Source organism: Mytilus galloprovincialis, chromosome 10 (genome assembly GCF_965363235.1).
Source record: "Mytilus galloprovincialis chromosome 10, xbMytGall1.hap1.1, whole genome shotgun sequence".
In the NCBI taxonomy this organism is placed as follows: domain Eukaryota; kingdom Metazoa; phylum Mollusca; class Bivalvia; order Mytilida; family Mytilidae; genus Mytilus; species Mytilus galloprovincialis.
Genome location: NC_134847.1, coordinates 20,305,055 through 20,445,017, shown reverse-complemented (window position 1 = coordinate 20,445,017; position 139,963 = coordinate 20,305,055). Strand labels below are relative to the sequence as shown.

The following is a 139,963-nucleotide window of genomic DNA, read 5'->3' as shown; positions in this document are numbered from 1 at the left end:
TATGACGAGTCTTTTGTAGACGAAACGCACATCTGACGTAAATACAAAATTTAATCCTGGTATCTATGATGAGTTTATTTACATATACGGACAATTTACGTGTTGCAGAAATTTATACCGAAATTAGAAAAATAAATGTTTGATAAATACCGTAATTGCTAAAACTTAACGAACATTTAAAAGAACAGTGATTTAGTATTTACAACATGTACAAAGGGATTAATATTTTATAAATGATGAAACATATCAAAGGAATGGACAACAACTGTCATATTCCTGACTTTGTACAAATGTAGAAAATGATGGCCTGAACCTGGTTTTATAGAGGTAAAAGAGGGACGAAAGATACCATAGGGACAGTCAAACTCATAAATCGAAAATAAACTGACAACGCCTGGCTAAAAATGAAAAAGACAAACAGACAAACAATAGAACACATGACATAACATAGAAAACTAAAGAATAAGCAACACGAACCCCACCAAAAACTAGGGTGATTTCAGGTGCTCCGGAAGGGTAAGCAGATTCTGCTCCACGTGTGCCTTCCGTCGTGTTTCTTATGTTATAACAACTCCGGTAAATAGTCCAATTCGGTAGGTCACATTCATGAAAGGGAAGGGGATTGTAGTTACAACGTAAGGAACATATCCGATATCATTTGTGAAACTGTTATTCCATTACGGTCAACCATAAAGTCCCAGTTTTGACACCCCAACGATATTTTTCATACATATTTTTTTATATTATCATTATATTGATCCTTTTGTTTCACAAAATCAAAAGTTGAAAGATATCCACTGAATATTAAAAAAGTTATTGAAGTTAGAATAAGTCCGACCATAGATTTTCAGGTCCCTTTAGGTCTTTTCATTTCTCCCTTCATGTCCAACTTTTGGCATCAAAAATTTGTTTTTAATTTAAAACATTTAAATTTAAATGAAATATGGATATTTACAATTAATAAAATTCCAACTTAAAATAGTCCCATCCAATAATAAAAAAGTAATTGCAATTTAAATAATTTTAGTCGTATATTTTCAGGTCTTTTCAGGTCTTTTCAGGTCCACTTTCGGGTCTTTAGTGTAACCCAAGATAATGGCATTTTCATAGAACAAACCCATAATGACGGGATGTTTAAAAGTACAGAGCCACATAATATTTAGCATTAACACGAAAAGTCACACGTAAAAAGCATATCAGCAAATAAGAAAGATAATACAAACACATTGAGGAGATGTATAAGTACCGAGCCACGTCAAATGGATATTACTGAAAACAGACCAAACAGTAAAAGTAATATTAATATTAGTAATATCAATTATATCGTCATTTTATAAATTTCCTGTTTACAAACCTTTAAATTTAAAAAAAAAATCTAAGGATTTTCTTATCTCAGGAATATATTACCTTAGCTGTATTTGGCACAACTTTTTGGAATGTTTGGTTCTAAATGCTCTTCAACTTTGTACTTGTCTGACTTTATAACTATTTTGATCTGAGCTTCACTGATGAGTCTTATGAAGACAAAACGCGCGTCTGTCGTATTGAATTATAATCCTGGTACTTTTGATAACTATCTAGAACAAAAACAAATAAAAGAACAACATAACACGTAAATACAGATATAAATGGATAGCAAACTCGTGCATTTGGATATTTCTTAGTCTGTTTAGTTTTATATTAAAGATTAAACAAATATGTTAATCATTCTTTTATATTTGTATAAGAATAATTTTTTTGTGGATCGAATCAGACAATCAAATGATTAACCTTTGCTTCACTTTTTTATCTTTCGAATAATTCACTCACAATGCATGCGGTACCCATTTCTAGCCAAGAGGTTAAACTGAAGGATTCAATGAAGTCGAATTATTCACTTGCAAGTGAATAATTCATCATCAATGTTTCTTAGCTTATTTTGAACAAATTGAACCATACTGGCTGCTCAAACATGTATCAAAAAGCGATATATTATTTCACTATTTCACTTTCAATATTGATTGAAAAAAAAATTATTTATTTATTTTATATTCATTATATATATCTCGTAGCCAGTGTTCCTTTAACGCTCAGTGCATATTTTTTATAAAGAGGAAAAGGTCAAATATAATAATATTTTTTTTTTTTGGTGAAGTATTTATTTAAAGTAACATAACTACTATAAGCTGTGTAGACTCAACTGAAAAAATTAAATGAAATTGTGTTTTAATCTTGAAAATTTACGTATAGACCATTTATCTGGCGTCACCACATCAAACAAGATGCAATACGTTCGAAAAACATATTAAGGTGTCTAAATTAAAAATAATAGAATTTGTTCATACTTTGCCAAAATGTAGTTTTTATTGATATATGTTCAAAAATATAATAAAAATTATAGGTCACTGTGTTTTTTCTTTAGCTACAGGTTGTGACAAAATGATACATTTTTGTATAGATAATACAGGAAAAAACATCATTATGTGTTGAGCAGCTAAACTCATGATAGAATTGTAAAGTAAAATACGAGAAGATAACTTTTATTAAATGCTTTGAGACCAAATGACCACTGTACGTTTTGTTTTCTAGCTAAAACACAAATTAGCTAAATTCCAGGTAGATTCCTTCAGAAAATGCACTATTTCAGAGTAACCTCCCCTTAAAATGCCATGTTATCTTTTTCTTTTCAATACAAATTCACATAAGTTTTCTGCATTCCTGCATCAAATTTTGCTAACTTGATTGAAAATCTTGACCTTAGGTTCTCTGCTTTTTACAATCCAAGATTGCGAAAGACACCCATACCACATTAAAAAATTAAAGTTTTATCTTTCTAAAAATTATGACCAGAGTGCTTTTAAAAGGTAAAACACATTTCAGAATCGATATCAACTATATACAAGTATAGTTTTAAAACAAATAACCGTAATTAACATGAAATAAGACAAATAAGTTTATGCTAGAATGCACCCTCAAGTTAATATCCTTCCAAGAATAAAACATGAATGCGTTTCCGCTTATTTTCTATGGGGTTATTACAATGAACTGGCTTCACAGTATCCTAAAGTTACTCCAACACGTTAGCAAGTCACGTTTCGCAATACATTTAGATGCGATATACATATAAAATAATTTTATACACAACATATAAATGTATTGTGAAATGTGACCTTCTGCGCTATAAAAATAGTAAAGAAATTGAAAAAGGCTAGAGACGTCAAAAACACTTTCAATGGTTTAATTATTGCAAAATTAGTTCTGTATTCGGATTTAAGCACACGGTTGATCAATAGTTGAAAAAACCTTCATAATTCAACATAGCATGTATTCGTCTTTCTTATACTGACGAACTTAAGATAAGTACAACAATTGTGTCGATTTTTCAGAACAAAGAGTGTCTATCCTTGTTTAGGACGTTTAAAATTTGAAATAAATGCCATCTTTTTTGAAATTCTCGATTCTCAACGAAAAAGAATATAAAAGTTTCTTTAATTAACATTTGTACTTAAACATCCACAATCAGAGAAAAACTAAGAGACTTATTGCACGTAACACATGCACTTGAAAGTAATAACAGATTAGAAAGTAATAATATCATGCTATTTAAGCCATATTGTCTACAGCAAATCCGACCTATTTCCCTGAAATTCATTTAACACTAGGGACATTTTGTTATACTTTTCCAAACTTTTGTTTTTTAAATCATTGGCATTACATGAAATAAGTGTCAAGAGTCGATTTCCATGTTGTCATGATGACATTGATAAACTAGTAAGGTCTAGTATATTTTTCATTTTCCATATTTTGTACATATATTTTATAGACTGTATCATATTGAATTGTTGTCTTTGTTTAGATATTCATCATATTGTTATATCATATTGAATGGTTGCCTTTTTTTTTAGATATTCATCATATTGTTATCTAATTTGTAGGACTCTGTTAAAAGATCATTTTTTTGTTTGTTTTATGTCAAGAAGACCACAAATTCAAAAACCCTCTTCATTCAACCATTTCTTTTAGGATGTTAACTTCTACTTTAAATAACCACTGGCTTTATAAAGTATTTTATGTGACGGGTGCCAAATGTGGAGCAGGATCTGCTTACCCTTCCGGAGCACCTAATATCACCCCTAGTTTTTTGTGGGGTTCTTGTTGCTTATTCTTTAGTTATCTATGTTGTGTCATGTGAACTATTGTTTGTCTGTTTGTCTATTTTTCATTTTTAGCCATGGCGTTGTCAGTTTATGTTCGATTTATGAGTTTGACTGTCCCTCTGGTATCTTTTGTCCCTCTTTTAGTGTGCATTAATCCTCAATTTTTAATACAAATTCATGGACATTTGAAATTTGACTAAAAATGGTCTACATATTTTCTCCTTCACTTAAAGTTTCATTTCTGCAAAATTGTTTGTTATGACATAAAAGGCATTATTTTTGTGCGGGAATGGGTACTTTTACACATGTCTGTAATTGAAATTGAGTGATTTGTTTTTCCGAGATCTTTAGAAGGATTTATGTTATCTTTTTGACTATTTCATTTATGTTTTTAATAACTTTTGGTGTTTTCACCTTTAAGATCCAAATTTTTACATATGTACGGGCTTTCGTCACTATTTCTCAAGTGCAAGAATCAAGTATATGTTCTCATACAATGTATATATGCAATATAAGCTTAGCATCGTCACAAATTTATTAATTAGCATTTTCCCCATGGAATTTCATGGAAGTCGCAGTAGAAACTGAGAAATATATTTTTATCACTTCTGGAAAATTCTTTCCCCTTTCCAGACTTATACAGTAGTCGCGTTACCTCTCCGACATCTTCACCGTACAGCTTAGGTTTTTCTTCAGTCAGATTTATCACCCCGGAACATGTTTTATACTGATTTGAATAAGATCCATATGAATGACAATATGGACGACATATCCGACCATGTGAGTCGTAAGCAGATATATAAGAAATGCTAGAATTAAGTTTCGGATTTTTAACAGCAACGAAGGCAACAGATTCAGATACAGGGAGTCTAGAATCAACTATTGTGTAATCTAAATACTTTCCATTGTATGACATACCGTCAACCTGAACATATACTTTGTCTGCCCCTGAACCGGACGTAAAACTATGAGAATATGCTGCTTGCTGCTTTTCATCTGTATAATTCATATATTTGTTATATGAATATACATCAACTCCATCTACAATATTTTTATTCCTTATCACTTTTGTGCCAAAGAGTAAGCCAGATGGACGTCGATGAACAATTTTAACTGGTATAAATACCAAACGCTTGATATCAGGCTCGCCATCCAGTAAAAAGGAGTTTTGCATAGAAGAATCCATGTTTGTTATGTGAGATTTTCGCTTTTTCTGATTTGATCGCATGGAATTTGTCGATCTTTTTGTTCGTCCAGTTTTCCTCACTATTTCTTCCTCAATTAAAGGTTCGTACACAAGCCAATCACCTGTTGATCTCCTTTTACGTGATGTTAAGTTCCTTGAGGAGTCATTAATTGTAGTTGAACATTTTTTTTTTATTCCTAGACTTTTTATATTTTTTACAAGCGATCTTAATTTTGTTATCCGTGCTCTGTTTGTAGCAGAATAAAGTCATCTGAACCAGTCTCCACATCTAAGATGGGTCAGGATCCCTAATAGACCTTGAGATGAGGAACTCAGATGACGTAATTAAAAAAAATATTAGTCCGCCATACAATTGTGGATGCTGTGATTTTAAAAATGGACATAAATGAACAATAAGAACTGTTTTATAGAGCTGGTGTGATGAGAAAAGAAAGATGTAGATTTGACCTGAAATAAATTATTAGAAAGGACAATTTTTTTATTGAATTTTATGATCAGAATTTTGGGATTATTTCATGAGGAGAGTGACATTTTTCACCATCTTCCGGGGTCCATCAATTTGCGAAAAAAGTAATCTCACTTGCCACCCCGAAAATTTAACCAGACATGTATAAATGTATCAGCTTCGATATGAGCCATCATACATGTTCAAGTAAACGATATGGACTGAGCAACGGAGGAAAACGTTACCATTACGACCTATGGAGAATTAATTGTAAATGTATACCCAAATTAGAAGCTTAATTCCAGAAGTTTTCAGGCTGATTTATGGATGATTTCACCTTGTACACCACCGAAAATGATGGTTAGTAGTTTTTTATTTATACCTAGTTATTATAAATGGTTTAAGATAAATATTATTGATAAAGATCAGCAAAAACTCAATGAAACTTTGCTTTTAAAATGCATTACTGGCACGGGGCTGAACACTTTTTTTAGGCACAATCATAACTTTGTTTACTTCCGAGAGATCCGAAAGGAATTTGTTTACTATATTGAAAAAGGCAAGAAACAACTTTTAAATATTATTTAATTGTAAGTAAACATGACACAACATAGTCTTTGTTATGTAATTATCACTTCGGTCTACAGGAATACCTGATAATCAAGGGAGATAACACACTTCATACGAGTAAAGTGAGATACATCATCGCATGTGCTTTTATCCAATGATTTGACCCCTGGTCAGTAGATATCATATGCAAAAAAACAGAAAAAAACATGTACATGTTTTAAGAAAATCATGAACTAATATTTTTTAATGCACTTGAGCAAAACAATAGATATTGTCATTTCTCAGTGAAAAAGGGGGAGGGTCAAACCTTTTTGAAAACAATATTTCTGCACCTATTCAACTATTAAGCTAGTTAGCTACTACCCATTGCTTCTAAAATAAAAGGTTTAAATGAAGGTGACTCAGCCACAAGGGAGAAGCATTTGTCTTTCTTTGTGATTAAACTTTCAAGAATTAGATTTTTCTCTCTCAATAGTACTTCTGTATTTAAATCAAATGATAACACAGCCTGAGTATTTTTTTTGTCTTATTTCAGTTCCAGACATATCATTACTTTTTAACCTGAGATGGCAAACTAGAGGTTTTAAAAAGTCCTGAATAACTGGTAAGCATTTTGCTTTATTAGGCAAGCTCTAAATTGTTTATTTATGGTATTTATGCAATTGAAATTACAGTCGGTATGTTAAAAATATGCAAATATGAAAACTGTTGCTATGGTCTTGGTATTAAATGAAAAGGCTTAGTTACAGATCGTTTCGACTCAATATTTCGAGTTAAATCTTGCGGCAACTGTTTCTCACGTAACACTGCAAACTATATTTAGCTCTATTTTGATCTGTCGTTATTTAATGACGCCATAATACATGTGATGTCACAATGTTTCCTTTAAAACCTCATGTGGATTTCTCACTAATAAAAGGTTTTCACTGAAATACATGTTAAAAACATTTTTTCTCAAATAGAATTATGTGAAAGGACAAGTTTTGAAAATTTGCACTGTATTGCACTCTAATTATATGATAAGGATGACTTTCCAAGTAGTTAAGAGTGCTTTCCACAGTTTTAAATACCAGATTTCCACTAGTAAGAATAATTATTTTGGTGTTGGTTTTTTTTATAAAATCTTCATTTTTGCATAATTTCTCTGTCAAAATGCACTTTAAGGCACAAGAAAATTTTATAGAATGCTTTAACAGGGTCTGTGTATTGTAATTAAAGGTTATAATCAGAAGTTTTGTCCTTGTTTTGACTAGTGAAGGTATTCTGGAAGAAATTAATTATACAAACACATTGTATTCAAAATAAATGAATATAGCGACGAAAGTGTCATTGCCGTATAGTGCTAAAACAACTTTATTTTTTTTTCAGAAATGGACAAAAATACACAGATTTATTCAGAATGTTATACCGATGAAGATCACATAAAAATATTTGGAAAAATCAGAAGTATGAATTTCAATATGGGTCAGGATCCCTAATAGACCTTGAGATGAGGAACTCAGATGACGTAATTAAAAAAAATATTAGTCCGCCATACAATTGTGGATGCTGTGATTTTAAAAATGGACATAAATGAACAATAAGAACTGTTTTATAGAGCTGGTGTGATGAGAAAAGAAAGATGTAGATTTGACCTGAAATAAATTATTAGAAAGGACAATTTTTTTATTGAATTTTATGATCAGAATTTTGGGATTATTTCATGAGGAGAGTGACATTTTTCACCATCTTCCGGGGTCCATCAATTTGCGAAAAAAGTAATCTCACTTGCCACCCCGAAAATTTAACCAGACATGTATAAATGTATCAGCTTCGATATGAGCCATCATACATGTTCAAGTAAACGATATGGACTGAGCAACGGAGGAAAACGTTACCATTACGGCCTATGGAGAATTAATTGTAAATGTATACCCAGATAGGGGTATCGGTTTCTACATTGACGACATAATGTTGGACTTGTTGCATAGCTACAGAAAAAAAAGTGATAAGTCTACAGCAATAAAATTCAATGGCGTAAATAACCCCTTACTTCTAGTGAGACATATGAGTCAAGTGACCGAGATGCGAATTAGGATTTGATGGTTAGTAAAACGCACCGCAAAAAAAAACGTGAGGAGCTTTTTCAGATGCTTAAAACATATTATGTGTTACATGACAAACAATTTACTGTTCATTGGTTGATGGGTGTTTGCTTTCCATCAAAAGGTGAAAAAATATAAAAGAAAGATTAAACTTGACAGTAGAAAATTAATTGACAACGTCTTGGCAATACAAATTTAAATAGGCCATAAAATAAACAGCATAATACAAAACACAAAATAGAAAACTGAGTAATACAATCCTAACAATAACCGGTGGTTAACTCAAATGCACCGGAAAGGTCAACAGAGACTGTTCTATGCAAGCCTGTTAGATTATTACTATTCGAAAATTTGAAAATTTGAATCATGTCTTTTGTAGAGAAATTTTCCAACCGATCCTCATTGACAATATTTAGATGTTTATCAAATCGTAAAACTATTTTTAGCTGTGGTACCTTTTTATCACGTTCATGAATGCGATTAAAGTGTTTTCCCGTCCGAGAACATAAATAATATGAACCATAACGTAAAGTTAAATGTAAATGCTACAGTATAGCTTGTGTTTGTTCTTCTTGAGAAGCCCCTGTATGCACGAATTCTGTCTATCATGAATAAAGTAACAAAAGGAATACTTTGAGTTCTGTTAGGAATGTTAACAAATTTGACCATGTTGTTATTTACATAACGTGTACGGTTTGTACCTTCCTCAAGCAGTATGATTGTATCTCCTTTGGTTTTTTTTTCTTGGTTAAAAAATAGTGAGGCAGTTGCTGAATGGAAGCTGCGTAACTACAAATGTTTTTGCAACAATAATTACGTTTATGTTAGTTTTTCTTTATATGTTTTAAAAATTCAAAGAGAAATTGATCAATTCCAAGGGTTGTTTTATTCAAAGAAAAATCAATTTTATTATAATAACACAACATGAACATGTTTCCTTGACCATCTGTTCTGTTACCATATATAACTTCTTTATCATAAGTAATTAGAAAACATAGAACCATATCATCACCTTTTCGATGGTTATTTCGAATATTTTTATTACAATTACAAATAATGATCAAGAAACTGAAGGAACATCAAAGCATGTTTTTCGACTCAAATTTAAAATTCACCGTTAGTTGACAGATGCATAAAAACAGATTAAAATTACTTATATGATTTGAAGATGATTTGAAAACAAGGCTGGTTCAACATTGAATGCATCATCATAGAAGTCTGCGTTTAGAATTGAGAACAAGAAACCTTATCAGTGATAACACACACTAAAGCAATGATATGTAACGATCGTCTCTTCATTCTTTCGTCCGTTCGTCCGTCCGTCAACGTTTTGTACTCATAAAGCTTGCTACAGAAGAGATCAGATTTCAATGGAAAAAGCACAGGATATTTAGTGTTTAATGATATTGATTTCAAACCAATTACTTGTCGATTCACACATTATTTTTTCGAAAGGCAAAACTTGGTTTTTGAGCTATTAGTTATCCATACGTTCTCCTAAAAAATGAAACTTTTTTCAAAATAGTTCTATCATAATGTTATTGTGAATCCCCATCCTAGTCTAAGGGATATTTTAAAAAGAAGAAAAAAAAATCAGTTTTACCCAGCAAACTATGGATTTACTATACAAATCGGATATTATTTTTTAAGCACAACCCCTTTTCTTTATTTGTTTCTATTTTTGAAATAACACACCTGTAATATTGATCTGTGTAATCATTGCTATACCCGTCAATATTCCTCTTCCCAGTTTCTAGGTTGTCCATAATTCGGTTTGGTGCCTGAGATGGCGGAGCATGTTGATCAAATGAATAGTCCGTCTCAGGATCTACAGTTTGTCTTTGTCGAAACTGCTCCCAAACATAGTCTATAAAGCAGTGATGCAGAAAGAATACTGGGTCTGATAGAGCTGTATTTACGCCAAGCATTGAACCACCTACCCAAACGTGCACACTGTAAAAGAAAGAACATGTTACAAAAAGTTACAATACAGAAAATTATGGTTTGGATTAGGGGGGATCATATTTCCTTATTCTTTGATTATTTTATCGAGCCTGCGATATTTGTCGCAGAAGCTCGACAGAGAGATAGTGATCCGGCGGCTACTCCGGCGGATACAGAGGCGGCAACGGCGTTGTCGTCATTAGACTTTTTAAAAGCTTGATATTTTTAGAAGGTGAAAGATGCCACATTCTTTGTATATAGATGCCTTATGTCACGAAGTTTTCGTCTGTTATATGAGCATTTTCCTTGAACTCATTTTCATTGTTCAGTTACCGCTAGAACATGTTAAGATTTTTTGTTTTTATTATACTATATTTAGTATATTATACCTTGCAATGTCCTGATGCACACTCAGTGAACAAGGTTAAGTTTTGGTGGTCAAGTACATATGACAGATACTATAAGCAACAGGTCTTCTATATTCAATTTTGCGCCTGTCCCAAGTCAGGAGCCTCTGGCCTTTGTTAGTCTTGTATGATTTTAAAATTTTAGTTTCTTGTGTATAATTCGGAGTTTAGTATGACGTCCATTATCACTGTACTATTATGCATATTTTAGGGGCCAGCTGAAGGACACCTACGGGTGCGGGAATTCTCGCTACATTGAAGACCCATTGGTTGCCTTCGGCTGTTGTTTGCTCTATGGTCGGGTGGTTGTCGCTTTGACATATTCACCATTTCCTTTCTCAATTTTATTGAAACATGGGATGATTTTAATGAGTACATGTTCAACTGACAAATGTCATCTGACCTTGATCTCAATTTCATGGTTCAGTGGTTAAGTAAAGATTCTGAGTTGTGGGCTATTTTTTTTTATAATACTATACAATTGGTCAACCATATTTGATGTATAGAAATATTTATGATGTACATGTCAGTCTAGCAAGTTTTTTTTTTACCTTGATCTCATTTTCACGGTTCATTACTCAGTGTTCAGTTTTTGTGATGTAATCTCTTATATTTAAACTATAAGCAATAGTTCAACTATATTAGGTGTATATGTCTGTCTGGCTGGTATCACTCACCTTGACCTCATTTTTATTCTTAATGTTAAATGTTAAGTTTTCATGGTTAAGTGTGTTTCTTAGATACTATCAGCAGATGGTCAACCATGTTTAATGCATAAATTGATTGTAAGGTGTATATGTCTGTCTGGCATGGTTCATCTGACCTTGACCTCATTTTCATTGTTCATTGGTCAGTGTTTAGATTTCTTGGTTTAAGTCTATTTCTCAGAAGCTATGAGCAATTGGCCTAGGTGAACTATATTTGGTGTATTGAATGATTGTAAGGAATACATGCATACATGTATTTCTTGTTTTGCTACCAAACCTTGGCTTCTTTTTCTTGGATCATGTAAAGTTTATGTGATATGAGTAGTAAAGATTGATATTTAGGAAGCAATTAAATTTGGATTTAGTTTGAAATAGTTATCAAAGGTACCAGGACTATAATTTAATACGCCAGATGCGCGTTTCGTCTACATAAGACTCATCAGTGACGCACAGATCAAAATAGTTAAAAAGCCATACAAGTACAAAGTTGAAGAGCATTGAGGACCCAAAATTCCAAAAATGTTGTGCCAAAAACGGCTAAGGTAATCTATTCCTGGGATAAGAAAATCCTTAGTTTTTCAAAAATTCAATGTTTTGTAACAGGAAATTTATAAAAAAAAAACCCATATAATTGATATACATGTCAACACTTAAGTGTATAAGATACATGGTTTAGCGTCAACAAAACACAAATTTAACTTCAGCCAAACTTCTAGAGATCAAAACACTATCTTTAGCAATAGATTTACACTCGTATCGTTCGAGGAGAAATTGAGATTTGTCACATCATTATCAATTAATTAAGACAATCATCAACTAAATACCAACTAAATTGAAATCATTTTGCTCACTCAAAACTATTTGAAATACAATAAAATAGTATAAAAAAAAATAAAAATCAACTATGATAATCACTCTTCCATTTGAGTACAAATTAGGATACCTTTACACAATTTTCATCGCGGTACAATATCCCATTGAAAAGACGATAAAATTTATTCTGGGGTTTCATGTGTGAGTAGGGGACTGGTGTATTGTCAACTGGGACCCGTTACAGATATGATAAAAAATCGAGATATATGTAAACACCAATTCAACGTTTCTATAAATCGAAAAACAGATCGAAAAAATGACAAAAACAACATATCATAATGTTCTCAAGTAATGATATATTCGACCATAGAAAAGCAAAAAATGAGTCGTTAATAAACACAATACAAATTGAAGTTGACTCACTATTTTCATTGCTTTTCAGGGGTGTCACCAACACGAACTGTCAAAATGTTTCAGAAGTTTTCTTGGTATTAAGGTCATTAAGGTATTTAGTGGGGCGGCTTAGGACCGAAATTTGACAAAATCATGCAAATGGTGATATAAGCAAGGGATTTGGCATAGACGTTCATTAGGGAGTACTTTATCATATAAGAGGGGTAGCCAACATGTTTTTTTATTTTTTTAACGGCGGCCATATTGAATTCAAAATTGAAATCATTTTGCTCACTCATGGAGATTGACAAACTGTCCTAACCATTTCAAACTTTTCTTTGGTTGACGACTGAACAACAGACACTGATTTTTCTTGATAGGCTCATAGATGCTTGCCGTGTTCTGCATTCTGTTTCTGAAGTCAGCATACTGATTGCATCCAATTTGTTTAATTTGTGACAATTTCCCTGTGCCTGCTTGTACAATATCTTTACTGTCAATCTTGTAGATATCTTCAGAATCCTCAAGAAATGGATTTACATAATCATTCATGACAGTCTTAAGACTTTGTCAATGAAATATTTTTGCATAGACATAGAATTGTCATGATGCCTAATATCATCTGCGTTCTTTCTTCTAGACGAATATTCCTCAAACTGGCTTATCAGGTTACTGATTTCTGGCCCGGCTACCATCCAGCGTCTCAAAGCAGCGGGATCCTCGGTCAGCCTTACAGCACCACCACCATCACCTTTAACAATAGCGTTATTCTGTTCATTAGTCTGGCCTATCGCCATGTTGGAGAAAAAACAATTTTTTTTTTTACAGTGAAATGTCCTATAATAAATTCTCTGTTAATATCTGTTTGGTTTTTTTTCTAATGAAGTCATATCGCTAAGATGAATAGGAAGCCATCTAGCATAGTTGATATGATCTAGTCCCAAAAAGTATGGGATCAAGGAAGAAAACGTTTGTTTGTAAAGCTCAAAATCTGCTTCTCGTAATGATCGAATGTACGAAAAATCCAACAGCTGAATTTCAAATTGAGGTCTGCCTACTTTTCTTTCGTCACACCATTGTATAAAATTGCCAAATTCTATTGATTCATCAGAATCTTCGTTATTAGAAGATTCATAAGCAGAAATCAGTAAATCAAACAATACACATGCGGTTACTTGATGTGCTAGTCTAGTTTTCGGGGTATTAGAACTTGACAAGAACGATTCTACAGTCCCAGAGGATGCAACATCGGCTTCTGGTGTAAATAGTTATCAAAGGTACCAGGATTATAATTTAGTACGCCAGACGCGCGTTTCGTCTTCATAAGACTCATCCGTAACGCTCATATCAAAATAGTTATAAAACCAAACAAGTACAAAGTTGAAGAGCATTGAGTATCCAAAATTCCAAAAAGTGGTGCCAAATACGGCTAAGGTGATCTATACCTGGGATAAGAAAATCCTTAGTTTTTCGAAAATTTCAGTTTTGTAAACAGGAAATTTAATAAAATGACCACATTATTAATATTCATGTCAACATCGAATCGTGGTTAAGAATATTAGTGACATCGTCAGGCAGAATGAGAGGTTCTGGTTTTGTTTTAAGATATGCAGGTTTCATATTCATATAAGCAGCAGGGAGTTTAGGTACCTTTTTAGATTTTGGTTTTTGTGTAGGTAATATTAACTGATCCCTTCTAACGCCGATATTATCTTTCTTGGATGTTGTAAAATAGAGATTCCGGTCCCATGAAATGATGATTTTGATGTTGTTGAGCTTGGGTTGTGATCTATGTTGTCGACTGCAGCTGTGGTAAATACTTTGCCCTTTAATAAAGGCGGGAATACCACACCTTCATTTAAATAACGTTCAACAACAGCTTCACCTAGTTGAGTTGATATTTCCAGTACCCGATTGTAAGAGATACATAACCCATTTTAATATAAGGTTTCTATTAGCTGTCTCTTCCTGTTTTATTGCAAAGAGTAACAGTCCAAGATACACACAAAATGGTATCTCACGATCAGCTGAATGTATTTGTTGTACTGTAACCTTTTGGCTGTTTGGATGATAATTAAACATTAAAAGTTGGGCAAGAGCTAAGTCAGACTTTGTAGAAACGTTGTCTAACTGCAATTTAATATCAGGTCCATTTTCTATCATTTTCACCATCTATAACAGGGGAGGGGGTATGCTATCATCGATATCTTCAGAGACCAAGGATCCTGAAAATGTTGTCTTCTTTGTAGCTTATTGCCAGCGAATCATTTCAGACGTCTTTGCCATATGCATGGTGTCATTATAATCACAAGCAAACGCTATAACTGGTCTTATATCTTTTTAAAACATCAAAAGTACATATCTGCCCTTTGTGTGTGCTTCTAATTCTGGCATCTTCTGCAATAGCTCTATTTGTTAGATAATTTTATATTTATAATTAGTTTAATTATTTTACTATTGATGACCTTTAATAATTTGCGCCAAAAAAATGGTAAAATATGGTATTGATTTTCACATCTTTGAAGGCCACGCAGTAAACAGTTGTTTTTGCATTTTCATATTTTTTTTACCTTTAGTCGATTGCTGTCCTAATGAAGTTCGTAACAATTCTGTTTCTTGTAATAGATACAATGTAACAGATAAAATTGAGAATGGAAATGGGGAATGTGTCAAAGAGACAACAACCCGACCAAATAAAAAACAACAGCAGAGGGTCACCAACAGGTCTTCAATGTAGCGAGAAATTCCCGCACCCGGAGGTGTCCTTCAGCTGGCCCCTAAACAAATATATACTAGTCCTGTGATAATGAACGCCATACTAATTTCCAAATTGTACACAAGAAACTAAAATTAAAATAATACAAGACTAACAAAGGCCAGAGGCTCCTGACTTGGGACAGGCGCAAAAATGCGGCGGGGTTGAACATGTTTGTGAGATCTCAACCCTCCCCCTATACCTCTAACCAATGTAGAAAAGTAAACGTATAACAATACGCACATTAAAATTCAGTTCAAGAGAAGTCCGAGTCTGATGTCAGAAGATGTAACCAAAGAAAATAAACAAAATGACAATAATACATAAATAACAACAGACTACTAGCAGTTAACTGACATGCCAGCTCCAGACTTTAATTAAACTGACTGAAAGATTATGATTTCATCATATGAACATCAGGCACAATCCTTCCCGTTAGGGGTTTAGTATCATACCATCATAACATATATGAGAAGAACATAACCCGTGTCATGCCAACAACTGTTTTTAGAATAAATGTGTTTAGTTCCGATGCAAAGACCTTATAAGTGACTCAATATTAACGCCAACATATGCAGTCTTTAATGACTTGACAACAGTATCGTAATTATATCCCTTCTTAATAAGTCTATTCAAAGGTTTTGTAAGTTTCTGAGGTGAATACTGACACCTTTGTGCTTTATAAAGAATATTACCATAAAAAAATGGATGTGAAATACCTGAACGTATTAGAAGTCTGCATGTTGAGCTATATTTACGAATGATGTCTTTATACCGATGATAAAATTTAGTAAATGTTTTGACTAGTTTGTGATATCGAAAACCCTGGTGTAATAATTTTTCAGTAATACATAAATTTCTCTCATTAAAATCTAAAACATTGTTACATACACGAGCGAATCGTACAAGTTGAAATATATAAACACCGTAAGATGGTGACAAGGGAACGTCACCATCTAAAAACGGATAATTAACGATAGGAAATGAAAAATCATCCCTTTTATCATAAATTTTAGTATTCAGCTTTCCATTAGTGATATAGATATCAAGATCGAGAAAAGGGCTGTGGTCATTGTTAGTATTAGCTTTATTTAAAGTAAGTTCAACTAGGATAAATTTCAATAATATACATACTGAAGTCGTCATTATTGAGAGCCAAAATATCATCTAAATATCTAAAAGTATTATTAAATTTGTTTATCAGATGTTGTTTCGATGGGTCTTTGCTTATTTTTGTCATAAATTGTAACTCATAACAATACAAAAACAGGTCCGCAATAAGTGGTGCACAGTTAGTCCCCATTGGAATTCCGATAATCTGACGATATACGGAATCCCCAAGATACATACATTATCCAATCAACTATAATAAAAAAAATTCTTGGTTTTACGTATGTTTATGTTCAAGTTGGTGACTCGGAAAAAAACCCAAACGACTAAGTACATGTTATCTGGGTGTGGATATATAGATATAGAAAAATATCAGCCCACGAGCCAGAATATGAAGCTTAATGTCGAGTGAGCGTAGCGAACGAGCCATTTAGCTTCATATTCTGTCGAGTGGGCTGATATTTTTCAATATCTATACAATCCACATTTAGATAACATTTTTATCATCTTTCAAAGCAATGTTTTTAATCAAAATTTCCTTTTTTAATAATTTTGCGGGAATTGTTATTACCGGAGTGTCTCTATTGTTACTAGGCAACACCCGTCATCGACATATTAAACCGCGGAACACCTTGCGGCCAAAATACGCAGGGTAAAATATTCCCATTAACTACATGAAGAAAAATGTTTTTTGCACGTGATAATTCATATATGGGTGTATACTATTTGAAGATAATACAAAAAAAGAAGAAAAAAGGCTTAATGAAAGATTAAAAAACAAAAGTATTTCATATCACCACAAGAAGAAAAAATCTACTCGCTGACTGCCGAACAACTTTTAAGCATACGCTTCACAAAAAAAAATCCAGAAATATCGCATCAAAATGTTGTTTGTATGAAGTCTGAGAGTACTTAAATATCTAATAGTCGTAATTCGTTAAGGAGAAGTTAATTTGAGAAAGACTGATATTTGTAAATTGACCTTTTTGTATGCAATACCTCGACATCTCGCACCTTGCAACCGCCATTTGTACGTGAGAAGAGAAGACATTGGAGGTAGGTGTTATTTTCATACCGACTTCCTCACCAAATTGCATTGGGACGGTATTTGGTTCAAGTTATTGAGTAGTACTATTACCTATAAGTGCTTTGCCTAATGTTATCATTGAGAAAAACATATTTTCCGGGGGTATTTTGTTCACTGAGGAACAAAAACAATCAGATCACCTGAAATTTTGGTATGTTTTTCAATATTTGCTTCGATGCATACTGTTGGTCGATGTACATTGATATACATGACTTTTTTTGTATCATTCTTTTGGTAACTTTGAGTTAAATGATATAATACATCATGTTTATGATTCTAGGAGAAATGTATATATATGCTTTCAGTGTATTCAACTAGGTAGCTCAGGGGTCAGAGCATCTCTCTAAGAGAAGGTCTTAGGTTCAAATCCTAACTTAGTTACACTGAAGCAGTAAATACTAGGATTGGAATCTTAACATGTTTAATATGTATTAATCATTTAATATTTTGCCTACTTTAGTCTATCTCATGTGAATGATCAATGTACATTATAGACAAGGATTTTTCCTTGATATAGCCAATATAATTATGATTTACACCAGTTTTCACATTGTAACTTGCAACTGATATTTTATATCAACAGTATATGTAGAAAACAATTTATCTGTTGTTCAAAAGCTTTTTTTGGGGGTGCTTTTGTGTAAAGCTTGTTACACAGTATGTATTTTGGTCATTGTTAAAGGCCATATACCTTACCGATATATACATGTATATATGTAAATTTGCTTTCATCGTGAGTTCATAATCTTTTTTATTGGCGCTTTAATATTGCAACTTCTTATGTTTTTTTGTTATTTGCAGACTGGTTTCAGGTTACATTAAATAAATTGAAGCTAGTTATAAAAGGTTGATATATATGCAAGATGATTTTATTTTGTTAATTTGCTCTCTTTGTAAATACATTAAATCATTATTAACATTGCTTAAAGCAAAATTATTTTTACACATTTTCAGTATAAGACTTTTTTTTTTAATTTTTAACACTTGTAATATGATACTGATACAGTGACTGAGTGAGTCTTATAATTTGTAGAGCATCTGGAGAAATTCACATTATAATATTTAAGAAATTGATTTGATACATAAAATACATTTGTTGGTCAGATATTTATTGTGTTTAGTTTTAAAAAGTTGTTTTTAAGCAAATTAAGTAATGAAAATATTGGATAATTCCGACCCACAACTAATAAATGAATTGAATCATTATAATATTTTAGAAATCACTATCACTGTCACTGTCAATTACGCATAGACGCTTTCTTTTGTTCTGTTTGTTGACATCTGAGGGTTGTTGATCTGATGACGATGATGGCCCATTGTTAAATGTAAAATTGAAATTTCCACCATGGAATGTTGCGTTGGTGAATAGACCACTCATTGCCGGATGTAAATTCGAAAAATAAAAATTTCCTTTGTAAATTGACTGTTTACTGTTGTTACTTACAGTCGATTGAGTCTGTGTTGATGTTATAGCCTCTAATACTGGTGAGGCATTTTCTTTATTATCTGATTCTCTTGTTAAAGATAACATTAGAGATGGTTTTTTTTTGTTGTTCGAAGCTTGTTTTGGAATATGACAGCAAACTGTTAACATTTTTGTGTCCTGTTCTTTGCACAATTTCTGTCTCTTGCACTCCATTGTCTGTTTGTTTTTGGATTGAACCCTTCCTTTCGCTGTGGCCAGTTAGTCTTTTATCATTATTGGGGAGTGCTTCCGTGGCCATATCTTTTATTATTTTAGAAATTGATTTAGTTCCTAGTCTGAGATTTTTGTACCAAAGAATTTTTGATTCATAGTTACTATCCTGAAACGTTGAAGCCTGAATATAAAAAGGGGAATCCTCTTTTTTCATGGTATCTGGTCTTTTTTGTCCAAAATAGTTTATATTGAAACACAGGACATCTGGTGCGGTCAATTTTGTTTTCTACTGCGATTGGTCCTGATTTTCTTAGATTTGTTATATTTTCACCCTGTCTTGTTTTTGTCTGCCTTTCCCGACAATACTGGAGGTATTCGTCTCCATTTGTGTCAACTTTTAATGATATATCACCCCAACATAAATTATAATGTTCAGTTACTCCTCTCAAACCAAAATGGTAATTGTTATTAATGTATACTGCGTTTGTAAGTGAGCGAGGGCTACTGGACCCCATAACGTTTTTCATGTAAAATTTGTTGAGATCGTCATCTGTCAAAGGGTCTGCAGCATTGGGTTTATTACCAAGACCAAGTGATTTTAAGTTTTTAAATTTTGCGCTCAGAGTCTGACGACTTTTGTGGAACTCATCATCAGTTATAATATTACATCCATACTCATTATCCTTTAAATGTCGGCTAATGCTCTGCTGTATTGACTTAAGAGATGATGGTTCATATTCAAAAGTACCATTTGTTTGTTTTTCCTTTGTGGCGCTAAGAAAGAAAAAACTAAGATATCTGTCCAACTCTTGTGGTGGTATTTGTTCAATGTTTCTTTTTTCATCATGTTTTGACTTTAAGAACAATTGGAAAATTTTCAAATCAGACTTTGTTTTCTTTGAAGTATTTTTATTAAGTTGCTCTTGAAGGAAGGAGTTTATATCAGCATCTGTTACATCTCTGAAACGGTCACTCTCTGATGCTTTTGCTAAGGATGTTGTGCCAGTTTGATCACTGTCAGTTTTAGTGTTCTTGTCTTCTTTTGCATTTTCCTTTTGTTTTTCATTTGTGGCATTTTGATTTAGAATTAAACGGTCACTCTCTGAAGCTTTTGCTGAAGATGTTATGCCAAAAGATGCAGTTTGATCACTGTCAGTTTTAGTGTTCTTGTCTACTTTTGCATTTTCCTGTTGTTTTTCATTTGTGGCACTTTGTTTTTGAAATTTGTCGACATTTACAGGGAGGTATTTATATCTAGTGCTTGAACTTGGTTTTGAAAAGTCCTAGTAACTGCATGAAGGGCTGTCCATTTCACTTAATAATGTATTCGTGTCTGAATTGTCTCCCGATTCCCATGATTCACTATCACTCTCTGTATCAGTGGCCATTTTGTGTGTTTGTTTTGTTTTGTTTTGTTTCAGCAGACGGAATAAGTGCTTTAGACTTGTCAGGAAAAGGGGGTTTGAGCTCTGATAGAACTTTGCATAATTTAATGTAAAATGTTTTATCTTTGCTGTGATTAAACACAAGTGCATTTAAACAATTAAAGTTAAATTTGTTATTGGTTTTACTGTGAATAATTGGTTTATACTGTAAATATAGTTTTAATTGTTAAATTTTCCACCCCCGCATTGTTGACATTTGTTTCGGTAGACTGATCTCAATGTAGGTCATACCAAGAGTTCATGTAAGTACACAGAGTTCAATTTAAAAAAAAGTAGTCCCGGCCGACGTTATTTAGAATCCGGTGGGACAGGTTTTTATTATTGCTTATTCAATAATAAAAGGTAAATTTGGCAACATGAAAATTGCACAATGCAAAAAATGTTATGCAAGGGTAATTTATTTGTGCAGATCATCTTTGTAAGTTACATGCTATCATTACAATGATGGAATAAATGTTGGGAGAATTTGTTGATATTTCCACCTCAAGTTGATAATGTTTCCTCAGAGCACGCGCTATCGTGATACGAGTTTTACGGATACGTTGAGGAAACAGATATAGCCGTAGGGAAGGATGATAATATTTTTTATTATACCTGCCTATCGTATTGAGAAAGAAATATAACAACATTATTTCCACAATACTAGTATCCAGTTTCAAAGTTCCACTTATATTTCCTCAGACTGTTTGCAAAAGTCCTTGCTTGACTTGTTCCCTTACTGAAACAAAATATAAATTTAAAATTAGAAAAACACTGTAGATTTGCACTAGATCTCTCTACTGATTAGTATTTCTGTTCAACCCTGTAGGTAAACAATCAAATGTATTCAGCCTTATGTGGAATAGTTGATGACAACTGACTTTTAGTAAACATAGTAATTGTTTACATGAGACCGAAAATTTTTATTTGTATCAAATAGATGCTATGACGCTAGATGTGTATATTTTGGGAACAATCTTGGCTAAAATCTTATAACTTGTAAACAATAGCTAAAAAAGGAAGATCCTTTGTCATTTTTTAAAGTTTGGCACGGAAAGTGTTCCGTTTGCAATACTTATGACATTTCAACGACCGAGGTTTTACAAACATTTGAATGATGTTATATTATTTGAAATACTACTTTTTTCATTTTCGTACATTAGTAACCAAAACTGTTGTATTATCATAAACTCCTCTTTGTATAAGGATTTAAAAATATGATTCTTGTATAACAACTTATTGGCGTACTAAATTATAATCCTGGTACCTTTGATATTTATTGACGTTAATACAGATCTATCAGTGACGCGAAAATAACAACGATATCACATATCTAATCGATATTCGGCAACATCAACATTAAAGTTTAAAGAAGCCTGCATATAGTTATCAGAGGTACCAGGATTATATCTTTCACCTCATTTAGAAGTTTTGTATAAAACTGATAAAATACAAAAACAATATTTATTATAGTTGAATATCATGCTAACCTCTAACTTTAGTTACTTATTCCAATTTCAATTATTACTGCTCAATGCATGCTTTGTGCCTCACTTGGTGTTTAAACGTTGTTAATACGTGCGTTACTGGTGAGTCGTATGTAAATGATACCAGCGTTTGGCGTACATATGTTTTTATCCTGGTATATATGATGAGTTTATTAATTAAAATTGCACATATAAATCAAACATAGAGTGAGTTTAATTGGAAAGTCTTTACGTTGTGATTAATCGATATTTTGTTCATATGCAAGTTGCTTTTCAAAACTACATATCATTTCCTCGTTTACATATGATCATATATGATATATTTTATGAAATGAACTATGAAAAGTCCAAAGGTGAAATAACACTACAGATGGGAAATCTACAATTCATTATCGTTAAGTTTAAGTCAAATATTCTTTCTGGCATTAAGAAAAATAACTATCCAATGAAATTTAGGCAAGAATATGCTTAGATTGTCAACGAAAAAAATAACCAGCACAGAACAAACGACGATATGTCTCAGAACTCACGTTGTAATTCGGCCTTTAGTATCGACAAAATCCTTATTTGTCAGCTTACACACGACAGTACAGCAAGGCTTAAGAAATATGCAATAGGAGAAAACAAATACAATAATTACTAATGTAACGTAACTAGATCAAACATTGCATCTATACTACTAAAGGAAGAGACCGATTTTATTGAACTGCAACTCCTTTGAAACAATATAAAGTCGGACATATTTGTGATGTGACGTAGAAATGTAGTGTTTTGTTTGGCTTTATAACTATTTTGATCTGAGAGCCACTGATGTAGACGAAACGCACGTCTGGCGTACTAAATTATAATCCTGGTACCTTTGATAACTATTAACACCACTGTGTCGATGACACTACTGGTGAGCGTTTCGTCCCCGAGGGTTTCACCAGCCCAGCAGTCAGCACTTCGGTGGTGACATGAATATCAATTATATGGTCATTTTTATAAATTTCCTACTCCTTCCTGTTACAAAATTTTGAATTTTTCGAAAAAAAACCAAAGATTTTCTTATCGCAGGAATAGATTACCTTAGCTGTATTTGGCAAAACGTTTTGGAATTCTGGGATGTCAATGCTCTTCAATATTGTACTTGTTTGGCTTTATAACTATTTTGATCTGAGCGTCACTGATGAGTCTTATGTAGACGAAACGCGCGTCTGGAGTACTAAGTTACAACCCTTGTACCTTTGACAATTATTGTACATCCTAGATTTGTCTTTGAAACTATTTTTGTTCCTAAAAAAAAACCGCAATGTTTTAGAAATATCCAAATTCCGCGGAGACCGTTATCGGTCACTTTTGCGCACAGTCGAAGTACTCCCTACGATTTTTGTTTGTTTTCAGACTTAATTTTCGTATCAAGGATGGGTTTTAGTGGTTGGAACACTCCTTTTCTGACGATTTATGCATTTAAAAGGGGACAAACAGTTGAAACCCTTCCTTTTAAAAATAGCTGGATCCGCCCCTGCACTTGACTAATTGTATCGCGATTTCGCGGGCATCTTCTGGTATAGACAATGTAAACTATTGACCACTTGCCATAACAAAAATAATGGTGAGAAATAGTATTAAGGGCATATCCAACAGTTTATTTCTGACGGTGAGAATTTTTCCCCTTACGATATATAGGCCATCTTTTGCCTGCTGAAATCAAATATGTAATAAAAAATATATCTTCATGTGCTACTTTTTGAGTAAAATGAGGTCGAAATTGCAGATATTTGCTCAAAATTCGGATTTGTGGACGTATTTTTCCACTAGATAGAAATGATTTTTTTTTAAAAGATAAAGACGTCATGCTGTTTTATTTAAAATATTTATAAGTTCTGTGAGATATAAGTATCCTATATTTATGAAATATTTTGCTTAGAAATAACTTAAAGGAGAAGGTATGATAAGGGACGTTTTTGGCCCCTCTCCAAAGAAGCCTTTATTCGTACCATTGCTAGCCTTAGTATAGAAACTTAGAAAAAAAATGATTTTTTTATGTTCCGGTAAAAAGAAGGTTGCCTAGCAACCGTTTTAATTATATAATAAAATAAACAGATATGAATTACTGTATCTGTACAAATAACCATATTTCCAGATAAGATGGTTGGTTTGAGAATAACTTGAAGTTACAAATTAATAGTCACTTCAATTTGAGTTTACAGGATGCTTAGCAACAACCTAACAACAGAAATATTCCCTAGCAACGGTTAATTAAAGGTGATTTTTGTCCTTTTAAGAATGCATCTAGCATTGTTTGTGTTCATATAATGGTGTTTCATTATAATACAATGTGTGAGTAATCCATATTGTTTTTTACTAGGTTTATATTGAGCCTAGCAACACAAATATTGTTAGCAACAGCATAAAATATTAAATTAAAGCTAACTGCAAATGAAGTAGTCATTTTATTGTACTAGTACAAATAAATGCGAAAACAGAATGCATGTTCAAGAATAACAATTGGTAAGAAATGAAAATGTCAGTTTAATTGTAGCTCTATTGTATAAATGCTTGACAACAACGTAGCAACAGAAATGTTGCATAGCAACGGTTAACAATTTATAAGATACTAGTATGTTACAGGTCTTTTTAGTCACTCTCTTTACATATAACTGCATAAAAGTTCATTAGAAGATCTTTTCATAGAGCATTTTTTCTCACAAGAACAGTTTATTGCCTAGCAACAGATTTTACTGAATACCATAAAATATCCTTTATTGGTGAACTATCTCTTTGAAATGGTTTTGAAATATTTAAAATACTTTAGGTGGTGTCAAATGCTTAAAATTATCGAGATGCATATTTAGTATGCGTTGCGTTACAGTAATAGCTTCAATCTAGTAAAAGCCATGATCTCTGGAAACCACGGAGGACTTTATTAGGCAATATTAAAATCTTGAGTAACGGCTTGCGTTTGCTTTTTGTAGTTCTAGTTATCAACATCATGTATATATTTATTAGTATTTCCTTAGCAACAACAGCAAGTCAGAAGGGAAAGTGTTTTAACAAACATATTAAGATACTTTTCAAGAGTATTATTATTCTAGTTTGTACCATCTTATATTCTAAACTTTAAAATCAACAAAAATAATTTTCCATTGCTCCAAACAGGTAAGGTTTTCGACTTATGTTAGACTTATAAACTCAGTGGGTATCATGGAAACACAAAATATATTTAATACGTGACTATTAAATAACCATGAGAACAGCGTTCTACTTTTTTTATGTTACTACATTTTGATTGAAAAGTCTTTTCTTATACAAAATACAACAATCTCATGTAAGTTAAATGTATATGAACAGCAATTTGTTTAATAGCCCGTGTACTCCTTATCGTCTGAGATTTCGATATTCCAATTTTAAGTACACCGAAAAATTATATGAAAATATTGTTTTAATACTAACATTTGCATTGACAATAAAATTTACTAACATGAATAAGTTATGACCATTTTATTATAGAAAAGTAATTTAACCACAATATAATGACTAAATCAGCATGATTTGGTAAATAATGAGAGTAAGACATTAGCTATTTGTAAATGCTCATAAAATATGTGAATACATGACTTATTTAAACATTTTCTTGAATGTTTAAATAAGTCATGTATTCACATATTTTATATAATTTTAATTAAAGTTATGCCCTAAAATATAAGTGAAGAGTAGCTGTCACATACACACAGTTTGTATTAGTTATTTCACTCCTCTGGCAAAGAATCACAGTCACTTTCATCAGAACTTGGTATGTGAGATGCATCTAAAACAGATGTTTTAAAGTCTCTCCTTGATCCAGACTGCTGTTCAAGTCTTTGATACCCCAGATACCATAGCACACTTGCAACATGTGCACAACAACCAACTACTCGTGCTCCCGATTTGCATGTACAATACCATCCTTCTATATCTCCTTCTTCACTGTAACTTATGAAGACAGTATGGGAAAGTTTGTTACTATGCCTAGATTGTATTTTAATTTTGAGCAGGTTTGCTTTGATTTTGCACACATACAGTTCAAATTTTCCGTCTTCACCCTCGTGTTCTCTGACATAGTTAGGGGCCTGTTTAAGCTGATATACCCCATGGTTATTTCTCGTAGTTTATCCATACTCAGAACTGGAAAATCAGCTAGTTCATCTAAAACATTTGATGCATCAACTAATTTGTAAATGGTACGTTTGGTCAATAAGCCTTCTTCCGTCACCATCTTTTGGATTGCATTTCCCTTTTTGCATTTTTCAAGCATTGCTTCGGCAATACTTTTATCCTCAGGGTGTGTTCCAGTAAGTGGTGGCCGAAATTTGTTGCAAACAGCGCATACAATCCGTAATAAATCACCAATGATTGGAATGAAATGGTTAGAAACTACCTTGTCGAAGAACCTCCATTGTTTAACTCGTGCATTCACACTTTCAACGACCCATCTCACTTTGGTTACTAGTCTGCTGGCGTTGGCTTCTTCTACCGGGTGCTGTTTTGATCCCTTCTTCAGGTAAACGGGCATTTCTACGTTATACCCTTGTTCTCTTAAGAAGTCTACCACGTCTCTAAATCCCCTGTCGACCAAACAAACATCGCTAGTCTCTAGCCACTCATTCATGCCTTCGGCATTGACAGAAATCATGTGCTTTGTTATTGCCGCGTCATTATTTTTTCCGTTTGCAAAATAGGGACCCAGTACTGACAGGATATATCCATCTGTTCCTACTATGACCATTGGTTTAACTAGCGGTCTGTTTTTATGCAGGCTGTATGATAACCTCTGAAATTCATAATCAGCGCTTTTCTGAAGGTAGATATAAGTACCGTCCATGACAATAATTGCAGCATCTTCAGAATCATTGGCAAACAGAGTTTTTGCTATTGGAGTGGTGTGGTTCCGAACAAAATCTTCGTGGCTTATATGCTGAAACCCAATGAAATGTGGTACAAAATCCTGCATAAGGGAAACTCTGGCACTATGAATACATCTTTGCACTTGGCTTTTGGCTAACGAAAATATTGTTCCAAGTATATGATTTGGAAGTCCTGTCCTTAGTTTTGTTAACAAGACAGCTATACATGTGCGTACAGACCTAACATTGGTTTGACGTGCTGATACAATATATGAGGAGAGTTCATTGAATTGCTGCTTTGATAATCCAGTTAGATTGTAATAGTCACCATCAGATAATGATAATGGATTGTCAAAATTCAGGATATGAGAGGTTGCCAAGGTTTTTCTCACATTTTCTAATAATGAAGTTATATCAGAATGATTCATATATGTTGTAGTGTATTTTGCAGTTAATGCTTGAAGTGATGTGTCGTCGAAAAGTTGTTCAGATAAATGATGTTTGCAACAGCGTGTATTTCCATCTATAAAAACGGCATTTTTTATAAAGGCTTGGGTTCTTGCCTGTAAAGGAACTTTGTATAACTTATTTATACTGGTACCTTCCTTCTTGCATACAATGCAGAATCTATGTGATGTGTGAGTGGAAGAAATATTCAGTTCAATTTGTTTCGGACTTAACATTTTCGTGGATACGGCTTCTTCTGTATTTATAACAAACTCAGAGTCGCTGTCATCTGTAATACACTCGGAAAGACAGTTTGAAACTTTCTGTTCATTGTTTACTTTTTTAGTGTTTTCCTGTATATTGATCTACACTTCTCACATATCACATCATTTTCTTCAAGGTTTCGCTCAATTCTTTTTCTTACAAACAGTTTCAGTGCTTTAGTTGTTATCTTACGTCTAGATTTTAGATGACATCTACCACAAACCACACACTTGAACTCTTTAGCCATCAGTCACCTGGAAAAATGTAAACAAATATTAATGATTAATATAAAAAAAAAAAAAAAAATATCAGCATGTAAGATAAGATAAATTTTATTTCCTATAGAGGACCCATAATGGGCATAATCAGTACAGCGATATTCATATTAAAAAAATACAATATAGATAATACAAAAAAAAAAAACCCATAACGTGAAATATACATGAGTTAATAATATATGTAGTCATATAACCCGTAATGTTTAGTGTTTCTTGACCATTGCACCAAAAGCAGCATTACATTCTTTATAAAATAGCTTTTATTTATATTCTAGCACTTTTAATCACAACATGCATAAATAAAAATCAAAAAGGGTTATTATAGTATCCTTCTCGAGGATAGTGCTCACGAACAAGATTGTTAAGCAGTTATCAAAATGCAGAAGTCACCTGGGGCAGGTGCGTAAAGGATATAGTAACATGTTTGTTATATAGATGAGACCGTTGGTTTTCCCGTTTGAATGGGTTTCCATAGTAATTTGGGGCCCTTTATAGCTTATTGTTTGGTGTGAGCCAAGGCTCCGTGTTGAAGGGCGTACATTGACCTATAATGGTTTACTTTTATAAATTATTATTTGGATGGAGAGCTGTCTCATTGGCACTCACACCACATCTTCCTATATCTATTTGTAAAGTTTTTGTGCAATGAGAATATTCCGAATTAGATACAGCCTCTAGCGCAACTTGTCCCAATGCTCACTCTGATAAAAAAAAAACAGACAAAATTACACATAAAACACAAACAATTGTATAATCGAAAAAAAATTTGAACCCCTTTTTGTTTACCTCCCCCCTTTGGAGAAATTACCCTTAAGTAAATCCCAGCCTACTCCTTTAAGGTATGATATCTTGTATTACAATTTCAATGCGATCCATACACTTTAACTGAAAACTGAAATATAATTCTTGCATGTATTTGGTCATTTTTTGTCCCCCGACTTCCTAAATGTATTACCCCCAAACTTAATCCCTACCTTTCTTTTGTAGTATTGAACCATCTGCTAAAATTTTAAAGCGATTCATTCACATAAACTTAAGTTATTGTTTGGAAACCAAATGTGTCTCGGACAACGACATGATAGCAATATAACTAAAAAATGTTGCGGTCGTATTAAAAGTCTTTAACAAACAGTTTACGATGCATGGACTTGATAATATGTATTTGATTTTCGTACATGTATTTATTTTATTACATATATGGTACATAATGCCCCTTTCAAGTATAATCAATAACACTGAATAATTTTGCAACTTACATTAAGTTTAATACATGTTTTCACTACCACCGCCATCTCTTAATGTCTAGGACAATCCATGCGTGAATAAACCAAGCCATGGGTATTGCTGCGACGTACAACGTATGGTCGTATCTCGAATCTAAAAAAAGAAAAAAAGTTATGTTGATTAAAAATGTATGAGATTTTCGCTGTGGTTGGCATGGTTGGCATGGTTGGGGTGTGGGGTTGGGTTACTGACTATCCTTTATGGCATAACTGTGCAGACAGCACTTGCCGAATCATATCCTGTTCTAACCAGAAAATATTGAAAAACACATATCCTGTTCTAAGCAAAAATATTGAAAAAACATACCCTGTTCTATACACGCTCAAAAAATGTATACCCTGTTCTACACCGTATAAAATAGATGCAGTTCTAGACCTGGGCTCTATACTGTATCTTAAACAGTTATATACGCGATCCTGTTCCAGAAAAATACTTTGTTTAAAAAAGACCTTGTTCTCACCAGCAAGGCATGAAAGGACGACCCTGTTCTAACCAGCAGTACATGAAAAAGGGAGACTGTTCTAACAAACAGTGCATGAAAAACTTACCCTGTTTTGCAGCACACTCATACCACTAAAAAAATAGGAAGTAACCCCCCTTGCAACAACACCGACAAGGACACATACGAATTGACTATAAAAATCATTCGAAAATGGCGTTTAATACTCAGCAGATGGATGGATACAAAGCAGAAATATTTTTTAAAAATACACAGAGTTGGCGTGACAGGGAAGCATAGCCTTTAATTGTTTGCTTGTTGGTTGTTTAATCATTTAAGATGAGAAGTCACTTTCAATAAAATCATGAAAGGAAATAACAGTAATATTCATTATCTACAATTCCCGCATGATATAGGTCTAGTGAACATCTTTGTGCCTTATAAGTGTTTGTTATGTTTGTTATTTCCTTAAAGAACCGATTATTACATTCAGGTGATATTATTTATATATTTAAAAAAAAAAAAAAAAAAAAAAATTTGTGCTTGAGATACGATCTACGTCCGTCTAGGTTGCAGAGCAGCGATGTGTACCATTGAGCCACGGCGGCTGATCACTTATACAACGTAATTTTAATGTACTTAAATGTTTTGTCAAAATCAGTGATGGATATTTCCCCCTCTAATTCAGTTGATAAACTAAATAAATCTTGCTGGGTTGATTAGTTTTTACAAATATCGAAGTTGAAACAAAAAATACGTGTATTTTACCGCATAGTATTTTCTACAGAAATATATTTGCCATTGGCATTGCTCATGATCGTCTGTCGCTTCCTTGTCATCACATTATCTCAAGTTTATCGGCGATTTGTTGCTCTGTTTACAAAATGTTTTATAACAGATTTCTAATCAAATCATTTTTCAATTTATATAAAAAATATTGAAGTACATACCTTTGTTTTACGGCTCTCTGGGTTGCCAATGTAATCTATCGTGTCAGTTCCTTCCGACAGAAACAGAGTCACAAAATAAGTCTTACAATCCGGCATTTCAAAATGAACTATTTATTGTTCATTAGATTCTAAATAAAATTCGTTGTTGATTTCCATGTATTTATATCACTGGAAAAGTCAACATAAGTCTTTTAACTTAATCTACGTGTATGAAAATGAGCTTGGAAACATGTACGTAAATTCGGGAAATAAAACGAGTTCATTCCGTCAACCGGTAAAAAGTAAGTTTTTCGGTCAAAATTCCGACAGTTTTTTTAAAATTTCAATATGAGCGGACGCTCGCCCCAAAAAGTCCTTTTGTAAGGTGACAAAACATTACATTTTTGGCAATATCTAAAAATATCTCCTTGGGGCGAGCGTCCGCTCCTACTTAATTCATTCGATATTACTGTTAGGTATACCGACCATTTTGTTGTTTTTGCGTTACTAGGCAAAGAAAAACGTGTCGTTTCGATTGTTAAAAGTTAAAAATATTCGAACTTCAATGGTGTTTTTATTAGTTCGATATTTATGGAAGTTAAAAAACATATATTTCAGAAAAACAATTGTCCTTAATTTTTCACTAAAATAGGGGGCCAATTAGATAGCTTATCATACCTTCTCCTTTATCAAATGCTCAAGAATGTAGAAAAAAACGTATAATTTTTTTGCTGCATATTTATTGAATTTAAAAAAAATTGCATCATTGACTTTTTCGTGCAATTTGGTTCAAATAATCTGCATATGTAATCAAACCGAATGTAAAAAAGAGGAGTCCACGAACTCGTTTACAAATCAAATCAGTTGGAATGAAAAAATCAGTCGAAAAATGAATCTTTTCCTTATTTGTCACAGTTTGACGTAGCGAAAATAACATTTTACGTTAGCAACGTCATTACCTCCTCTGAACCTGTCACGTATGCCCTTAACTAACGACGTACAACGAAAAACATTCCTCAATAAAAAAACATCGCCAAAAATATTCTTTTTAGACCCTGATTTTTTTTATAAATCATAAAGAAGGATGAAATACCAAAAAAAAAATTGAACACATTACCCCGAATTCATTCTGTTTACTATTGCTAATGAAATTCTGTATTTGTGCACATTGCGGCAAATAGTTTTAGGTGGTTTAACAACAAAAAGCATCTCATCAATTTCATCAATTTCATCAGCTGAAATAAACAAAACAAAAATTACGATTGTATTCTGTTGCAATTATCTATTTTACATATTTAAATATTTAGATATATTTTTAATTCTTATAAATTGAAAATGACAATAAGCAGTTTTACACGTTATTATTAAACGTTTAAAGGTTAAGCATGCGTTTCTCAATGCATATAAATTATGCTATAATTTCAAATTAAAAAATATCAAGACGTCGATTTCTGTTTTTTTTTTTTTTTGGTTAGTATAAAAATACAAAGCAACGAATAAGAAGAAAATGCATTTTAATAAATTGTTTAAACATAACATTTTTTTTCACAATCATGTTGGTGAACATATTGAAGTAATTCCATTTTTTGTACTACGCCTATTCTGAACATGACTTCTACGATTTTTTTTAATCTCTTGTTATATCCATGTATAAGATGCACTGACATTAAATTTTCATGTCATAGGAGTACATGTTTAGAAAAAAATATTTAAGAGTAAAAATCAATAAACCATCATGATGTATTCTATCGAAATAGTGTCACAAATCATGTGCAAAATGACAAATATGAGACTGGAACATCCAATAGGTCCGTACATTGAAGTTTCATAAATACGCGGACTGATCGTGCGAAGAAAAACTATCTAGACTTGACTCTATACATGTCATGTACACAATAGGGCTGCAAACTGTTTATAAATAATTCACATTACTGAACAGTATATTGTTGAAAAGTTTTGTCGGTTTGTGTTTATCAAAATGTCCGAAATCATTACACGTTACTTTTTACTGCAGATTACTTAAACAATTTAGTTACAATGTAATAACTACATGTTTTTAACACATCAGACTTATATAGGAGTTCCCTTTTTATACGACTGCAAAATAATGTGCGGTTGTACTGAACAGTATATTGTTGAAAAGTTTTGTCGGTTTGTGTTTATCAAAATGTCCGAAATCATTACACGTTACTTTTTACTGCTGATTACTTAAACAATTTAGTTACAATGTAATAACTACATGTTCTTAACACATCAGACTTATATAGGAGTTACCTTTTCATACGACTGCAAAATAATGTGCGGTTGTATTTTGGTATCACGTCGTCTTCGTCGTTCTTTATATTGGGACTTTTTGCTATAAGTGCATGTGTTACAATTGTCCATGCTATAAGTATTACATTCTTTTCCTTATGCTGATTCAAACTGTATTACTATATTTAGTTGTTGGACTTGTTTTCTAGTTGATCCAAGTGTTGGTGCTAAGGCTATAAAATGTGTTTTATTCGATTTGATAAACATTAAATAAAATTTATAAGATAATAATTACAATGCTATATTTATATTACCTCCCTTACATTGCTTTTAAATTATGTAAAGTTGTCAGCTAGTTATAGCATGAATTACTTTTTAGCTGTTTAGAAACATCAAAAACTGTAATGGTAGTATGCATTATATAATAATAGTGTATATCAAAGTGTTCAGTGGTAATACATATTCATATTCAGAATGGTTTGTTTTGTTGTTTTTTTTTAGTTTTACGAGTTACCTCCCTTACAATTGTTTTGATATAAAGAAAAATTGTATTGTCTTGAGGTGATTAGAGGTCAATTTATTTTAAGAAGAAACTTTTAAATGTTGTGAATATATATATAAATTTTAGCCATGATTATATATGTCATAAAAAGTAAAATAACAAAATTACTGAACACCGAGGAAAATTCAATCGGACAGTCCCTAATCACATGACAAAATAAAATGACAAACACATCAAACGAATGGACAACAATTTTATATTTTAATAATTTTATGATGTATTTATATGGGTTTTGATGGTTGCAAACTCCATCGAAAATTTGAATTAGAATGATGACAATATTTTGAGGGAAGTATTTTTTTTTGGAAAAAGGAGGAGGTTAATACCAATAAATTAGGGGGAATTAAGATTCCAGAAATTGGAAAAAAAGAAGGACGGGTGGTGGTTAACATTTACTTAGGGGTAAGGCAATTTTTCTCCAAGATTTGTTGTTTTCTTAAAGAAAAATTGTGTGTCACAATTGTTTATTCTTTGAATATCCCCTGAAAACAGATTTACTAAGTATTGCGCAACAGCCCAATGTATAGCACAAACGCAAAAACTTAAATATAATTTCAAATCGTATAACCAATTTTAAGTTCTCTGACTACAGTTATTCTGTGTCAGAAACCTATAATGTGTCAAATATTTAATTACAATCCCAATTCAGTCCTGTATCAAGCGCAAGGTCGAACACTAAAATACACATTGTAAATTCAATATATAGGTCAAGCCGATTAATTTCTAAAGATAATGCCAATTACTAAGCAATTATTTTCGAAGTACTGTAAGATGAAAGGCCGGGACGTCACATGACACGTGCTACAGTTTTCTGCACACAGTTATTATAAACATAGAACTTACTCATGGTATACATGTGCAAAAAATATTGTTAAAGAGACTAATGTTGAGCTTAATATTCTTTCTACTTGTAAGGACATAAAAGATGTAAATAAAATAAAAAACGATATAAAGTTAAAAATGAAAAATAGATATGAAGATTTAATTCAAACTAAATGTCAACACATTGATGATAAAAGTAATTTTTTTCTTTATAAAAAACTTTAAAAAAAAGATTACAAACTAGAATCTTATCTAAATACATCTAATTTTCAGATAAGGAGATTAATCACTAAATTTAGAATAAGTGATCACTCCCTCTCGATTGAAAAGGGGAGATATTTTAAAATCCCAAGAGAGGAACGACTTTGCCATAAATGTAAAATACCAGAGGACGAGAAACATTTTTTACTATATTGTGAGTATAATAAAACTCTAAGAAATGAATTTTTTCATCACATATGTACTGAAAATAATAACTTTAATAATTTAAACGAAGAAGAAAAAAATCAATATTTACTAAATCCATCATCGCCTTTACAAACAAATAAGTTAGGATCCTTCTTGAAAAAGTCATTAGAACTGAGGGCAGGGGAGTCTTAACAACTTATTTGTTGTTAAAACATTTTGATGCTGTTGTTATTGTGTAGGTTTAATATGTATGTTTATTGTGTTAATATATGTTGGTCACAAACTGTAAAGTTTATATGACAATTAAATATTTGATTTTATTTGATTTATTAAAAAACTGGAGTCAATGCGCGGACTAACAAATAACCTTAAAATTGTGCACATATGTCAGTACCAATTTTCTAATGGATGAGTTTTAAAATATCCAGTCTAATTTCAAATAGTTGTGATATGTTTTCAAAATTTGCTAGACTTATTAAAAATGACCAGATACACATATTTTCTTCTAAGTTGATTGTGGTGAAAAAAATAATATTTTTTCATTTTCCTCTCTTCTTAAATGGACCATTAATATTTATATAACTTTTGGAACTATTTCATAGATATTTTGTCTGCTTTATGCATTGATCCTTCACATCATAATAATTACCTGCTGCACTGTTTAGTATTTGACAAGGGTCACAAATCCATGAAAATTTACAATGTCGTCAACACAGTCCACTTGCAGTACGTGGCCTTGGCATTGTCCCTGCATCGTATCCAACAAGACACCCCGGAGAAGCACAGAATTAACAATTAGTATGTTGAACAAAAAGAACACAAATCAGTAAAGGAAAAATGTAATGAAACACAAACCACGTTTTTTTCTTATGACAGAACCCTCGAGGGTTTATGTAATTTTGTTTAAATAAATCCATTTTAAAACTTTGTAAATGAATACTCGCTAATGTCACATTGGATACCTCTGTAGAGTTATATACAAAATAGTTCCAACCAGCGCAGTTGTTAATTTCATATATATATTTAGGAGTCAGTGTATTTTGCAATTTTAAATACACAAATGTTTACATAAACAAAATTTTATTTTTAATACGCAAGAAGTAGTCGATCTTGAAATCTGTTCCGCGTGAATTGCAATAGATATATGTATCATGTACAACCACCTTAAACTATAAACATTCTGCAGAAGTATAAGACACAGTAAATTTACAGTAGTGTATATTTCTTATGTTTTATTTATACAATTTATACAATACGGGTACATTTGATTTGTGTACGTGTAATATACATTTTCCAAAAGTAATTCAGATAACTGTATTTTATAACGAAAAAGGTATTTATCCTTAAAGATATTTATAGTTACATGTATTATCGTTCCGGGTGAACATACGTTCCAAATAATTGTTCTAAAGGGGAATATCTCTACCAGAATTTTAAAAGGTTTATTTATTACACAAATCATATTTTTTATTTGCTTTTATTCTTATTTAGCCCTTATAATTATAATTGCAAAAAGATGAAGAAAAAAAATTGAATAACTGACGCCAACAAAATTAAGCCGAAAATAAATACCTATTACACAGATTGCCAATATAAGATGTGTGTTATTATCAGGTTCCTTTCCTTTGAACCAGGGGTAGCTCAGAGAACGTCTCGTGCTTTTTCTTAAAAAATCGGAAGGTACCAAGTCCTGGTTGATAATTATTCTGTATCAAATGCCCAAATAATACAGGTTGGTCTTGAAGTGTAGATTCTGGGCACTGACGTTGTTTATCATCTAACAACGTTTTATAGCACTCTTTTATTTTTCTTAATGAATATCAGTTTTACTGTCTGGTATGTTTTTGGTGATGCCCATTTGACGTGGGTCTGTACTTGTTCATCCTGTCATTGTGTTTTTGTTCTTTGATACTTTTTGTATTCTTGTCTTTCCTTTTTGTGGTGTGAACGTGTCCACGCTGTAGATGAGTTTCTATGTGTATTCATTTGATAAATTTAGCCTTTTCCACAGAGTTTTATGGTTCGTTCTTATGTTGTATTGCTGCACCATTGTCCAATATGAGGGGGATGGTTGGGATCCCGCTGACATGTTTAACCCCGTCACATTCTGTATGTATGTGCATGTCCCAGGCCAGGAGCCTATAATTCAGTGGTTGATGTTTGTTGATGTTTTACATACATGTGTATTTGTTTTTCGTTCATTTGTTTTTACATAAATTAGATCGTTTGTTTTCTGGCTGGAATTATTTTGCATTTGTCATTTGATACATGTGACGTGGCTCTGTACTCAAACATCCTGTCATTGTGTTATTGTGCTATAGTACAATTTTGAATTGTTGTCTTTCATTTTAACTCATGCGATTTGTCTATATATCATTGTGTGCTTCTTTGTTACATACGTGTTTGTTTTTATTGTGATTAAGATTATAAATAAATGTTTACTGCTGTACAAAATATAGTTTCATTTAAATACTTTGTAAAATCTTTATTTTGAATATTAAAAATACATAAACAGGTATCTAAACTATGAATTTATATAGTCATATTTGCTCCGGTGGTATTTGGAAATATTGAATACTAATTGCAAATAAAAAAAAGTATAGGGAATGAACCCTGAAATTTTAATCTTTAATGATTTCACAGTTAGAAACTTTATGATCTTACAATATTAAAATGTACATGCAGCCAAACTGTAAAAACTGTGAATTTTTATGATAGATTTGGGGACTACAAGGTACCTGCTCCTGAGATGGACAGAATGGAGGAAAAGATAAACAGTTTCTGTGTTGTATAAGTAGAACACATATTAAAACAGGATTTTTTTTTATCGATCCATGCCCTGATTGTTTCTTCTATAATTACATTAAGTAATTACATGATGTCTTCCCATAAAATCAAGATCATTTCAAGACATTGAATGTAATTTCACAATTCTTCTGTAAGATACCAATGATGTGTAAATACAAATTTACGAAACAGGATATGCCTATAGTATTTCTTATATGTTATGATTATTCATGCAACAAGTGAAAAAAATGATTAGCGAATGTACTTTTAAATCAAATACTTTATAAATATTTGAATTAAATGTACAGGTATCTGAACAATCAATTCATATAATAGTTATATTTTTTCAGGTTGGAAGTTGCAATATTGAATACTAGTAGTAATAACAAATAAAGAAATCCAGGGGATTCACCCTGAAATTACATCTGACTCCAGGCTTACTAAGCTATTGTAATCTTTAATGAATGGACAGTTAGGAAACTACACGATCCTACAATATTATGATGTAATTATCAACATGCAGCCAAATTGTCATTTCGTATGGATATAATAGAATAGTCAAAACTCAAAATGTTGAGATCATGTTACGAAAATGTGGTGGAGACTACCAAAGGTCTGTTCAAAGTAAAGCAAAATTGGTTATTTCAGGTTTAAACAAAAAACATGTTATTTCAGGTTTCATTCGGTGCACAATTTTACAACTTCTATAAAAATCCGATATCCGATATATATGGAACGCAATATAGCAATTACTATTTTAGTGCTGTATAAGAACCAAATTTGTTGGAGAAAGTATAAAAATGAATTCTTTACACACTTAAATATCAAAATACCAGAAGCCTTAAAATTTAAAAATTAGTCTTATGTTTAGGTATTTTGACCCTGTTAAATGTCCACCATTATTTGCATCCCTTTAGTGGTTGTTAAATTCCCTTAGATACCAATCTTTTTTAACCTTCTTTTTATGTAAAATTATTATCTTAAAAACCTTATTTTACATACAATACCTTAAAAAAAACCTCACATTTAAACATGTTTATCCTACTACCCCTAAAACATCATAGTAATGAAAAAAAGTAAAATCACAAAAATACTGAACTTAGAGGAAAATCTAATCGGAAAGTTTATAATCACATGGCAAAATCAAATAACAAAACACATCAAAAACGAATCGACAAGAACTGTCATATTCCTTACTTGGTACAGGCATTTGTGCTGGATCAAACCTGGTTTTATAGCGCTAATCCTCTCGCTTTGATGACAGTCTCATCAAAATCCGTTATATTTACAATGATGCGTGAACTAAACAGACATAATAAATAAAATAGTCAAAATATGGGTACAGCAGTCATCATCGTGTAACAATTTTAAAAGGAACCCACACATCCAACACAAGCAAACAAGACACAAGATAAGAGGTCTCCTTTGGTTAACTTCCTCTTTGTCTCACCTTGACAGTTAACTATTCTTTACAACTTATTAGCTGATTTTGTTATGTTTGTCTAATAACTTTATATAAGTTAGTTCAATGTTGTCAACTGCTGATCTGCTATTGTTGACATTTTCAACTATTAAGACTGTTTATTTTGTTCACATATCGTTGTAAATATAATGGAATTTGATGCGATTGCATACAAGTCAGAGGTTTAGCTAGTTAAAAAAGTCAGGTTTCATTCACAATTGTCTACATAGGAAAGTACCTATAATACCAAGTCTGGAATACAAGAGTTGTTATTCATTCATTTAATGTGTTTGAGCTTTTGATTTTGCCATTTGATTAGGGACTTTCTTTTTTGGATTTTCCTCGGTGTTTGAAAGTTAGAATAATCTGTCTTGGAATCTAAACTCGAAAAACAAAAGAACGTTCATACACCAGTAGATATAGGAGTTTTAAAAGTACAACATATAAAATCGCATTCACAAGAGATTCATACTGATAATGGTGATTTTTTATTAACTCTAAGATAACCAAAAGATGTTCAAAATCAAAACTCCAATCATCATATGGAGCTTCGAACAGAAAGGGAACTGAAGTACGAAACAGTGGGACAAGGAAATATTCAATATCGCGAACGTTCCCCCCCCCCCCCCCCCCATATTTTACCAAGGAATACAATTCAGCGGAAGCTTACAAAGAATATCGTAAAAAGGTTAAAACGAAAATTGAGTTAAGTAGTCGGGGAAAGCATAAGAATTGGCAATGTTTTTGGGTGTGATAATCGAGTTCTGCATTCTGTGATTGATGTCAATACATTGCCAGATCGGCATGGAGCTTTTTCAAATGACGGACGATCTATGTTCCTTTCAGGCGACGTGTCTTCCTGCATTATCCATTCATGACACAAAATCAGTACTCGCACAGCAAATAACACACGAACAGCAAAGAAACAGAGCTTGTATTGCAGTTCTTCATTTCAAAGTCAAATTTCTGGCTTTTATTCCATTTCGAATTTCATTACGTATACAAATTATGTATTTTTGTTTTAATTTGATGTTTGTTATGGGTACCTGTAACCCATAAAAAAATATTATGTCGCTTTGTCTGACGAATAACACTTAAAACAACTAAGACTGACGTAAAATTGAAAATCACACAATTTTTAGATATTCTCAACCCTAACCCGCCACAATATATCTTAACACAATTTTTTTAGACTGTTAGAAGAGGATACAAAATTTATCATAAACGGTCCTTTTCTTTGTGAGCCGCATATAAAATTGTAAAATTTCTGAACAAAATAATTACACTAAGGTGAATATGAAAGAATCAGTTTTTAAATTTCTATTACATACATGTATTAAAATCATGACTAGGTTCCGGGCATGTGACAGGAAGATAGAATCGTAATGGGGTTTAGCTCATTTTGTAGATGTCACTCGACCGTACTTAAAGTAGATTGACCAGACACACATAAAAACAGTACAGGAAGTCACTAAAATAAATTTATAAAGAATTGGTTTTATGTTTTACCTTGTTTATTGCAGTGCTATTCAGACGTTTTGAATAATAAACAATCTACATGTACATGCATATGTTCAGACCAAAGGTAGTAAATACTTTTTTTTTTTAATTACTTACATAAAAGCACGAAGGAAATAAGCAAATTGAAATTTAAGTACCAATTGAGTAATTGCGATGAAAGACATGTAGGATTAATTTTCCACAACTGTCAATTTCAAAGGAACCTTTTTTTCAACCATTTTTTCATATGCAATCTGACGTGATGCATGTACTATGATTTGGTGGTATGTACACATAAAGTAGCTATTCATGACGTCTTGAATAGAACGAAAGTACGCTATTTGTAGACAAAAAAGATATATGTCCTACCTAGGAACTGTATTGGCTATGATTCATTGTGATATTGGTAAATACATTCTAATTTCAAATTTAAGATAGAAATAGGGGCCATTTTAAGGACTAATCGAACTTAGTAGTCCTTTGCGTTTTATTTTTAGGTAAGCGTAGGGATATTCACATGTCCAATTTGTTTATGTTAAAAACCATGTTTGATCTACTCTTTCAACGACATTGTAATACAAGTTTACCGTACACGATTTTTCCTGTTTTATAAAATAGTATATCTAAAGGAAATCATTTTTGTTTTAGTCGTAACAAATGCGTTTTAATAATAGAACATACAACAAAACATGTGTCGAAATGTACCCTGGCGTATCATTCCGATTAGAATAAGCACCGTTCATATCGGAGTCGTTCATTTATGGTCATGAATTCCAGGTTTTTTTTTCAAATTTTATGTTTTAGTCAAATCTCTGTTTGTTTCTGTTTTATAGTTATTTTTATGTCATCCAGTATAAGGTCGATAAACTTCTTTACATATAGTATAAAACAGCATATGAATAAGTCAACATTCGTATCTTTAACTCTAAATGCATTTTCTCATTGTATTGTACTAGGTTGCATTTGGACGCCTGAACAACTAATAAAAATCCTACTCTTAACCCTAGTTTATCATCTTATCTTAACAACCCCCGCCCCCTCCTCCTCCTCCACCTCCGCCACCTCCACCTCCACCACCTCCACCACCTCCACCTCCACCACATCCGCCACCTCCACCACTAAATCCTCCTCCACCTCCAAATCCTCCTCCTCCTCCTCCTCCCCCTCCCCCTCCGACCCTTCCTCCCCGTCCGCTGCTACTGCTTGGATCGATGCAATAACAAAATTTCACAAACAACAAAATTAACAAAACCAAACCAATGATAGAACCAAATACTATCAATACGATTTCCCATGCTTTTAAACCATCAGAGCATTTTCCTTCTTCTAAAGCTTTTCTGAAAAGAAAATTGCATCAATATATGAAATACTATTTACAAGTTAATATACAAAACAAATTGCATACAATCAACAAAATGATAAATTAAAAGATTATTGAAATTATAGATAACTAGCATGATTTTTAAAGCTGTATGCGTTTGCATAAATATATTCGGTATGTATTATGAGCCTTAGAGATTCTCCAATCAAAATTCACATTGTCGGCTACTAATTTTATTTTTTCACATTTACAATTTTAGTTTTTAGAGAACTATACGTTATTGTATCATGTATATTTCATTAACCAAGTGTACCTGAATCAGACAATAAAATCAAAAGATGAATAATTGTTTTGTTTCAGACATATAATAAAGTGGATTATAAAATGATATGAGCAAATTATTCCTAAGACAGACAAATCATCGGGTGCAATACTGAGGATGTTGCTCTGTCGATATAAATTAAGAGTTAATTTGGCCTTTCGGACTCGTCCAATACGCCAGACATGTGTTTCGTCCACACAAGTGACGCTCAGATGAAAAATGTTCGGAAAAGTACAGAGTTAAATAGCACAGAGGACCAAAAGTTCCAAAACGTTGCGACCAATACGGCTTTCTGTCTTTGTTAAGAACATCCTTATTATTTAGAATAATTCATACTTTTGCGAACAGTAAATTTTATAAAATTACTATTAAATAGATATACATGATTAAACTGAAGTTGTGACTAACTACAGAATAAAAACGGATACATTACATAAAATAACCATAAATCATGAATAACATCAATGTTGACAAATATGTCATCATCACTGAACGATCTAAATTTGTAAAAATTATATTATTATTATTATGTTTGTTTGCGATGTTTAAATACGCAGACTCTGTAAATTTGATTTCGCAAACTTTTTGTTCTTCCCTCGCCGGGATTCGAACCCATGCTACTGAGATATCGTGACTACAAATCGCCTACATTGTATCCGGTGCGCTTGACCACACGACCACCTTGGCTTCATAATAATAAAGCTTTCGGTGGCCGGGTGTTACCTTTCCTAGTCAGTTTTAATGTAGCGTCGTAATACAGTACATTATATATAAGGCATGGAGATGTTATTGTTACAGATCAGCTCAATTGTCTATAGTAAAGGATCCTACAAATTAATGCAAGACACATATTTATATATATGTTGTACAAAACAAATATCGACACCTTGTGTTTGTGACATAACATCTTGGCCACAACTTTATCGTTTTCTGTTGAGCATTAAATTTATATCAAGATCCCTTTTGTTACATCTGGTGATCAATTTTATTTGGCAATCACCAATGGCAGTCAGCAGGGTTTAAGAACATCAGTTGTTCGACCTCTGAGTCAAATGCGTTTTGTTTAAATATACTTTTTCACTTTTTTTGTCTTTTGGAAAATGTTGTTTGTGCTGTATTTAGACCCTTCTACAACGAAATTTGTTTTACATGCACACGTATAAAAATTGCGGTTTTTATCCAACCCGATCATAGGTTTGAACGTAGTTTTCTATTTAGACTCGTTTATTTTTTTTCGTTTTGGGCTTGTATCATATTTTCCCTCCGGTTTATATGATCCGTTCATCTTATATTGACTCTTAATATTCAAGAGTCTATCTGAAATTGAGATTAAATTATATGGCCTTCCAAATACCGTTTCGATCCCTAACATCACTGAAGAGTCATATATTGTCGAAATCTAGATATGGTGTACAAACAAAATATTGACACCTTGTGTTTGTGGCATAACATCTTGGCCACAATTTTATCGTTTTCTGTTTAGTATTAAATTGATATTAAGATCTATTTTCTTACATCTCGTGGTCAATTTTATTTGGCAATCGCCAATGGCAGTCAGTAGGGTTTAAAAAACATCAGTTGTTCGACCTGTTAGTCAAATGCGTTTTGTTTAAATATACCTTTTCACTTTTTTGGTCTTTTGAAAAATGTTGTTTGTGCTGTATTAAGACCCTTCTACAACGAAATTTGTTTTACATGCACACGTATAAAAATTGCGGTTTTTATCCAACGCAATCATAGATTTGAACGTAGTTTTCTATTTAGACTCGTTTATTTGTTTTCGTTTTGGGCTTGTATCATATTTTCCCTCCAGTTTATATGATCCGTTCATCCTATATTGACTCTTAAAATTCAAGAGTCTATCTGAAATTGAGATTAAATTATATGGCCTTCCAAATACCGTTTCGATCCCTAACATCACTGAAGAGTCATATATTGTCGAAATCTAGATATGGTGTACAAACAAAATATTGACACCTTGTGTTTGTGGCATAACATCTTGGCCACAATTTTATCGTTTTCTGTTTAGTATTAATTTATATTAAGATCTATTTTCTTACATCTCGTGGTCAATTTTATTTGGCAATCGCCAATGGCAGTCAGCAGGGTTTAATAACATCAGTTGTATGTCCTGTTAGTCAAATGCGTTTTGTTTAAATATACTTTTTCACTTTTTTGGTATTTTGGAATATGTTGTTTGTGCTGTATTTAGACCCTTCTACAACGAAATTGTTTTGACATGCATACGTATAAAAATTGCGGTTTTTAACCAAAGCATTCATAGGTTTGAAATATATTATTTATTATTTGCACAACATTTTCCAAAAGATCAAAAAACGAGAAAAGTATAATTTCACAAAATGCATTTGGCTTGCAGGTCGCACAACTGATGTTCTTAAACCCTGATGACTGCCATTGGTGATAACAAATAAACGGATCACAATATGTAACAAAATGGATCTTATTATTAAAAAGTAAAATCACAAAAATACTGAACTTTTAAAACGCTAAACCTCTCACTTTGTACGACAGTCTCATCAACTTCAGCCTTCAACAGTGAGCAAACAGCAAGAATACACTTATGACCAAACACAAAACAACAAACCTGCGAAAAAGATGGTATACCACAAACATTAGGTGCAAACATGTGTACACCATATCCGTAAAGATATTTGTTTTTATCACACCGCTGGTAAAATATCACGTTGTGATTGGTTAAGCACCATCACGTGGTGACCCCTTATGAGACCGTAGGGGGTTAGTAAATTTCATAGGGGGTTCATGACGCGTTAATGGTGACGTCATTTATTAATGTTGTTGTGTTTCATTGTTTATTTTTCAACGAAATGCAGCAGAAAGAGTTCAGCGTGCGATAAATTCGTTATACGGTTAACTACTGACCCCCAACGAACCATAGAGGGTTAGTAAAATCCATAGGGAGTGGGGCCCAATTAGTCTTGTGGTCTAATGGGACGGGTACAGTGCAGACGATTTGGTGTCTCGATATCTCAGTAGCATGGGTTCGACGAGGGAAGAACAAAAAATTTGCGAAAGCAAATTTACAGATCTAACATAGTTCGGTTGATGTTTAGACGAGTTGTATATATATATATAAATTTTTAGTGTGTTAACGTTACATTCTTAGACACTTATATAATTCAATTTAGTAACTGCATCAGTTTATTTACAAACTGATCCACACCTAGATAGATTGAATGTTGATTGTTGCTATTTTTAGACACTAAATATATATATAAGACAACTCTCCACAAGTGACCAAATAACACAGAAATTAACAACAATAGTCTTCAGCCTTCAACAATGAGCAAAACTAATATTGCATATTGTCTATTTTGTTAATTTGGTCAGTGAGACTGACTGAAATCTGACAAAACATTCCAATTGAATTAGTGTCAGATAAAAGATCCAGTGGTGGGGGAACAAAGGAGTCAACCCAAATTTTAACCGTAAACAGCAAGAATTAAATGGTCGAAATCAGGAAGTACTAAATCATCCAATATATTATCCCTAAGGAGTGCTTTTCAAATCAAAAAGTATGATTGAGCAGACTTTGATTGTAAAATATCTTGTAATTATTGTTAAGATAAATATAGGATAGCTTTTTTTTTAAATTGGCTCATATTCTTTATATTTTTATCAATTTTGAATTCTTGATTTATCTATTTTTACCTTAGATCACCTAAGTGCATCCTTAAATTATTCAACGAGACTATACTTAGTAAATAAATGTTACTTTGTTATTTAAAGTTTGAGAGCTTTGTTTTTCTGAAAAAAAGAGAGACGAAAGATACCAGAGGGACATTTAAACTTATAAGCCGAAAATAAACAATGGCTATAAAATAAAAAGACAAACGGACAAAAAATAGTACACAAAACACAACACAGACTAAGCAACACGAAAAATTGCGGGTGATGCCATGTGCTCCGAAAGAGTTAACATATTCTGCTCCACATCGTGTTGCTCATGCAATACAAACCCGGTAGTAAGTTTAATTCAGTAAGTCACGTACGTTCATGATTTCAGTTTTGAGTTGTCTAGTGGAGAGACCTTGTTTAACTTGCATCTTGTCACAAAGGTATTAAAAAAAAAGAGGGACGAAAGATACAAAAGGGACAGTCAAGCTCATATATCGAAAATAAACTGACAACGCCATGGCTAAAAATGAAAAAGACAAACAGACAAACAATAGTACACATGACACAACATAGAAAACCAAACAATAAACAACACGAGCCCCACCAAAAACTAGGGGTGATATCAGGTGCTCCATGTGGGTATGCAGATCCTGCTCAACATGTGGCACCCGTCGTGTTGCTTATGTGATAACCAATAATAGAAATAAATACATACTTGTATTCCTGTACCATGAATTTCAATCCTCCTTCAAAGTCATCAGATAAAAAATAGTCTTCCTTTGCTTCTTTGTATATGCGATTTATGCACTCTTCATTCAAAACCTTAAAAGCAGCTTCACCAGCTGATGTATATATCTACAGAACAACATGAATCATCGTCATGTCAAATATGATATTTGCTAGTAAACAAGTTCATTGAAGCAATATTTACAAGAAGTTTTTAAAATTCAAAAATGTTGCTATATTTTGATATATGCTAAATATATTCACTCTAGCTGCATTTTTAATATGTACACATAGCCAAATATCCTTTTCTCATATTTGTCAGTGACGTAACTGTTTGTCGTTAACTTTAAAAATGGCGAAGGTCGACAAAATTTGTTACTCTAGAGGTTATTGAAAAAACAAAAACAGATAACAGTAATGACTTTGAAAAGATGACAAAAACCTTGCTTCTTTAAAAAAGCGATAAACTACTGTTGCCTTTATTTCTCTCATTGATAGTAAAATGTTGAATAATAAAGCTAGATCCCTCTGAAAGCGTTTATTATAGTTTATGAAATTGATGGCAGAAGTCATCAAATCGAAAGTCGCGTTACATTTCAAACGATAGATATGGAAGAGGAACTTCTGTATCTGCTGGTCTTCAAGTTAGGTTGTTCATAAGTATAAAACTAATGACATGCTTTATTGCCGATGACACAATCATGTTCAAATGAAGTCAACGTAAGAAATTATAAGCCAGCATGTAGCCTTTAGCAATGATAAAAACCAAAACCGTGTAAGGCTTGTTTTTCAAACCCCTAGGTTGCTGTGTAGTGTATATGTTTTTATTGTTGCTTGTCTTTTTGTCGATCTTGCTTTTAACTATAGCGTTGCCTGTTTTAATAAACGATATGTCCTAGTTATACATGAAATAGGCAAATTTCGATTGAATAATGTTCAAATGAAGAACTTTGTATTAACTTTTGATAAACTGTTTAACAAATACAAAATGTTGTCGAAAAAATCTTTTTTTTTCAACTTTTCTTGATCATTGGAGTTTTCTCAGATATATACTTCCATAAAGGAATGTTTATTATTTTTTATATTTGTTATAAATCAATTAAACAGTTTTCTTTGTCTTCTATTTGTTAGATAATTTTTTCATTTTAGAATATTTTGGGGTTAATAGTTATCAAAGGTACCAGGTTTATAATTTAGTACGCCAGACGCGCGTTTCGTCAACATAAAGACTCATCAGTGACGCTCAAATCAAAGTATTTATAAAACCAAACAAGTACAAAGTTGAAGAGTTGAAGTGTGCTTTTAATATACATGAAAATTTCTTGATTGTTAAAACAAAATGTACGCATTTATCACAACCTACAGCATTCTCAGTGAAACGTTTGTTCTATTTCAAAAAGACAAATACACAAATAAACACGATATAAACTATTTGTTAACAATATACATAAAAGAGAGACATTGTTTTGTTTTAAGCCTAATATAATCTTTTATAATTTACACCGAAAAACCATTTGGTAAAATATGCACATCTTTGAAGGCCATGCATTAAACAGTTGTTGTTTTGCATTCTTGTTTTTTTTACCTTTACCGTCAGTCGGTTGCTGTTTCATTGAAGTTCGTAACAATTCTGTTTCTAGTGATAGATGATAGATATATACATCATCCAATCAACTATAATAAAAAAAACTCCTTTTTACGTTTATGTTCAAGTTGATAACTCCGAAAAAAACAAAGGATTAATATTTTTATTACCTGCCTATCGTATCGAGAAAGAAATATAACAACATTATTTCCACAAGATTTAGTTTCAAAGTTCCACTCATATTTCCTCAGTCTGTTTGCAAAAGTCTTTGCATGATATGTTCCCCCACTGAAACAAAATATAAATTCAAAATTATAAAAACACTGTAGATTTGCACTAAATTGCTCTACTGATTTGTATTTCTGTTCAACCCTGTAGGTAAACAATTAAGTGTATTCAGCCTTATGTGGAATAGTTAAGAACTGACTTTTAGAAAACATATTAATGGTTTACTTGAGACCGATAATTTACATCTGTATCAAATACATGCTATGACGCTAGACATATTCATTTTGGGAAAAATCTTGGCATAAATCTTATAACTTGTAAACGATAGCTGAAAAACGAAAATTCTTTGTCATTTTTTTTAAGTTTGGCACGGAAAGTGTTTTGTTTGCAATACTCACAGACCTACGTTTTACAAACATTCGAATTATGTTATTAGGTGAAATCCTACTTCTTTTATTTTCGTACCCTAGGAACCGAAACAGTTGTATTATTATAAACTCCTCTTTGTAAAAGGATTTAAAAATTAGCTCTAGTATAACAACTTGTTGACGTTAGAACAGAACTAACTATCAGTGACGCGAAAATAACAGCGATATCACAATATCAGATCGATATTTGGCAAAATCAAAATTAAAGTTTAAAGAAGCCTGTATATATCTTTCACTTCATTTGGAAGTTTTGTATAAAATTGATAAAATACAAAAACAATATTTCTTATAGTTTTTGGCAAAAGAGCAAAGAATGGCGAAACCTTTTCATATAAGCGCAATCTCAATATACTTCAGTTTCATCAAGGGCAATAACTCAAGACTTATAAAAGTGCATGACGACTTCAGCCAAGATGGTTTATTTTGTAAAGTTGTCCTGCTTGAACACTTTCTACTACACCTTCTGTTGAAAACACAAAAATGGATACATTTCGTCGCCTTTGTAAGTACAATGACATTTGTGACATTTTCATAATAATAAATACCTCTGTTCTGCATAATAGAAGTTGTATTTGAAGAATCAGGCCAAATTTTACATTTTTGTATGAATACCTGGGTCCTACACCGTTACATGTATGTAAATTTTCTAGACCCTCGTCAATCATTAACTTATAAATGAAGTTTATCAAACCCTTTATTGATGTTTTAACTGTATAATATATTAATACAAATACAATGAACATGTTTTATTTGGTTTATTGACCTCAATGAATATCATGCTGACCTCTAACATGTCTAACTTAATTTACTAATTTCAATTTCAATTATTACTGCTCAATGCATGCTTTGTGTCTCACTTGGTTTTTTAACGTTGTTAATACGTTCGTCACTGGTGAGTCTTATGTAAATGATATCAGTGTTTGGCGTACAGTTGTTTTTATCCTGGTATATATGATGAGTTTATTAATTACCATTTCACATATAAATCAAACATAGAGTGAGTTTAATTGGAAAGTCTTTACGTTGTGATTAATCGATATTTTGTTCATATGCAAGTTGGTTTCCAAAACTACATCTCATTTCCTCGTTTACATATGATCATATATGATATATATTCTATGAAATGAACTATGAAAAGTCCTAGGTGAAATAACACTACATATATGAAATCTACAATTCATTATCTTTAAGATCAAGTCAAATATTCTTTTGGGCATTATGAAAAATAACTATCCAATGACGATTTAGGCCAGATAAGCTAATATAGAGATACGCTTAGATTGCCAACGAAAAAATAACAAACACAGAACAAACGACGATATGTTTCAGACCTCAGTTTAAAATTCGACCTTCAGCAACGAGAACATCCTTATTAGTAAGATTACTCCCGACAGTACAGCAAGGCATAAGAAATGAAATATGTAATAGGAGAAAACAAATACAATAATTACTAATGTAACGTAACTAGATAAAACTTTGCATCTATACTACTAAAGGAAGAGACCGATTTCATTGAGCTGCAACTCCTTTGAAACCATACAAAGTCGGAAATATTTGTGATGTGACGTATAAATGTAGTGTTTTGTTTTGCTTGATAACTATTCTGATCTGAGCGTCACTGATGAGTCTTATGTAGACGAAACGCGCATCTGGCATACTAAACTATCAACCTAGTACCTTTGATAAGTATTTACACCACTTGGTCGATGTCACTGCTGGTAGACGTTTCATCCCCGAGGGTTTCACCAGCCCGGTAGTCAGCACTTTGGTGTTGACATGAATATCAATTATATGGTCATTTTAAATAACTTTCATGTTACAAAATTTTGAATTTTTCGAAAAGAACAAAGATTTGCTTATCCCAGGAATAGATTAAATTAGCCGTATTTGGCACAACTTTTTGGAATTCTTGGTTCTCAACGCTCTTTAATTTTGTTCTTGTTTGGCTTTATAACTATTTTGATCTGAGCGTCACTGTTGAGTCTTATGTAGACGAAACGGGCGTCTGGAGTACTAAGTTATAGTCCTGGTGTCTTTGATAATTATTGTACATCCTAGATTTGTCTATGATAATTATTGTACATCCTAGATTTGTCTTTGATAATTATTGTTCATCCTAGATTTGTCTATGATAATTATTGTACATCCTAGATTTGTCTTTGATAATTATTGTTCATCCTAGATTTGTCTATGATAATTATTGTACATCCTAGATTTGTCTATGATAATTATTGTACATCCTAGATTTGTCTTTGATAATTATTGTTCATCCTAGATTTGTCTATGATAATTATTGTACATCCTAGATTTGTCTCTGATAATTATTGTTCATCCTAGATTTGTCTATGATAATTATTGTACATCCTAGATTTGTCTATGATAATTATTGTACATCCTAGATTTGTTTTTGATAATTATTGTTCATCCTAGATATATCTTTGATAATTATTGTTCATTCTAGATTTATCTTTGATAATTATTGTTTATCCTAGATTTGTCTTTGATTATTATTGTTCATCCTAGATTTGTCTTTGATAATTATTGTACATCCTAGATTTGTCTTTGATAATTATTGTACATCCTAGATTTGTCTATTATAACTGTTGTACATCCTAGATTTGTCTATGATAATTATTGTTCATCCTAGATTTGTCTATGATAATTATTGTTCATCCTAGATTTGTCTTTGATAATTATTGTACATCCTAGATTTGTCTATGATAATTATTGTACATCCTAGATTTGTCTATGATAATTATTGTACATCCTAGATTTGTCTTTGATAATTATTGTTCATCCTAGAATTCTCTATGATAATTATTGTTCATCCTAGATTTATCTTTGATAATTATTGTACATCCTAGATTTGTCTTTGATAATTATTGTTCATCCTAGATTTGTCTTTGATAATTATTGTTCATCTTAGATTTGTCTATGATAATTATTGTACATCCTAGATCTGTCTATGTTAATTATTGTACATCCTAGATTTGTCTATGATAATTATTGTACATCCTAGATTTGTTTTTGATAATTATTGTTCATCCTAGATTTATCTTTGATAATTATTGTTTATCCTAGATTTTCTATGATAATTATTGTTCATCGTAGATTTATCTTTGATAATTATTGTACATCCTAGATTTGTCTTTGATAATTATTGTTCATCCTAGATTTGTCTATGATAATTATTGTTCATCCTAGATTTGTCTTTGATTATTATTGTACATCCTAGATTTGTCTTTGATAATTATTGTTCATCCTAGATTTCTCTATGATAATTATTGTACATCCTAGATTTGTCTTTGATAATTATTGTACATCCTAGATTTGTCTATGATAATTATTGTTCATCCTAGACTTGTCTATGATAATTATTGTACATCCTAGATTTGCCTATGATAATTATTGTACATCCTAGATTTGTCTATGATAATTATTGTTCATCCTAGATTTGTCTATGATAATTATTGTTCATCCTAGATTTGTCTTTGATAATTATTGTACATCCTAGATTTGTCTATGATAATTATTGTACATCCTAGATTTGTCTTTGATAATTATTGTTCATCCTAGATTTGTCTTTGATAATTATTGTACATCCTAGATTTGTCTATGATAATTATTGTACATCTTAGATTTGTCTATGATAATTATTGTTCATCCTAGATTTGTCTTTGATAATTATTGTACATCCTAGATTTGTCTATGATAATTATTGTACATCTTAGATTTGTCTTTGATAATTATTGTACATCCTAGATTTGTTTTTGATAATTATTGTTCATCCTAGATTTATCTTTGATAATTATTGTTCATTCTAGATTTATCTTTGATAATTATTGTTTATCCTAGATTTGTCTTTGATTATTATTGTTCATCCTAGATTTGTCTTTGATAATTATTGTACATCCTAGATTTGTCTTTGATAATTATTGTACATCCTAGATTTGTCTATGATAATTATTGTACATCCTAGATTTGTCTATGATAATTATTGTTCATCCTAGATTTGTCTATGATAATTATTGTTCATCCTAGATTTGTCTTTGATAATTATTGTACATCCTAGATTTGTCTATGATAATTATTGTACATCCTAGATTTGTCTATGATAATTATTGTACATCCTAGATTTGTCTTTGATAATTATTGTTCATCCTAGAATTCTCTATGATAATTATTGTTCATCCTAGATTTATCTTTGATAATTATTGTACATCCTAGATTTGTCTTTGATAATTATTGTTCATCCTAGATTTGTCTTTGATAATAATTGTTCATCTTAGATTTGTCTATGATAATTATTGTACATCCTAGATCTGTCTATGTTAATTATTGTACATCCTAGATTTGTCTATGATAATTATTGTACATCCTAGATTTGTTTTTGATAATTATTGTTCATCCTAGATTTATCTTTGATAATTATTGTTTATCCTAGATTTTCTATGATAATTATTGTTCATCGTAGATTTATCTTTGATAATTATTGTACATCCTAGATTTGTCTTTGATAATTATTGTTCATCCTAGATTTGTCTATGATAATTATTGTTTATCCTAGATTTGTCTTTGATTATTATTGTAAATCCTAGATTTGTCTTTGATAATTATTGTTCATCCTAGATTTCTCTATGATAATTATTGTACATCCTAGATTTGTCTTTGATAATTATTGTACATCCTAGATTTGTCTATGATAATTATTGTTCATCCTAGATTTGTCTATGATAATTATTGTACATCCTAGATTTGTCTTTGATAATTATTGTACATCTTAGATTTGTCTTTGATAATTATTGTTCATCCTAGATTTGTCTTTGATTATTATTGTACATCCTAGATTTGTCTTTGATAATTATTGTTCATCCTAGATTTCTCTATGATAATTATTGTACATCCTAGATTTGTCTTTGATAATTATTGTACATCCTAGATTTGTCTATGATAATGATTGTTCATCCTAGATTTGTCTATGATAATTATTGTACATCCTAGATTTGTCTTTGATAATTATTGTACATCTTAGATTTGTCTTTGATAATTATTGTTCATCCTAGATTTGTCTTTGATTATTATTGTTCATCCTAGATTTGTTTTTGATAAGTATTGTTTATCCTAGATTTGTCTTTGATTATTATTGTACATCCTAGATTTGTCTTTGATTATTATTGTACATCCTAGATTTGTTTATGATAATTATTGTACATCCTAGATTTGTCTATGATAATTATTGTACATCCTAGATTTGTTTTTGATAATTATTGTTCATCCTAGATTTATCTTTGATAATTATTGTTCATCCTAGACTTGTCTATGATAATTATTGTTCATCCTAGATTCGTCTTTGATAATTATTGTTCATCCTAGATTTGTCTTTGATAATTATTGTTCATCCTAGATTTATCTTTGATAATTAGTGTACATCCTAGATTTGTCTTTGATAATTATTGTTCATCCTAGATTTGTCTTTGATAATTATTATTCATCCTAGACTTGTCTATGATAATTATTGTTCATCCTAGATTCGTCTTTGATAATTATTGTTCATCCTAGATTTGTCTTTGATAATTATTGTTCATCCTAGATTTATCTTTGATAATTAGTGTACATCCTAGATTTGTCTTTGATAATTATTGTTCATCCTAGATTTGTCTATGATAATTATTGTTCCTCCTAGATTTGTCTTTGATATTTATTGTACATCTTAGATTTGTCTTTGGTAATTATTGTTCATCCTAGACTTGTCTTTGAAACAATCTATTTCTTAATAAAAAACGCAAATCATTTTAGAAATATCCGAATTTGGATACCGTTATAGGTCACTTTTGCGCACGTTCGACGTACTCCCTTCGATTCTTGTTTGTTTTTACACTTAATTTGCGTATCAAGGATGGGATCTAGTGGTTGGAACCTCCCTTTTTTGACGATTTATGCATTCGAAAGGGGACAAACAGTTGAAATCCTTCCTTTTTAAAATAGCTGGATCCGCCCTTCACTTGCCTAATTGTACCGCGATTTCGCGGGCATCTTAAGCTTCTAGTATAGATAATGCAAATCATTGACCAATTGACACAATGAAAATACTGGTGGGATATAGTATTAATCAACGACGTACGAAGAAAAACATTCCTTACAAAGTTGGTATAAAACAGCTCCTAAGATATTCTTGTCAGACCCAGATTTTTTATAAATCAAATAAAGAAGGAAAAAATACAAAAAAAATGAACACATTACCCCGAATTCATTCTGTTAACTATTGCTAATGAAATTCTGTATTCCCGCACCCAACCGCAAATAAGTTTAGGTGGTTTAACAACAAAAAGCATCTCATCAATGCCATCAGCTGAAATAAACAAAACAAAATTTACGATTGTATTCTAGTGCAATTATCTATTTTATATATTTAGATATTTAGATATATTTTTAATTCTAATAAATTGAAAATGACAATAAGCAGTTTTACACGTTATTATTAAACGTTTAAAGGTTAAGCATACGTTTCGCTCAATGCATATAAATTATGCTATAATTTCAAATTAACTAGTCGATCTCTTTTTTTTCTATTTTTCTTATAAAAATACAAAGCAATTAAAAAGAAAATGCATTTTAATGAATTGTTTAAACAATCACAATCATGTTGGTGAACATATTGAAGTATTTCCGTTTTATGTACTATGCCTATTCTGTGCATGTCTTCTACGATTTATTTTTTTAAATTTCTTGTTATATCCATGTATAAGATGCACAGACATTACATTTGCATGTCATGGGAGAACATGATTAAAAAAAATATTTAACAGTTTAAATCAATAAAACTGTTTTCTGTCAAAATTGTGTCACAAATCATGTGCAAAATGACAATATGACAAATATGAGACTGAAACATCCGATAGGTCTGTATATTGAAGTTAGTTTATACATATTTATTTAGAGTGGATTGGCAACCAAGTTTTGCAACTTATGTCAATCCCGTTCCACTTTGCGGATGCAGATGCTGCCTTGTAGCGGCATTAGCCTGCTCCTCTTCGAAATCTACAAAGGTGCCTTCAACGTGCAAGAGATATGACTCTCTCTTAACGCTAGTCAGTCATTTATCGTCCCCTTCCGACGGACTATCCTCGTTTCCTCAAGACCATACTCGCAATTAAAGGTCAAGGCTATAATATTTGTTTTGTTTGATTTAATGTTTACTTGATAAAATTCATAAGATAATAATTACAAAGTTTTATTTAAATAACCTCCGTTACATTGCTTTTAAGTTATGTAAAGTTGTCAGCTAGTTATAGTATGAATTACTTTTTAGCTGTTTCTAGAAACCTCAAAAACTGTGATGGTAGTATGCATTATATATTGAGCCAAAAAAGTTTAGCAACACTTTTTTTTTGAATTTTTTTTTTGTTGTTTCTGGAAAAAATTTAATTAAACATCATTAGTTTTACCTGTAATTTAAAACAGTCGTTCTTTTTCCTGGTGATTGATTTCGCGCCATTTCAACTTTGCAAGTGTAATTGATGGTTAACCTTCTGTACCTGTAATTTTCTTTTTCACTAACGTTCAGAAACACACCATTGGTAAGAAAAACACAAACACCTTTGAAAAAATTGCATGGAGCGTCAACCAGGCCTCCCCAAAAATGAGCGTCAGAAAGCTCTTGGAATGGTTGATGCCGGAATGAGTGTTGCTGACATCGTGGCTCGATTCGATATACATAAGGTACCAGTTTAGAGACTAACAAACAGATATCGACAAATTGCAACTGCACAGGATAGGTCGATATCTCTTGGTCCAAAAAAAATTATCGTCAAGGGAGGAGCGATACCTTCGCTTTACGTTAACTCGTGACAAGTTTTTTCCGGCTACAAGAGTAGAACATTGACTAAGGGTAGCTGCTGGTGTGCCTGCCAATCCTTCATTGGTGCACTTAGGGCATGGCTGAGAAATTGATTTTGAATAACACTATACTCATTTCCGCATTTTGACCCTCCCGCGCTACATTCAAAGAACTTCCTTATGAATGTGACTGATAAAAATTCATGTTGCTTCTGACATGTCATAATTTCATTTTGTTATTATTAAAATTATATGTTATTATGATTTTGAAATGAAATAAAATTTCACATTTTTGTTGCTAAACTTTTTTGGAATTTTGTATTCTCAATGCTCTTCAACTTCGTACTTGTTTGGCTTTATACATATTTTGATATGAGCGTCACTGATGAGTCTTATGTAGACGAAACGCGCGTCTGGCGTACTAAATTATAATCCTGGTACCTTTGATAACTATTTACACCACTGGGTCGATGCCACTGCTGGTGGACGTTTCGTTCCCGAGGGTATCACCAGCCCAGTAGTCAGCACTTCGGTGTTGACATGAATATCAATTATGTGGTCATTTTTATAAATTTACTGGTTACAAAACTTTGAATTTTTCGAAAAACTAAGGATTTTCTTATCCCAGGAATAGATAACCTTAGCTGTATTTGGCACAACTTTTTGGAATTTTGGATTCTCAATGCTCTTCAACTTCGTACTTGTTTGGCTTTATAAATATTTTGATATGAGCGTCACTGATGAGTCTTATGTAGACGAAACGCGCGTCTGGCGTACTAAATTATAATCCTGGTACCTTTGATAACTATTTGGCTCAGTATATATTGAAAGTGTATATCAAACTGTTCAATGGTAATTCATACTTAATATATTCAGAATGATTTGTTTAGGTTTTTTTAGCTTTAAGAGTTACCTACCTTACAATTTTTTTGATATAAAAAAAAATGTTAAACTGTCTTACGGTGATTAGCAGTCAATTTATTTGTAGAAGAAACTTTTAAATGTTGTGAAGATATATTAATTTAAGCCATGATTATGTATGTCATTTTATAATCTAATACTTTTATGATGTATTTAAATGGGTTTTGATGGTTGCAAACTCCATCGGAAATTTGAATTGAGATAATGACCATATCTTGAGGAAAATATGTTTTTTTTAAAAAGGGGGTTGGGGTTATTAAAAATAAATTAGGGGGGTAAGATTACAGAAAATTGGAAAGAAAGGGGACGGGTGGGGATAAACAATTTATTTGGGGGGAATTTTTCTTCAAGATTTCTTATTTCAAATCGTATAACCAATTTTAAGTTCTTTGACTACAGTTATTCTGTGTCAAAAACCTATAATGTGTCCAATTTTGTCCCAACTGTTCAGGGTTGAACCTATACGGTTAAGGTTTTTTTAGGTTTTTACCCCAATTTTCACGGCCAACTTAACATATAATGATAGTGCGAGTTGGGCATCATGTACTATGGACACATTGTTTATGTATATTTAAATCTTTTGTTCTGCGTACAATGCTGTCGGGATATCTGGTCCGATCGAAAATGTCGAACATTAAAAAACTGGCGTCAATACACGGACTAACAAATAATCTTAAAATTGTGCACATATGTCGGTACAAATTTTCTAATATATAAGTTTTCAAATAACCAGTCTAATTTTAAATAGTTGTGATATATTTTCTAGACTTCTTAAAAATGACCAGATACATAAACACATATTTTCTTCTAAGTTGATTGTGGTGAATTTTTTTTTCCATTTTCCTCTTCTTTAAATGAACGATTTATATATATATATTTTGTCAGCTCTATGCATTGATCCTTCAAATCATAATAATTACCTGCTGTACTGTTCAGTATTTGACAAGGGTCACAAATCCATGAATATTTACAATGTCGTCCACACAGTCCACTTGCAGTATGTGGCCTTGGCATTTTCCCTGCATCATATCCAACAAGACACTCCGGAGAAGCACAGAATGAACAATTAGTTTGTTGAACAAGAAGAATACAAATCAGTAAAGGAAAAATGTAATGAAACACATAATATACATTTATCTTATGACAGAATCCTCGAGGGTTTATGTAATTTTGTTTAAATAAATCCATTTTAACACGTTGAAATGATTAATCGCTTTTGTCACATTGGATACTTCTGTAGAGTTATAAACAAAATAGTTCAATCCAGTGCAGTTGTTTATTTTATATATACATTTAGGAGTACGTGTATTTTGAAATATAATACACAAATGTGTAAATAAACAAAATTGTATCTACAATACGCAAAACGTAGTCGTCCTTTAAATCGGTTCCGGGTGATTTGCAATAAATATTTGTATCATGTTTAACCATCTTAAACTATAAACAAACTATGAACTGCACAAGTATAAGAAACATTAAATGTACAGTAGTGTATAATTGTTTATGTTTTATCAATACAATTTATACAATACGGGTACATTTGATTTGTGAACGTGTAATTTGCATTTACCTCGAATTTGATATACACAGGCATCTCAGGACTAGAATCTATGACAAACGAGAAGATTTTAATTTTGAAATAATCAATTTCCCAAATCTCTGTAGCTATATACCAGCTTCACCTGCAACATGTGCAAATGGGATATACATTTCCCAACTTATTTGGTATTCAAGAGTTTGCATTTTCTACTCAGACTTTGTAAAGCGTCACCAGTATCTGAGCAGAAAGTTAATGAACCAGGAGTATTTCAAAGAAAGTCTCGTGCTTTTTCTTCAAAATCGGAAGGTATAAAGACCTTGTTGATAAATAATCTGTATCAAATGCCCAAATAATACAGGTTGGTCTTGAAGTATAGATTCTGGGTACTGACGTTGTTTATCATCTTAATAACGTGTTATAGAATTTTTTTTTCTTAATGAATATTATTTTACTGTCTGGTCTGTTTTTGGTGATGTTCACTTGACGTGGGTCTGTACTTGTTCATCCTGTCATTGTGTTATTGTTCTTTGATAATTTTTGTATTCTTGTCTTTCCTTTTTGCTGATGTGAACGTCCACGCTGCTTGCTGTTTTTGTTAGATGTGTTTCTATTTGTATTCATCTGATAATTTTAGCCTTTTCAACTAATTTTTATAGCTCGTTCTTATGTTGTACTGTTACGCAACTGTCCAACATGAGGGGTTGGTTGGGATCCCCTTAACATGTTTAACCCCGTCACATTCTGTATGTATGTGCATGTGCCAAGTCAATAGCCTGTAATTCAGTGGTTGTCGTTTGTTGATGTGTTACATACATGTGAATTTGTTTTTTGTTCAGTTTTTGTACATAAATTAGATCGTTTGTTTTTTGGTTTGAAATGTTTTACATTTGTCATTTTTGGGCCTTTTATAGTTGCCTATGCGGTATGGGCTTTGTTCATTGTTGAAGGTCGTACGGTGACCTATAGTTGTTAATTTCTTTTCATTTGGTCTCTTGTGGAGAGTTATCTTATAAGCAATCATACTACATCTTCTTTTTTTTATATTTGTCTGTATGCCTTTTTGTGTTTATTTCATACATGTGACGTGACTCTGTACTCAAACATCCTGTCATTGTGTTATTGTGCTATAGTACAACTTTAAATTGTTGTCTTTCATTTTAACTCATGTGATTTTTCTATATATCATTTTGTGCTTTTTTGTTACATATTTGTTTGTTTTTATTGTGATTAAGAATTTAAATAAATGTTTACAACTATACAAAATGTAGTTTCATTTAAATAATTTATAAAATCTTATAGTTATTTTTGCTCCGGTGGTATTTGGAAATATTGAATAGTAATTGCAAATAAAAAAAAAAGCCTAGGGAATTTAATCGTTAATGATTTCACAGTTAGAAACTTTATCATCTTACAATATTATAATGTACATGCAGCCAAACTATAAAAACTGTGAATTTTATGATAGATTTGGGGACTACAAGGTACCTGCTTCTGAGATGGACAGGATGGAGGACAATATAAACAGTTACTGTGTTGTATAAGTAGAACACATTTTAAAACAGGAAATTTTGTAATTAATTCATGCCCTGATTGTTTCTTCCTATAATTACATTGAGTAATGACATGAAGAATGTCTTCCCATATAATCAAGATCGTTTCAAGACTTTGAATGTAATTTCACAATTCTTGTGTAAGATACCAATGATGTGTAAATAAAAATTTACGAAACAGGATATGTCTATTGTATTTCTTATGTGCTATAATTATTCATGCAATAAGTGGTAAAAATGATTAGTATATGTACTTTTAAATTAAATACTTAATAAAAATCTGAATTAAATGTACAGGTATCTGAACAATCAATTCATATGATAGTTATATTTTTCCGGTTGGAAATTGCAATATTGAATATTAATTACAAATAAAAATAATTCAGGGGATTCACCCTGAAATAACATATGACTCTCGGGTTATATAAAGCGATTGTAATCTTTTATGAATTTATGGTAAAAAACTGCATGATCCTTCTATATCTTAATGTATTGACGAACAAGCAGCAACATTTTGAATTTTTATGAACATGATGGAATGATTTAAATTCTCGAATTTTGTAAATTTTGAGATCCAGTTACGAAAATATGAAATACATTACCAAAGGTCAATTCGCACATGTCAAAGTAAAACAAAATTTGTTTTTTCAGATAAAAAAAACACCATGTTATTCGATCACAATTTCACAACAAATCGGATAATGAAACAAATTGTAGTAACTTTTATAATAGCGCTGAATGAGAATTTAATTTGTTGGAGATAGTATAAAAAAAGTATCCTTTTGACTCATGCGGTTTATGAATTTTGACCTTGTTCAACGTCCAGGAGTATTTTCATCCATCCAGTGGTTGTAAAATGTCCTCTAAAATACCAATCTTATAACCTACTTTATATATAAGTATTGTTTTTAAAACCTTATTTTACACATATAACACAAAACAACTGTAAAACGCACATTTATAGATTGTTATCCTACTACCACCATAACAAAAACCACTCCATTTATAGGAATGAACCCTCACATCTCACACAAGCAAACAAGACCTGGGATTACAGGTGTTCTTCGGTCAACCTCATATCTGTCTCACATTGTCTTTAAACCATTCTTTATAACTTATAAGCTGTTTAAGTTATGTTTGTCTAATAACAGAAGAAGATTAAATCTTCTTTCAATTATTATATTATCATCTGTTCATATACATTTAAGTTGATGTGCCACAAAAGAAAAATAATTGATACAACGTAAAAGAAATAACTTTTATATAAGTTAGTTCACTGTTGTCTGCTGTTCCCCTATTTTTGACATTTTCGCCTATTAAGTCTGTTTATTTTGTTCACATATTGCTGTCATTATAATGGAATTTGATGCTATTTCATTCAAGTGAGAGGTTTAGCTAGTTATAAAACCAGGTTTAATCCACCATTTTCTACATAAGAAAATGTTGGTACTAAGTCAGGAATATGACAGTTGTTCTCCATTCGTTTGATGTGTGTGAGGTTTTTATTTTGCCATTTTATTAGGAACTTTATTTTTGAATTTTCCTCGGAGTTCAGTGTTTTTGTGATTTTAATTTTTAGACTGAAAAAAGGGTCTAGTATAGGTCAAGAATGGGTTGAGACGTTTTAAGACGGGGCTTGAGTAATGTCGAGTAAAATTAAGAACAATTCAGACTGGTCGAGTAAAACTCAGTACAGTCGATTACAGATATTGGTCATTTTAGACTTTTACTGGTTTTTGTCGAGCCTGCAACTTTTGTTGCAGAAAGCTCGACATAGGGATAGTGATCCGGCGGCGGCGGCGGCGGCGTTAGGTTACTTTTTTAAAGGTTTAATATTTTAGAAGGTGGAAGACCTGGATGCTTCATACTTTGTATATAGTTGCCTCATGTTACAAAGTTTCCGTCAGTCACATGTCAAATGTCCTTGACCTCATTTTCATGGTTCAGTGACAACTTGAAAAAAAAGTTCAGATTTTTTGTAATGTTGAATTCTCTCTTATTATAAGTAATAGGATAATTATATTTGGTATGTGCGTACCTTGCAAGGTCCTCATGCCCGTCAGACAGTTTTCACTTGACCTCGACCTCATTTCATGGATCAGTGTACAATTTTAAGTTTTGGTTGTCAAGTCCATATCTCAGATACTATAAGCAATAGGTCTAGTATATTCAGTGTATGGAAGAACTGTAAGGTGTACATGTCCAACTGGCAGGTGTTATCTGACCTTGACCTCATTCTCATGGTTCAGTGGTTATAGTTAAGTTTTTGTGTTTTGGTCTGTTTTTCTAATACTTTATGCAATAGATCTATTATATTTGTTGTATGGAATGATTGTAAGGTGTACATGTCTAGCGGGCAGATGTCATCTGACCTTGACTTCATTTTCATGGTTGAGTGGTCAAAGTTAAGTTTTTGAGTTTTGGTCTTTTTATCTAATAATATATGCCTTAGGTCAACTATATTTGGTGTAGGAAATATTTTATGATCTATATGTCAGTCGCGCAGGTTTTTTTTTTTTACCTCAACCTCATTTTCACGGTTCATTGCTCAGTGTTAAGTTTTTGTGTTTTGGTCTATTTTTCTTAAACTATAAGTAATAGGTCAACTATATTTGTTGTATGGAAGCATTGTTAGCTGTACATATAAAAAAAGAAGATGTGGTATGATTACCAATGAGACAACTGTCCACAAAAAAACCAAAATGACACAAACATTAACAACTATAGGTCACCGTACGGCCTTCAACAATGAGCAAAGCCCATACCGCAAAGTCAGCTATAAAAGGCCCCGATAAGACAATGTAAAACAATTCAAACGAGAAAACTAACGGCCTTATTTATGTCTGCCTGGCATGGTTCATCTGACCTTGACTTCATTTTCATGGTTCATTGGTCTTTCTTTAGTTATCTTGGTTAATATTAAATTGATGTGACAGTTTTTTAATAAAGCTTTATACTTAGGACTATCAACATAATATCAATGATAAGTAAAGAAGGCGAGACATTTCAGCGTGTGCACTCTTGTTAGTGATATACATGTAATGCGGGGTTCACACAGTGATGATTATTGCTCCCGTTTAAGATAAGACAGCGCTAAGACACGAAAAGTGAAAAAAGTCGGATTACTATCATCATGATCTGGAATGTCCTATTATTGCCTGAACGCTGAATTATACGTTCGTAACAGATTCCCTTGGATCGGAGAAGTAGGCCAAGCACCCAAACAGTTATGTGCGTCCCGTAACTTTCGAGAAAACTCATCCGATTTTGTCATATTACAATCGTGATATTCCTGACTTTGTACATGCATTCTTTTTATGTAGAAAATTTTCGAACACAAAAATTTTCTACATAAAAAAAATGCATGTACAAAGTCAGGAATATGTTATTTATTAACTATTCATTTGATGTGTTTCAGCTTTTGATTTGCCATGGCATTTGTTAAAGGATTTTTCGGTTGTGAATTTGCCTTAGAAATTGGTATTTTTGATATTTTACTTTTTGACAAGTATAAACACATATTAGTTCTTGTAATTACATATAATTAGGGCAAAACACTAATGTTGGGCTGCTAATCAGCAAACAGTGACAAAACAGATGACGCGAGAAATAATAGAAAAAATCCTCTTCTTTAAAAAAAAAAAAGGCGAGAAAATCAAGGGTAAACAATTCCTTTAAACGATACTGATTTAAATATCTTTAAACAACAATCGTAAAAAGGAAATTATCTGTTAAACTGTGTCGTTACAAAATATACATTAATTAGCTACCAAAAGTACCAGGATTATAATTTAGTACGCCAGACGCGCGTTTCGTCTACATAAGACTCGTCAGTGACCCTCAAATCGAAATATTTATAAAGCCAAATAAATACAAAGTTGAAGAGCCTTGAGGATCAAAAATTCCAAAAAGTTGTGCCAAATATGGCTAAGGTAATCTATGCCTTGAATAAGAAAATCCTTAGTTTTTCGAAAAATTCAAAGCTTTGTAGACAGGAATTTATAAAAATGACCACATGATTGATATTCATGTCAACACCGAAATGTTGACTACTGGGCTGGTGATACCCTCGGGGACGAAACGTCCACCAGCAGTGGCATCGACCCAGTGGTTTAAATAGTTACCAAAAGTACCAGGATTATAATTTAGCACGCCAGACGCGCGTTTCATGTACATAAGACTCGTCAGTGACGCTCAAATCGAAATATTTATAAAGCCAAATAAGTACAAAGTTGAAGAGCCTTGAGGATCAAAAATTCCAAAAAGTTGTGCCAAATATGGCTAAGTCTTAGAGGCATGATTTTTTTATTAGTTGTTAGTGGCTTGAACTAGCTGTCAGATAACTGCGAGTACTCTCAGATCTGTTCATTGTGTCTTTTTGTGTCGGGATGTATAAGTACCCGGCCACGTCCACTTGTATTTTTTGTCTATCTGATGAGTTAAGCCTTTTTCAACTGATTTTTATAGTTCATTCTTATGTTGTACTGTTATACCACTGTCCCAGGTTAGGGGGAGGGTTGGGATCCCGCTAACATGTTTAACCCCGCCACATTATTTATGTATGGGCCTGTCCCAAGTCAGGAGCCTGTAATTCAGTGGTTGTCGTTTGTTTATGTGTTACATATTTGTTTTTCGTTCATTTTTTTTTACATAAATAAGGCCGTTAGTTTTCTCGTTTGAATTGTTTTACATTGTCTTAGCGGGGCCTTTTATAGATGACTATGCGGTATGGGCTTTGCTCATTGTTGAAGACCGTACGGTGACCTATAGTTGTTAATGTTTGTGTCATTTTTGTCTTTTGTAGATAGCTGTCTCGTTGGCAATCATACCACATCTTCTTTTTTATAAGGTAATCTATGCCTGGAATAAGAAAATCCTGAGTTTTTCGAAAAATTCAAAGTTTTTCAAAAAAAAATTAAAAAATTAAAAAAATTAAGATTCACAATGTAAAATGTATTATTGATCGTGATGATTGCATTAGAAGCCTGTGAAACTAAACTGAAATTTAAAATATATTAAATTTTGCTGCATATTAAGAAAAAATTGGTAAATTATCAAGTTCATACAAATTGTGAAAATCTTTCAGGTCACTAAATTTTCAATATTCCCACATAGATCTCAGCATGTTACAATTTCCCAAAATATACATGTTCACAAAAACGTTTTCGATGAGACACTTGTCTGTTCTTGTCACGTCTTCTTTTAATCAAGAAATGTTATTTCTTTCTCGTGAAAATAACAAAAAATTGAAAAATTTGTCCTTACAGGTATAATTAAAGATAAATATTTTACTATGTAGGTTATAAGTTTTAAGATTTTCACTATTTAAGGTCCAATTTTAAGAAAAGATCGTTTCGATTTTTGTTTAAGTATTTGCGGTCTTTTCTTCAATCTATTTACTTTCAATATTTACTGCTGGGTTAGGTCTATTTGAATTCGCCCTGTAGCTTAACTTCTTAAGAGTTAATCTTTGCGGCATTCCAATCGATTTATTTAGAATGTCCCCCCTGAACTACTCCGATGTAGCTGCATATGACGAGTCTTTTGTAGACGAAACGCGCGTCTGACGTAAATACAAAATTTAATCCTGGTATCTATGATGAGTTTATTAACATATACGGATAGTTTACGTGTTGCAGAGATTTATACAGAATTTTTTCTTTACCATAGATATTGTAATTGCTAAAACTTAACACACATTAAAAAAATCAGTGTTTTAGTGTTTACAAAGGGATTAATATTTTGACAATAGGTTTCCCTATGCCAGACTTGGGGTCAATTACATTCGAATGTAATTAATTAAATTACAAATGACATTGCAAAAATAATCAATTACATTAATTACACATTACACAGATTTTGAAATGCACAGAGCCACGTAATATGTACCAAATAAACACGAAAAGTCACACGTAAAAAGCACACCAGCAAATAAGAAAGATAATATAAAAACATTGACGGGATGTATAAGTACCGAGCCACGTCATATGGGTATTCCTGAAAACACACCAAACAGTAAAAATAATATTAATAGAACAAAGACAAATAAAAGAACAATATAACACGTAAATATAGAAATAAATAGATAGCAGACTCGTGCATTTGGATTTTTCTAAGTCTGTTTAGTTTTATATTATAGATTAAAAATATATGTCAATCATCGTTTTATATTTGTATTAGAATGATTTTTTCGTAGATCGAATCAGTCAATTAAATGATTAACCTTTGTTTCATTTTTTTTATCGCACAATGCATGCGGTACCCATCTCTAGCCAAGTGGTTAAACTAAAGGATTCGATGAAGTATTTACTTGCAATTGAATAATTCATCATCAATGGGGTTTTTTGGGGGGTAAAATATTTATTCAAAGTATCATAATTACTATAAGCATTGTAGACTCAACTTTTAAAAATAATGAAATTGTGTTAAAAATCTTGAAAATTTACATATAGAAATTCCGCTTTGAGTCACCACATCAAACAAGACCCAATACGCTCGGAAAACATAGTAAAGTGTGTAAATACAAAATGATAGAATTTGTTCATACTATGCCAAAACGTAGTTTTTATTGATATATGTTCATAAATATAATAAAAATTATAGGTCACCGTGCATTTTCATTATCTACAGGTTGTGACAAAATGACACATTTTGTATAGATAATGCAGGAAAAGGCATCGTTTTGTGATTAGCAGCTAAACTCAATGATAGAATTATAAAATAAAATACGAGAAGATAGCTTTTAGAAAATGCTTTGAGATCAAAAGAAAAGATAGGGTCACTGTGCGTTTTGTTTTTCTGGCTAAAAACAAAATAGCAAAATTCCATGTAGATTCTTCAGAAAATGCACTATTTCAGAGTAACCTCCTCTTAAAATGCCAATTTAATGTAATATTTTTCTTTTAAATACAAATTCACAACTGCATTCCTTCATCAAATTTTGCTAACTTGATTGAAAATCTTGACCTTAGGTTCTCTGCTTTTTACAATCTAAGATGGCGAAAGACCCCCATACCGCATTAAAAAATTAAAGTTTAATCTTTCTAAAAATTATGACCAGAGTGCTCTTAAAAGGTGAAACACATTTCGGAATCGATATCAACTATATAAAAGTATAGTTTTAAAAAAATACCCGTACTTAAAATGAAATAAGACAAATAAGTTAATACTAGAATGCATCCTCAATTTGATATCCTTCTAAGAATAAAACATGAATGCGTTTCCGCTATTTTTCTATGGGGTCATTACAATGAACTGGCTTCACAGTATCCTAAAACAACACAACCAAGTTAACCAAGGTCACGTTTCACAATACACTTAGATGCGATATACATATAAAATAATTTTATACACAACATATAAATGCATTGTAAGATGTGACCTACTGTGCTATGAAAAAAAATGAAAAAGCTAGTGACGTCACATACACTTTAAATGGTTTAATTTTTGCAAAATTAATTCTGTATCCGGATTTAAGCGCATGATTGTTGAAGAAACTTTCATAATTCAACATAGCATGTATTCGTCTTTCTAATACTGACGAACTTGAGATAGGTACAACAACTGTGTCGATTTTTCAGAAAGAAAGTTAAATCACAAAAATACTCAGAGGAAAATCGGAAAGACCCTAATCACATGGCAAAATCAAATGACAAAACACATCAAAAACGAATTGACAAGAACTGTCATATTCTTGACTTGGTAAAGGTTATTTCAAATGTAGGAAATGGTGGATTAAACCTGGTTTTATAGGGCTAAACCTCCCACGTTGTACGACAGTCTCGTCAAATTCCGTTATATTTACAATGATGCGTGAACTAAACAGACATAATAAATAAAAGAGTCAAAATATGGGTACAGCAGTCATCATCGTGTTACAATTTTAAAAGGAAATGCATTGCTTCAGAAAAAAAGAGTTTCTATCCTTGTCTATCGTAATTTTTTTTTAATTTGAAAGAAATGCCGGTTTTTTTTTGTAACTGTAGAGATTCGCATCGATTCTAAATGAAAAAAATATAAAAGTATCTTTAATTAACATTTGTCCTTAAACATGCACATTTAGAGAAAAAACTAAGAGACTTATTGCACGTAACACATGCACTTGAAAGTACATGTAATAATAGAAAAAAACAATATGTTATATCATGCTATTTTAATCATATTATCTACTGCAAAATCCGACCAATTTCCCTTAAATTCATTTCACACTGGGACACTTTAAAATAGTCTTCAAAACATTTGATTTTTTTAATCATTGGCATTACATGAAATAAGTTTCAAGAGATGATTTCCATGTTGGCATGATGACATTGATAAAATAATTAGGTTTAGTATATTTTTTATATTTTTCATATTTTGTACATATATTTCATAGATTGTATCATTTTGAATTGTTGTCTTTGTTTAGATATTCATCATATTGTTGTATCATTTTGAGTAGTTGCCTTTGTTTAGATTTTCTTTATAACGTTATCAAATTTGTAGGACTCTGTGAAAAGATCATTATTTTGTTTGTATTATGTCAAAAAGACCACAAATTCAAAACCCCTCTACATTCAACCATTTTTTGAAGTTAACTGCTACTTTAAATAAGTACTGTTTTTTCAAACATCTTAGATATGTATATTTTAGTGTGCATTAATCTTCAATTTTTAATACAACATCATGGAGAATTGAAATTAGACTAAAAATGGTCTACATATATTTGTCCTTCACTTAAAGATTCATTTCTGCAAATCTGTTTGTTATGACATAAAAGGCATCCGAAATGTTTTTGACTATTTTATTTATATTTAAATTACTTTTGGTGTTTTTCACCTTTAAGACGCAAATTTTTATATCTGTTATGGTTTTCATCACTATTTCTCAAGTGCCAGAAGAAATTATATATGCACACATATATGCAATGTAAGCTAAGCGTCGTCACAAATTTATTAATTAGCATTTTCCCCATGGCATTTCATGGAAGTCGCAGTAGAAACTGAGAAATATATTTTTATCACTTCTGGAAAAATCTTTCCCTTTTCCAGACTTATACAGTAGTCTAGTTACCTCTCCGACATCTTCACCGTACATCTTAGGTTTTTCTTCAGTCAGATTTATCACCCCAGAACATGTTTATACTGATTTGAATAAGACATATACGAATGACAATATGGGCGACAAATCAGACCATGTGAGTCGTAAGCAGATATATAAGAAATGCTAGAATTAAGTTTCGGATTTTTTACAGCAACGAAGGCAACAGATTCTGATACAGGGAGTCTGGAATCAACTATCGTGTAATCTATATACTTTCCATTGTATGACATACCGTCAATCTGAACATATACTTTGTCTGCCCCAGACCCAGACGTAAAACTATGAGAATATGCTGCTTGCTGTTCTTCATCTGTATAATTCAAATACTTGTTATATGAATATACATCAACTCCATCTACAATATTTTTATTCTTTATCACTTTTGTGCTAAAGAGTAACCCAATTGGACGTCGATGGACAATTTTAACTGGTATAAAAACCCAACACTTAATATCAGGCTCGCCATCCAGTAAAAAGGAGATTTGCATAGAAGAATCCATGTTTGTTATGTGAGATGTTCGCTTTTTCTGATTTGATCTCCTGGAACTTATCGATCTTTTTGTTCTTCCATCTTTTCTGACTGCTTTTTCCTCTGTGAAAGGTTCGTACACAAGCCAATCACCTGTTGATCTGCTTTTACGTGATGTTTTGTTTCTGCTGGAGTCATTAATTGTAGTTGAAAATTGTTCTTTTATTCCAAGACTTTTTATATTTTTTACAGTCGATCTTAGTCCTTTTATCCGTGCTCTGTTTGTAGCAGAACAAAGTCCACTGAACCAGTCGCCACATCTAAGATAGGGGTATCGGTTTCTACATTGACGAAATGTTGTTGGACTTCTTTCATATCTACAGAAAAGAGTAATAAGTCTACAGTAATAAAATTCAATGGCGTAAATACCCCCTTACTTCTAGTTGGACAAATAAATGTCATAAGAGTCATGGCTCAAAAACATTCAATGGACCAAAAGGCAAACAGCATAATACAAAACACTAAATAGCAAACTTAGTAACACAACCCCAACAATAACCAGTGGTGAACTCAAGTGCACCGGAAAAATAAACAGATACTGCTCTATGCAAGCCTGATAGATGATTACTGCACGAAAATTTGAAAATTGAAATAATGTAGTAAAATTTTCAAACCGATCCTCATTGATAATATTTAGATGTTAATCGTAAAACTAACTGTAGCTGTGGTACCTTAGTTTCAAGTTCATGAATGCGATTACAGTTTTTTCCGTCCAAAAACATAAACGATATGAACCAAAACGCAAAGTTTAAGGATAATGTTACATATAGCTTGTTTTCATTCTTATTCAGAAGCCTCCGTATGCACGAAGTCTGACTTTCATGTATAAAGGAACAAGAGAAATACTTTGGGTTCCGTTAGAAATGATAACCAGAACTTTTTGTTTTATCATGTTGTTTATTACATGACGTGCAGAGTATTCCCTTTCACAAACAGTATGAGCGTATCTCCTTTGCTTGTATATATTTTCTTGCTTAAGTTTTATTCTTGGTACAAAAATAGTGAAGCAGTTCCTAAATGGAAGCAGCGCCACTGCAATTGTTTTTACGACAAAAAATACACTTATGTTAGTTTTTCCGTATATGTTTTAGAAATATAAGAGAAGTTGAGCTGTTTTGTTTTAAGAAAAATTAATTTCATTATAATAACACAACGTGAACATATTTCACTTACCATCTGTTACCATGCATAACTTTTTGTTTTATATGTAGTATATAGAAAACATGGAAACATATCATCACTTTTTCGATGGCTATTTTCCATATTTTTTATTACAATTACAAATAATGTACAAGTAAATGTAGTAACATAAAAGCATGTTTTTCGACCGAAATTCAAAATTCACCGTAGGGTATTTAGTATTTTATGATATTGAGATCAAACCATTTATTTGTTTATACTCGATTCAAACATTTTCTTTTTCGAAAAAGCAAAACTTGGTTTTTAAGCTATTTGACATCCTGTATCTATACGTTCTCCTAAACAATGAAACTGTTTCAAAATAGTTCTATCATAATGTTATTGTGAGTCTCCATCCCAATTTAAGGGGTATTTTGAAGAAGAAAAAAAAGTCAGTTTTACCCAGCAAACCATGTATTTTGCTAAATAAATCGGAAATTATTTTTTAAGCACTACCCCTATTCTTCATTTGTTACTATTTTTTGAAAATTACACGCCTGTAATATTGATCTTTTAGACGATTCTAAAAAAAAATTCCATGTGTAATTGTGGTAAACAGGGTTAAAAAAGAAAGGTTGTGAAAGAAAAATTTTAAATTGTCCAGAAGTTCTTTAGAGTTTTTTCCGAATCCACATATGGTTAATACCACTACGCGAGTAAACAGTTTCATAGTACTAGTATTTATGAAACCCCTTAATAACTGCGGCCAGATTTTTTTGTCAATCAAATGGACAATTCATTAGTAAAACATGTAAATGAGCCGGCAATGTACCGTTGATTTTACGGAATTTTGTAAAACTTACATATTACACATGTAAGTTATCATATTTGATGTTAAATGTTATGTTCATTGACGCCATGAAGGATTTATGATTCGCCAGAATGTCAAATGATATGTTTTTGTATGTTGGTTACTTGCGTGCTGATTTATTCCTAATTCCTTTACACTCATAGTAGTACGATGTATACACAAAACTATACTATTAGAAGCTTTCTCCGCAGAAACACCCATATTTATCGTAAAAAAATATATACATTTCGTAGTTTCTTTGTCACTGAAGACGGGATTTGGTCGATCATTTACACAGTTTTTCAACTTACGAATTCTACAATTTATACGAAACCTAATCGTTTTGACACATTCTGACAATGTGTCTAGTTTAACATCTTCTATTTATCCCATGCTCTGGCGTAGTCCTCAATGGATTCTATAATTATTTTGATGCTATGGTTCCAATTGATGTGTAGATGTTCTGAAATTCGGACCATGATATATCACCTGTCGGAAGTTTTCATGCTGAACTATGTTTAGATCCCCAGTAATATCATAACCAGATGTTATGTAAATAAGCCTGGTAGGAATCCGTATTACAGCATACAACCAAACATAAATAGTCATTGATATTGCACACTGAAGGATTATTATAAAGTGGGAGTCCGATAGTTCTTTCAATCATCCGTCCGTCAAACCTTTGTGTGTTAAACAACACTTGGGCTTTGCCCTATTTTATATCCTGTATCGGAAAGTTTTCCTAAAATAACTTTGCTAATTTTTGCTTACCAAACATAGTTCACGGGTATTCAGTGCAAGCTCTGCTCACAGTCTTTTGTATTTTTGTTACTATTTTTTAAAATTACACACCCGTAGTATTGATCAGTATAATCATTACTATACCCCTCAATATTCCTCTTCCCAGTTTCTAGGTTGTCCATAATTCGGTTTGGTGCCTGAGACGGCGGAGCACGCTGATCAAATGGATAGTCCGTCTCAGGATCGACAGTTTGTCTTTGTCGGAACTGCTCCCAAACATAGTCTATAAAGCAGTGATGCAGAAAAAATACTGGGTCTGATGGAGCGGTATTTACGCCAAGCATTGAACCACCAACCCAAACGTGTACACTACCAAAAGAAATAACGTTACAAAAAGTTACAATACAGTACATAATGCTTCGACATGGGGATAGTTATGCCTCATACTCTTTATATAGACGCCTTATGTTATAAAGTTTCCGTCTGACATATGACCATTGTCCTTGACCTCATTGTCATGGTTAAATGACCACTTGGGAAACAAAGTTAAGATTTTTTGTAATTGTTATTTTTTTCTTAATTTAGATAAAAGGATTATTAGATATAGGAAGATGTGGTATGAGTACCTATGAGACTAATCTCCATCCAAGTAATAGTTTATAAAAGTAAACCATTATAGGTCAATGTACGGCCTTCAAAAACGGAGCCTTGGATCACACCGAACAGCATGCTATAAAGGGCCCCAATCGTGTAGACAATGTTAGTAATGACAAATATGTTTGAATGGCAAAGCTTGACAAATTTCTAATATTCTCAATTACTAGCTCTGTTCACGTTTGTTAATCAATTCAGTAACACAAAATCTTAAAATGAAAAGATATTAGGTGTTGAAATTATCAGCACACTTAACTGGAGAAATCAAATTGACCAAGTTTGTGCTAATATATCATTCAGATATACCTTCTTTCTACAATAAAGAAACTTTTAGATAAAAATACAAGGAAAACATATTACAATGGGAATATTCCACCCCTAATTGACTACTGCTGTTTTATTTGGGATAAATTTAAAAATGAAGGGATAATAACAATTTTATAGCTAAAAAAAAAGACAACAATATTAATTCTAAATGCAGATCCTTTATCCCACTCAGTCCCCTTATTTAAAGAACTTGGGTTGATGAAAGTTGAAAATAGAATAAAATACCACAAATATTCAATTCTATAAAAATGTTTGCGTATAGTATATTTGTGTCGTTTGTGTTTGACACGGGTGGCAATTTTGAAGCGGAAAAAATCATTTAAGTTAAGTTCAAGTATTAAATTATTTTTTTGAGAATTGTTAGAACCAAATAATGTATTGCACGGATGGAACCTTAACTTAATCTATTTCCAGCGAACAGAAACAGACGTTTCCAGTTCTCTGTTTTTCCAATCAACTCTCCCTTTATATATATATATATAAGCAAGTTCAGGATAAAAACCTACCTTTGACGATTTTTTTCCAGTATGAAGTATGTAGAAATGAATTCCTATCATGAAATTCTACCAAATGCCAGCTCTTTATTTGAAAATTTAATGGTTTTAAAACTATGTTTTCATTAAAAATATAATGTGTCGCTCGGGCTGTCAGGAGCAGATGCATTAACAATAAAGATATTAGATTTGCATATGATTAGGCCTTTATCTGATACCATAATAGGAATTCATAAATCATACTTTTTATCCTGACACTTCAATATTCGCCTTAACATCTGCAACACGAGAAATAGGGAAGATTTTTGAGAACCTAGAGCACTGAAAACGTCTACTAATGCCTGCTGGAAATAGATTATGTCACGGTTCCTTCCGTGCAATACATTTTTTGGTACTAACAAATCGCAAAATAAAAGTTTTTATACTTTCAAAATAGGCAGACCGTGTCAAACATAGTCGACACCACGCATGTTGCGTTCTTCACGGTAGGATTACATACATTGTTGCATGGTCGATTTTGTGTGTTACACATGTATGGCATTTATGACAATAATGAATTTTAATATGACAAATAAAATACAAAAGAAAAAGAACGGAAGACAAAATATCTTTACTTCATATTGCTATAAAGAAATGCTTGTAAACAGACAGAACGTAAATTAATCTCTAATTCACATAAGGTCAAACAATACGTCATAACAATGCAACTACAATACACATTCTCAGGAAACAAAAGTTCATAAAACACTAACCAACAATAATACCTAAATATAATCCCGCAGTAGACGGATCTTTAAAGCGATATTTGTATAGTATACAAATACAGGCTAGCGATATCTGATGGCTGTTGGGCTGGTAATGTATGATGACACCCAATAACAGGATAAAGGCTTAAATGTTTACTAGAAAGTAAAAAAAGGCTTGATGGGGTATTTATGATGTTGATAACAATTAGAACGAATGAATATTGTTCATATGCTTATTTGACAGAGAATAAGGGCAACAAAATTAAAACATGTAAGATATGACGAAATGAAATTATATAACAGAAAAACGTCCAGTATTAAGAGCTTCCGCTTATTATTTTCTAACTTTTGATAAAAGAGATTACATAAGTCATCAACGATAAAAATCACAGAATGTTATTTCTTCATTAAAAGGTATCTGCTGTTGATAATGTACACTGCCACTCAAAATACACGAACGGTTTGGATTGTGTGGTTTTTTAAACAAAATACATAAATTTATCTTTTTCAAATTAAAAATCAATTTAATTAAAAAGTAAATTTTGGGATGAAATTGTGTAAATTTTCTCATACGTACGCATTATGGTAGTTTTCGAGACCATATATGCCAGTTGCCCAAGGTGACAATATATCAATATTTCTTCTTCTGGATAGCACATTTATTATACCCCTTGGTGATATCATTGAACCAAATACTCCACCATTTCTTTCTAAGTATGCACCATAACGCTGTCGCCAGAATCTAAATGGTCCATTTGATACCACACCTCTGTGATCGCCCATGAAACTAGTGTCCCAAAAATTTGATTCCTTTGGGTCATACAAGTTATAATCCAATCTGCTATTAAAGAATGGCAAGGTAACCCGATTATCAATTTCCTGTAGAGCCGCTTCAAATCTGAAATATTTAGAACAACTTAAGTGACCAATTGTCAGACACCTTGAACCCCATACCAAAAGGAGATGCAAAATTGCGTCCCCAGCTTGGAATGAACTGGTTGTTCACTAATGCATTTTTTATTATACGGATCACCTTTAAATTAGTTCTTAAATTTTGATTCTATTGAATATGAAAATGTAATACAATGAACATCAGGGATAGATTCTGATCTCTAGCAAAGAGAGGTGCAATTGTCCAAAATGTTAAAATTTATCCTGAACCTACAAATGTAGTGATTCAGCAGAACAGAGGAGCGTATGTTCCTCTGAATCAGCCAAATAGTAAATAAAGGCAACAGTAGTATACCGCTGTTCAAAAGTCACATGAAACTGTCATGCGTCTGATGGGCTTTTCTGGATTATCTATAACTAGTGTATACTTTTGTAAATATAACTTTTGCATAAGTGGTTTTTTTTCGAAGAAGGGAGAATAAGTAGTGAATACTACTTCTAATGAAAGGTTGTTTCAATATCCGTCAATCATAATGGATTTTAGACCGAAAGGTACTTCCAAATACTATACATTTTCTTCCTTTCAATATTTTGACCCTTGAATTACCGTATATTGTGAATTGAAGTGATTTGACTCGGGACGTTTAAAAGCTACTTTCTCTTAATCATAGTTTCCATATTATAAAAGTATATTTATGTCTCTAAGGTCGACCAGGGTATTGGACTACAAATCTCAACCTTAACTGGAAAAGGAGACCAAGTTAGGGACAGCAAAAATGTTTTGCAACAGGCACCGTATGAACCACTGACATAATGTGCAAGTACAAGTAGGATGATTGCAGGATAAAACTTTCGTCAGAAACACGAGGAATAATTATAGCTAAACAAAACACGAATTCACAACTATTACAGATATTTGCAAAGTTACAGATATTTGCAAAGTTAATGGAGGACAAAGACTAGATGGCGAGGGAAAAGATGGCCATTGCTCACCTTTTTACTTGAAGACCTACACTCATGTTCGAGTACATTTTCGTTTTAGCAATAAATGCATATGAGTAATACAAAGAAACGTATTTTATACACTCATTTACTTACATTTTGAGATATTCCCGATGCCATGATGGAAAGTTTGGTCCAGAATGCGCCGACTCAAGAGCCCTTCCATCATGTGCACTAGCTAAACCATCATATCTGTTGGTTGATCCGATCTATTCAATGAATGATATAACTTTATTTAAATAGCGAACCAAAAATTGTATAATTAGGTTTCTGACAATCCCTTTAATTAAAATAAAAGCATGGGGTCGTTGTTTAATTGTGTGTTCAAATCCAGCTAAAAGTCACAAACAAGAGTGCATAATAGCAATGAATACCTACCATTTGTTAAGGTTGTCAACTCTAAAGAAAGACTAATTATAAAAAAGAAGATATTAACAACTAAAGGTCAAATCGCATAGTCAGCTATAAAAGGCCCCGAAATAACAAATGTTAAACAATTCAAACGAGAAAACTTATGGCATAATTTATGTACTATAAATGAACGAAAAACAAATATGTAACACATCAACAAACGACAACTGGGGACTTGGGACAGGCACATAGATACAAACTGTGGCGGGGTTAACATATTAGCGGGATAACACCCTCGCCTTACCTGGGACAGTGATGTGACAGTACAACATAAGAACGAACCATACGAATCAGTGGAAAAAGACTTAAAGGGAAATTCCGCGATTTTTTACTTATCATCTAATTATGTTCATCTTAACATAAAAAACACATTTGCAAAGTTTTAAATTTATATTCCTTCTAATAACGGAAAAAATCAAGTATTTGTCACTTTTTTGGTTGAATTCTCGAGTGGATCCTGACGTTTTAGCCCGATTTGTTGAATTCTGGGAAAAAATAAAATCTGTTTAACTCTTATAGCTTATCGACAATATAAGTAATTAAAAGCGCACAGCTGACGAATGGTCGTAGTTATTAACCACAATATAAGAATGAACGAAAATGAATATGCATATACCGTTTTGTATTGATTGAATTAAGCTCCTATGAAATTATCTCTAGTAAATGTTTTCGAATAAATTTCATTAATTATTGTTGAGATTTTTTTCATAAAATATTTATTGAACATTTTTACTGATATTGAACTGAAAATATTTCAGTTCTATTTACCGTTATTGTTTTGATAATCATTTCAATGCAACTAATGTGTGAGCAGAGTGTGTATATTATTTTGTAAAGGTCACTGTATATTTCTCGGCTTGAGGTCAATTCGTTTACCTTGTAGCTATTTAGCCGCAGGTGTGAGTTCAAGCGTACACAGGTATGAATGTTGTTATTTGGAAAGGATAAACAGAAAGGATTAGAAAGAGTATGCTGTATTTAATACACTAAGATTTAATACACGATGAGAATAAAGATACAATAATTAAATTGTGTAAATTAATTGAAAATAAAATTCAGATTCATAATTCCGAAGGTGTATAAAAATAAAAGGAAACAATTTTGGATTACTTTCTTAGCGGCAATTGGCGTAAAGATTCAAATATGAAGTAAAAAATAGTAGTTTTAATCTTTAATAAAAACTAAATGCAATATTTTCCAATTTGATATACCATTGCACATCTGTTTGATATCATTGACTTTACCGGAATTTCTGCACTTGTATTCAAATCTGGCTGTGTTTAATGCTCATCAAACTATCGCAATTTTAAAGTTTTTAATTAAAAAAAATACAACATACAACATGCATGATTTTGTTTTTAGTTTCTTTTTAACATTTCATTCTTACATAATTAAATTCATTTGACAATCATTTACACGAACTTTTTGTGAAAAGAATACCAATGATCTAAGCTAAGGAATTATTTTTTTGGAGGATTTTTGTACATTTAAAAAAAAAAAATTCTATGATAATATTTGTGCAATGTTGAACATGATAGCCGTCATTAATCCAAATAAGTAATTCAGTAGTTGTAATAAAACTTATATTTTAGTCATGCATAACTGATATTGACGAATTTAGAATAGTTCGTCCATACATCGTTGTTCTTGAAACAATCATTATTAGTATACATGTAAGTTTCCTGACGTATAAGCGCCATTGAGGATGAGCTCTAGAGAAAGCAGACTAGTAGCGTTTCGTTAGTTTGTTTGTTGGGAAAGGAGAGGAAATGCAACCACTTGTACAGATAAACGACAGAATTACCATACAAGCATTTATAGTCAACACAACCAGAAAGAGTTCCCATCGTTGGACGGGGAATATGAAGGCTTCCAAGAATGAACAAGTGACATGTCTAACTCTGAACAGTTAGAAAACGGACTATCTACATCGACCGCTTGTTCTTGATATTTGAAACTGCATGAATATATACGTATACGTTTATGATAGTGATGAGTTCTTGCGTCTGACAAAAACTAAATTCCTTCATGGTTATATCTTGCCATACGTTTATATTGGTTTGTAAGGTGATTACTCAAAATCGTTATTTGAAGATGTAGATTCATTTCAATACAGAAATTTCGTCTATATATTAAGTTTCACAAGTGTATACCACGGAGAAGCTCTGAAGGTACATTACTCCCATTTAGTTTGGATGTGAACCATCGATGTTTACAGCAATATCAAAGAATGAGATGATGATGGTAGAAAGAACTATGGGCGTCATGTGGCAAATATTACATGCATATCGGACCATGAGTTGTCAATCTGTATGAAAAGATTTACAATACAACCATATTATTGAGAAGGAATGTTTACATGCTATACTCTCGTACTAGTATTACAGGGTTCTTGTGGCGTCCACCTTAGACACACATCTTTTTAACGATGTTTAAAAAAAAGACAGAACCAATTTAATGTCATATTTCCCTTGAATACCAAGAAAGAAAATAAATCCCGAAATTAATTTGAAACTTTGATACTCAATAGTTTCCCAGCAAAATATTCACATTCCTTGGGGATAATTAGTGTTCGTCCAGTGGCATATATAACAATTGTGATGACGAATTCCTTCCTTTGTTCGAGAACAATCTTATTGAAATATAAATCTGTGATTTTACCACAACTTCGATGAACCAAAGCAAATTATACATCGACCTGTATTTAAATCAAATTGATTCTCTTCTTCTTCTTTTTCTTCTGGTATACAATAGTCTATCGACATTCGATGATTACATACTGTTGGCATACGTGGACTAGTCTATTTACAAAACTTTTACCCCAATTTATTCAAAATATATGTTTTTTTCTTATGTTCAATGTATACATGTATATATTTTAAATTGCGCGATAGTTCCGTAACTTTCTACCCAGTCGTATAAACGAATCGTCGACAAGTGCGTACATTTTTTTAAATCAATATTTCTGGTATGTTCCAATCTGTCCTTCACTATTGACAATGAGTATATATTACATTTTCCCAAATTCACCCTTGGAGAAAATATTTAAATAGATTTTAATTTCGTCAAATCTCATTTTTTGGGGTATTATTTATATTTTTATGAATAATATTCTTTACACCAGAAATGTTATTTATAAACAAGCGTATGAGTTTAGTAATGACAAGTAAGACAGAGTTGTATATTATACATCTGATGGTTCAAAATGGAAAGTTATAAGTTATCCGCCGTGTACACTGATCAATACCTGCAGAGGTGAAACGATGCATGAACTTGCAAGCCCGACAGGAAATCGCTTGAATACCTGGACGTGTCACCTCACACCCCTCACAATACCTTTGAAAGTAATACCTTTAGCCATGCTGGTGATCAGATGAGGGAAGATCAGAATTTATTTGATAAAGTTAATTACTTTAAAGAATTATGAACAAATTAGATTTTCGAAAACAATTTTCACGGAACACTTATTTATGATTTCAACTTTGACTTTTTACCTAATTCCAATATCAACAGTTTAAAAACAACAGACCATGGTTATTTAAAAAAAATAGAATATTTTCCGTATCAAGTTAGTTAGTCGGATAAAACAACCGTACGATTGACAAGATATCGACACGCAATTACGACTACATTGGTTACTGTAGTTTTGGTTCTTTGTGGTTTATAGACATATCGTTGTTATTAATCGGGAAAGAAGACAAAATGGCCGAACGCAGAGAATTGATACTCTTAATTTAAAATCGATGGTGATCGCTTATCTAGCGGAATAAAACTTTAATAACTATGAATTTGAGCATTTTTATACTGAATGAACATAATATCAATTTTTGATTTTTTTGCGAAGTTTCCCTTTAACTCATCAGATAGATACACATTGAAGTGCATCTAACAAAAACACAGAGTGGACGTGACCTATATAGAGAATGTTACTTTTTTACGATTTTAACAAATTGCAATCTAAGTTTCTGTTGACTTGAGTGTCACTAATAATCTAAGTGATTTTCCTTATTCTTATTCCTTAGTGAATTTTAGCGAAAATAACGCTTGGCCATCGATAACACTGTAGCACGAAATGCAATCTATCGATACCCTCCCTAAGGTTCGAGTCGTAGCATCTACCCATTTAGTTTTAGTACGATGCCTTAAAATGATTGACAAGGTTTCTGATATTACGAAAACAATTCCATGTAGATATCAACAATGTGCTCATGCTACTGAGATATCGTGACACCAATTCGCCTTGCACTATGCCATGCGCACTAGAGCACTCAACCACCGAGGCTCGACAAAATAAAGCATCGATGGCCGAGTGTTACCTTTCCTCATCCGTTTTTATATAGCGTCGTAACACAGAACATGATATATAAGACATAAGCCAAGCAAATTTAATAAGACGGCATCAAGTCACAGTAACACATAAAACATAACAAGGTTAATTTTTTTTAAAAAGGGTCTGATGCATTAATAGATAATCTACACACTGTGGATATGCCTTTTAAGTTATATATAATCTTACTCAAAAGCGACTAAGCAATTGAATTTAAAAAAAAAAACATATCTGCAAAAAATGAAAGAAAGATTGCACAATGGAAAAAGTGATTTCAAAAAGCTCCGCGATACATTTGTAAAATAATCTTACTCTTCGTTCTTTTAATTGTTGAACAGCTCAAATAAATCTTCTCCGTTGTGCATCTGTAAGTGTTCTGATTTCCCGTCTCATTCTTCTGACTGCTTGTCTTTTTATTCGAATGCTGTATTCTTGTCCTCTGACCTTTCGACCAAGCGATTGTAACCAGTTGATTGTGTCAGGATCAATCAGTCCTGGCGGTTGATAGCGTTCTTACCAGGTTTCTGCAAGACAATTATTTACACATGTGTATAAAATGAGGTCGCCTGGAATTATGGTTATCGAACCCGCTTTTTCGCTAAAACATTTACACAATATTTCTGGCATATCATTTTCTGTCATCATGCTGAACAGAGAACTTACGAAAGGGATTAAGTAAAAACGGCTTCCATACCGAACCTATAAATTATAACACACAGATATTATCATAACAAAGATAGATTCCAGCATTACTCGCATGTCAATTTTAAAAGAGTCTGTCAAAAGAATAAATGATAAGAGAACCTCTCATTGCAGACATAGCCGATCCTTTTCATTGCAGAAATGTGAGAATATTAGACATGCCAGAGTATATACCTCTCATTGCAGACATGTCAGAGCATGTACCTCTCATTGCAGACATGCCAGAGTATATACCTCTCATTGCAGACATGTAAGAGAATATACCTCTTATTGCAGACATGCTAGAGTATATACCCATCATTGCAGACATGCCAGAGTGTATACATTTTGTACCTCTCATTGCAGACATGCCAGAGTGTATACCTCTCATTGCTGACATGTCAGAGCATATACCTCTCATTGCAGACATGTCAGAGCATATACCTCTCATTGCAAACATGCCAGAGTATATAACCATCATTGCAGACATGCCAGAGTATATACCTCTCATTGCAGACATGTCAGAGCATATACCTCTCATCACAGATATGCCAGAGTATATACCCATCATTGCAGACATGTCAGAGTATATACCCCTCATTGCAGACATGTCAGAGCATATACCTCTCATTACAGACATGTCAGAGCATATACCTCTCATTACATATATGCCAGAGTATATACCCCTCATTGCAGACATGTCAGAGTATATACCCCTCATTGCAGACATGTCAGAGCATATACTCCTCTTTTCCTTCCACTGTAGACATTTCACCCAGAAGTAAATGTTGTCTTTTGGCCACGAGCATCACTGAAGAGACATGTATTGTCGAAATGCGCATCTGGTGCAAGAAAATTGGTACCGTAAATGTTATTGTCATTTTCATTTTAATGAATTCATAAGTGATTCTTAAGCACATTTTAAGAGTGTTTGAAATAATGGTTTACTTTTACAAATTGTGACTTTAATGGAGAGTTGTCTTATTGGAACTCATGTCACATCTTCTTATATCTTTCAAGAATTATCCTCTTCTAACCCAATGGAAAATTTAGTTCTCAGAATATCTTTATTGTCAATCAATCCATCAGTCATCAGTGGTTTCTAGTTTTATCTATATGCATGAGTTTTCCCTTCCTTGTTTGATATATAAAATTCACACGATTACATTCTACTTACTAAATTTTCAGTTGAAATATTGATTATGAATTATTTGTCGTTGTGTACCTTTTGGAATCTTCAGTGAGCTATGATAAAAATTCTACGCTTATTCTAAATAGAAATGGCTATAATAATTAAAACTTCTTAGATGCATGTTCATGTATTATTTTTGGCAAATATGAACATATTTGAATGTATCTAAACTTGTGTAATAGCATAAATTGGAACCATAAACTAATTTTGGACCGAATATCCGCGATCAGAAGAAAACAAATAACTCAAGAACAATAGAAAAGTTGCTCTTCTTGTGAAAAAATCGAGAATATCAATACTTAATCAAAGTAATAGACTGATAATTAGAGATTTTAACGTCAAGAAAAAAGAATACCATGTCTGATGACGTTACATAGAAAGAACACATCCTTTTACAAATCATTCGGAAGGAATGATTGCATATGTCTGCATATCATTTTTTTTTAAATTATTAGAGAAACAGATTCCAACACCAATCATGTGCAATACAAAACATGTAATATAACCCAAATGAAAACCGATTAACAAATTAGAACTTCACCTTTTCATGTATCTCATTTGGTGCCGAAGTTTTCAAAGTTTTCCTCTCCAAGATGTAGTTTGGGCTACTGTGGATACATTAATATTCGTTGGATACAAAATTCCGTGGATTTCGTGCGTACAGGGGAACAACGAATTAAAATGTTCAATGAATTACAAGTTTTCTACAGAAAACTATGCAGACTTTCCAAAACCACGAAATCAAATATCCACGAATATGCAAGTTTTCATCAATCCATGAAAATTGATACCAACGAAAATAAGTCAATCCACAGTATAGTACATATGACTGCACAGTCTCTGTTGCTATTTGTTTTTTACCATTGTCAACTCTTAAAAATTCTTGAATTATACCAGTTTAAATTGCAGGGTACTATTCATTTGGGATGTACAAGTACGTAGCCACGTTCAATTAATTAACCTTGTCAAAATTCATTATTTGTTTTAACCATTACCAAACTGCTATTTATTTGGGATGTTTAAATACGCAGCATCTGTTGTCATTACTCTACTATTATCAAATTTGAAATATTATACCAGCTTTGATCGGTCAACGCTGTTCATTGTGATTGCGTTTCCACGCAGTCATTGTTGTGACATCTTAAAAAGTTATCAAAGGTACCAGGATTATAATTTGACTGTCGTCACCTTTGAAATTTAAGAATTTTACCAGTTCATATTGCACATTACTATTTTTTTCAGGCAGTCGTCTGATCTGGCAAACTTGTTTAATTATGCAGGAAAAATCCTACTGAAATCCAAATTGAAGACAATAACAATAACAAAAAATAGTAGCATTCACAGCGGTTTTAGAAGTCGTGTAAAATGTTCAATGAAAAAAAATACCGAACTGCAAGGAAAAAATCTAAATGGAAAGTCCATCATCAAATGACAATATCAAAACTCAAACAAATGAAACGTATGGAAAAAATAATCCTGACTTGGTGCAGGCATTTCCCTGTATAGAAAATGGTTGAATAAACCTTGTTTTATGGCTAGCTAAACCTCTCTTTTGTATGACAGTCGACTAAAACTTCATTTTTATTGAGTACAATATGTAAACAAAACAAACAGACATAAAAAGTAAGTGTACTTTGTAAACACGTTAAGCATTGGGACAGGAAGACGAATGCGTTACACATTATTTGTTTCTTAATAGTTGTTGATGACTTGATGTTGCTCCTGTGTGGGATTTTTTAATTCAAATATCCGGATCTACCCCGTTTGATTTCCATTTAAGGTTATATTTATTACAAGATCAACAGACACCTCTATAGCATGAAAGATTAATTTCTAGATGAGTTATGTCTTACTGTAAGTGAATAGGTCCTCGTAAGCGCCTACAAACGGACGTTCATAAGGAACTTTTTCTTTTCTTCGATTTTGGTAGCCATAATTTTAATAAATGGGAATTAATTATAAAGTTGTATTAGAAGTTTACTCATATGTGATATAGGAGTACAAATATCCAAGCTTACTCGAGGAAGGAAACTACGTCGAATTATATCTTACACAATTTAAATTCATATTGATTTTTACGGATTAACATGCAAAATCTCTTATTCCTAGAATAAAAAACCAGAAGTCAGAAGTACACAGTCCTGATATTTCATTTTGGTATAACACAAATAATCAAAAGGCTTGTTTCACAACATAAATAAGCGTCAATCTTTCCAAAACAGAATTAGTAAAACTAAGTTCTTGCGACGTGTACCTCTTCCAAATAAGTTGCAACCGATAAGAGTTCATATGAAAACATGACCATCTTTTTTTGAATAAAGAACGCCTAAATTATATATATATATTAGCGGAAAATAAAGTTAAAAGATAGTGCTAACTTCTTATCTTTATTCATAAGAAGATCCTGTATGAAGTCAGCCTCATAATAATCAAAGAACAACACGGCAAGAAGAGAGGCACAATTGGTTCCCATAAGAATACCGACAGTCTGTCAATAAAACACGTCCTCCAAACGTAACAAATATGTTGTCAATCAAGAAATCAAGCATCTTTATAATGTAATTTTCAGAGAATTTTTGTTTGAATCAGAGTGATTCTTTCCAAAGTAGGATTTATCCCTCCCTAACACAAGATACTTGTATCTACGTTGGCCATTCTTCTTCCTAAAACAAATCAATACCAATTCTTTCAATTTGTCTTTTAGTTCGGAATGGGGAATACTTGTGCAATTGTAGAAAAGTCAAATCTTTTAATACTATTGCAAGGTGAAAGAGTCATAGATTGAATGTACTCACATAGATCGGCGGATTTTTTTAGTATCCACATCTGATTCACGCCACCTCTAGAATAGTCAGTTTCACAATAACTTTGAAGCCCGGCTTTGATAGCTGATAAAATAGATGTTAATAATTTAGAAAGAGGTTTAGTGGAGGTGTACTTTGAAGACACAGTATTACACCGTTTTTTAAGGACACTTATGTAGTTTATGTATCCAATACAGTGATGGAAGATCCATATCTTCATCTTTGGTTGAAATTCCCAAGGAACATAGAACATACTACCTATGATTCTCCAGGATTACCTCTTTGGTAAGTGACGGGAGTGTATATGCTGAGTTTTCAAATGAATTATCAATAACTAATTGATTTATAAAGAAGTTGTAAATTATGAGACTAAAAATAACATAATAGAATCTGTTATTCCCCGAAAATCATTTCAAACAAGGGATATAGCTTTCCAATTTTTTTCCAAAATTTACAATATGACAGCGTCGTGTATGTATAAACTAACTCATGGTATAAAAGCGTTCCTAAATTCTACATGCATAAAGATATCCAAAAAAAAACCTGCAAAACTTTTGTAACATCTATGTCTTCAAGAACAATAAATAACACTGATTAACTTCATGTCTAATGGATATGTGTACAATTGTTGAAAAAACTTTTTTGATTTCATGGCGGATTTATAATTGTATCTGTCAACGAATAAAATTGTGAAACACTTATGCCCAGGTCACACCTTAACGGATTAAGCAAACGGACGCCGAATGGAAAACCCTTTTTTCAATCAATTCATGTCCATTATACGTCTGGTCATTTTTTTTTCATGTCCGTTCAGCGTCCGTTTTATCGTTCTCTCCGGTGGAAACTTGTGAGCATGTTCATATCTTTGAACAGAAGTTAAACGGATGAAGTGTTCGTTGTAAATCCGGTAGATGTCCGTTTTATACGGTATATGTCCGTTTCGTTTCCGTTTTGTTTCCGTTACTTTTCCGTTAGTCATCTGTTACTTGTCCTGTAGACCAATTCACCAACGGACTTGTACCGGACGTATAATGAAAAAAAAAACCGAATGGTGAACGGATTTGAAACGGACTTGTATCGGACGTATAACGGATAAAACGGATAGTGAACGGATGTGAAACGGATAAATGCAAATTGAAAATTCGCATTAAAAATGCCAATTGTGGTATGTTAGTTTTCTTGAGTGTCATATATGCTTATTATTTATGATTGATCTCAAAGTAAGAGCACGTATTCACTATCAAGCAGCTCTTATTCATACCAGACACTACCCATCTGTGTCATTTTGAAGAATAAACCCAAATCAGTTACATGGAAACTTTTTTAATATTCAAAAACGGTCAGGTGTCCGTTTTATGCGGTACTCGTCCGTTGGATGACCGTTCGAAATCCGACGTTCTGTCCGGTATGTTTCCGTTTCTCGTACGTCACATATCATCTGTGTGTCCGTTATACATACGTTGCGCGTCCGTTTTATTTGTCAGTAAACAAACGGGCTCCAAACGGATTTCAATTTTGTCAACAGAAAACTTTTTTGTTCATCCGTTCGGCGTCCGTTCGAGCTATCCGGTAAGACGTGACAACAGCTTACGTCTAAAAGCCATATGAAACAGATAAACAAAACATCGCCCCCAATCTAAAAGGCAATTTTCGAAACTGTAAATGAAACATAATAAATATTACAATATAAACAGAGTTACGGAAGTCTGAAATAAAAAAAAATGCGTTGCAATATAATAATTCTTATTTATTTCATATTTATATTCATAGTTATCTTAGTTATGCATTTTCTGTTTAATACGATTTTTATTTTTTCATTGTTCAGATTTCACTCGGCTACAGGAAATATCAAAACAAATGTTAATACCAAAGAAAAACAAATTACACTATAGCTATTGGTTTCATGGATTTAAAATTTCAATAAATGATACAAAGAAAATAACGAAACGTGTTCCAAACATATACGAGAGGAAAACGAAAGAATACACTTTATAAAAGACTTAACAGAAAATAAAAAAATAAGCAGATGTGGTATGATTGCCAATAAGACAGCTATCTACCAAAGTACAAATTAGTGGATGTTATAAATATAGACAACGTAACAGTCGTCAACAACGAAAAAACTTATACTGTATAGTCGATTAGAAAATGTCCGGACATAAAAAAATTGAGAAAAGTAAAGGTCTAATTTATAATATTTAAACAATTTACGAAAAACAATCACGGCAGACATGAACCAACAACAACCACTGAACTATAGACTCCTGATTTGGAACAGGCACCTGTATAGAGTAATTAAACATGTTTGTGAGCGTTCAATCTCCCCTAACTGTTACAGTGGTGATACAGTACAAAGTAAGAAAAAACTATAAAAATCAGTTAAAAAGAGGGCATTAGTCATCAGCAACAACAACAAAAAAAACCACATCTGCCAGGGAATTCATACATCCCTATCAACAAGTAAGACACAGATTACAGCTCTGAGAGTATTCGCAGTTACTGACAGCTAGTTGAAAGTCAACTACTGAAAAAATGAAGTACAGTTGTCTAAGACTAGAAGCTCGATACAGAGCATTTAACCTCAGACATTGGTATGAAAATAAGAAGTTTTGTTTGATAAATATCAACGAGACTTCAAATAAGTGAATATGAGCAAATATTATACTGGAGAGAAATAGCCCTGCTCATACTGTGATTTGATTGGTCAACTTGATAGGGTTTTTTTGAGCTCATATCCTTTGTGAACAAAAATCAAACGGTTAGAATAAGAACAATCCTGTATAATATAATAGCTATTAAACCAAGAGTTAAAAAATGGTGAAGTTGAAATCATGGCTTCGTAAATTTGACGGACGACATCCGTTGGTTGACCGTTATGGAATAACCGTTACACAGATGATATCGGATATGTCCCTTACGGCGTAAATACGGTTCCCTTCCCTTTTCATGAATGCCACCTTCCGAATTAGACTATTTTTCGGGTTTGTCATAATATGAGCAACACGATGGGTGCCACATGTGGAGCAGGATCTGCTTAACCTTCCAGAGCACCTGAGATCATCCCCAGTTTTTGGTGGGGTTCGTGTTGCTTAGTCTTTAGTTTTCTATAGTGTGTCATGTGTACTATTATTTGTCTGTTTGTCTTTTCCATATTTAGCCATTGCGTTGTTAGTTTATTATCGATGATGTATGAGTCTTAATGTCCCTCCGGCACCTTTCGCCCCTCTGCTATTAGGGCTTTCACAGGGGATAACGCAGTTTAAAGGAGTCCGAGTCCGATATCAAATCGATTGCAAAAGAAACTAAGCAAATTGACTATGATACATAAATTAACAAAGGACTGCTCAAACCTAAATTAAACTGACTGAAAATTTTTGTGTCTATCATATTCAAATCAATCACGATCCCTTCCGTTAGGGGTTTAGTATGATATGATCATAAAATATATATATGAGAAGAATATAACCTGTATTATGCAAACAACTTGTTTTATAATAAATGTGTAAATTCCGATGCAAAGAACCTATGAGGGAATCAATATAAATACCAAAATATGCAATCTTTAATGACAAGACAACAATATCGTAACTATATTCATTCTGAATAAGTCTGTTAAAAGATTATGTTAGCTTTTGAGGTGAATACCGACATTTGTGTGCTTTATATTTGTACACACAGATGTTTCACTAACCACGTCTCTTTTGGGGAGAAATATTTTAGTCATAGATATGTTTTGTTTATGTTCTAGTTTCCAGATAGGATCTCTATGTTACATCTTATAGAGACATAACTTAGTTGCGATGCATATCAACTTTCCATTCTATAAAACTTTTCATGAAAAGAAAAAAAAACATAAACATTAGTTGAAAAAGACTTAAGTAATCAGATGTATAACAATGGAAATTCGCCATGGTTATGTCCTTGTACATTCCAACAAGAAAAGGACACTTAAGTACAGAGCTGAGAGTAGTCGCAGTTACTAGCAGCTAGTTCAAAGCCAATAACAACCTATCATGCATATACGGTTCATTATAAATCAGTATACATCAAACATCCAGTGTAAACAGTCAGAGAAAAAAATGAGCTTGTGCAATGACAAAATAAAGGTATCGACAAATTGTAGATCCAAAAAAGTGCATATATACAACAATAATATTTAGTTCGCATTTAATTTACTGATGACAAAATCAATATTAATACAAATAAAAATTATATTCAGAGATCTAATTACAGTGTTAAACCTTATTAGAATACGTTTACTTTACGGATCTATCAGTTTTATAAGTTAACTAGGACCGTTTCTAAATTTTCGGGCAAGGTAAACAACATATCCGTGAAAATAAGGATGTGCTGTCCCGTTTGAAATAAGTTTTCTACAGATACATCCAAACGTCAAAACCAAATCTGTATATCTATGGAAGAATTCCGCAAAGGTTTTAAAGGAAATTGTGGTAACGAAATCCCTGACTTATTAATTTACCAAAAATACGAAGATTACATTCATAAGAACCCAAAACACCACAACAGGCATGGGTATAGGGAACGAGTTATGACAATCATATAAACACTGGTAGATGGTGACAAAGGAACACCATTATACAAAAAAGGAAATTTAATATTAGGGAACGAACATTTGTCCCTTTTGTTGTAGATTTTGGTATGGAGTTTCTGGTGTAAAACTCAAATATCTAAATTTAGGAAAGGATAGTTTTTACCGATGATATTGGATTTATTTAAAGAAAGTTCCTTCTGAGTTAATTTCGGCAGAATAATTAGTAAATTCTTGAGTATTTAACGAAAAATATCATTCAGGTAACGGTTAGTATTGTTGAATTTATCAATTAAATGCAATTTAGACGGGCCATGCACATAACAGTACAAGAACATGTCGTCTGATATTCAAGGGGCGCAATTAGTGCCTATAATGTTTTTCTATGTTGTGATATTATACTATTATTTCAGAAAAAGGGAGAAGGTTTGGTACCATTAAAACGTTTAATCCCGCAGCAAATGTTTGCACCTGTCCTAAGTTATGAATCTGATGTACAGTAGTTGTCGTTTGTTTATGTGATTTATACGTGTTTCTCGTTTCTCGTATTTTATAAAGACTAGACCTTTGGTTTTCCCGTTTGAATGGTTTTACACTAGTGATTTTGTGGCCCTTTATAGCTTGTTGTTCGGTGTGAGCCAAGGCTCCGTGTTGAAGGGCGTACATTGATCTATAATGGTTTACTTTTATAAATTGTTATTTGGATGGAGAGTTGTCTCATTGGCACTCACACCACATCTTCCTATATCTATAGGAATACCTGGAACCTGTCAATAAAATTTGTTGCCGAAACGTACATAACTATTATCAATATTCTCATCTCACCTCCAGTAAGTGTATCTAGTATATGTACCTCTCTCATCAGAGAGGATGGCTTAAAATCCGTTGAAGCAAATATACTTGCATTCAAATTTTGTTTGTTTGATTTGTCAAAAAAGTGAGAGATTTAACTAGCTCTCAGACGGGTCATGAACTAGGTTCGATTCAACATATTCTACATTTGAAAATGCATGTACCAAGTGATATGACATGCTACATATACCATATGACAGTTAGACAGTTATTTTCTATTCATTCGATGTGCTAGAGCTTTTTGTTTTGCCATTTGTTAAGGAACCTTTCAGCTGTGAATTTTCTTTAGAAATTGGTATTTTTGATATTTTACTTTTTACAAGTATGAACACATACTAATTCTTGTTTAATTCTTGTAATTACATATCAACTAATGTTGGACTGCAAATCCCGAGCATTAGCAAAAGAGATGACAGTAGAAAAGTAAAAAGTCGAGAAAATCAATGGTCAAACATTTCCGGTAACGATACTACGAAAGCTGGTTAGTGTCAGGGCGTAGTTTTATTTTTAAGTCGTGATAACCATTTAGCTAACTTTTTATAACGACTTAGCTTGGATAATTCGTAATAACAACTTAACTTACTTATTTTAACGTTTAAACAACTAAGCTAACTTGTTTAAAACAACTTAACGAACACATCTAACTAATGGAGAAAAAATTGTCATAATCTTGACTTGGTGCATGCGTTTCTTGTGTAGAAAATTGTGAATTTAACCTTGTGTTATAGCTAGTTAAACATTTATCAAACAGAAACAAGTAGACATTGATACTGACGGGGTTGGGGGAGTAGGGTTGGACATTTAATCTCAGACATATATATTAATATAAAAAACCCAATGAGACAGCTATCGTGAATTGTTATTCCCATTTTGTTTTAAATCATTGGTATTACATGAAATATGTCAGTGTTAAGAGTTGATTTGCATGTTAAACATCTTTGGCGATGGCATTGAGAAAACAATTAGGTTGAGTATATTTTTTATTTCATATTTTGTACATAATTATATTCCATAGATTGTATCATATTGAATTATTGTCTTTATTTAGATATTCATCATATTGGTATCAAATTTCCAGGACTCTGTGAAAATATCATTATTCTGTTTGTATTATGTTTATTATGTCTAACGGTAAGTCTTGTGTTTATTCTTAAGGTGTCAGACCACAAATGCAAAACCCATCTACATCCACCATTTTTTTTTTCGGGAGTGAAGTCAGTATACCACTAATTTATGGCCCCTTTGTTTTCTATGTTAAACTTCAAGCAGACACAGCTCTTTCATTTTAAGTTCAAATAAAGTGACATCAATTGCATGTCAAATCTACACTTTATGGTGTCTTGTACTGAAAAAAATCAACATACATTTAATGGCGTATAAGAAAAAACCTGTTCCTAGAACTTATGATATACCAAAACAGGTATTTCAGATCTGACAAACAGGCAATATGTACCCTCTTTTTAAAATTGTGTGCATTTTTTTTTAAATCGAAAATTATAAGTCTAAAGTGTTCTACAATGATCACCAGTCATTCAGCTTTCATTTAATACCAAAAATACATAAATATTCTACATATTTAGAAAGTTACACTCGTGCGTGCGTAGGAATGTACTACTTTCTAAAATGTGCTTTCTGGCCGGGCCCAAATTTGTGGTATTCCACCTTAATTGCAATTGAAAATAAACACTGGTTTTTCAAAAATCTTAAACATGTATACTTAAGGATGTCTGCTGCTCTAATTTAAAATAACAAGGATTTCATGTGATTGCTTAAAATGAAAACAACTTTGATATTTAAACAAAATAAAGTAATAAAATCGATAGTCTCGTGTGTAGTTTTCAAAATATGAGACATTTAGAAGATGGCGGGAAAAGGGTTTTCTTCAGACTTTACTATTTGTTAACATTGGAATTGTTTTTTACCCTTTAAACCAAGAAAAAATAACAAGGATTTCATGACAAAAATTCAAATGGTCATAAATGACCTATTGAACAGATTTATGAAGACAAAAGTGGGGTCTCGTGTAAAAAAAATTTTAATACATTTGTATGGATAAAACCTGAGAAAATCGAAAATATGACAAGAATTCAAAAACATGACCAGCAGACATCCTTAAGCGTGCATTAATCCTCAATTTTTAATACAAAACCTTGTACATTTGAAATAAGACTGAAAATGGTCTACATATATTTCTCCCTCACTTAAAATTTCATTTCTGCAAATCTGTTTGCATGTTTGTTAAGCGATAAAGACACTATTTCTGTGAGGGAATGGCTACTTTTACGCATATCCTTAATTGAAATTGGCTAAATTGTTGGTCCGGCACCTTTAGAAGGATTTGTGTGATTCGAATTTTGTTTGGCTATTTTATTTATATTTAAATCACTTTTGGTGTTTTTCACCTTTTAGATGCATTTCTATATATGCACGGGTTTTCATCACTATTTCTCAAGTGCCAGAAGAAAGTATATGTGCATACTAGTTGGCACTACACATAGGCAGAGATATACATATATTAATTTACAGTGATTGTCTGCTTCTAAAAATAGATTAGCATCCTGTAATTATACTGAAGAGATGAGTAGATGATCATTTCTGTACACTAAAAAGAATACTTCGTGTATTGTATCAGAGATCCTTGTTTAATTCCTACGATAAGGTAACACCTCCCGAAACGAATGCTTATTTTTATAAGCTAGAGTTAGAGGAGAGGATAAGGTCTCCGCGCAATGCTAGGCGGTGTTGTCGTAGAAGTTAGAAATAAAAGGTACAGGTTCCAGCCCCGGCGCCGTGGAGGAAGTTACGAATCAAATCTACTCTAACATCGTTAGGTTGATTTTCTAGGCACTTTATAAATATTCTAACGCCTGGTATTTCTTAATCATAAGAAATCCGATGGACAAGGTATAATTTGCAGTTGTCACTACACATAGGCAGAGATGTGCATATATATATGAAATGTAAACTATTCGTCGCCACAAATTTATTCATTAGCATTTTTCCCATGGAATTTCATGGAAGTCGCAGTAGAAACTGAGAAATATATTTCTATCACTTCTGGAAAAAACCTTTCCATTCCCAGACTCATACAGTATTCGTGTTACCTCTCCGACATCTTCACAGTACAGCTTAGGTTTTTCTTCGGTCAGATTAATCACCCCGGAACATGTTTTATACTGATTTGAATAAGACACATACGAATGACAATATGGGCGACAGATCCGACCATGTGAGTCGTAAGCAGATATATAAGAAATGCTAGAATTAAGTTTCGGATTTTTAACAGCAAGTATGGCAATAGATTCTGATACAGGGAGTCTGGAATCGACTATAGGGTAATCTATGTACTTTCCATTATATGACTTACCGTCAACCTGAACATATACTTTGTCTGCCCCTGAACCGGACGTAAAACTATGAGAATATGCTGCTTGCTGCTCTACATCTGTATAATTCATATATTTGTTATATGAATATACACCAACTCCAGCTACAATATTTTTTATTCTTTATCACTTTTGTACCAAAGAGTAAACCAGATGGACGTCTATGAACAATTTTAACTGGTATAAATACCCAACGCTTAATATCAGGCTCGTCATCCAGTAAAAAGGAGTTTTGCATAGAAGAATCCATATTTGTTTTGTGAGATGTTTGATTTTTCGGATTTGATCTTTTTGTTCGTCCATCTTTGCTGACAGTTTTTTAACTCGATGAAAGGTTCGTACCCAAGCCATTCACCTGTTGACCTCCTTGTGCGTGGTGTCTTGTTTCTTGTGTCAATTGTTTTTTTTACACCAAGCTTTGTATTTTTCACGGTCGATCTCCGTGCCCTGTTTGTAGCAGAACAAAGTCCTCTGATCCAGTCTCCACATCTAAGATAGGGGTATTGGTTTCCGCTACATTGACGACATGTTGTTGGACTTCTTTCATATCTGCAGAAAAAAAGTAATATGTCTGCAGTAATGAAATGCAAAGGCGTAAATAACCCCTTACTTCTAGTGAGACAACTAAGTGTCATAGGAGTCAAGTGACTGCGATGCGGTTTAGGATTTGATGGCTAGAAAACACGCACCCCAAAAAAATGTGAAAAAGCATTTATAGACGCTGAAAAAAATTGTGTGTCAAGCCCTGGTCACAACGAACCCACGACACATCTATTAAGTGCCACGACCGAGTCTTCTGTGATCGTTGTACGACAGTCGCACGGTATTTTGAGCATCGTGGCGCTGTCGTGTGTCGTGGGACGAAAATTGGACATGCACTTTTTTTTGCTCTAGGATTTTTTGTCGTGTCGCTGTCTTGTGGCTGTCGTAAAACTGTCTAAACACAGTTGTGCAACTGTCATGCGATAAAAACATTGTAGTGGGTACCTTATTACAATTACAAAAATGATCAAGTAAATGGAGTAACATAAAAGCAGGTTTTTTCGACTGAAATTCAAAATTTACCGTAGACTTACAAATACATGAAAAAGATTAAATGTATTAGTATAATTTGAAGTTGATTCGAAAACAAGACTTGTCTTTAAAAAAACGGTTTTGCCAAGCAAGCCATAGATTTTGCCATACAAATGGGACATGATTTTTTAAGCACAATCCCTATTCTTTATTTGTTACTATTTTTGAAAATTACACACCTGTAATATTGATCTGTATAATCATTACTGTACCCGTCAATATTCCTCTTCCAAGTTTCTAGGTTATCCATAATTCGGTTTGATGCGTGAGATGGCGAAGCACGCTGGTCAAATGGATAGTCCCTCTCAGAATCGACAGTTTGTCTTTGTCGGAACAGCTCCCAAATATAGTTTATAAAGCAGTGATGCAGAAAGAATACTGGGTCTGATGGAGCGGTATTTACGCCAAGCATTGTACCTCCAACCCAAACGTGTACACTGGAAAAGGAAGAACATGTTATAAAAAGTTTCAATATAGTATATGTCATTAAACTTTTATTTTTACCAAAGAGGCTGAACGGTAAGCCTTGTTTAATGTCATTCAATAAAGTCTTTTGCTGTTTAAATGTTCAATGAAGATAAAAAAAATAGTCTGTGGTCAAAAGTGATTCCCACCCCAAACATGACGCTATACAAAATCAAAAACGTTTAAACAATCATGCCCGTCTTCTTTCTGAGTAATAAGAATTGACCTCAAAATAGTAAAATTTAGTCATTGGCAAACAGAATACAGCTTTCGAAAATAGCTCACTCACAACTTCACCGGCTGATCAAAACATTTTTACGAATTCTGAAAATGCTGTCATGAAGGTATTTTCAAAGCAAATGTTTGACCATGATCAATTAAATGGATTCCGATTTCATTTTTTCCTTGATGTTTGTCAGTGGAAGTGTCAACAATCACATCATGTTTGATGAATACCGCCCTTATAACTACGGAAACTGGTTAATGTCAGGTGTATATTTATTTTAGGTCGAACTCATTATAACGAATTATCGTCCTCGTTATAACGACTAATTTGTCGTTTGTTTATGTGTTGCATATTTGTTTTTGTTCAATTTTTACAGAAATTAGGCCGTTAGTTTTTTCTCGTTTGAATTGTTTTACATTGTCATTTCGGGGCCTTATATAGCTGACTTTGCAGTATGGGCTAATTAGGTTATAAATACATCACAGCTCATTAACTAGGTTATTGAATATAAGCTTCAGTTTGAAACGTTCTATGGAACAACGTTAAAAATCCTGTTATTATAGGGAACGACGTATATATACGCTCACTTGTAACAACTCCTTGCGCAACGTCACACTATATGGTGCACCATTTTGCTAACCTCAGGATGTGTCCAGTGAATCCGTTGAAATAAAGAAAAAATCCAGTGAGACCTTGTTCCAAAGAAATGAAAAGTTTGATGTGTGCTGTTTCTGAAACAAAACCCGCATGGATTTTATTCATATATTCTGAAAATTGCCATCTTATTTGACCAAAAAGTCCTTAGTTTTGGAATGCAATTATGTTAAATTTCTCATACGTATTTATTATGGTAGTTTTCAAGACCATATCTGTCATTTGCCCATGGTGACAATATATCAATATTCCTTCTCATGGATAGCACATTTGTTATCCCCCTTGGTGAATCATTGAACCAGATGCCCAACCGTTTCTTTCTAAATATGCTTCATTACTCTGACGCCAAAATTTAAATGGACCCCTTTCTATCATGCCTTGGTGATCTCCCATGAAATTGTCGCCCCAGAAATTTGATTCTCTTTGATCAAATAAGTTATAATCCAATCTACTATCAAAGAATGGCAAGGTAACCTGATCATCAATTTCCTGTAGAGCAGCTTCAAATCTGAAAAATGTGAGTATTAGCACAAATTTAGTGTTTATTTTCTCACGATGAACAGTGAAATGAACTATAACGTACATGTATACGTACAAGTACAAATGTGAAAAAACCATTATTTGAATACCTGTTATTTGTTCAATAGTTGGCGTGTTTGAATGTAGAATATAAATGTCGAAAGAAATGATTGTCTTTAAAAAAAATACCAAAGACAACAGATATTTTGAAAATTTAACTAATGACAAAAAATGGACGCAAGCAAAACGATCGAAATTACTCACCATTAACCCTGTTTTGCTCGGCGAGAATAAAATCTGTTCTTACACAGTTAATGCTGGAATTCAAATTTAGGTATTTTACATTTTCTTATACTTACAAATTGAGGTATTCTCGATGCCATGAGGGAAAGTTTGGTCAAAAATGCGCAGATGCAATGGCTGCACCATCATGTGCACTCGGTAAAGCATCATATCTGTTGGTTCTTCCGATCTATTCATGCAATAAAAAAAAACAAAGTTTTGATAAAATATTAATGCACATATTGTATATTAAGGGTTTCAGAATTACATAACCCCCTTTAATTGATATGAAATTATTCAAAATGGACAAGAGCCTTTGTTTAATCTAATGTTCAAATCCAGCCAAAATCACGACAAACCAGAATTAAAGTATAAATTAATACTTTCCATTTTCTGAAGCTGGTCAACTTTAAAGATACTAGTAGATAGAAAAATAAAGATTGTGATTTCCTTTGGTAATACACGTTAAACAAAATACAACAACATTTCTTATCGCTCGAATGCCACCTAAATAGTTGAAAGCGTAAGTATCCTATTTTAGGACTCATGATCACATAAGACGTGACATAATAAAAGCTGATAAAAGCGCGATATTAACTTTCATTAAGACACGTAAAATACAAGGTTGCAAATCAACAAATAAAATACATTGCTTTGCAAATTAAATCTTCCGGAACTTTTGATTGAAGGAAACTTGGTGTCCTTTAATGTCCAAAAAATTATGACGAAATGAATATTGCACAAAATATTAGATGGAAGTAGTCATTAAGTATTCATGTAACCTATTGATTTGAAATATAAGCCATTATTTATTTCTCATAACCGATTAGTAAGTAAGAAGACAGATCATGTAATGCATGAATATTGATAAAGAGATATAGTGGTTCTTATCAATCAGGCAGCATCATAGCCCCACAAAGTAAACAAGTCAGCACTACAGGCAAACCAAGTTATTACAACAACATCGCAGCCATAAAATGTCAGTAAGACAATATTGCAGTCATATAAAATATAAGGGACAGCATCACAGTCAACAAATTATCAAGAAAGACTGTTTGATAACCAGATGCTTGCTCAGTAATACATTTGTGAAATATTTACTCTTCGTGTTTTCAACTGTAGAACATCTTGAATAAATCTGTTCCTTTGTACATCTGTAAGTGTTCTGATTTCCCGTCTTATTCTTCTGAATGCTTGTCTTTTTGTTCGAATGTTGTGTGCTAGTCCTTTGACTTTTCGACCAAGGGATCGTAACCAGTTGATTGTGTCAGGGTCAGTGAGTCGTGGGGGATGATAGCGTTCCAACCAGGTTTCTGCAAAATACTTATTAACACATTTGTATAAAATGAGGTCGGCTGGTATTATGCTTATGGAACCTGCCTTTTCATTAAAGCCTCGGTCACACCTTACCGGATAGCTCGAACGGACGCCTTACGGATAACTTTTTTTCAATCCGTTCATGTCCGTTAGACGTCCGTTCTTATCCGTTAGACGTCCGTCCATATACGTTGCATGTCCGTTAAGAAACGCACGTAAAACGGATAAAACGGATAATGAACGGATCTGAAACGGATAAATGCCAATTGAAAATTTCGCGTCAGAAATGCCAATTATTGGTATGTCAGATTTCTTAAGTTCGTGAATTGTTATTATTCATAATCGATCTTAGAGTATAGGCACGTCTTCACAATCAAGCAGCTCTTATTCAGGCCAGACACTGCCCTTTGTCGGAATTTTGAAGACCAAACCAAAGCCAGTTACACAGAAACATTTTGAATATTTATGCGATTTACATGTATTATTATTGTCGCCTTTGATTTTTCCGTATATCTTGTTCATCCGTTTTATCCGGTACGCTTCCGTAAGGTGTCCGTTTTATGCGGTACTCGTCCGTTGGATGTACGTTCGACATCTGTTCTGTCCGGTACGTTTCCGTTTCTCGTACGTTGCATATCCTTTGTGTGTCCGTTATGCATCCGTTACGCGTCCGTTTTATTCGGTCAGTACATCAACGGACTCCCAACGGATAACAATTTTGTCAACGGACAACTTTTATTTTCATCCGTTAGTCGTCCGTTCGTGCTATCCGGTAAGGTGTGACCGAGGCTTTAAACATTTACACAATATTTCTGGCATTTCATTTTCTGTCATCATGCTGAACACGGAACTAACGAAAGGGATGAAGTATAAAACGACTTCCATATCGAACCTTTAAATCATGAACCAAAATACAGATAATATAATTGCACATTTTAAATGTAGAAACAATGTGTATGATCATTTCCTCTCTGATATATTATCATAATTATCTGATGGTAACATTTATGACCATGAAAACAATTATGAATTAATTTTAATTGATATTAAGGATTTTGGAGCCTCCTTTAAGACTTCCATATCTTGAGTCAATACCTCTAATTATAGACATATCAAAGTCGATAGATCATACCTCATATTGTGGAATGTCAGATTCGATACTCTCGTAAACATTTCAGAGTCAATGCTCCTCAATGTAGGGATATCATTATCGTTTATATCCACAGCCAGTTATTTCAGATCAAAAGCAAACAAATATTCAACGACAGTGTTTTTGGTTACCAATCAGCGATCTCGGGTTCACGTAATGTTTTTCTTTTTTTAAAGAGAGCAACTAGTTTACTATTCTAACACAATTCAAAGAGTTTAGCTTCTTTCAAACAAATGGAAAGTTGAGTTCACAAAACTGCTTAATAGAGGTTTCTATACATCTTACGAACGGAAAAAACTCGACGAACGTATCATAAAGGAGCAGTAATTTTTAGCAGTACGATATTCGTTTTGCAACCTTGCATTTTTATTGTTTTGGCCAAAGATCAGTGTGCTAATTGCTTTTGTGTTGTAGAAAGTCGCGTAATCTTACGTTGCGTTCCGTTTATTTATATGTTGTATATGCGTTCGATTTGTCTTCCCTTATCCATTATAAAAGATCATTGTTTTTATAAAGTCGTAGTTAAAAACAAATCAGCGCATTTTGGTATGCATTTGCTTGATTGATTGTTGAATGTTTAACATACAGTAGCAAGTATTAATGACAAGATTATCATTTTATGAGGGATTAAAAAGTGATTGAGATGACACAACTTTAATACTTTAGTGTGTTTCATTTTAAAATGATATCCACACGTCTTTTTGATATTCAAGCACAAAGTTCGACAACACAATAAAATTGCCATCTTTGGTGACGGTACAACGAACCAATGACTCTAAATGTTTTCAATTCGTTTATAACCAGTCACACACGCCTGTTGTTTACAGTCTGTTTAATTTCCTCATTCTTCCTTTTTCTCTTGTATATGCCCACAAATTCTCGGCGGCCTTAGATTAGGAACGATTAGAAAAGGAGTGTTTGTGTTAATGCTGTCTCCTAAAATAAAGCACCTAGCAAGACTATATGTCGTTATCACCACTTTTCTTTATTTGTTTTTAAGGAATCAGTCCCAGGCATATAAAGGTGCACTCGATATATCGTAAAGTAAAAGAGGATTTCTGTGTATTTTTATTGAAAACATGAGTATTATAGCACCAACTGATAGTCACATAGTTATTAACAGGTACATTTTAAAAAACTACATGCATTAAATAGACAGAAACAAATAGGAAACAAAAACAGAAGAAAATTCAACAGCATGCCATAAAAGGTCAACGAAAACAATCAACAAGAAAACAAAACGAATTATATTGATACTAATTATATTATGAGTACGATAATAAAAACATAAACAAAAATAAAAATGGCTATGAAAACAAAACAAACCAACATAAAAAACCCAATACATTACATTACATTACAGAACATCATTTTCCAGTGAAATACATCAGAAAGAATCTTTTAGGCGAAAAAGTGACATTTTGGATTTAAAAGGTTTGGGGCAAGAAAGGTATCTTCAATCCGAGGATGTTTTATTTTCTCATTAAAAACCGGTTGTTGGTCTAGAGGCATTCACTGCTAGATTTGATTTACCTCTTTTTTTGCGCAGAGCTTTAAACTATGATCTGAGCCAAGCTAATTTTTGAAAAAGATGCATTGCCCCTCCCATTCCAACAAAAAAAGGCACTTAGTACAGAACTGATAGTCCCTCCAGTCATATAATATGTCTACAACTCAAAATGGTTTGAAAGAAGGACGCATGTGTATTTTGTGCAAAAGAATTTCTAACGGAAGTGTACAGCCGATTGTCCAAAATTATTGAATAAATTAATGCTCCCACTTTTCTTGTCACGGCAAGTTACGTCAAGTTACGACAATTTTCGTTCGTTCATAAGATGTTGAGAAACCTCTAATTGTGCATAAGCTTATTCCTTAGTTATTAGCAATTATCAGCAGTGACTTTCTGATTATATGTTTGTGCATAATTTGTCCTTTTATGATGACAAATTGTTTGATATATGAACTTCCATATCTTAATTACAGTACAGTCTATTAGATGTTCGACTGGCTCGCCTTTAAGTAACAGTTATGAGCTGTTCGTTGTAGTTTACTTTTTAGAATATCTTGCTGTTATAATAAATAAAGGCAACAGTAATATACCGCTGTTCAAAACTCATAAATCCATGGACAAAAAACAAAATCGGGGTAACAAACTAAAACCGTGGGAAACGCATTAAATATAAGAGGAGAACAACGACACAACACTAAAATGTAACACACACAGAAACGGACCAAGCATCAGACGAAATCCCACGAGAATAACAAATATAACATCAAAACCAAATACATGAATTTGGGATAGACAAGTACCGTGACACGTCTTATCGCAATGTGAAATTTCACTCAAAAATAAGAGAATACAAACGACGCAACGTTAAAATGTAACACACACAGAAACGAACAATAATATAACAATGGCCATATTCCTGACTTGGTACAGGACATTTTTAAAGGAAAAAATGGTGGGTTGAACCTGGTTTTATGGCATGCCAAACCTCGCACTTTAATGGCTATGTTAGATATAAAATTGAAATGACAACATAGTATTACAGGACTACAATACAAATAAATAGGAGAACGTATTAGACAAAGAAACACATGATTAATGGATAACAAAAAACATCAGGTTTAAAATTCAATACGCCAAAAACGCTCCTCGTCCACACAAGACACACCAGTGACGCCCAGATATAAAAGATCGAAAGTGAAAAAAAAGGTACAAAGTTGTACAGCACTGAAGATCAAAAGTTGAAAAAGGTTGTGTCAAATACGGCTATGTTTTTATGCTTGGGATAAGAATTTTAGATTTTTGAAGACATGCGTTACTTTTATAAACTAACTGAGCATGTAGACTGGAAAATTATTATCAAAACTACAAACAAATGTTGCAAATTTATTCGTAAAAATAAATACTTCCTAAGACTACCATCATAATACACAGGTCGAGAACTCTAGATTTTCTGACGTCAGAATATATTTGCATAGTAATTTCCAAAACACAAGGCCAATATGGCCTTGAAAAACTGACCAATCGACTCAATGAACTACAATGCATTGTGGGCTACTACGAGTAAACTACTACTTAAAACACGTGGAATTAGTGGGAAAACAGTCAATTAATATATTGTCTGGGACTCTCATTACCAAAGTTTTTATTCTGCAAATATATTTAATGTAAAATATATAACGTAATCTTCAATTTGCATGCTCAGATTAAAAAAATATTGTTTATTGGCTTCACGATTCGACTTTCTTTTTCGCCATGCAAAATTAGTTGAACCGGTTTTGTGCATTGTTATAAATTGAACCTGCATTAATTTCACGACATGACATAGTGAAATATCCAATGAAGTGACCACTGTCCAGTAAGAAAATCATTTGAGCTCTTTTAAACCTGTACAAAAGGGGAGGGGTTCCATCTACATGTCCTGATCGTCCAAAAAAAGGGGATCCATCCACGGAACCCCCGCCCCCCCTGGATCCGCCACTGAGCGGGTACGGTATATAGCTCAATACATTTTTTTATAGTTTAAATTCATCCATCGATAATATCCGTTTGTTGCTAATTTTATCACAAAATATACCTCAGAGGGGTTTTTTATCGTTCGGCTGCTGTCCTGTTGACATATGTAAAATATCTCCAATATTAAAAGTCTCTGGATCATAGTGGGTGCCATATTACCTATTATTTTTTTTCTAAAACGTGCTTTGTATATAGAAATAAGAAGATGAAGAATGAGTGCCAAATGAGACATCTTTCCAACAAAGACATAATTTAGTAAAGTCAGCAGTCATAGGTCCAATGCTGAAAAGTAAGCTATTAATGACCCAAAAATTACTTGTGTAAAACAATCCAAACAAAAAAAACGGCCCAATTAAACATATAAAAGGACAAGAAATCTATCCCATCAAAAACAAATATATTGTATAGGAGCCTGAATTTCAGTGGTTGTCATTTGTTTATGTGTTACATATTTGTTTTTCGTTCATTTTTTTTTTTATATAATTAAGGCCGTTAGTTTTCTCGTTTGAATTGTTTTACATTGTCATATCGGGGACTTTTATAGCTGACTATGCGGTATGGGCTTTGCTCATTGTTGAAGGCCGTACGGTGATCTATAAATGTTAATTTCTGTGTCATTTTGGTCTCTTGTGGACAGCTGTCTCATTGGCAATCATACCACATCTTCTTTTTTATTATAGATCCAACGCTGCAATTTTCACAAAACATATAAAATTTTCCACCTTGTCGCACATACATATTGGTAAAATCATTACAGCTTATTTCTTATGCATGTGGAGCAAAACTTTGGTTAGCTTGCTTGCTTGTTTGTATATTGTACAAAATATAAAATATACAAGTTAAACTATGCCTATATATATATATTGTTTAAAGATGTCAATCTTATTTTCAAAGCTTGTATAAACAACTATACAAACAAAGCAAGCAAGCCAACCAAAGTTTTACTTTGCAGGTTTAAGAAATCAGCTGTAATGATTTTATTCAGTTTGGCAAATGTCCGAGCCCGTTAAAAAACGAACAAACTTAAACTACAGTTGCTGACTTCACTACCTTAAAAAAAAAGGGAACAGTTTGGAAGTCCCAAACACTGAAATGTGACCAACAAAAATACTTATAAATTTTGTTAACACTGCCATGTATGTAAATATTTCTTCGCCTTTTTTACGAACACAAAATTCAAGGATCCCACATTTGCCTTTGATTATTTATACGAACATTGCTGTACTCTTGAATATCAGCACCGGCTGTTTCGACGGCTTACTTTACACCAGTAAGTTTGTCTCATGGGTAGTTGTGTTTTTTCGCTGTTGTTCCGTTGCTTCTGGTGGAAAAATACATGAAATCTCTGTGTCATCATCAAACATGTTAATGGCTATATATCGGGTAATTCAAACCCTTTTTTCTTCACATAGAAACAACTCTTCGTTAATCTGAGCATGGAAGTAATACTTTATATCACGAACTATAAATGAGGATACACAAAATGAAAAACTAAGCGAAATTGTGAATCCCGCATTGCACGAAAAAATGTGTTGTATTTCAGTAAGTAACACGTGTTCTTGGATGATTGTAAACACGTAGTAGTCCATCATGCATTGTGACTCATTTAGTGGATTGGTCAAAAACCTAGGTAAAAATTAATTGCGTCACATGTAAATAAACAATTAGGCAGCAACCATTTGATTTTCTGAGGGGGGCTATGGTTTTTTTTTCTGGACAAAAACAATCTATTTTTTTCGCAACAAGTCGAAAGCAATTTTTTTCTTTCAATTTTAGCATTACATATAGTGGCAGCTGAGGGTGAAACAAACAATTTTTTTTTTTCAGAATCAAAAACAAACTATTTTTTTCTCCAAAAACTGGAAGCAAACTTTTTTTTCCAAAAAAAACCATAGCCCCCCCCCCCCCCCCCCAGAAAATCAAATGGTTGCTGCCTTACATGTGCGAGAACATAGGTATGCTAATTTATGCATTTCCATATAAGGTAGTGATCCCGACCTGATACATGCAGTTAATTACATAATAGAAGTGACAATATACTGACGAACATAATAAAGCAACATTTTGGTCGATCCTTCAAAACGAAGAGTTTCTACTCCTGTTTATTGTAAATGTTTATAAATGACTAAACATAGAAAAGATATAATTTTACAATACATTTAGTGAATTCAGTAGACAAATCATCCGTGTAAAAATTGGAATTCCTATATCTACTAGTAGAAGCTCGGATTTGAAGATCTTGATGATAATTTAAACATACAACATTTTGTTTCTTTCCATACAGAAATAAAAAGTGTGGTAGGGCCCTGGATAACATTTGATTATTTTCGCAAAAATTAAAATGATGACATGCGTTGCCAAAATCACAATGAAACTTTGGTTTGTCTTTTCTATACGAATAATGTCAAGGTGGTTTAAGATGTCCTTTCGGTTCGGATGCTCATTTAAAAAAATTAATGCAAAATCTACAATTTTGATCAATTTTGTATCATAACTGTCTTCAACAACAAAGTAAAGCAGTGAACAACTTTTTATTTTATAGATATGTGTAAAATATGTAATGCGTTGCAATAGGTTTTAAGAGCTATGGAATTGTGACTATGTTAGTGAAATATAGTCAGAAAAAATAATTTTTCCTTTTCTTTTTTGTGACATGTGTAATATTCATATAACTTTTGTAAATGGTATATGTAGGACATTTTGAAATACTAATTATGAAAACATTGCACTTGCCATACACTACCAAAAATGTTGAAAGTCGAGGCGAAAGATTAGCGAAATAAAAGATCGCTCCCTTTTAAGGAAAATAACCCACCTTTGAATAACAATTTTCAAAAATGTGAATGAAACAGTCAACGTTCAATGAATATAATTAAAAAGTGGTTTTATATAAAGTAAACATAATTGAAGTACACTATTAAAAGAATTACATAAGTCCGAAGTAAAAATTGTGTTGCAATATGATAATTCTTATTTATCTCATATTTATAAGTATCTTAGTGATGTCATTTCTGTTTAACACGATTTTTATTTATCAATGTTAAGATTTCACTTGGCAACAGGATAAAACGGAAATTAATAATGCTCATAAAAGCGAATAACCCGATTGGTTACATGGATATAACATTTCGATACATGATACAAATAAACTAGTTAAATGAGATCCTAACATATACTGGAGAATAACGAAAGAATACAATTTATCAAAGACCTAACAGTAAAGCTTGATGCTGAGGAGGGGCTATACATTTAACCTCAGACATTTATATAAAAATTAGTGACTTGTTCATCGTGCAGGTTAGCAAAATAGTAGAAAAACCCAGTCTGTTAAATAAGTCAATATATAAATATATCAAAAACTGATCAGATTCCCACTTACGACTAATGTCACAGTACCCAAATTGCACCTATTCAACAAAAATAGCTGTGGAAATCTTACAAGTGTTCTTTGAGACTAAACACTTGGAATTATTATGATTAGACACAATACACGTCTTTCGACATAACAGAATTTATTTAAATATACACAAAACGTTCACAGTAAATATAAACAGTCGTCGTCTGTTCAAACCAATTTTTCTATGATTCAATATGGATTCATACAATGTTGTAACCATATAATAAACAAGGATACAAAATAAAACCAGAATGGAAACTTTTGTCTGGATCATAAAAAAACGTTGGTGAAAAAATCAAAATAGGTGCAATTTGGGTACCGTCACGTTATATATCATTTATGGACTGTCATGACAAGACTTTTTAAGTGCTAGTACACCAAACTCGTAAAAGTCAGTTTTCAAGATCAAGAACGACTTATTTTCTATCCAAAAAAATTAAATAACCCTGATCATTTGTTAAAAAACCCGGACGATTTAACGGTTTCAAGTCCATTACAATTTTATACATTAGAATTGATTGTTGGTATTTTATTCTTTTTGTAAAAGTAACAGTTTTAAAGATGAAAACATAAAATTAGATGAAACAGAAATATCGCATTCAAGCATAATTTTTGCTACTCTTTTTTGAACTTTTATGATACTATCGGAATCTTTATGTAATAAATTTCCCCAAGCTGAACTACAATAGTCTATATATGGTAGAAGATATGCATTATAACATAGTTGTCATATGTGTATCTTGTGTGTATAGGCAAATTAAATATACTCTAATTTTATAAAAGTGATATTTTAGATGAGATAATCTTACATATACGATCAACATGATCTTCCCAGCTTATTTTTTTATCAATGTCAATTCCAATTAATATGAAAGAAAGGACATTCTCAATACATGTTTCGTTGACGGACTTATAGTCGTGTGTAATTTTTTGTTTGGAATCCAATTTCATACACTTAAATTGTATATGATTCTCGAAAAAATTACATAATAAATATTTCAATATAAATAGAGTAACAGAAGTCTGATATCAAAAAATGTGTTGCAATATAATAATTCTTATTTATTTCATAAGTATCTTGGTTATGCATTTTCTGTTTAATTCGATTTTTATTATTTTCATTGTTCAGATCTCACTCGGCTACAGGAAATAACAAAAAAATGATAATGCTAATGAAAAATGAATTACACTATAGCTATTGGTTATATGGATTTAAAATTTCAATAAATGTACAAAGAAACTAAAAAACGTGTTCCAAACATATGCGAGAGGAAAACGAAAAAATCACTTTATAAAGGACTAAACAGTAAATATAAAAATAAGCAGATGTGGTATGATAACCAATAAGACAACTATCCAACAAAGTACAAATTAGTGGATGTTATAAATATAGACAACACAACGGTCGTCAACAACGGACAAACTTATACTGTATAGTCGATTATAAAATATTAAAAAAATTAAGAAAACTAAAGATTTAATTTATAATAAAACCATTTACGAAAAACAATTACGGCAGACATGATCCAACAACAACCACTGAACTACAGACTCTTGAATTGGAATTAGGCACCTGTGAGCGCCCAATTCTTCCCTAACTGTAACAGTGGTGCAACAGCACGAAGTAAGAAAAAACTATGAAAATCATTTAAAAAAGGGCATTTGTCATCAGCAACAAAAAAAAACTGCACCTGGCAGGGAATTCATACATCCCTATCAACAAGAAAGACACATATTACAGCTCTGAGAGTACTCACAGTTACTAAATTATAATCCTAGTACCTTTGATAACTATTTACACCACTGGGTCGATGCCACTGCTGGTGGATGTTTCGTCCCCGTGGGTATCACCATCCCAGTAGTCAACACTTCGGTGTTGACATGAATATCAATAATGTGGTCATTTTTATAAATTTCCTGTTTACAAAACTTTGAATTTTTCGAAAAACTAAGGATTTTCTTATCCAAGCATAGAGTACCTTAGCCGTATTTGGCACAACCTTTTGGAATTTTGGATCCTCAATGCTCTTCAACTTCTTGTTTGGCTTTATAAATATTTTGATATGAGCGTCACTGATGAGTCTTATGTAGACGAAACGCGCGTCTGGCGGACTAAATTATAATCCTGGTACCTTTGATAACTATTTACTGACAGCTAGTTGAAAGTCAACTAATGAAAAGATCAAGCACAGTTGTTTAAGACTAGAAGCTTGATACTGAGCATTTAACCTCCTACATTGGTATGAAAATAAGAAATTTGGTTTGATAACCAACGTGACAACTATCAAATACTTCAAATAAGTAAATATAAGCAAATATGATACTGGAGAGAAATAACCCTGCTCATACTGTAATTTGATTGGTCAACTTGACATGGTATTTGAGTTAATATCCCTTGTCAACAAAATTCAAACTGTTAGAATTAAGACAATCCAGTATAATATAATATAATAGCTATTAAATCAAAAGTTCCAAATGGTGAAGTTGAAATCATCGCTTCGTAAATTTTACCGACGCCATCCGTTGTTTGACCGTTATGGAACAACCGTTTCGCAGATGATATCGAATATGTTCCTTACGTCATATACAAACCCCTTCCCTTTTCATGAATGTGACCTACGGAATTAGACTATTTACCAGGTTTGTAATAACATGAGCAACACGACGGGTGCACCATACGAAGCAGGATCTGCTTACCCTTCGGGAGCACGTGAGATCACCCCTAGTTTTTGGTGGGGTTTGTGTGTTTATTCTGTAGTTTTCTATGTTGTGTCATGTGTTTTATTGTTTGTCTGTTTGTCTTCTTTCATTTTTAGCCGAGCGTTGTCAGTTTTTTTTTCGATTTTGGAGTTTGACTGTCCCTCTTCTATAAAAGGCCACGAAAATACAAATGTGAAACAACTTAAACTAGAAAACTAACGGCCTAATTTATGCACAACATAAATTAACGAAAAACAAATATGTACAGAATCAAGCACCTAACCCTCCCCTATCTTGGGACAATGGTGTAACAGTACAACATAAGAAGAAACATATAAATAAGTTGGAAAAGACTTAACTAATCAGATGGATACCAATAGAAATTCGTCTGTCAAAAACACAGAGTGGATATGGCTATTTCCTTGTACCTTACAACAAGATAAGGCACTTAAGTACAGATCTATGAGTACTCGCAGTTACGGACAGCTAGTTTAAAGTCAATAATAACCAATCATGCATCTAGGTCTAATTATAAATTAGTATACATCCAACCTCCAGTGTAAACAGTCAGAGCAAAACAATTAGCTCGTGCAATGCCAAGATACAGGTATCGACAGATTTTAGATGTAGACATATATGCAACAATAATATTTATAGTCCGGCGGCTACAAGCATATTTCAGACGAATTGTGCACATCCTGTTACAAGCACGAAATTTGGCATAGACCTTCCTCAACTATTACTCTTTTATTTCAGATAGAGAGGCATTTGAAAAAAATGTCTCACTTCCGGCAAAATCCAAAATGGCGGACGTCATACTTAAATCAGCCCAATATCGAAGGCTAGCGTGTAAAAATTTGTTATTATCATGCTACTATCATAATATTTGGTACAGACCTTTGTTTTTTACTACTTTTGGATAAATTAAATAGATTAGATGTCTTCAGAAACCCCACTTTCGGTTAAAATCCAATATGGCTGATATTGTACTTAAATAAGCTTATTTTTTAGGGAGGGTAACTGAAATGTGTTTTAACGTATTGCTACTATCATTACATTGTGTATGAACCTTTCTTTGGTGTTTCTGATGGATACAATGCATAAGACATATGTCTTAAAAACCCTTTCTTCCGGGTATATCCAAAATGGCGGACAGAGAAATATCAATTTTTTATTCAAATTTTCATTTTTTTCAATATGTAAAGAAAGGATTTTATTTTGTGCTGGTCATTAAACTTTTGGCTTAAAGTTATCCTCAAAACCACTTATTCTAGCATGTTGTAAATATTTAGATATAAAGTTGACACTTCCGGTTAAAAATATGACGTAAATTTCAAAGATGAGTCCTCAATCTATTTCTTCGATTTAGAGTTTTGGATAGATTGATTAAAACAAAATAAAATCACTATAGTACTAAAAATAATTTAAATTTATTACTATTTGGCCAAGAATACATGTTTATTCACAGTCATCATGACATGCACACATCGCAGTGCACGGGATACCCGATTTTCCACATTAAAAATGTCCGCGGAATCCCTTCTTACATCCACAATGTATAAGCTTTTGACAAAATGATGAGGCCTCAAAAAGAGTTTTTCAAAAGTTATCCTCTTTGTCCCCGCCTGGAGTGGATAGCATAAGAGCCAATCCCAAGCTCGTCTCCCTAAACACCTGCCTAAGTATATTGCATTATTTACATGCTGGAAAAGACTAGACCAAGTTGAGGGAATAGCCTCGAAAAGCCGTCCCTGTTGCGCAAATAGTTATTTTCTTGCTTCGTTAACCATGTTATACCCATCTGCTAAGTTTGTGCGATCTTACAGTAAAACCCCGGTGATTTAGTCTGATTAATCATCATTCTTTTTGTTAAAGTCACATCTTCAAATGCAATCAATGTCTCCCACATAGTCTTTTCCCCCCTTTCAAGCAAAGAGAGAACCATATCACAACAGGTAAAGACATGGATAACAATAAGTGTTTCAGATCACCCAGATGACTCATTGCCTAGTGCATTTGAAAGGCCATTGATAGATATTAATCCAAAGTCTTTTCCCCTCCCAAACACAACGTCTACCCCTATGTCACGGAATAGAGAAACAGTATTGACAACATCATCATTAACGACTGTTCGAATCATGACTCGTTTAAGTGCGTGTTTCACTGCATCAGACACATGCACCATGATTTTAGTGTCTGCCTCTAAATGTGAACTTGGTGCTGAACTTGAAATACATTACGTGGTGGATAAGATAGAATATCCTGACCATTTGTTGCTATAACTACCATACGCATCCAAGACTTCATCCACTCGTATTTCAGTTTCAAGGTATTTTATTTAGGTAAGGACATAATACCCAATCAGCATACTCAGTAGGCCGCAATTCACAATCGGAGAGCTGATTTCCAACATTTACAAAGACTGTGGTATTGTTTCTCACATCTTAATAAATTCTGCAAAAACACATATTTTCTTGCCTTGTTAACCTAATCTGTTTCTTTTTTTTTTATCTTCCAACAAAACCACGTATCGTTTTCAATGACATTAAACATCAAATCCATATGGTGATGTTGGCTGGTCAATCATCATTCTAAATGCTATAGTCACATCTTCAAACTCCATTAATGTCAACAACGCAGTTCCTTTTCCAGCGAACGTGTTATCTTTTAATGCCTAGTGCATTTGAAAGGTCATTGATTGATATATATCTTATACTTTTCCCCTTCTAAATGCAAACCAAAGTTTGTCTGCCCTATGTCATGGAATAGCGAAACAGCAATGACATCAGTATCGACTGTTTGAGTCATGACTCAGTTAAGTCTATGTTTCACTGCATCAGACACATCTATCTTGATTCTAGTGTCAGTCTCTTCGTGTAAACATGGTGCTAAACTTGAAACATCATCAAGTGGTGGATAACACTAAACATCCTGAGCATTTGTTGCTTCTACTACCTTGTACTCAAAATTGTATTGAGCAAGCTCCTGTGAATGAAAACTTAAAAGTTCTTTCTTACTGTCGTCATCTCTCAGAAAACTTTCCCATCTTTGAGGATGTTTTTAATCCTGGGTTCGTCTGTGTATTCCCTTTCCCCTAAATGTTGCCCTTGCTTCTTTTAGCAGCTTTAAAACTACCAGTATTTCGCTATTTCGTAACAAAGGGGCAGACGAACTATTGATTGTATTTGGGGAGGCAAAAATCTTTGGATTAATATCTATCAATGGCCTTTCAAATGCACTAGGCAATGAGTGATCAACACTTTTATTTCTGACCAATACCTTATGACGGGTTGTGATACTGTTCTCTCTTTGCTTGAAAAGGAACAAAAAGACTGCGTGGGAGACATTAATGGTATTTGAAGATGTGACTTTAACATAAAGAATGATGATTGATTGATCAGCCTAAATCACCGGGGTTGTACTGTACAAACTTATCAGATCTAACATGATTAACGAACCAAGAAAGTCAATTTTTGCACAAAAGGGAAATCTCATTTTAAGTGAGGCTTTTCCCACGACTTGTTCTAGTCTTTTCAAGCATGTAAAACGTGTAATATACTAATGCAGGTGTTTAGTGAGACGAGCTTTGGATTGACTCTTATGCTACCTAGTCTTGTCACTAATGGATTGCGAAGGGACAAAGGGGGTCCCTTTAAAAAAAAACTCTTTCTGAGACCTCATCATTTTTTCAGAAGCTTGTACATTATGGATGTAAGAAAGGATGCCGCGGTTATTTTTAATGTGTAAAATCGGGTCTCCCGTGCACTGCCTTGTGTGCATGTGGTGGTGATTGTGAATAAGCATGTATTCTTGGCCAAATAGAAGTAGTTTTAAATATTTTTTAGTACTATAGTGATTTTATTTTGTTTAAATCAATCTATCCAAAACTCTACATCGAAGAAATAGATTGAGGACTCATCTTTAAAATTTACGTCATATTTTTACCGGAAGTGTCAACTTTATATCTTAGCATTTACAACATGCTAGAATAAGTGGTTTTGGGGATAACTTAAAGCCAAAAGTTTAATGACCAGCACAAAATAAAATCATTTTCTTTACATTTTGAAGAAAGTTGAAAATTTGAATAAAAAATTGATATTTCTCTGTCCGCCATTTTGGATACTTCTGGAAGTAAGGGTTTTTAAGACATATGTCTTATACATTGTCTTCATCAGAAGCACCAAAGAAAGGTTCATACACAATGTAATTATAGTAGCAATACGTTAAAACACATTTCAATTACTCTCCCTAAAAAATAAGCTTATTTAAGTACAATGTCCGCCATATTGGATTTTAACCGGAAGTGGGGTTTCTGAAGCCATCTAATCTATTTAATTTATCCAAAAGTAGTAAAACACAAAGGTCTGTACCAAATATTATAATAGTAGCATGATAATAGGACATTTTTACACGCTAGCCTTCGATATTGGGCTGGTTTAAGTATAACGTCCGCCATTTTGGATTTTTCCGGAAGTGAGACATTTTTTTCAAATGCCTCCCTATCTGAAATAAAAGAGTAATAGTTGAGGAAGGTCTATGCCAAATTTCATGCTTGTAACAGGATGTGCACAATTGTTTACAAAGCCGCCGGACTATTAGTTCGCATTGATTTATGGATGACAACATCAATATAAATACCAATAAAAGCAATATTCATTGATCAAATTACAGTGCTGAACTGGTACCATATTAGGATACGTTTATTTGACCGAACTATACGTTTACCAGGACCGTTTCTAAATAAGGTACAACCAAACGTCAAAACCAAATATATATATTTGCAAAAGCAAATTTACAGATCTAACATTGTTGGGTTGATGTTTAGACGAGTTGTATATATATATATATATATATATATATATATATACAACTCGCTTTCGCAAATTTTTTGTTCTTCCCTCGCGGGATTCGAACCCATGCTACTGAGATATCGTGACACCAAATCGCCTGCACTGCAGCCGTCCCGCTAGACCACACGACCACCTGGGCTTCACAATAATAAAGCTTTCGGTGGCCGTGTGTTACCTTTCCTCGTCAGTTTTGATCTAGCGGCGTACTACAGTACATGATATATAAGGCATGGAGATGTTATTGTTACAGATCAGCTCAATTATCTATAGTAAAGGATCCTACAAAGTAATGCAAGATACAGTCACAGAAAATAATTATATTTATAAATACGTCTGAGTCAGTGACAACTCTACAACAGATGTATCCATCGGATCACCAGCAATGATGGTGATACATGGCTGTGTACATAATGTATATACAACTCGTCTAAACATCAACCCAACAATGTTAGATCTGTAAATTTGCTTTCGCAATTTTTTGTTCTTCCCTCGCGGGATTCGAACCCATGCTACTGAGATATCGTGACACCAAATCGCCTGCACTGCAGCCGTCCCGCTAGACCACACGACCACGTGGGCTTCACAATAATAAAGCTTTCGGTGGCCGTGTGTTACCTAGTTTTGATCTAGCGGCGTACTACAGTACATGATATATAAGGCATGGAGATGTTATTGTTACAGATCAGCTCAATTATCTATAGTAAAGGATCATACAAATTAATGCAAGATACAGTCACAGAAAATAATTATATTTATAAGAACGTCTGAGTCAGTGACAACTCTACAACAGATGTATCCATCGGATCACCAGCAATGATGGTGATACATGGCTGTGTACATAATCTATCGAAGAACTAAGCAAAGGTTTTGGAAAAATTGTGGTAACAAAATCCCTGACTTAATAATTTACCAGTAATATAAAGATAACATTCATTAAAATTCAAAACGTCACAACAGGCATAGTCATAGTGAACGAGTTGTGATATATAAACACTGGATGATGGTGACAAAAATAAGTAAAATCACAAAAAATACTGAATTCCGAGGAATATTCAAAGCGGAAAGTCCCTAATCAAATGGCATCATCAAATGACAAAACATATCAAACGAATGGACAACAAATGTCATATTCCTGACTTGGTACAGACATTTTCAGATGTAGAAAAAGGTAAATTGAACCTGTGTTTATAGCGCTAAACCTCTTACTTGTATGACAATCGCATCAAACTCCGTTATATTTACAACGATGCGCGAACAAATCAGACATATTAGGTTAAATGCTATCTAGACGGGTCATAAAAATAACAGTACAAGTACATGTCGTCTGATATCAAAGAGTCGCAATTAGTACATATAGGAATACCTAGAACCTGTCACTAAACTTTGTTGCCGAAACAAACATATCAAAATATCATCAATTTACTCATCTCACCTCGAGTAAGTATTTCTAGTGTATTTACCTCTCTCATTAGAGAAAGAGGTTTAAAATGAGTTTCAGCAAATATATTCAATGCGAATGTCGACCTAGTGAGAGATTTAGCTAGCTCTCAGACAGGTCATGCACTAGGTTCGATCCAACATTTTCTTCATATGAAAATGCAAGTACCAAGTCTGTAATATGGCAGTTATTTTCTATTCATTTGTTGTGTTAGAGCTTTTTATTTTGCCATTTGTTAAGGAACCTTTAGTTTGTGAATTTTCCTAATTGATATTTAGCAGTGACAAAACAGATGACGCGAGAAACAGTACCTCTTCTTTTTTTTTTTAAAAAGACGAGAAAATCCAGGGAAAAGCTTTGCCGGTATCTTTAAACAATCGTGAAAAAAGAAATTATCTGTTTAACTGTGTCGTTACAAAAAAATAATTAAGATTCACAATGCACAATGTATTATTTGTCGTGATTATGGCATTAGAAGCCTGGGAAACTGAAATTTAAAATATATTAATTTTGCTGCATATTGAGAAAAAAATTTGGAAAAAAAAGTTTATACAAAATGTTAAAATCGGTCAGGTCACTAATTTTCAGATAGTCCCACATAGTTCTTAGCATGTAACAATTTCCCAAAAATACATTTTTCACATATAAGTGTTCGTTGAGACACTTGTCAGTTATTTTCACGTGATCTTTTAATTATTATTTTTTGGTGAAAATAACAATTTAACAGTTTTCGTTTGTACAGGTCCAATTAAAGATAAATATCTTTACAAAGTATGTTATGCGTGAAAAGATTTTCACTATTAAAGGTCCAATTTTAAGAAAAGTTCGTTTTGATTTTTGTGCACGATTGCGGTCTTCTCCTTGATCTATTCACATTCAATATTTACAGCTGGATAAGTATAAAATATAAAAAAGAAGATGTGGTATGATTGCAAATGATACAACTCTCCACAAGGTCTGTTTGCATTTGCCTAGTAAGAATCTTCACTTCAAAGAGTTAATCTTTGCTGCATTTCAATCGATTCATTTGGAATTTCCCCCTTAACTTCTCCGATATAGTTGCATACATATACAGATAATTGCTGTGTTGCAGACATTTATACAGCCTTTAGAAAAATGAGTTAAATTAGGTACTCCAGTTATTTACTCGCATAGCAACATTTTAAAGCAATTTTACACAAAGTCCTTAAATCCTGCAAATTAAAGGAGAAACGATAAAATGGATGTTGTTTTTATATCACAACATTTTTATTGTTTCTATTTACCAGAACTTTTTCTTGTAAATTTATGATAAATACCGTAATTGCTAAAACTTAACAAACATTAAAAAGATCAGTGATTTTAGTGTTTACAAAGGGTTTCATATTTTGACACTAGATTTTCCTCTGCAAAGGTACCAACAATGATTCTTAACATACAATTTTAAATAAATTATAAGTTGATGAAATTCTGTGTATATGGTCTTAACTGTTTCTGAAGTTCTTCCTTGCATATCTATAAACATTTGCCTTTTTTAACAAGGATATTTCATGTAAAAAAACCGATAGTTAATGAATTCTATTTAATTCAAAAGTTGTTTTGGCACAGTAACTAGTTGTTGTTTCCTTAAAGGGACAATAGCTGTCAAATTCTTGTTCACCGATTTGACTCAAATTCTCATATTTGATTTATAACAATGTAAATCATTTAAAATAAACAATATACCGGGCATTGGCTTGATAATATGTAGCTTCGTTTCGTGTGTATATAAGTCTAAACGACATCTTCTAAATAGAAATTAACTTTCTAGTTGACCCCCGAAAACCTCCGACTGCCATATAAGCGATTTCAACATAAATAAAGATATAAATGGATAGCAGACTCGTACATTTGGATTTTTTTTAGTCTGTTTATTTGTATATTATAGATTAATCATCGTTTTTATTTGTATAAGAATGATATTTTGTGAATCGAATCAGTCCATCAAATTATTTACATTTGTTTCACTTTTAATCCTTTAAATAATTCAACACCAAAAATACATGCGTTATTCATCTCTAGCCAAGGGGTTAAATTGAAGTTCACATGTATAAGGATTCAATGAGGTCAAATTATTCACTTGCAAGTCAATGTTTCTTAGCTCATTTTGACAAAATTGAACCATACTGGCTGCTAAAAGCGATATATTATTTCACTATTTCTCTTTCATTAGTGATTGAACAAAAAAAATCATATTTTGTTTTTATTAAATATCTCCTAGTTAGTGCCCCTTTAAAAAGTAAACGATCATGATACATATTCAAATTCATTTCTGAATAGTAAAATAAAAGTACTTTAGTTAACTCTGAATGTAGAATTTTTGGCAGTGTTAGAAAGTGGTGAAAATTCAAAAAAGGCTATCATTTTCCTATTTGGTCAGTAAATACTACCGTGCCACCTAGAATGCACCCTCAAGTTGATATCTTTCTAAGAATAAAATTTGAATGCGTTTCCACTTATTTTAACGGGGTCATTACAATGAACTGGCTTCACGGTATCATGAAGTAACTACAAGTTAACAAGTCACTTATCACAATACATTTAGATGCGATATACATTTAAAATAAGTTTATACACAACATATAAATGCATTGTGAAATTTGACCTGTCCATCGTGCTATAAAAAAGAAATTGAAAAAGGCTAGTGACGTCACATACACTTTAAATGGTTTAATTATTGCAAAATTAGTTTTGTATTCGAATTTCTGATCACGATTGACAAGACCTTCATAATTCAACATAACATGTATTCGTCTTTCATAATGCATAATTTAAGTGCATAATGGAAATAAAAATATACTGACGAACTTAAGATGAGCAACAACTGTGTCATTTTTTCAGAAAAAAGAGTTTCTATCCGTGTTTACCGTTATTTTTTTTTTTAAATCTGAGAAAGAAATGCATTTTTTTTATGCCCCACCTACGATAGTAAAATAGGTACGATCAATTTCACTTAAATTCATTTAACACTGGGGACATTTTCCAAAAGTTTTCAATCTTTACAATATGGCAGCTTCGTGAATGTACTTTTAACAGTGGTCGATGCCACTGCTGGAGGAGTTTTACTTCCCCGAGGGTATCGCCAGCACAGTAGTCAGCACTTCTGTGCTGACAAGAATTATCATTGATATGGTCATATTTAGAAATGAACTGTTTACAAAACTTTTCAATTTTTGAAATACTAAGGCTTGTCTACCTCAGGAATATATTACCTAAACTGTATTTGGCAAAACTTTTAGGAAAGTTTGGTCCTCAATGCTCTTTAACTTCGTATTTTTTTGGCCTTTTTAACTGTTTTGGACTCGAGCGTTACTGATGAGTCTTTTGTAGACGAAACGTGCGTCTGGCTTGAATACAAAATTTAATCCTGGTATCTATGATGAGTTTAATTAATTAAAAGTAAACAGAAACAGAAATACTGAACGTTAAGGATTAGTCAAATCGGAAAGTCCTTTAAATGACAAAATTAAAAGCCCGAACAAATTAAACTAATGGGGAAACAAATGTCATAATCTTGACTTGTGTAGAAAATGGTAAATGAAACTTGTGTTATAATTAGTTAAACAACTCATATGTTCCAAATATATACCAGAGGAAAACGAAAGATTTATCGAACAGAAACAATCAGACATTGATACTGACGAGGGGCTTTACATTTAATCTCAGACATTCATATAAATATTAAAAAAAAAACCCAATGAGACAGCTATCGAAAATTGTTATTTCCATTTTGTTTTAAATCATTGGTATTACATGAACTATGTCAGTGTTAAGAGTTGATTTGCATGTTAAACATCTTTTGCGATGACATTGATAAAACAATTAGGTTGAGTATATTTTTTATTTAATATTTTGTCCATATATTTCATAGATTGTATCATATTGAATTGTTGGCTTTGTTAAGGAGGCTCGAGGGTATAAAAATTTCAGAAAAAAATCAAACATTTGTTTTTCATTACAAATTTTATTTATTTCCTTTTGTAGTTGTTACTTTATCATATGGTACAAAAATCATTCAAAACAATCAATTCGTGTTGGCCCCAGATGACTTTCAAAATGTATAAATCATTGAAAAAGTTCCAAATTATCTCCCTTTGGTGGAAAAATGCCATTTTTTGGCTCTAAAATTGAAATATCTTTTTCAACTCATCGGTGACCTATCTTTTTTAATATAATTTCCATATAAGCTGTACTTAAACTAAATTATTGTAAAGTTTTAGCGATTTCTGTAATAAATTTCTTTTTTTTATTTCGATATTACCTTTATTTCTCCTATTACTTCAACAGAAAAAAAACACCTTTACAAAAATGTATGATTCTTTCGAAGGCAGATTGTGAGCGCAAATGAACGGTGACCCCACTTTTTTATTTTATTTTTCTATTAACTATAAGATAAAGTTCATTTATAGAAAAATATAGAGAAATCCTATATAAATGATTTAGACCCGCGAACCCCCTTAAGTTATTCATCATATTGGTATCAAATTTGTAGGACTATGTGAAAAGATCATTGTTCTATTTGTATTATGTTTATGATGTCTAACGGTAAGTCTTGTGTTTATGCTTAATGTGTCAGACCTCAAATTTAAAACCTATCTACATTCAACCATTTTATTCGAAAGTTAGCTGCTACTTTTAACTGGTTTTTTTAAATCTTTAATATGTTTACTTTTGTGTGAGTTAATCCTAAATTTTTAATACAAAATTAAGGACATTTGAAATCCGACTGAAAATGGTCTACATATATTTCTCCTTCACTTAAAGTTTCATTTCTGCAAATCTGTTTGTTATGACATCAACGGCACTATTTTTGAACGGGAATGGGTATTTTTACACATGTCCTGAATTGAAATTGGGTGAATTGGTGTTCCGACACCTTTAGAAGGATTTGTGTAATCCGAAAATTTTTTTACTATTTTATTTATATTTAAATTACTTTTGGTGTTTTATACCTTTAAGACGCAAATTTTTATATATGTTAGGGTTTTCATCCCTATTTCTCAAGTGCCAGAAGAAAGTATATGTGCACACATATATGCAATGTAAGCTAAGCGTCGTCACAAATTTATTAATTAGCATTTTCCCCATGGAATTTCATGGAAGTCGCAGTAGAAACTGAGAAATATATTTTTATCACTTCTGGAAAAGTCTTTTCCTTTTTCAGAATTATACAGTAGTCGTGTTACCTCTCCGACATCTTCACCGTACAGCTTAGGTATTTCCTCAGTTAGATTTATTACCCCGGAACAGGTTTTAAACTGATTTGAATAAGATCCGTATGAATGACAATATGGGCGACAAATCCGACCATGTGAGTCGTAAGCAGATATGTAAGAAATGCTAGAATTAAGTTTAGGATTTTTTACAGCAACGAAGGCAACAGATTCTGATACAGGGAGTCTAGAATCAACTATAGTGTAATCTATATACTTTCCATTGTATGACATACCGTCAACCTGGACATATACTTTGTCTGCCCCTGACCCAGACGTAAAACTATGAGAATATGCTGCTTGCTGCTCTTCATCTGTATAGTTCATATATTTGTTATATGAATATACATCAACTCCATCTACAATATTTTTATTCTTTATAACTTTTGTGCCAAAGAGTAAGCCAGATGGACGTCGATGAACAATTTTAACTGGTATAAATACCCAACGCTTAATATCAGGCTCGCCATCCAGTAAAAAGGAGTTTTGCATAGAGGAGTCCATGTCTGTTATGTGAGATGTTTGTTTTTTCTGATTGTATCTCTTTGAACTCGTCGATCTTTTTGTTCTTCCAATTTTACTGACTTTTGTTTCTTCTATGAAAGGTTCGTACACAAGCCAATCACCTGTTGATCTCCTTTTACGCAGTGGTTTCTTCCTTTCGTCTGTAATTGTAGTTGAAAATTTTTTCGTAATCCCTAGATCTTTAATGTTAGATCGAGGCGTTGGAGGCCGGCGTACCCCTGGTCCCCCTGACCCCAATGGCCCACCTGGCCCAAATGGTCCCCCTGGCCCCCCTGGCCCAAATGGTCCCCCTGGCCCCCCTGGCCCAAATGGTCCCCCTGGCCCCAATGGCCCCCCTGGTCCCCCTGATCTCCTTGGTGATGTCGGTCTAGTTTTAGCAGAACAAAGTCCTCTGGTCCAGTCTCCACATCTAAGATAGGGGTATTGGTTTCTACATTGACGACATGTTGTTGGACTTCTCGCATACCTACAGAAAAAAACTTACAATGACACAAATGTTTTGCGACAAACAATAATATTATGTTAGTTTTTATTTAAATTAATTTCCTTATCTAAAATTGAAGGTAGAAAAAATCCAATTTTTTTATTTCACATTCCGAGCAGAACAAATTTAATTGTAATCATTCTAACAAAACGTGCGCAAGTTTCACTTATTTAAAATATCTGTGGACATACATACAGGCACATTGTGTATAACCGTATGGAAACATGGAAACTCAGCATTCCATATTCGCAAGCAATTTCACTCATTTTAATAAAATTTACAAATAATGATCAGTTTATAGTTGTATCGACATAAAAGCATTTATATTGAAAATGACTTCATCAAACAAACAAATGCGCAAGATATGAAAGCATCAATCATAGGTTTTTTTTTAATAACATAGAATTAAAAGTATAAATATCATACTTTTGAACTGATTCATTATTGAGGGTGGTCTCTACTGAACCTTACTGAATGGTTCCAAATCACTAAAATGCATTTATATATGTGTATGAGGACCATTCAACATAAATATGGCAATGAGACAACTCTCCATCCAAGTCACAGTGTATAAAAAGTTAATGATAGGTTAAAGTACAGCCTTCAACACGGAGCCTTAGCTCATCGACCATCACGCTATGAGGGCCCCTGGGTGACTAGTTTAAAACAATTCATTTAGAAAACCAACCGGTATGATCCGTTTACATGCTTTATATTAAAAGTAAAATATTGTAAGTATTCTTGCAGCTATATTTATATCCCTTGTCACCATCTTACGGTGTTTATATATCTCAACTTGTACGATTCGCTCGTGTATGTAACAATGTTTTAGATTTTAACGAGAGAAATTTATGTATTACTGAAAAATTATTACACCAGGGTTTTCGATATCACAAACTAGTCAAAACATTTACTAAATTTTATCATCGGTATAAAGACATTATTCGTAAATATAGCTCAACATGCAGACTTTTAATACGTTCAGGTATTTCACATCCAATTTTTTATGGTAATATTCTTTATAAAGCACAAAGGTGTCAGTATTCACCTCAGAAACTTACAAAACCTTTGAATAGACTTATTAAGAAGGGATATAATTACGATACTGTTGTCAAGTCATTAAAGATTGCATATTTTGGCGTTAATATTGAGTCATTGATAAGGTCTTTGCATCGGAACTAAACACATTTATTCTAAAAACAGTTGTTGGCATGACACGGGTTATGTTCTTCTCATATATGTTATGATGGTATGATACTAAACCCCTAACGGGAAGGATTGTGCCTGATGTTCATATGATGAAATCATAATCTTTCAGTCAGTTTAGTTGAAGTCTGGAGCTGGCATGTCAGTTTACTGTATCGGTACGTACTCATAAAACTAACAAAACATAAACTTTTATATAGAAATCAGAGATTACGGATATTTATTTTTAAACACTGATCAAAGTTTCTATATTTGCTGTTACTTTTAGAAAATACCATACCTGTAATATTGATCGGTATAATCATTACTATACCCCTCAATATTCCTCTTCCCAGTTTCTAGGTTGTCCATAATTCGGTTTGGTGCCTGAGATGGCGGAGCACGACTATCAAATGGATAGTCCTTCTCAGGATCGACATTTTGTCTTTGTCGGAATCGCTCCCAAACATAGTCTATAAAACAGTGATGCAGAAAGAATACTGGGTCTGATGGAGCGGTATTTACACCAAGCATTGAACCACCAACCCAAACGTGCACACTGTGAAAGAAAGAAAATGTTACATCGTGGTACCTTTTTGCAAAAAGTTACAATACAGTACATTATGGTCAAGATTTAAGGGGGGGGGCTAATTTCCTGATTCTTTGATTATTAAGATATTTTTATGACTTTTATCTATTTACTTACTTTGTCAATTATACTCTTTTCTAATATGTTGTGCTTATTTCGCTTTGTGAATAAATCCATGCTCTAAATCCAATAAAATGTTTTTGCACATGCATGTATTGACTATTGCAGAATAATGAATTTTTATCAAATTGACATGCATTTAATATATTTCATTAACTTGAAACAAGTCTAAACTTTTAAATGATGCACATGTTGTTACTAATTCATTTATTATTACTGTAATGTGTTGCAATTCGAAATTGAAATATTTGACCTAGATACGACAACCGTTCATGCTGGGTGTTCAAAACTCCGCCCTCTGAAAAATCACATTGTTAGTCGTTTGCTTGTTTACAAACAAAAAAGGGAGGTTAATGGAGCCTACACAGACGCTCTACTCTTAGACACATCGGACATAGAAATTACCTTAACTGTCCTAATCAGAATCGAAATAATTGATGCAAGCTATACTATATTGTAGTTTCAATATGGGTAGGCATCATATTCGTGTAATTTGAGCTCTCCCTATCGCTAGGGCAAAATTACAAATATCATGCCTACCCATGTTAAAACTACAATAAAGTATAGCTTGCATCATTTATTTCTTAATTCGGTATATTTCAGCTTCCCCTTTCAGCACTCTTTTCTTATTTGTTTTAATGGTAACTATAGGTTAATTTACGTTTTGTTTCAAGCATTTCTTTTTAGCAAATGAATATGAAATACAAATGAAAATATTTGTCTTCCATACTTTTTATTTTGTATTTCATATGTCATGTTAAATGCATTTATGTCACAAATGCATTGCATGTGTACCACACAAAATCAACAATGCAACAATGTCAATAATCAGTGAATGTCACTTTCAGTTCGAAATTTTGAAGCGTAGAACATATCATACAATTTTAGTCTTAAATAATTTTGACCATAATAAATGATTGCATTGATGAAGCTGTAATTTACTCAATTATTGTTAAATTTGAAGAAATAGACACTGAACGATAGATAATACTATTGTTAATTCAAAAGCTGATGTATGTAATTCTTTAATTTTACAAGCTGTGATTTGTTATTGGAAAAAAGGTCATTAGAAAGGTTAATAATTCTTTTTAAAACAGGAAGGTTAGGATACCATGGTTCAACAGTGAATGTGCTGAAAAATATAAATTGTATCATAAACTGCTGAAAGCAAGATAGATTTAACAATCTGTAGTAAATAGTACAAAACAATTTTATGTAATCAATATATACTGTATAATAAGAATTTCTATAAGAAGTTAAGAAAACTTAGACAAAATGATTGTAAATCTTACTGAATAGAGCATGTAACTCTCAGACTGAGCAAAATATTATCAATAAAGTGTCTCTTGATTGTTTTATGAACATTGAAATTGAACTCTGCACAAGATGATAATGATGATACGTTTGAAAATGTTGTTGTTGACAATATTACTAGTTTAAATACTGAAGTGAATTGAGCTATCTCAGTCTATGAAATGGTTGAAAAATAATAAAGTCTGTGGATATGATTTGATTGTAAATGAATTTTTGAAGTATTCTGCTGATAAAATGTTACAATTTTTAATTGCTTTGTTTAATATTGTTTTCAATCAGACTATATACCAGACTCTTGGTCTGAAGGTATTATTTTACCAATATATAAATTCGAAGGAGACCCTGCAAGTCTTGATAATTACAGGGGCCTTACTGTTCTGAGCTGTTTTGGTAAATTATTAACATAGGCTTAATTGTTCTCTGCGAAGAGCAAGTAGGATTTAAAAAGCAGATTGATCTTTACTTGCGATGTAACAAACCTGTATTTTGTGTTTTTGTTGACTACTGGAAAGCCTTTGACTTGGTGGATAGATGTGCATTATGGCACATGTTGTTACAACAATGTATTGATGGTAAAATATTCAAAGTAATTCACAGTATGCATAAAAATGACAAATCGTGTTGTAACATCTCAGGTTTCTTTTTTAGCAATGTCGGCGTACGCCAAGGAGATAATGCGTCTCCTGTACTATTTTCATTGTTTTTAAAACGATCTAGTTTACCTTTTGTCACATTCTTGAAGGTTTGTCAAATGTTTACAAAGCTTCCCATATTTACCTTGATAATATTGAAATTGCTGTAAATTTTAGATTGTATCTTTTTCTTTATGCCGATGACACTGTAATTCTAGCAAAGTTCGAATATGCCTTGAAGGTAATGTATTCGTATTGCAAATGTTGGAAATCAGAAGTAAAAGTTGGTAAGACTAAGATTGTAATTTTTAGAAAACGTACTTTCAAACTGAGTGATGACCTTGTTTTCACATACGAAGGTCAAATTCTAGATATTGTTGATGATTTTACATATCCTGGAATAATGTTTGCTTCAGATGGTTCATTTTGTAAATATAAAGAAAGACTAGTTTGTCAAGCTTAGAAAGGCTGTGTTGAGGATAATTTGAAAAAAAAATGGAAAACTAAATTTACCTATTGATATACAGCTTGAGATGTTAGATGCAATGGTTTTACCTATATTAATGTATGGTTGTGAGATTTGGGGTTTAACTAATAACAGGAATCATTGTCTGCAATTTTATACAGATATATGTCTGAAGAAATGTGCACCACATTGTATCATGTATGGTGAACTAGGAAGATTTCCTATTGATATTTTCCTCAAATGTAGAATGGTTGCATTCTGAAAAATTATTTATAATAAGCAGGATAAAAAATTGCTGCTACTTTGTACAAGTTATCACATAACATGCATATCAAGATTTTTTTCTTTCCGAGTATTCAATTTGGCTGTCAGAGAGTGTACAAAAACAATGTAGTTATATCAAATCTAGTCGTAAAACAACGTCTCTGTGATCAGATAAAACAAACATTGGTTACTACTGTTTATGGTTCAGCTAAATGTTTTAAATTATAGAATTTCTAAATAATTCATAATTTTGAAAGATATATTGTTGATCTACCATATGATCATCGAAAGATATATTGTGATTTTAGATGTATGGATCATAAATTGCCAATAGAACAAAGTCGTTTTTGGTGTGTCGAACGTGATGATCGCATTTGTGATTTATGCAATTTATGTGAAATTTGTGATGAAATTCATTATCTATTAAAATGTACTTTTTTGTCAAATGAAAGAAACAGACATTTGACCTGTAATGTGTATAAAAATCCTAGTTCTATTAAGTATTGTGAACTTTTTTGTTCTAAGGACTACAATTTAGTTGTCAAACTTTCCAAATTTTGTAAAATTGTTCTATCTGTTATAAAGTAGATTAACCTTACACTGCAAATTCCTAAATCATGTACTTTAGACATATCATTGAAAATGTAACCACGTCATTCTATTATCTCATCATGTTGCATATATGTATATGTGTTATTGTTTGTTATTACTGTTTATATTCAGATACCCTAGTTGAGATATTGAGAAATAAAAAGTTTCAAAGTTCAAATTTTCATAGACTACTTGTAAACATATAGCAATAAGAATACTAGTACATACGTATTTCTTATAAAAAAGATTTTACTCAAGCTGGGAGATTTTCATTTTTTTTTCATCTTTCCCCTATTACTGAAGGAGTGGACGAAAACCTAATATACAATGTCACAAATCAGCACAGTAATAAAATATGATGTGTCAAGAGGAATTCTAATTAACCGGACTGACAGAAACAGATCTCATGAAAAATGATTAAAAAAAATTGATTGCAGTGAACTATTATTTTAAAATCTTTTTGACCATACATGTACTGGACTATATCTCTAAGTTGGCTATTTGTCTCTTTCGCTTGTAAGCATTTGGTTAAATTATGTCCTGACATAATCAAGTAACCCTTTATCGTGGCTTTCAGGATCAGAAAATTAAAACAATTCATTACATTTGCAAAGAAAATGAATAAACAAATAATCTACTTAACTAACAATGATAATCACATTCGTGTTCCAAAAAAATGCCTTATCAATGTAAACAAACCCCTAAATCTACTTCAGCCATATAAGGAGGTTTATTGAATAAGAAGGACCCCTTAACCCCCTTTTGTTTTCAAAAAAGCTCACATAGGTGTCATGTTACAAGAGAACTACAGATTAAACCATAAAAAGATATGTAACTGTATTTTTATGGAAAAATAACTTTGCACTTCATTCATTTCGGTTAAAAATTAAAGGATGTACTTGCAAAAAATTTATATGTCGCATCTGAAATCCAGTGGTTGCACATGTGTCAGACACTGCGAAAAGCTAAAAATAGTTATTAAAGGTATCAGGATTATATTCTAATACGCCAGACGCGTGTTTCGTCTACAATAGACTCATCAGTGACAAGCAAAACAGTTAAGAAGCCAAACAAATTGAAGAGCATTGAGGACCGAAAATTCCAAAAAGTTGTGCCAAATACGGCTTAGGTAATCTACTCCTTTGATAAGAAATAAATACGGATGAACTTATTGTATGATAAGGTTTTCAGTATCGAACAATCCCTTTAATTAAAATCAAGTTATTCAAATATTAAATGCAAGGGGACGTTGTTTAATTGCGTATTCAAATATGACATGCTTCTTCAACTTTGTAAACAACACCGTGATAAAATTCTCGATAGATCTATACTTAGCGCCGATTCAGAGATATACATAATAATGGATGTAACAATATACCTTCCACGTAAAATCACATTCACCGAAACCTATTTTTAAACGCTATGCCGATTTTTTCATTTAAAAAAATTGCAGACTACAGAATTCTTTATTCTCATTCAGATGCGTACTACAAAGAATGTATGTATAACAACTTGGAGAAATCTACAAAATTATAATAAAATAAAGTTTCGCGAAAGTCTGTAAATGCTTTTGGCGCATTTAAGTCATTTCATAACATGAAGTCATAAAAATGTAACGCTAAAGCAGAAGGTTTTCCGTTACGTAAACAGTCGAAATTCTAATTATATTGCTTTAAATGGATTTTTGAGGTAGGGTTTGTTTTATTTTCTATTCATTGCATTATTCGCATATTAACTGCTCCTTAGTTACGAAATGTCAACTTTGGGTTTGACGATTGCTTATGAGAAAAACAAGTAAATTACAAATCTTGAGGTTGAAAATAAAAAAGAATCAAACATATGTTTCCTAGCGGTTATTTTCGATATAAGTGATGCAAAAAGTAAAATCACAAAAATACTGAACTCAGAGGAAAATCAAATTTAAAAGTCCCTAATCACATAGAAAAATCAAATGACAAAACACTTCAAAAACGAATGGATAGCATCTGTCGTATTCCTGACTTGGTACAGACATTTTCAAATGTAGAAAATGGCGGATTAAACCTGCTTTATAGCGCTAAACCTATCACTGTGTACGAAAGTCTCATCAATTTCCGTTATATTTACAATAATGCGTGAACTAAACAAACATAATAAATAAAACAGTCAAAATATGGTAGAGCCGTCATCATCGTGTTACAATTTTTAACAGAACACAAAAGCATCTATTAAATTAAAAACCCATTTATTGCTTCGCGTGTTTGACGTCCGAAAATTTATAAGTCACATATTTTTTGTCGTTCAATGTTTATACAAACAATTTTAAAATTTTACATGGGCACTGTTAGCATACAGGGTCAAAAAATCAAAAGTATTTAAGAATTAATTTCAGATATAGACCGAGATTTAAAATGGTTCAAAAGTTCTATAGAATTTATAGGAATCCACTAAAAGTTCATTCCACTTTCATTCGTTTGTGGTTCAACGCATTTTCTAATTTATAATAGAAATATAACATAATGACACATTATAGAAAATTAACATACTGACATGATCCTTTTATACAGAGTCACGTTATAAGAACCAAAGGAGCACAAAAAAAGTCGCATATACAAAGCACACAAGCAAAAATGAAAGATAATACAAACACATTGACGGGATGTATAAGTACCGAGCAACGTTAAATGGATATCACATAAAACAATCCAACAGTAAAAGTAAGATTAATAATAGAACAAAGACAAATAAAAGAACAATATAACACGTTGTTAAGATGATAAATCACGTCAGTACGCAGAATCTATACATCAAGACCATCATGTATTATTTCTGAAGTTGATACGGACTATTTATCAACAAGGTCTTGGTATCTTCCGATGAACTTTTTTTTGGAAAAAGGACGAGACGTTCTTTGACATACCCCTGGTTCATCAACTTTCTGCTCAGACACTGATGACGTTTTACAAAGTCTAAGTAGGAGATGTAAGCTCTAGAATATCGAGTAAGTTGGGAAATGTATATCACATATGCAGGCAAAGTTGGTATATTGCTACTTAGGTGAGGGAAATTTATAATTTCAAAATTATAATCGTCTCGTTTGTCATAGATTATGGTACTGAGATGACCGTGTAAGTCAAATTCGAGATATAAGTCTAAAAAGGAAGCGGAGGAATCCGTGTCTGTTTTTCCTTTAATTTCTAGTTATGGGGGATATATAAATGGAACCCAATCAGAAAATTCTGGATTGGTTATTGAAAGAACATCATCAATATATCTGAAAGTGAAATTAAATAATCTGGCTTCTTTGATCCTCTTGTTTTTGACAAGTGTCTGAAGGAACTCCGATTTATATGAAATTAAAATACATGTTTATTAAAATGTTTTAGCTTTATCTAATAGGGAGTAAAAAAGAACAGCTACACATACGGCATACACACCCTCGCTTCAGGTTTTTAATTTTCCTATTAGAACCGAAATAATTCATGGAAACCATAGATTTGTCTCAGGATAACATTCGAATATCACGGCCCAGACCCTGTGTAAATTTCCTTAATTATTTATTAATTCAAATCCAGTCAAAGTCACAACAAGGAGTGAATTATATTAATGAATATCTACCATTTGTAACAAATAGATTAACACCTATTTCTATGAGTTTACCGATTTACTTTTTAACTAGAAAGTAAGAAACGGATGATGTGGCATTAATAATTTTGATAGCAACATAAACGATTGATTATTGTTCATTTACTTAGAGGTCGAAGAAAGAGGGCTACACAATTGAAACACGTAATTTTTTACATAAAGGAAATTATAAAACAAATATATTATTTATGTATTACAAACTTTCTATTGTGGCATTCTGGGATAAAACAAAAAGTATCCATGCATTAGCTCAAAGTCTTATATTCAGTATAGTTATACTTCTCTGTTATTCAATATAATTTGCGCGATTCTCGGCAGAATGTAATTGTCTTCATGAGAAGGCTTCTGCTGCTGACAGTTTACGCTTCAAGTGTTTTACTCCCGTTACTTAAAATAGACGAACGTTTTGGTCTATGTTGTTCTAGAAACAAAACTCATTAATTAATTATTTTTAAATTGATATCGATTTGATTATAAGCCTTCTTTTGGGATGTAATGATGTAATAAGATTGAGAATGGAAGGTTTCAAAGAGACAACCACCCGACCATAGAACAGCAACAGAAGGTCAACAATAGGTCTTCAATGTAGTGAGAAACTCCCGCACCCAGAGGCGTCCTTCAGCTGGCCCCTAAACAAATAAGTTTTCTCATACGTACGCATTGTGGTAGTTTTCAAGACCATATCTGCCATTTGCTGCCCAAGGTGACAATATATCAATATTTCTTCTTTTGGATAGTACATCTCTTATACCCCTTGGTGGAATCATTGAACCAGATGCTCCACCATTTCTTTCTAAATATGCTCCGTTACGCTGACGCCAAAGTCTAAATGGTCCACTTGAAACCACACCTTGGTGATCGCCCATGAAATTATCACCCCAAAAATTTGATTCTCTTGGGTCACGCAAGTTATAATCCAATCTACTATCAAAGTATGGCAAGGTAACTCGATTATCAATTTCCTGTAGAGCAGCTTCAAATCTGAAAAATTAAGTACACATTTAGTGATAACTTGTCAGAAATCTTTATCGTCTTTCAAAAGGAGATACAAAAACTGCATGCCCACCTTAGAATAAACTTGTCGTTATGTTGTGAACATCATAGCTTTATTTCGCTAAATGTTATCGTTTGTATGTGTGTATGTTATCTTTCGGTATTGGGAGTTGATATTGTCTTAGTGACTTTGCTTAATCCTTATTTTAATGAGGCAAACAAGTTCACAGAATGCAATTCAAATATGGTGTGAACGGTCAAAGACAACCGACGTCGCTAAATACTTTAAGCATTACAAATTCCATGTTTGATTCATTGATTGCTGTCTGTCCTACGAAAAGGATAATATATCTTATGTTTATTGAGGACAAGAACACATAAACATAGTTCTGCAGGGTGGGACGACTAGGATGTGTGAGAACAAATCTCAACTTTATTTCCCTTAGGAGACCTTTTTAGAGGCAGAACAATGTCTTTCAACAGGCACTGTATGGACCACTGACGTAACGTTCTGTAACGTACATGGCAGTATTTACATTATCGAACAGGTAGTATTATCATTACCGAACAAGTACGATGAAAACAAATAATAAGTAGGCGGATTGCAGGGTAAAACTTTCGTCAGAAACACTAGAATTGATTAAAGGTAATGATTACAGATATTTGCAAAGTTAAGGGAGGAGAAAGACTAGATTGCGAGGGGAAAGATGGCCATTGCTTACCTAGAGCATTTTTACTTGTAGACCTACAATCATGTTCGAGTACATTTGCTTTTAAGCAATAAATGCATATGATTAATACAATGAAACGTATTTCATATACTCATTTACTTACATTTTGAGGTATTCCCGATGCCATGATGGAAAGTTTGGTCCAGAATGCGCCGACCCAAGAGCACTTCCATCGTGCGCACTAGCTAAAGCATCATATCTGTTGGTAGATCCGATCTATTCAATTGATAATAGAGCTTTTTTACATATGGATCAACAGATTGTATAAGGTTTTGGAATCGAACAATTCCTTTAATCAAAATAAATTTATTCAAATATTAGATGCATGAAGTCGTTGTTTAATTGCGTGTTCAAATCCAGTCAAAGTCACAACAAAGAGAGAATACTAATCAATACCTTCAAGATTAGGTAAAAACCTATTTATACGAGTTTAACAATTTGCAATCTATTTTTCTATTGACTTGAGTGTCACTAATAATTGAAGTGATTCTCCTTATGCATTTTGGGATTTTTAGCGAATTTGACACTTGTAAGCTGTGACCGCACGGCTTTTGATATAACTGTCGCACGAAATGCAATATGTAGATACCCTCTCTACCGATGTGATCTTATCCCTTTTTTGGATAGTGTAAGAAGCGGCTAGACATTTCTTTTTAATCCTGACTATCTGTATAGTGCTATCAATACCTCCAAGAATAGGTAAAAACCTATTTATACGAGTTTAACAATTTGCAATCTATTTTTCTATTGACTTGAGTGTCACTAATAATTGAAGTGATTCTCCTTATGCATTTTGGGATTTTTAGCGAATTTGACACTTGTAAGCTGTGACCGCACGGCTTTTGATATAACTGTCGCACGAAATGCAATATGTAGATACCCTCTCTACCGATGTGATCTTATCCCTTTTTTGGATAGTGTAAGAAGCGGCTAGACATTTCTTTTTAATCCTGACTATCTGTATAGTGCTATCAATACCTCCAAGAATAGGTAAAAACCTATTTATACGAGTTTAACAATTTGCAATCTATTTTTCTATTGACTTGAGTGTCACTAATAATTGAAGTGATTCTCCTTATGCATTTTGGGATTTTTAGCGAATTTGACACTTGTAAGCTGTGACCGCACGGCTTTTGATATAACTGTCGCACGAAATGCAATATGTAGATACCCTCTCTACCGATGTGATCTTATCCCTTTTTTGGATAGTGTAAGAAGCGGCTAGACATTTCTTTTTAATCCTGACTATCTGTATAGTGCTATCAAATGATAAAATACAATTATGTGTATTTCTTCGGAATTTTAGTCCATAATCTTCCTTCTATTATATGGAAGATTTTTTACTGACGCATATTCGATAAGACGAAACTTACAGTTAAAAGAAGGTAAAAAAAAGTTACTTTGATTACTAAGATTTGCTTTAAAACATGTATATATGAACTTTTTTTTCTATGAAAAAGAATCCGAAGCCTTATAGAATTCATTAGAAATGTACTGCTATTTAATTGTTGTTTTTCAAGTTCTCTAATTGGTCAAAGAGCTGTTTCGTAATCAGTTACTGTAACAATAAAACCTTTTGTTAGAACTTAGATAGCAATCGAACAGCACAAATACAAGAAAGACAAAAGGGAAAAACCCGTTGAAGATAGAAAGTATTAATTATTTAAATAAAACTATAACTACACCATATCAATAAATTTCACGTGTATGACAAGTTTAATCTAAAATAAAAACGCAAGGAATTTAAAATAAAATTAAATAAGCCTTGAATTTACCACTTAGATTTTTCACTTGATCCCTGACACTGTATTTAAAGTTCGTCAACTTGTTTTGTCAAAATCACTTGACAACAAAGGAACACATTCTTGGTATACATACATTTGTATTTGTATCCATCAGCATTTTTCAACTGATTTTTATAGTTCGTTCTTTGTTCTTATGCTGTTCTATTACTCAGCTGTAGGTTAGGGTATCCCGTTAATATGTTTATCCTCATTTTGTATATACTTATATAAAAAAAAGAAGATGTGGGATAATTGCCAATGAGACAACTGTCCACAAGAAACCAAAATGACACAGACATTAACAACTATAGGTCACTGTACGGCCTTCAACAATGAGCAAAGCCCATACCGCATAGTCAGCTTTAAAAGGCCCCGATAAGACAATTCAAACGAGAAAACTAACGGCCTTATTTATAAAAAAAAACAAAAACAAAAACAAATATGTAACACATAAACAAACGACAACCACTGAATTGTAGGCTCTTGACTTGGGACAGGCACATACACAAATAATGTGGCGGGGTTAAACATGTTAGCGGGAAATCAACCCTCCCCCAATCTGGGACAGTGGTATAACAGTACAACATAAGAACGAACTATAAAAATCAGTTGAAAAAGGCTTAACTCATCAGATGGACAAAAATACAAGTGTACTTATACATCCCGACACAAAATGCCTGTAATTCACTGGTTGTCGTTTGTTTATTTGCTACATATTTGTTTTTCGTTCATTTTTTGCACATAAATTAGGACGTTATTTTTTTGTTTTAATTGTTTTACATTGTCATTCGGGGCCTTTTAAAGCTGAAAATGCAGTTTGGACTTTGCTCATTGTTGAAGGCCGTACGGTGACCTAAAGTTTTTATTTCTGAGTCATTTGGTCTCTGATAGAGAATTGTCTCATTTGCATTCATCAGTATAATATCATCTTTTTTTATACGTACGTCAAATAGAATATCATTAAATTTTAAAACAAGTTTATCATCCCAAGATTCTTATCAAGAAAGAAATCGAGGTTTCGCAGAATTCCGCATAAATGACCACAGTCTGAAATGTTCTCCAAAGCGAGGAAACTACCTCTTTAAATGTAGAATGCATAATAAATTAAGATCTTATCTGTTTACGAAGTGAAGACGACTGTGTGTCACTTCCAAAGACCAACAAAGTTATAAACCTATTAATCTTCAGAACACGTGAAACTAATCGGCTATCATTTGAAACAGTCATGGAAACTGGGACATACTAGTAATCAGCTTATTTTTTTTTTTTAGATTTTTTTTGTTTGTTTATATATGTCATCAATCAATTAAGGAACAGAATCACAGCCAAACAAATCCAATAAGAACGCAACTAGTCACAAGACACATTAAACACAACGACAAGACTTAAACGGTCAAGAAGGGGTTCGACGCATGAAAATATAATCAACACACTATAGATATGCCTTTAAAGATATACATAATCTTACATAAAAGCGATTAAGCAATTGAATCATTAAAAGAGATATCTGCTTAAGATGAAACAAAGTTTAAAAAAAAGTGCTTGCAAATAGCTCCGTGATATATGTCTAAAATACTCTTACTTTTTTATCTTTTAACTTTTGAACAGCTCGAATAAATCTTCTCCTTTGTGTATCTGTAAGTGTTCTGATTTCCCGTCTTACTCTTCTGACTGCTTGTCTTTTTGTTCGAATGTTGTGTTCTTGTCCTCTGACCTTACGACCAAGTGATCGTAACCAGTTTATTGTGTCAGGGTCAATCAGTCTTGGCGGTTGATAGCGTTCTAACCAGGTTTCTGCAAGATACTTATTTACACATGTGTATAAAATGAGGTCTGCTGGTATTTTGGTTATCGAACCCGCCTTTTCATTAAAACATTTACACAATATTTCTGGCATATCATTTTCTGTCATCATGCTGAACACAGAACTAACGAAAGGGATTAAGTACAAAAAGACTTCCATACCGAACCTGTAAATTATAAAACAACACACAACTATTATCATAACGAAGATAAGTTCAACTTTTTTTAATCAGATGTGGATACTTAAAAATTCCAAAGATCTTTTAGAGTACATACAATCTTACTCTCTTTCATCTTGTAATAGTATTAAAACATTTGACTTTTCTACTCTTTATACAAGTATTCCAAATTCCAAACTAAAAGACAAATTGAAAGAGTTGGTATTGCTTTGCTTCATAAAAAAGAATGGAAGTATCTTGCATTTTGTCTCAGGGAGGGATAAATCCTACTTTGAAAAGGATCACTCTGATTCAAACAAAAAATTCTCTGCAACTGATATTATCAAGATGCTTGATTTCTTGATTGACAACATATTTGTTACGTTCGGAGGACGTGTTTTTCAACAGACTGTCAGCATTCCAATGGGAACAAATTGTGCCCCTCTTCTTGCTGAGTTGTTTCTAAATTATTATGAGGCTGACTTCATGCAGGAACTTCTTAGGAAGAAAAATAAGAAGTTAGCGATATCCTTTAACTCTACTTTCCGCTATATAGTTGATGTTCTTTCACTAAATAATTCAAAATTTGGTGACTATGTGGAACACATCTATCCCATCGAACTAGAGATAAAGGATACTACAGACACAGTTAAGTCGGCCTCATATCTTGATTAACAACAAAGAATTGACAATGAGGGTCGGTTGAAAACAAAACTTTACGACAAAAGAGATGATTTCAGCTTTTCCAATGGTGAACTTTCCATTTCTAAGTAGCAACATTCCAGCAGCACCTGCATACGGTGTATATATCTCCCAATTGATACGATATTCCAGTGCTTGCATTTCCTATTATGATTTTCTTGATAGAGGATTGCTGTTCACAAGGAAGCTATTAAACAAAGAGTTCAAATTGGTGTAGTTAAAATCATCCCTTCGTAAATTTTACGGACGCCATCACGAGTTGGTTGACCGTTATGGAATAACCGTTTCACAAATGATATCGGATATGTTCATTGCGTCGTAACTACAATCCCCTTCCCTTTTATGAATGTGACCTATCGAATTAGACTATTTACCGGATTTGTTATCAAATAAGCAACACGACGGGTGCCACATGTGGAGCAGGATCTGCTTACCCTTCCGGAGCACCTGAGATCATCCCTAGTTTTTGGTGGGGTTCGTGTTGTTTATTCTTTAGTTTTCTATGTTGTGTCATGTGTACTATTGTTTGTCTGTTTGTCTTTTTCTTTTTTAGCCATGGCGTTGTCAGTTTATTTTCGATTTCGAGGGGTTTGACTGCCCCTTTGGTATCTTTCGTTCTTCTTTTATATATAAACTGCTGGTTAATTCCTTGAATGCCAACATCCTTTAATCTACCGACAATTTACCTGTAAAATGATGTTGGCGTTCTAGGAATAGGTGCAAGTAGCTATCAAAGCAAAAGTGCATACTTTTCAAAACTATCATACTAATTAGACATAGGTGAATTCCAGGTGGGTTAATCAAATGCATGTTGGTTAAAATGTAGAAAAAATCTTTTTTTTTGTTATTTCTGCTTATGATCTTTTAAAATAAAACTTTGAATATTGTTGCATCACTAAGTCAACATGTGCATATTGTCACGATTTCCAGTTTGTACAAATTCTACAAGAGAATCTTTAGACTTTGATGCTTCTTTTCAATATTTCTATAGTGTGTACTGTAATATCCTTCTATATTACTTGATAGAATATCTCAAAACTTGGTTTCCCGTGTTTCGATATCTATGTTTTATTTTGTTCAGTTGTTTAGGATATTTTTCTTGGTTAAAATATTACATCCGTTTTTATTGTAAGTGATTCATAATATATTTTTCAAGTGTTTGTTGTTTTGGCAACTCATCGGAATTCTTGTTACCCTATTTTGTGGATTTTGTGGAAATTTTGAAGAGTTGTGGAAAAAAGCACTACATATGTGATCTGCTAGCATTGTTGAATATTTTATACAAGCAATTTTCACATTAAACGACGGTCTATTACAAGTTTAAAGTTTAATTACTTGGTCAATTAAAAAGTTCATATAGATCATATTAACTTATAATTTTTTAAATGATATGCATTGAATAAATCTCTAATATATTTTATTAGTTTAAAATAATTGTATTCAACTAGATTTGTTTTTAATATTTCTGATGCTTCTTAGGTTAATAAACATTTCCATTTCCAAATTAATATAAATTATTTCATATCGGTTCATGACAGTCAATAAGTTCCTTCAGTCATTATCAGAACAAAACGGACCGGAAAACTGGTCGTTAGCAGACTTTTACATGATAATGACCGGTTCAAAAATTAATGATAGTTTAAAGTTATAAAAAATGTTTATTATTTTTATTTTCATTTTAAGAAAAAGTCGTCTCATTTTCTCTACCTGTATGGTTACATCTTGATGATGTCCTTGAAAATTTGCTCAGTAACTTAATTTCAAAAACGTGGACTTTGCTGCATATGGATTAATTCTTTAACATTTTACCCCGAACTTTTCTTATCTGGCTGACTGATAATTTGGGTGTTCTCGAGATTTTTACGTCATGAAAAAAAGGAGACCATGCCTGAGGACGTAACATAGAAATAACTC

At 32.5% G+C, this 139,963-nt stretch overlaps 3 protein-coding genes and 3 pseudogenes across 3 annotated transcripts; all 6 read right to left on the bottom strand.

The window, feature by feature from the left end:
* Positions 1-4,673: 4,673 nt before the first annotated feature.
* Positions 4,674-13,258, bottom strand: LOC143048893 (uncharacterized; annotated as a pseudogene).
* A 12,612-nt stretch (positions 13,259-25,870) lies between these two features.
* On the bottom strand, positions 25,871-31,071 carry LOC143047132 (uncharacterized). Its single transcript, XM_076220084.1, has 2 exons — positions 29,319-31,071; positions 25,871-28,038 (listed from the first exon to the last, which is right to left on the bottom strand). The coding sequence occupies exon 2, from the start codon at positions 27,754-27,756 to the stop codon at positions 26,164-26,166; it is 1,593 nt and encodes a 530-aa protein (XP_076076199.1). The 5' UTR covers positions 27,757-28,038; positions 29,319-31,071; the 3' UTR covers positions 25,871-26,163.
* Positions 31,072-41,529: 10,458 nt separating this feature from the next.
* Positions 41,530-58,861, bottom strand: LOC143048892 (uncharacterized). Its single transcript, XM_076222760.1, has 5 exons — positions 58,453-58,861; positions 55,016-55,124; positions 48,290-48,407; positions 46,524-46,663; positions 41,530-41,845 (listed from the first exon to the last, which is right to left on the bottom strand). Exons 1-5 carry the CDS (start codon positions 58,718-58,720, stop codon positions 41,530-41,532), a joined length of 951 nt encoding a protein of 316 aa, XP_076078875.1. The 5' UTR covers positions 58,721-58,861.
* Positions 58,862-69,492: 10,631 nt separating this feature from the next.
* LOC143048891 (uncharacterized) lies at positions 69,493-82,965 on the bottom strand (annotated as a pseudogene).
* An 11,897-nt stretch (positions 82,966-94,862) lies between these two features.
* Positions 94,863-100,680, bottom strand: LOC143049035 (uncharacterized; annotated as a pseudogene).
* Positions 100,681-121,781: 21,101 nt separating this feature from the next.
* Positions 121,782-137,349, bottom strand: LOC143049033 (tyrosinase-like protein 2). The gene is made up of 6 exons (XM_076222840.1): positions 136,969-137,349; positions 133,706-133,818; positions 132,536-132,859; positions 124,580-124,837; positions 122,977-123,075; positions 121,782-122,823 (listed from the first exon to the last, which is right to left on the bottom strand). The coding sequence occupies exons 1-6, from the start codon at positions 137,347-137,349 to the stop codon at positions 121,944-121,946; spliced, it is 2,055 nt and encodes a 684-aa protein (XP_076078955.1). The 3' UTR covers positions 121,782-121,943.
* Positions 137,350-139,963: the final 2,614 nt, after the last annotated feature.

What these genes read in the sequence shown, in the direction of transcription:
- LOC143047132 (XM_076220084.1), bottom strand. Translation starts at nt 27,756, where the DNA reads ATGTTAAGTCCGAAACAAATTGAACTGAATATTTCTTCCACTCACACA.
- LOC143048892 (XM_076222760.1), bottom strand. Translation starts at nt 58,720, where the DNA reads ATGGATTTATTTAAACAAAATTACATAAACCCTCGAGGATTCTGTCAT. An exon ending in AATACTGAACAGTACAGCAG is followed by an intron (nt 55,125 to 58,452) that starts GTAATTATTATG and finishes TGTTTATTTCAG; the next exon opens with CTGATGGCATTGATGAGATG. An exon ending in TTTCTCGATACGATAGGCAG is followed by an intron (nt 46,664 to 48,289) that starts GTAATAAAAATA and finishes GTTGTTCTGTAG; the next exon opens with ATATATACATCAGCTGGTGA.
- LOC143049033 (XM_076222840.1), bottom strand. Translation starts at nt 137,349, where the DNA reads ATGGAAGTCTTTTTGTACTTAATCCCTTTCGTTAGTTCTGTGTTCAGC. An exon ending in CATCGGGAATACCTCAAAAT is followed by an intron (nt 132,860 to 133,705) that starts GTAAGTAAATGA and finishes TTAATTTTTCAG; the next exon opens with ATTTGAAGCTGCTCTACAGG. An exon ending in CTTTGTTCTGCTAAAACTAG is followed by an intron (nt 122,824 to 122,976) that starts ACCGACATCACC and finishes GGGACCAGGGGT; the next exon opens with ACGCCGGCCTCCAACGCCTC.